We start from the raw sequence: 130,708 nt of genomic DNA on the forward strand, positions 1-130,708 counted from the left end.
GAGGAGCAAATGGGATGACATTTATTTGCTTTGAAAATAAGTGAGAGCACCGGTAGAATACAACAAATTCAGAATTTAGGTCATCAGACTATTTCTAGCCCTTACCAACATAGATTACTAAAAAATTAACTATACAAGGGCACACAGCTGCTGGAAAAATAACTTTTCACCATGCATTGTAGGCACCAAGCTATCTTGAAAGTGAAAGTGTAGTCGTTCAGTCACATCCAACTCTTTGGGACCCCATGGACTGTAGCCAGTGAGACTTCTCTGTCCATGAAATTCTCCAGGCAAAGCATACGGAGTGGGTTGCCAGTTCCTTCTCCAGGGGATCTTCCTAACCTAGGGATCGAACCCAGGTCTCCAGCCTTGCAGGCAGATTCTTTACCATATAACCCACCAGGGAAACCCAAGCTGTCTTGAGGGGCCTGCATAAAAACGTCTAGGTCTTAGGATTTCCTTGGTGGTTCAGTGGTTAAGACTCTGCACTTCCAATGCAGGAGATGTGGGTTCAGTCCCACAAGCTGCCTGCTGCTGCTGCTGCTGCTAAGTCGCTTCAGTTGTGTCCAACTCTGTGCGAACCCATAGACGGCAGCCCACCAGGCTCCCCAGTCCCTGGGATTCTCCAGGCAAGAACACTGGAGTGGATTGCCATTTCTTTCTCCAATGCATGAAAGTGAAAAGTGAAAGTGAAGTCGCTCAGTCGTGTCTGACTCTTAGCAACCCCATGGACTGCAGCCTACCAGGCTCCTCTGTCCATGGGATTTTCCAGGCAAGAGTACTGGAGTGGGGTGCCATTGCCTTCTCCGACAAGCTGCCTGGAGTGGTCTAAACAAATAAATTTAAAAAAATAAAATAAAATAACAGAAAAACAAACACTAATGTTAAACAAAAATCTAGGTCTTGGTTATTTTATTTGAAACAAAACTGATTCTATTTTTAAAAGCCCCAATTCATCTAATTTATCATATTTATAGATATCTTTCTTTAAAAATAAACAAATTCTCTTTCTCTAAAGTTAAGGTTGCAAGTGCAGTAAAAATGCAGGCAGGAGATGTGGGCAGGCTCTATTCTCATTGAAAAGATAGAGCAAGTGAAGTAAGAAAATGTGGTGCTGCTGGTTTAGTCACTCAGTCGTGTCACAAGTCGTGTCTTGCGACCCCATGGCCTGTAGCCCGCCAGACTCCTCTGTCCATGGGATTCTTCAGGCAAGAATACTGGAGTGGGTTGCCATTTCCTTCTCCAGGGGATCTTCCCAACCCAGGGATCGAACCCTGGTCTCCTGCACTGCAGGCAGATTGTTTACCAACTAAGCTACAAAAGAAGTCCAAGAAAATGTACAGTCCCTGATTTGAGACCAGACTTTCCCCCCGGAGATCCTGGCCAGTAGGTATTTGAGGATATAACCAGCATCTTTTCTTACTGTTTTCCCAGCGCTAAAGGACTCATGAGGATCAGCCTGGAGTGGGGGAGATTTATGAAGAGTCAGAGTGAGCAGTGAGGTAGTGGAGCCTCCTGCACGTGGGGGACAGATGGATGCTGGAGACGCTACTAAAACCCTTCTTTCACCTCGGTCCGGGGACTCCTGTTTTGCAAATTCTTCATCTGACACCACCTCGGTTTGCTAAAACGCATTTCATCTGCTTTGTAGGTCTCTACTCCTGGCATCTCTATCTCTCTGTAGGAGCTCTGGGCAACCACAGCTGTCAACACCCCAGCTCCCCACCAGCAGCTGAGCAGTCAGTAAGAGCAGCTGAGCCTGGGAGGGGCCCCAGCTGCAGTCCTGGTGTGGGGAGGGGACCAACCGCAGGGAAAGAAAGGGGCAGGCCCTGGGGGGTGGCGGGCTGGCTGTAGAGTGGGGTGTGAAGCTCAGTGATGCTCTTCCAAACCCGAAGAGTCAACACGACCAACCTTCGCTAATGAAGTCATCGTGAGACCTACCCAAGTGAGACAGAAGGACTGGGAAATCTCAGATGACCTTGTTAGATAAAGTCCTTTAGCATTTTATAGTGCCAGGGCCCAAAGAGAACAACCAGAGAGAGGTAAACTGTGCTATGAAATGAAATGGAGTACTAATTAAAGATGCTTCTGAGCCTGGTTAGACTTTTGCCTAATAGTTTTTGCTCCCTACCCCCTATCAGCTGGAATGGAAGCCTGAGCCCTTTCAATTTTCACAAATAAAAATCATCCCAGGTGAACTGATGTACTGTAGGATGACCATCTTAGAAGTCTGGTTCTGCCCTCATAAAGCTCTGTGTGTGTAGGTGTGTGTATCTTTCTCTTTCCCCTTCTTCTCAACCTCTTGTAAACTTTAAGGAAAGCATTTTGGCTCAAATTAAAGAAAAGCTGTTTGGTTTTTTGTGTGTCAATTATTGGAAGTAATGGAAGCTTCTGAGTCTGTTTCATAATGCCTGGGTCTTTTGCATAACATCACAATCAAGAATTCTAACATTTGAAAAAATCTAGGTTTTCCTTCCTAAGTCTGCATTTTATACCCACTCAGAAAGCTTTGGGGGACTTTCAGAATTGGTTAGACCATGTGTGTTAGGTCTCCTGGTAAGTGACTTAAAAAGAAACAGGATTTAACAAACACAAGGAAAGTGTCTTACAAACAATTTGCCAGATGGCTCTCCTCCGCTTGTCATATCAGCTTGGCTTTGTGACTTATGGGTAAATTTCCTCATACAATTCCCACCGGAGCTGCAGAGTCAGCAAGAGTTTGTCAGAGGAATATCTAAATAAATCCTGGGCAAAGTGGAGTTTTCAATCATGAAACTTCTTGGTGACTTTAATCACACGGAGAAAGCTCCAGGGCTTGGAAGGGTAGCGTTTATGAATTAACCCACAAAGCCTGTGTAAGAGGCGGGACTCACTTTCCACCACAAAATTCGATGGAACCCACTTGGAATACAACTTGTGGTTCAGTCTCTCTCCTTTGACTTGATGTAACTGTGCCTTTTTCAGCTCTGGGATTAGAGATACCAAAATAGTCTGCCTGACACTAGCTTTTCTCAGGCTGGCTGTGTGGATCACAACCGGGAATAGGAAAATGCCAGAAGCTTCTCAAGGCAAAATGTTTTCTTCATTGTCCATATGGAAAGGGGGTGGGAAAGGTTTTTCAACTCCTTCAAGGCAAATATAATACATTCTAATGGCTACTGTGCTCTGATAAAGAAAAATGGGCAGACTCCTTGGCCAAGAGTAAGAGGTACTTCCACAGTAAGGTCACCTGTTCCTTCCATTGCACAATAATTATTTACTTTAGGTTTGATTTTTCCAAGTCTGAAGTTGCATATACAGGAAACGGCCTCAACAGCAAGGGCTGTTTCTGAGCCGGTAGGTGGAATTGAGGCCGAGAAAAGACAGTTACAAATGTGTTTAATAGACACCAAGACTCTTCAGTGTTCACTTGTGTAACTGTCCCTCTCTTGTGTGTGATTCTGTTTAAGTTGAAATAGAAGAGAATGGTGAATATCCATTTTTAGTCCAGTTGTGTAGACTAATATTGGCTAAAAGCCTGAGCTTTTCTTTTAAAAACAAAAACCCAAAATTAGCAAAACCGTTAAACCTGGAAGTCAGGAGGCCTGGCTTCTCTCTGGCTCCAACTTTGCCATTGATTTAGTTTATGACCCAGTATGATTCTTGTCTTCTCCATCTGTGAAATGGGATGAAGGAGGAGGGTTAGAATAGACCACTTTTAAGATCCTTTCCACTCTGGATATGAAGCTATAATTTTCTTCTTTAGTCCTCTTTGGATTATAAATGGTCAACCCTGACCTCCTTGTAACTGGGAAGGATTAATTTTAAATTTACACTGGATCTGTTTCTGCAGCTTTCAGTTAAGTTCAGTTCAGTTGCCCAGTCGTTTCCGATTCTCTGCGACCCCATGGACTACAGCATGCCAGACCTACCTGTCCATCACTAACTCCCGGAGTTTACTCAAACTCATGTCCATTGAGTTGGTGATGCCATCCAGCCATCTCATCCTCTGTTGTCCCCTTCTCCTGCCTCCTTCAATCTTTCCCAGCATCAGGGTCTTTTCAATTGAGTCAGTTCTGTGCATCAGGTGGGCAAAGTATTGGAGTTTCAGCTTCAACATCAGTCCTTCCAATGAATATTCAGGGCTGATCTCCTTCAGAATGGACTGGTTGGATCTCCCTGCTGTCCAAGGTACTCTCAACAGTCTTCTCCAACACCACAGTTCAAAAGCATCAATTCTTCGGCCCTCAGTTTTCTTGATAGTCCAACTCTCACATCCATACATGACCACTGGAAAAACCATAGTCTTGACTAGATGGACCTTTGTTGGCAAAGTAATGTCTCTGCTTTTCAATATGCTGTCTAAATTGGTCATAACTTCCCTTCCAAGGAGTAAGCATCTTTTAATTTCATGGCTACAATCACCATCTGCAATGATTTTGGAGCCCCCCAAAATAAAGTCTGACACTGTTTCCACTGTTTCCCCATCTATTTCCCATGAAGTGATGGGACTGGATGCCATGATCTTCGTTTTCTGAATGTTGAGCTTTAAGCCAACTTTTTCACTCTCCTCTTTCACTTTCATCAAGAAGCTCTTTAGTTCATCTTCACTTTCTGCCATAAGGGTGGTGTCATCTGCATATCTGAGGTTATGGATATTTCTCCTGGCAATCTTGATTCCAGCTGGCGCTTCTTCCAGCCCAGCGTTTCTCATGATGTACTCTGCATAGAAGTTAAATAAACAGGGTGACAACATACAGCCTTGACATACTCCTTTTCCTATTTGGAACCAGTCTGTTGTTCCACATCCAGTTCTAACTGTTGCTTCCTGACCTACATACAGATTTCTCAGGAGGCAGGTCAAGTGGTCTGGTATTCCCATCTCTGTCAGAATTTTCCACAGTTTATTGTGATCCACACAAAGGCTTTTGCATAGTCAATAAAGAAGAAATAGATGTTTTTCTGGAACTCTCTTGCTTTTTTGATGATCCAGTGGATGTTGGCAATTTGATCTCTGGTTCCTCTGCCTTTTCTAAAACCAGCTTGAACATCTGGATGTTTACGGTTCATGTATTGCTGAAGCCTGGCTTGGAGAATTTTGAGCATTACTTTGCTAGCGTGTGAGATGAGTGCAATTGTACGGTAGTTTGAGCATTCTTTGGCATTGCCTCTTAGGGATTGGAATGAAAATTGACCTTTTCCAGTCCTGTGGCCACTGCTGAGTTTTCCAAATTTGCTGGCATATTGAGTGCAGCACTTTCACAGCATCATCTTTCAGGATTTGAAATAGCTCAACTGGAATTCCATCACCTCCACTAGCTTTGTTCATAGTGAAGCTTCTTAAGGCCCACTTAAGGCCCAGGATGTCTGGCTCTAGTGAGTGATCACATCACTGTTATTATCTGGGTCATGAAGATCTTTTTTGTACAGTTCTTCTGTGTATTCTTGTTACCTCTTCTTAATGATCTTCTGCTTCTGTTAGGTCCATACCATTTCTGTTCTTTATTTAGCCTATCTTTGCATGAAATGTTCCCTTGGTATCTCTAATTTTCTTGAAGAGATCTCTAGTCTTTCCCATTCTATTATTTTCCTCTATTTCTTTGCACTGATCACTTTAACCCTTTTAACCCTTCGACTTTAACCCTTTTCTTATACATAATGACCTGCCACAAGGAGATAACCTGAGCTGCCCACCTGTGAAGGGCTATAAGGAAGTGAAACTAACACTTTCCCTGCTGCCCAAGGCTGGCCATTCTAGGAGCCATTTGCAAGGATTGGCAAGGATTGAATAGTGTTTTTACTTTGTTTCCTCAGCTCCTCCCCATCTCTGATCTATAAAAGAACCTGGCAAACAGGCCCTGACTGGACGGTTATTGTGAGGAGCTAGCCTGTCATCTTCTGGGTCAGCCTGATTAAAGTCTCCCTTGCCTCAACCCCTCATCTCTCGGATTCATTGGCCTTTTGTAGAGCGAGCTTGGATGCGGTAACACCCTTTCATGGGGAACTAGATAGGTGGTGGTGTAAATCAATTTTCTTCAGAAGATCTTAATATAAACACCTTAGAACACTGGTGTAAAGAGTTGATGTTTAACTCTGTCAGGGATTATGTACTTATGTTTTAGGTATGTTGCAATATCACCCCCTGAACAGAACTTCAAAATCAGTGGTGAATAAAAACTTGATGTCTTAGCCATCACCTTGGTGGGTAAGGTTAAGTGGTCCCCTCACCGTCTCCAAATTTGCTTTTGCATCCTCTCTCGGAACCCCTCTCCTTGGGCCTGTCTCCATCACATTCGGTTCCCAACGTCCTCTCCGCACTTTAGGGCTGTCTCTGACCACCTCTTTAAAGAAAGTCCATTTCCCTCCCCATCACTTCATCCTGTTTTGTTCTCTTGCTAGCCCTTATCTGAAATTCTTTTATGGTTTTCATTTGTTGGCTTGTTTCCTCTCTTCCTGCGTGAGAAGGTGAGATCATGAGCCTAAACTTTATCTTGTTCTCTGTTGTATCCCCAAGGCCAAGTTGAAAATTCTTTTTTTTTTTTAAACTACAATTCCCTTTTTTATTTTTAAAACTTATTTATTATCATTACTTTTTGGCCCTGCCGCACAGCATGTGGGACCTTACTTCCCTGACTAGGGATCGAACCCAAGTCCCTAGCATTGGAAGCACGGACTCTTAATTATTGGACCTCTGGGGAAGTCCCCCAAGTTATTAATAGGTCTTTGTAGAAGGCAGGAGCAAATCTGTTTCTCTTTCCCCCATCATGTTCCTATCATGCTAAACTTCTTTCTTCAAAAGTGCCATGCCATGCCATCCTCTTCATGTTCTTTGCTCTGCCAAGAAGGCCCCCTTCCTTGTTGCAATTCTACCTAAGTTTAAAAACAGCTCAAAAGCTGTTCCTCCTCTAGCACTACCCTGGGACTGAGCCTGGAGCTACTGTAGCTCTTAGCCCTTGTGCTGACTTCCTTTATCTGTCTACCCTGTGGGTCGGAAGGGATCCCTGATGTCAGGGACCAGACCTTATTTACCTCAGTCCCTGCAGGCTTAGCAGCACAAGTCTGACCTAGTGGGTGCTGAGGAGTATTTGTGAATGAATGTGCTGACAAAGAATGTCACCTACCATTTCAATAAGAAAAAGGATATTGAAGCCATCAAATCATCAGCCACTATCGTGGTCCCTAATGGTGCACCTTGAGGGGAATTCAGGATGCAGGGGGAGGAATTCAAGATGCAGGGGGGGAATTCAAGATGCAAGATCCTTGCTTGCCACCAAGCTACCAGCCTCTGCAGCCACCCCCATGGTGTACCCCGAGGGGCTTCAGCAGAGGGAAAAACAGAATACCTGCCCTAGACTCTTATCACTAAATTCATTAACTTGAGATGTCTGGTTTTCTTTAATTAGCAGTAATCTTTTGATGTTCTGACTACCTGGGTTTTTTTGTTTGTTGTTTGTTGTGCAAAAAAATGCCTATATTCCTGACTGCTCCCTATCTCTTTGGAAGAATCCCTCAGAGCTACCTGAGATGCTGTGTCTGGAGCTTAAGTCTTCAGTAAGTCCACTGAATACAACAGAATTCTCACTTTTTAAGTTGTGCCTTTTTTTTCAGTTGACAAATGATTTCCTGCAAAGCTCTTGGATACCCAGACTTCTCTGTGGAGACACAGCCTAGCAGACCCTCAACTTTTGGGAGACTCCGTTTACTGCCGTTGTGTCTCTGGAGGGGACCTCCCTGGTGGCTTAGTGGCTCAGATTGAACCGGAGATGCCGGCTCAATCCCTGGGTCAGGAAGATCTCCTGGAGGAGAAGATGGCAAATCATTCCAATATTCTTGCCTGGAATATATCGCGGACAGAAATTTCTGGAGGGGACCTGACTAGGGGAGACTGTAATGACCATCTGGGAGTAGAAGATATTGTCTGACTAGAAGGTGAGCAGGTGCTGCTTGCTGCCCTTTGGGTGAGGGACGCCAGACCCTCAAAAGCGTGTCAATCTGTCTACTATTCTTTGGCCTTTTCTCAATCAAGTTGTGGAACAGATTCCCATTCCACAGTTGCTTGCAGCCCGAGAGCTGTGGAAGAACTGGTCACATTTTCAAGTATTAGTCCCCTGGGTCGGAGAAGGCGATGGCACCCCACTCCAGTACTCTTGCCTGGAAAATCCCATGGGCAGAGGAGCCTGGTGGGCTGCAGTCCATGGGGTCACACAGAGTTGGACACGACTGAGTGACTTCCCTTTCACTTTTCACTTTCATGCATTGGAGAAGGAAATGGCAACCCACTCCAGTGTTCTTGCCTGGAGAATCCCAGGGACTGGGGAGCCTGGTGGGCTGCCGTCTATGGGGTCGCACAGAGTTGGACACAACTGACGTGACTTAGCAGCAGCAGCAGCAATCCCCTAGGTCACAGATTCCACTGAGACCCAGGAGAAAGGTACAGAAAGGCATGTCAGCTTCACCTGCTTCAGGCACCATTTTCGGGGATCGCTTGACCGAAATCTGGCTGGAAGAAGGGGTGCCCACAAATGATCAGGTTCTTCCCAACCTGTTTCTGATTCTCTGGTGAGTTAGATGTGAAGACAAGCATGACAGTTCCCCTGTTAGCTGCATGTGAGCTGTTAGGAGACTAGTCATTTAAATTAATTTTTCTTTTTAAAGAAACTTAAAAAAATGTTTTTTTGATATGGACCATTTTCAAAGTCTCTATTGAATTTGTTACAAGCTTGCTTCTGTTTTATGTTTTGGCTTTTTGGCATGAAGCATGAGGGGTCTTAGTTCCTTGACCAAGGATGGAACCCACACCTCCTGCAATGGAAGGTGAAGTCTTAACTGCTGGACCACCAGGAAAGTCCCTAGTCATTTTTATTAGAAACAGTTATAACAGGGCAAAACATCTCCACATGGTACTGCTAACTTCCACTCACAGGGGATGTTACTGCAGAGTTTTAGAATGTAGAAGAGATACCCTAAACCTACAGACAATGGGGGAAATAACACCTGCAAAACAAAAATAGCATGTGTAACTGTTTTTTGATTGAAAAATGAATTTTTTTCTGGTTTGCCAAGGAAACCAGAATGTGGAAAATAGGAAGCTCAGGATAATAGCATTTAAGTAACTAGCCCAGCCTTTGGGATGAGTTTTTAAAGTCTTACATCCTGGGGGATTCAGTGGAGGGTTTGATTAATGGAGCAAGATTTCCTAGAGGACTTGATGCTACAGTTCTGGTATTTTTAGATGTTGGCATCTCCAGTGAATGTTATAAAGGTTAATATAAGACGATTCTTCTTGGGTTACTCTTTTGATTGCCTTCTTTATTGTGTAGGATTCCTCCTTTGTTTTAATGCCTCCCAGAGCCTTTTATGTTCTTCTGTTTCCATCTTATGTCATTATGGCTTTATCCTATTTCTCCTATTAATTTAAAATTCTTTAAGGGCAGGACTTGTAGCTCAGTTATCTCTACAGCTCCTGCATCATTCAGCACAGAGGTAAGACTTCAATACATTGACATCTTAGTAGAAGAAATATTCTGTATGTATTATAGACATGTGGCTATAGTGTAAGACAGAATGTTATAAATGGCAAGATCGGTACAAGCACAGCAGGCACAGGGAATTCAAAGGACCCAGAGTTATAACCTGCTATCACATTGTTTTGTGCGACAGTCATATTCTTTGACTCTCCTCTGTGTAATGTCAGCTCGTCTCTACTGATATTTATGCCTTACAGCATCCTCTGTAGAGTATCGACTCACCTATACTTTTTCTCTTCTTCTAGGAAATGAACTCCATCTATCATGTCCTATGGGTCACTTGACGCCTTTACAATGTCCCCCGTTGAAAGGGTGAGTATATAACTTATCATCCAAACAAAGACAGTTTGGGGACTAAAAAAACGTGCTGCTGCTGCTGCTAAGTTGCTTCAGTCATGTCCAACTCTGTGTGACCCCATAGACGGCAGCCCACCAGGCTCCCCTGTCCCTGGGATTCTCCAGGCAAGAACACTGGAGTGGGTTGCCATTTCCTTCTCCAATGCATGAAAGTGAAAAGTGAAAGTGAAGTCGCTCAGTTGTGTCCGACTCTTAGCGACCCCATGGACTGCAGCCTACCAGGCTCCTCCATCCATGGGATTTTCCAGGCAAGAGTACTGGAGTGGGGTGCCATTGCCTTCTCCAAAAAAACGTGCTATTTCTCCTTAACCTGGAGCTACAATCCACAATGTCAGTCAACCTGGAATGAATGATCATCCCACTGATGGGAAAAAGCCTCTGGGATTATTTCTGGGATATAAGACTTTCCAGGTACCCAAGAGTCCCCTTCTCCATCTACCTGCTTTGCCTTCTCAACTGGTTTCCTATAGGTGACAGACTCTTAGCTTACTGACTCATGTTAATTTAGATTTTTAAAAAATATTATTTACTAGGGTTAAATACAGAATTCTCCAGGCCAGAATATTGGAGTGGGTAGCTGTTTTCCCTTCTCCAGGGAATCTTCCTGACCCAGGAATCGAACTGGGGTCTCTTGCATTGCAGGCAGATTCTTTACCAGCTGAGCTACCAGGGAGGCACTAACTAGGGTTAGATGCCCTAGTTTTTGGTTTTGTGTTCTTTTTTTTCACCCTGCTCAAATAGTTCTCTTCAATACCGAGATATGCAGGGTTAAACTTTCGTTCCTATAGCCTTTGTTCTATTCAGTACAATAACGCCTTCTGTGAATGGCCCAAGTGACTTCACTCTTACTTCCCTACGCATAAAATAAACAGGATGCAGCCTACTTTAGGAAAACTTATCACAAAAACGTAAGGCATCTCATTTACTAATTTTTTAAAGTTATAGTTACTTGGTGGGGTGGGGTGGAATGGTAGGGGTGGAGTGAGGGGGAAAGTGGGAGAGCTGTGGGGATATAGCACATCTTCTCAGGGACTCCTTTCAGGAACACAGTGCAGGGATTTACAGACCACATCAAGCACTCTGGAACTAAGCCAGTCTGCATGGCTCTGTCCTTGTATCGGTGGGAAAGGGTTCGTTTTGAATAGAAGTGCCTTATACGCTGACATTTCTCAGTGCTGTGGGATATAGAAAATGTGCTTTGTCGTCATTTTTTAAAATTCCAAATTGTGTGACCCCGAGGCCTTCAGCACAAATGGTCTGGGAAGAAGGGTTGGGAATTCTCTGGTCCTTCGAAGTCCCTTGCTCTGTCCTTAGCAGTTGGGCTTCTCCCTTCCTGTAGAGAGAAGTCGGTCTGGCTGCTGCTCTTAGTGGACTTCGTAAGCTTCTTGCATGGGACCAGTGGGATTTTTAAAAATGTTTACCCTCTCCTTGCCAAGCTTTCCAGACTGTTGGAGATCTAAAAAAAATTTTTAGTTTTTTTAAAAAATAATTTAATTAACTTATTTAGGCTGTGCTGGGACTTTGTTGCCGTGTGGGCTTTTCTTTAGTTGTGGTGAGTAGGGGATACCCTCTAGTTTTGTTCGGGCTTCTCATTGCAGTGTCTTCTCTTGGGGTGCGTGGGCTCCAGGGCACGTGGGCTTCAGTAGTTGCGGCTCGCAGGCTCCAGAGCACAGGCTCAGTAACTGTGGCGCACAAGCTTAGTTGCTTCACGGCCTGCGGGCTCTTCCCAGATCAGGGACGGAACCCATGTCTCCTGCATTGGCAGGAGGATTCTTGACCACTGAGCCACCAGGGAAGCCCCTCTCCCAATTTTTTTGTCAACTTTTTATTGTTCAGAGTTCTCTTAAGGACAGCTCACCTAGGATGTGGGTTAAACCCTAAATGATAAAAATCCACGTCTTTATGACAATGTAGCGTTCGCTTACTCATCAGGGGTGAGGGATTGGGGGAGGGAATGAAACTGGATGGAGCCCAAGCAATCAGCCATGACTTTTCTGACTCCGGAAACGTCAGGGGCTCTAGAACCCAAAGAGATAGACTGTAAAAGTTTAGGTCGCTGGAAACTCTGAGCAGTGTTTACTCACCCGTGAGACAGGCACTCTTGTTTCCACAATGTGTGGACAATGGTATCAGAGAGTGTTGACTCAGTGTGTGTCGTGTAATATGCGCTGGGTTTATTTTTTTCTGTATCCTCTCATTTAAACCTCACAAATACTTCATGAGGGAGGTATTGTTATCCTCATTTCACGGATGAAAAAATAGAGACTTAAAAGACTAAAAATGTAGCCCTAAATCCCAATTAAACAATCAGCAGCACCAGTAATTGGATTCCAGTCTGGCTGACTCCAAAGCCCTACTTTTAACTGATGTACTCCACCATACGGTAGTAAACAGGAAAGTGAGTCTGATGTTCACGTAATATAAACATTCTGCATGCCATATTGAGGGTCTGTACCTCTGAACAATGCAAAACAACACACTTTCTATCGCTTCTGTTTGTGGCATCTCTGAATTTACTTCACTTGGCTTTAGCCCTGCAAAGGAAGTTTATCTAAAGGCATACAAGGCAGTAAAATAAGCTACGTTTTTATTTCTTTAGAGGGTGTGTTGGGTGAATACTAAAGTGGTGAAGCAGTGAGGAGCCCACGCACCACCGTTAGAAAGTAGCCTCTGCTCCCCCAAACTAGAAAAAAGCCCATGAGCAGCAATGAAAACCCAAAATAAAAAATAAATACATTTTTTAAATTAAAAAAGTAATGGTTAAGAGGTGCAGCTGCCCTTGTTCAAGATTGGAACTTATGGTCGATGGTGGCTCATTTCTTCTTTTCTGGAAAGGCTCAACCTTAGTCTATCCAGATTAGGAAAAGCCAGTATATTTTCTGAAGAGATCCTAGAGTATCATCCATCTGACTGGAATCAGATATATGACTCCCTCAAGAGAGAAAAAATATCATCCTTCTTGTTGAAAGATTGTATATGGAAAATATTTTAAAAATCTAGCAGTGGGTTTGGGTTGCTGATTTTTTAATGATCAATCTCTTTCTGGGCCATTCTGTATTCAGTGTAGTCAGATATGATCACGTGGCCTTGTGATCTCAGCTCTACTCCCTTAGGCACGAATGAGTGCTTGAAATGGTTGAATGTTCCTGTCACTCCCACCTCCGGGGTGTAGGAGCTCCCAAAACCTGCCCCCTTCCTTCCCGCCCACTGCCCTCTCCCCCTAGCCCAGTGGATCACAGGTACCTCAGCACCTTTGGTATTATTAGTTATTACAGTATTACTAGTGACGAATCACAAGGTTCAGACTTTTTTTTTTCCCCCTCCCAAAGCAATTTACCCTCGTCTCCCACTGAAGCTGCATCCTGACTGCGGGATTAAAAGTAATTAAAAACATTTTAAATTATTTATTAAAAATTGTTAGTCAGTTGCTGTGTGCAGGCTTCTCCTTGTAGTGGCTTCTTCTGTTGCAGAGCTCAGGCTCTAGGCATGCGGGCTTCAGTAGTTGCAGCACATGGGCTCGGTATTTGTGGCTCCCCGGCTCCGTGAACAGGCTTAATAGTTGTGGAGCATGAGCTCTGTTGCTGTGCGGCATGTGGGATCTTCCCCGACCGAGGATGGAACTCATGTCCCCTGCACTGGCAGGTGGATTCTTTACCACTCAGCCATAATGGAAGTCCCCAAATGTAATTTTGTTGCTTTAAATACTTCTCCATATTTTCTGCATTTGGTATGTGATATTTTACAATCGTGTGCTTAGTCGCTCAGTCATGTGTGACTCTTTTTGACCCCATGGACTGTAGCCTGCCAGGCTGCTCTGCCTATGGAATTTCCCAGGCAAGAATACTAGGGTGGGTTGCGGATTTCCTATTCCAGGGGATCTTCCCAATCCAGAGATTGAACTTGAGTCTCTTGCACTGGCAGGTGGATTCTTTACCACTGTACCAGCTGGGAAGCCCATTTTACAATGACTAAGCCGGTGCTGCTGTGTTGTGCTTAGTGACTCAGTCTGACCCTGCGACCCATGGACTGTAGCCCCCAGGCTCCTCTGTCCATGGGGGTTCTCCAGGCAAGAATACTGGAGTGGGTTGCCATGCCCTCCTCCAGGGAATCATCCCAACCCCAGGGAGAACCCAAGTTTCTCGTATCACAGGCAGATTCTTTACTGCTTGAGCCTCCAGGGGAGCCCAAGAATACTGGAGTGGTTAGCCTATACTGGAGTGGGTAGCCTATCCCTTCTCCAGGAGATCTTCCCAACCCAGGAATTGAACCTGGGTCTCCTGCTTGCCTTGAGAATCCCAGGGACAGGGGAGCCTGGTGGGCTGCCATCTATGGGGTCGCACAGAGTCGGACACGACTGAAGCGACTTAGCAGCAGCAGCAGCAGCAGCTCCTGCATTCCAGGCAGATTCTTACCAGCTGAGCTACCAGGGAAGCCCTATTAAGCTAGAAATATTATTAAAGATTTACATATTCTTGAGTCTCAAAACTAAAATCTCTTTACCTGCCATGTATTTGAAGTGTGTGTGTGTACACCTGATTGTGAAAACCTCCCATCTCGACTTTCATCTCTGTTTAATTTGCTGATAGGTTAAATTACTTATAACATTATACCCATCAGTTCTCAGATAGGGGCCACCAGCTCTTTGCTCTTGTTCGTGGAGAGTGTTCATTGATGTGCACCCTGAATAGGAAATTTATCCACCTCCTTCAACATTCAGAATGTACCAGAAGTTCCCTCCTAGAAACAAAGTTATCAGTTTCTTGAGTGTTTTCCCTGAGATTTTTCTTGTTTATTTAAGCATACACACACACACACACACACACACACAACACACACTGCCCATAAGTTTGGGCCAAAATAAAAACAAAGACCGGAAGTAAAGTGAGGCTGGGGTTGCTCCGCTTGACCTATGTCCCTACCCTGTGCCTTTTTCTTTGGGACCAAGATGCCTGACTTCTGGTTCAGATTCTAATCCCCACAATTTTCTCATACTTCCCTCTTCCAGCTCGGAGAGAAACAGCCACTCCTATTGATTTCTGATCCCCAAACACCTGTTTCTTCTTCCCTTTAGAAAAAGCTGTTTACGGTCACACGATGGAATGGGTACTTTCACAGATGAGGCACAAGTGCAGGGAAAATGGGAAGAAGGGAGGCAGCGGAGGACGAGCGGGTTGACACCCACTGTGGGCAGCACCCCTCACCCTGCAGCTGCCCAGCTGTGTCCTGTGCAACTCACAGCCTGTGGGAGGCGAGAGTCCAGGGGTCCTCAGAATGCGCAGTGTTCTCACCACTCCCACCTCCAGGGCATGGGGGTTCAGCAAGCCTGCCCGCTTCCTTCCCGCCCCTGCCCTCGCCCCCGCTCCCCAGCCCAGCGGATCAGAGGTACCTCGGCGCCTTTGGTATTATTAGTGTTATTACAGTATTATCAGTGATGAATCACAAGGTTCGGACTTTTTTTTCTCCCTCCCAAAGTAATTTACCCTCCTCTCCCACCGAAGCTGCATTTTAGGCAGATTTAAATACGGTTCCTCCTACCAGGTTTCCAAGCCCGCTGAATCACCCGGCTTTCTGAGGAGAGAGGGCCCCGCGTGGCAGAGGGTCTGGTTTTCCCAGCTGACCGGCCCACGTGCGTTGGGCTGACCTGATTTGAGACTCGGGGGCCTCACTCGCAGGAAGTGCACTTGGTTTTCCCAGAAAGAAAAAGTCCCATGGCCAAGGTCACCTGTCTCTTTCTGATGGTGTTTGTCAGCTTCAAACACAGTGACTCATAGTCACAGGTCGAAATAAACCTACTCGCTATCATTTGTTTGAAATGAGTTCCCACCACCTGGGAAGGTTGGCTGCCTCTGGTAAGTCACGTCTCTGGAGCCCGGGCGCTGATGAAATCATTTTTAATGACACGGTCTCTAAATAGCCCAGGCTTGCTTTTTTATCTTGTTTCGGTGTGTTTTTGTTTTGTTTTGTTTTTTGGTTCACGACAGGTCCTTGGCTCTTATTTTAGGCCTCAAATGAGGTGTAGTATGAAAAATTTTTATTCTTTTCTTTCCTTCCAGAACCGGCCTAGGTGAGAGGAAGGTCTGGTTGGAGGGTGAGTGGGAGAATGTGGAGGTGGGAGGCGGGGGCGGCTGACGTGGGCTCCTGGCATCAGCTCCTGGCATCTTGGGCAACGGGGCTCTTCCTCTGCCCTGAGCATTAGCCACCCAGTGGTGGATGGAATGTTCCAGATGGGCCAGCTGGTGATGTCCTGCCACGTGGGCCCCATACAACAGAGCCTGCAAGGCACATCCCCCTCCCGGGATCTGGTCTTCTGGTGGGAGTTTCAGATCTAGATATTCTGATTAGGCGTCTGAGCTGATGTGTCAGTCATGTCCGACTCTGCCACCCCATGGACTGCAGCACGTCAGGCCTCCCTGTCCTTCAACTTCTTCCAGAGCTTGCTCAAACTCAGGTCCATTGAGTCAGTGATGCCATCCAACCATGTCGTCCTCTGTCATCCCCTTCTCCTCCCACCTCTTTCCCAGCATCAGAGTCGTTCCCCATGAATCAGCTCTTTGCATCAGGCAGCCAAAGTACAGGAGCTTTAGTTTCAACATCAGTCCTTCCAGTGAATATTCACTGGAATATTGATTTTCTTTAGGATGGACTCGTTTGATCTTCTTGGAGTCCAAGGGACTCTCAAGAGCAGAACGACACAATTTAGAATCAGAAATATAACCAGCAAAAGTCAGTTCTTTGGGTGGGTCAATCTTCTGCCTGTCGATTTATGTACTTGAGAAGCCAATTAAAATTTTAAAGTCTTGGTAGAGGCTAGAATCACAGGAAAAGGAGAATTTAAAATGTACAGCCAATTTTGTTTACCCCTCTTTGTTACTCTAGTGTATGTATGTGCACGTGTGTGTGTGCGTCAGTCTTGCTAAAGTTTCAAAAAAGGAGAATTACAGATTATCTGTTTTGTATTTTAATTACTATTTATTATTATTCTCCAATAATAATAAACAGGCACAAGCTAAAAAATTTAAATAAGATGCAGCGAAAAGAGATTCGTGTTCCCCACTGCATCCCCAGTTCCCTAGTCCCTCTCCACAGTTATCTGTCTCATGCTTCCTTCTGGAGATATTCTCTGTATGTAGAAATGTGTTATGTTTCTTCCACTCCCATTTTATATGTACACCTGTAGTACTGTAGACCCACTGTTCTATGCTTTACATTTTTGCTTATCATTATGCTTCATACATCTTTCCAAGATGTCTGATTTTTCCACCGTTTGGATATACTGTAATTTGATGGGCACATCTATTGCTTATAATCTCTTGCTATTACAAAAGCTACTGAAATGAACAAATGATTTAAGAGATATTTTTACCATGGAGTGCTCTAGTAAAACATCCTCTCTTTTGAAAGGAATGGTCTTGTCTACCAGCTCCAGTGATTTTCTTCCTGGACACTGATGAACACTGACAGATTCTGAGCACCCCCCTTTTTTTTAATGCTGCTCCCACCACCCCGCTACCCCAGTCAGGTTTCACGTTTACTATTGCCCTTCCTCCTGAGCACAATGCAGTTAATTAGATTTTTGTCTTTTTATTTAGTCTCAGATTTCACTAAGTGCCTCTCTGAGACTGTATCTAAGTTGCCAAGGTTACATTCACAAAGCTTCTCAACCTTATCTTTATAAAACATCGTGTTACTCTTAGGGTTGTAGAGTATAGAGGTGTAGTGTGTGTGCACACACACTCATATCAAACTTGTTTAGCTTTCAGGGAGAAGGAGGTTTACACTGCAACAATGCAAATAATTAATATTTGATATCTATCTTTTTCAAAGTCCTGTTAGCACGTTGCCTCCAGAAATTCCTTACTGACCACATTTCTGCAGACTCCAACTGCCTTGCCCTCTTTCGGAACCTACTTTGCCTTCCTTCGGTGCCTTATTAAAAGCCTGTGCTGTCTAACCCTTACGCTATCAGCTTCTTTCCCTCCGAAACATTGGAGCATACATCTCTGAGTATGTAATACCCTAACAAGTACAAAAGTGGAACGTGTAAGCACTAGAATCATGCTATCATCTGGCAGACAGTGCCTCTCAGATAGACGCTCAACTTTCAAAAGCCATGTCACTGAAATATCCAGGAGGGGAGGCGAATCCCTCCCTTATTTCCTTTCTATTTTTAAGTTTTATTTATTTTTAATTGAAGGATAATTGCTTTGCAATATTGTGTTGGTGTCTGCCAAACATCAACATGACCTCCCTTATTTCTTGTTATTTGCAACTGCTGTAACACACAAATCTCCAAGTACGTAATGGCTCTAGCTCGCTCAGAATTTATATCTTGCTCACATAACAAGTGGGAGGTTGAGCAGTTCATCAGTGTGACCCTCCTCTGTACTGTAATTCTGGGAACCAGGCTTCACCAGCGCTGCTGTCTCCAACACATGGCTTCCAAGACTGACGCTTTATCAGCGAGAAGGGGAGGAGAATCATGGGGGAACCCTGCATGGCAGGCTTCCGCGGGCCAGACCTAGGAGCGCTGAGCATCCGTTCTGCTCACTTTCTTCTGGCCAGAGCTCTCTTGTTGCTCCCCTAACTATGAGTCCAGGAACTTTAGCCCTTGGCTGGTCATCTACTTTCTAGCAAAAATTATACACTAAGGAAGGGGAGCCTTGGCTTTTCGTCAGATGCCTAGCTATCTTTCTCTTTAACCATTATCACATTTTTATATATCATCTTCTGAACACACTATTAACACGGCATTGTATTGTATATATATATATGGATCATCTAATTAATTCTTAATTAGTCATTTCTTGTCAATACTACCATTATCATATTTTTTTTAGATGAAGAAATTGAGACTCATTCTAGATTTCTTGCCCAAGAGAATACATATAATAAATCTGGGAATTGTGATTCAAATCCTGGTCTACCTGGTTTTAAAACCTAGTGACTTTAAATTTTCTATTATACTGTCCATATATGAATAGAAGTGGCATATCTGGGTCTTTAACAGCTAAAACAGAATACGGTACTAACACCAATGGTCGCCTTTATGTTTTTCATCAGTTTTGTAGCAGAGTTGAGAAGGCCTGATGTTCTGAGTAATCTCAGTGATTTTCACATTCACCTCTTGTTTCTTCTTTTTTATTGTCTAGAATCTGAATTATTTTCAATCATTCTCAAGGATTCAGTTTCTAGTCATGTGAGGATGATGCTTAGATATTTGACTTCAATCCCAGCATCTCATCTTAGTTTGGGCCCGTGATTCTGACTGCCGGCTCAACACCTCCGGAGACACCCCAAATTCAACCTACTGAAGGCACTGTCTTCACGCCTTTGGAACTGCCCATTCCTTAGGCTGGTTAGTCAACAGCTCCCCCAGCTTTGATGAACTCCCCAAGACGGGAGTGCCAAACGTGTTTTTCCATCACTGCTTACCTCCTAAAGATTAAATAGATTCTTAGCTACTTTGCATGTCTTCTAGACGGGCCAAATGTCATCACTCTTGCTAACAAGGTTGAGGACTATTTTGAGATGGTGATGATGGTTATCTCAACAAAAATTCTTCCATGTGCCAGCCTCTTCTCACTTTCTGTTTGACACTGAAAAGGCTGAGGAGAGTGTCTAGATGGTGCAAATCCTTTGGGGCTCAAGCCTGGCCTGAGTCATGGACACCCACTCACAGAGATGTGTTCGTGCTTATGAACATGACTGTGGGGGCCATATGCACATATTTGGATACCCCAAGTCCCTCTGTCCAACCTACTCTCTGGGAACATTTTTTCCTCTCCCTGTCTCTCCTACCCTTTGAGCTGATCCAAGTGCAGAAAAGAGTCCAACACATCAGAATTCCTCTTCTACACAGGCGTTCCTGAGAGTTTCTAGGAAGATGATACTTGTCCTTAGTAATTTCAGCCTAGGGAAACACAGGGGCCTCTCCAAGATGCTTCATCTTCCAAAAAAACTTAGACTACTTGTTATAGACCTTGAACCTAGCTAGAGAGGGGCTGGAGGGCCAATTGGTACCAATGACTAAATTTAAAAAAGAAATACCAACACCAAGACATCCTAGAATCAAGAATAATGTGAAAATGGCAATTGATGACCAGAGAATTTAAATTCTTAATTTTCACCACCTTTTCATACTTTGCAAAAATAATTTGCTTATGAAAATGAAAGAAAATATTTGCAGCTGCTTAGTTTCCCTCTTGTATGCCAGGCATTGCTGCTAATCTACCAAAATCCTATAAGATGGGTATTATGTATGTTTTACAGATGAGGGAACTGACCTTAGAGAGACTGACAAGCCAAGTTATTTGTGCCCTGTGGCATAAGGGATCTCACTTCCCTGACCAGGGATCAAACCTGTGCCCCTTGCATTGGGAGTGCAGTTTTAACCACTGGCCCACCAGGGACGTGCCAATCCAAGTTTTTTAAATGAATAAATTATCCCCCTCCCATGCACACACCATTTTTATATCTGTAGCCACAGACCTGGGGCACAGGATCATGTCTGCCTTCTGAACTCTTGGGTCCCCATTACCGAGTCCAAGCTTGCTCTGCTTGGCGCAGGACAGGCCAATGAATCCAAGAGAGGAGGTATGGAGGCAAAGGAAGAGACTTTAGTCAGGGAGCCGGCAGACTGAGAAGATGGCAAGCTATCGCCTCAAAATAACCAACTTATGGAATCTGGATGCCAGGTTCTTTTAGAGATCAGAGAGAAAGAAGCAATGAGGAACAAAAGTCAAAAGACAGAACAGAGAGGGAGATGCAGTGGGGGGAGTAAAGTGAAAGGGTCTTCAGTCTTGCAAAACATCTCCAAGGAAATGGCCAGCCCTCAGAAGTGCTGTGTTAATCTCTTCTATTCACAGGTGGGCAGGGACAAACCATCTCTCCAGGACCCGAACAAAGACACTTTAGTTTACAGTCAAGCAGAGGGGCAGTATCCTCCAGGAATGCCATGAAGTATGATTGTAATAATAAAAGCAAGTTCAGAGAAACAGTTTCCCACATGGAGTCAGAATTGACTTCCTGCCACACCCAAAGCTAGTACAATTTCTAGTAAACGTTTGCTGAGTCAAGTAGCACATGAAAGGGTGATGTGATTAAAATGATGGTCTCCTTCCAGAGGTGGTGTAAATTGAAATGTGTCAGTTGTAATGTGCTCACAAGCCACCTTAAAGTTTCAGCCGTTTAGAACCGTGAAGGTGTGTTTCTTGTTCTTGCTCTGTGTCCGTCACAGATTGTTGCGGCTGGTGATGGGGGATTCCACTCACCGCAGTCACTCAGAAAACTGGGCTGATGGAGCGACTCCTACCTTGGATGTTGCTGATTGTGTTGTGATGAAATCATGTAAACTGAAAAAGACACCTGTCTCTTGCACTCATGACTCACCAGCCAGAACTATCACATGCTCCCACCTAACTACAAGGGAGCCAGGAAGTGCAGTTCCATCATGTGTCTGAAAAGGGGTGGACCCAGAAATACGTGGCAAATAGCACTAATGACCTCCGTGGGATGTGGGGGTCCAGTGAAATGAATGATATAAAAATGCTTTTTATCATAAGTGATTCCTGGTGATTATTAGGCTTAAGAAGCCTCAAGTCAGGCCTTCCCTGGTGATCCAGTGGCTAAGGTTCCATGCTTCCAATGCAGGGGGCCCAGGTTCGATCCCTGGTCAGGGAGCCAGATCCCACATGCTACAATTAAGAGTTGGCATGCTGCAACTAAAGATCGAAGATCCTGCTTGCCCCAACTCAGATCCAGCACAGCCAAATTAAAAAAAAAAAAAAAAAATATATATATATATATATATATATATATATATATTCCCAGTATTCTTGCATGGAAAATCCCATGGGGAGGGGAGACTGGTGGGCTCCAGTCCATGGGCTTGAGAAGAGTTGGACACAACTGAGCACACAGACACACACACACAGACACACATGCACAGACACACACACACAGACACACACGCACAGACACACACACACAGACACACACGCACAGACACACACACACAGACACACACACACAGACACATATATAAAGATGCCTCAAGTCATTGTGTTGGTTTCGACTTAGGTATCTCATGAGGAATTCATCCTGGGCCATAATAAAAAGGCCCTGGGACCTGGTAAGAGGGAATATCATGCCCAATCCTGACCCTTAAAAATAGATGGTTTCCAGTCCAAATGCACCTTCTTAACACCCCAGTCCTGTGCGATCCCCAATCACATGTAGATCAGTTAGGAAGTTGCTTTCTCAGCCAGAAGATGAGGCTTCAAGAAGTCTAATCACTTGCTAACCTTGGGCTTACCCTCGCTCTTAAATGGTGGAGACTATTGTTCCCATCCTTTCTTTGCAACAAAATATTCCCGGCTCATATGATTTGGAGACTTGGACCTCAGTGACTAGGGAGCAGGTAATAGAGATTTGAAGTCCACTGGGGTGATTACTGGGGGACAGAGAGGAGTAGCAGAACCTTCTAACCCACTTCCATCATCTGGTAGGGCAGCTGGAATCTGACCAGATGATGTTCCTTTCTGTTGTTCTTGGCTGATGTTGTAGATCTGGGGGAAGCAAACCAAATGGAATCCCTCAGTTCATGTCCTAACGATGTAAAGTGCTGAATACATCCAAGAGGAGCAAGGGAACATTAACGCACAGTGAAGTCATTTATGCTTACCTTGTCATCACAGCATTAAAGCCATTTTGCTACTAGATGATGTCTAGTCCCACTCCTCTATAGAAGACAGTAGACAGACTGGCACACCCAATTTGAATCTTTGTTCTCTGAACCACAAGATATTGCCTGCCTTGGCTTGAAGGATAGAGATGGAAACCAAGGTTCCCCATAACTCAGCTCCTCCAGATGTCTATCATTGATTGTGTCTGGGAGTGTAAAGGGAATTTCTCTTTTGTGCATCAGCTTCTCCAATTTTTAGAGTACTCAAGACTTGGTAAGCCAATGGCAAAGCTACTTTAGGATGTAAAGAGTATTTTGCAGGCAGCTGCTCTGATTAATTCTCCTTCCACATACCTGTGTATTGTTCTGCTGTCAACTCAAGCTTGGGATCTCTGGTTTTCTTTTCCTTTTCTTTCTGGTTCTTGAACATTTCCTTTACTTTCTAGAATGTGCTGCTTGTATTACCATTATAACTTTTGTTTGGTGTAAGGAATGAAGAAAGGAGTTCAGTGGGAGTGGGAGCTGCAGGGCATTTGGTCGACCATGCAGCTGCCACTCTCAATTTTCCTCTCTTCTCGTCACTTTGTTTTTTATGTACTTATTTTAAAGATTTTTTAATGAGGACATTTTAGAAGTCTTCATTGAACTTGTTACAATGTTGCTTCTGGTTTATGTTTTGGTTTTATGGCCATAAGTCATGTGATATCTTAGCTCCTGTACCAGGCATTGAACCCATACCCCCTTGCAGTGGAAGATGAAATCTTACCCACTGGACCACCAGGGTGGTCCCTGTCACTTTGTTTTAACTTAACTTCTTATAAAACAGTATAATGAACTCTCATGAACATTATCCAATTTTGACAGTCATCGTTTTATTATTCATATTTCTGCTAATCACACCCTCCTGCATGCTGCTTGTTTTTTTTTTTTTTTTTTTTTTGAGAATTTTAAGGCCAGTCCTTGAGCTTTGATCATTTCCTTCATAAGAACACCAATATGAATCTCACTCATAAGAAACCTGCAATACTATTATCATGTGTTAATATCCAATACCCAGCCTCTGGAAACATTAGTTTTTTACATGTTGTATCCTTGATCTATTTGCTGATTCTCTCAACCTTTCCCCCATAATTTGTTTCTCCCCATTCTTCAGGATGGTCTTGATTTTTCAGGCCATTATGTCAGTTATAAGAGTTTTCCTGGTGGCGCAGTGGTAATATGCTTGCCAAGGCAAGAGACATGGGTTCAATCCCTGGATCTGGAAGATCTCCTGGAGAGAGGGATGGCAACCCACTCCAGTATTCTTGCCTGAGAAATCCCATGGACATCCCTGTAGGGCTTTCACTTTCAAGTCAGATATAAAGAGTGAATTCGGCTACTAAAATTTTTTAGTTTGCAAAATATATTTTTTGCTGCAGGATTTTAGGGGATGAGGTTCATCTTTTTTTCCTTCAGATATCCAGCTGTCACCTTAAATAGCAATTTCACTGGCCCATGTTCTGATGATTTAATCTCATCCTTCTCTTTTTGACTGCTCCCACTTTGCAGGTGGGTGGTTATTTTCTCTCTGGGATATAAGTCTTGCTGATGGAATACTTTAATGGCAAAAATCTTGCAGACTGTGACAGCAAAGATATCTTAATTAGTGTTTGTTGAATCAGTAATGAATCTGTAGCCAGGGATTTGTGTACCTCATTTGTATATTTCATTACTGTTGTCCCCTGAACAGACTGAAGTCACAATAAAATTTGCACCTAAACAACTGATTTGAATTTTCATTTCTAAAGGTGATCATTTCCAGGAAACATAGTCTCTCTTGGATATAGTTTTAGTTGTTACATGGGCTGTGCCAAGCTTGGTCTTGAAAACACCCCTTGGGTTAGAGGAATATTTGTCATATGTAGCAACTGAACTAAGGGTATGAGGATTCTGTAGGAATGTGTGTGTGTGCATGTGTGGCAGAGGTTGTAGCATCCAATTGCTCAACCAGGGGTTTAATGTAAGTGTAGGGTGGGACTTTTCTGGCAGTCCAGTGGTTAAGACTCTGCGTTTCCACTGTAAGAGGGGTGAGTTTGATCCCTGGTCATGGGAACTAAGATCCCACATGCCTCTCAGTGTGGCTAAAATTTTTTTTTTTTTTAATAAATTAAGTGTAGGGTTTTAAAAGAAATGTCTTTTTTATTTTCTGTTTTCTGTTAAGCTCGGTCCTTTTTTCCTAGGGGAAAATATAAAAGCGCAAGTAAACATAAGCAGTTGCATGTAGTTAATCTCAGGTTTCCACAAGCATCTTCAGATCCACTGGAAATGATGCAGTTTTGAGAAAGGAAGGAAGAAGAGGCAAGAAGGCACCATCCCCAGAGTGAAAAGCTCGATGCATGTGAATCAGACAGAGTCCTGTTTGTTTGGCAAATAAGAAGACTTTGTCTCAGATTTGCCTTCAGCTGGCTCTATGTATTCGGAGAAGGCAATGGCACCCCACTCCAGTACTCTTGCCTGGAAAATCCATGGACGGAGGAGCCTGGTAGGCTGCAGTCCATGGGGTCTCTAAGAGTCCAACTTTCACTTTTTACTTTCATGCATTGGAGAAGGAAATGGCAACCCACTCCAGTGTTCTTGCCTGGAGAATCCCAGGGACGGGGGAGCCTGGTGGGCTGCCGTCTATGGGGTCGCACAGAGTCGGACACGACTGAAGCGACTTAGCAGCAGCTCTATGTGTTAAAAAGCAGAGACATTACTTTGCCAACAAAGGTCTGTCTAGTCAAGGCTATGGTTTTTCCGGTAGTCATGTATGGATGTGAGAGTTGGACTGTGAAGAAAGCTGAGTGCCCAAGAATTGATGCTTTTGAACTGTGGTGTTGGAGAAGACTCTTGAGAGTCCCTTGGACTGCAAGGAGATCCAACCAGTCCATTCTGAAAGAAATCGGTCCTGGGTGTTCATTGGAAGGACTGATGTTGAAGCTGAAACTCCAATACTTTGGCCACCTCATGTGAAGAGGTGACTCATTGGAAAAGACCCTGATGCTGGGAGGGATTGGGAGCAGGAGGAGAAGGGGACGACAGAGGATGAAATGGCTGGATGGCATCACTGACTCGATGGACGTGAGTCTGAGTGAACTCCCGGAGTTGGTGATGGACAGGGAGGCCTGGCGTGCTGCGGTTCATGGGGTTGCAAAGAGTTGGACATGACTGAGCGACTGAACTGAACTGAACTGAGCTCTATGTTCTGGGCAAGCCACTTATATTCTAAAATAAGCATAATGGTGCACACCTGGTAGGGCTGTTTCCAAGATTAATGGAGGCATGATGAATTGCTCAATAAATGTTAACATGGTTATCTACAATTTAAGTGTTGGGTCCTAAACACTATGTGTTTGCTTCTGTGGTATTCTGTATTCTGTGGTATTCTGTACTCTGTGGTATTCTGTATTCCGTGGTATTCTGTATTCTGTGGTATTCTGTATTCTGTGGTATTCTGTACTCTGTGGTATTCTGTATTCCGTGGTATTCTGTATTCTGTGGTATTCTGTATTCTGTGGTATTCTGTACTCTGTGGTATTCTGTATTCTGTGGTATTCTGTATTCCGTGGTATTCTGTATTCTGTGGTATTCTGTATTCTGTGGTATTCTGTACTCTGTGGTATTCTGTATTCTGTGGTATTCTGTATTCTAGAGTTTGCCTTTGACAGTCCCAGCACGTCTAGACTTTAGGCTGCAATGGCATTTTTCAGTCATGCACAGAGTATTTCTGTAAAGCAGGGGTCCCCAAACTGTGGGATCGAATGCTTGATGATCTGAGGTGGAGCTGATGTAATAATAGAAATAAAGTGTACAATAAATGTAATGCACTTGAATCATCCAGAAACCATTCCTCCTCCACCCCATCCTCGGTCTGTGGAAAAATTGTCTTCCACGAAACCAGTCCCTGGTGTCAAGAAGGTTGGGGACCGCTGCTATAGAGGATTACCTTGGTGTTAGTAAGTAAGTGTTATTTTATATTTAAAAGTCCATTTAGATGTTAATGCCCTTTTCCCTTAAATGGGTCTCAGTGGAAAGCCCTAACTTTAGGGGAGCAAATTTGCCTTGAGGGGGAAGGGGCGGAGGAGGATTCCTCACCACTAATGGAATAATGAATACGACGTGTTTAAGACTGAGAGTGGAATGATTAAGAAAACCCTTGATCCGAGTGCTTGGAAATCCAGCCTAAATTTTCTGAAGAAGTGTTTGTGAGCTGAACTTGGTATTTGGTGGACGACTTTATCAACAAGACCAGGAGAAATGTGGGCAGGGTGAGACAGGACAGGAAATTACTACAGAAAGTTGATTTAAAAATAGAGAATGAGACAAGTTAACTGACCTACTGATTTTCTTCTTTAAGCGAAAAACCAGAGGCTCTAATCTCCCAGAAATCAGAATGTTATGACTTTTCTACACAGAGTGTAAGGCAGGAACGGACACGACCATGTACTTCCTATTATACATGACTCACTCTTCTTTTGAAGCTGGGTGTTCTCAGTACTTCTCCAGATGGTCTGTTCTGAGTGGACGAAGGATCCACCCCAAGGACACAAGGATTTGGGAGCATGGGTCAGTGAGGTTAATAAAGACAGAATCCAGAGAACTTGTTCAAGAGAGAGACAGAATGAGAACCAGGAAGGAAGAGTTGATATTTCTGTGAGGTGTGATGGTGGCTGTATGGTCGTAGTTTTGTGAGGGTGATAATGCAGGTGGCTCTGGATTTCTTGCAGCGTTGTGGGATGGAAGTAACGTCGAAGCTTTTAAGAGACGCGTGCAGGGATAACATTTCATAATGCCTTAGATTTGCTTTTAAAAATATGAAGACCAAAGCTGTGACAGTCATTTTGTGTAGAAGGTGTGGTTAGCGGCGGCCCCTCTGCCTGTGAGGAATATGAGAAATAGTAGAAAAACAATCATGTTGTGTGTTAGCAAAGGGAAAGAACAATAAAGTGATTTGCAAATTTAAAATATATATGTTTTTATTTCTAGGATCAGGTGACTTTGATAAAGCTCTTTTGGTTCTGTTGCTCCCCAGTGAAAAGCAGAAAATATTTGCTTGGATGGAGAGACCCCTTTCTTTGTGTCCTGCCTGCCAGTCTGGAAGGAGAAAAGCTGTTACAGTGTAGGTTCTTCAATAGGACCATAAAGGGGATCCCTGCGTGGTTATTCCTAGTGACTGTTGTGGTTAAATGAGACATGTACTTCATCAAAAATTGAAAAATGCCTCTCCCATCCTCCCCTCTCTCCTTCCCCTCCTGTGGCCTCCGTGTTTCTCAGAATGCAGGGAATATACACTCTTTCCACAAACCCCCATGCCAACTGCAGGAGATGGGAAAACTCCTTTATTCAACAAACATTTTAAAGCACGCACTGCGTATGAGATAGAAGGGCCCTATGCTTTCACGCTCGGCTGGTGCCATCTTGAAATTCTTAATTTTTGAACAAGGGGCTCTGCGTTTCCATTTTGCAGTGGGTTCTGCAAATTACGTAGCCAGCCCCGAGTGGTGAACAAAACAGACGTGTATTGTTCTCATGTAGCTCATTTTTCTAGGATTAGATTTTGGTCCCGGCCTGGGTTGGGTAGGGTATGTAGTCCCCAGGGAGGAGAAGCAGCTATGTAAACAAGTCCAGCAGAGCAGGGGTGGGGGAGGGGAAGGAAGAAGGAGGGAGGCGGGAATGGTCCCTGGGGGTGGGGGTGGGGGGCAAGGGTAGCCTTAAGAGAAGAGTGAGATGTTTGCTTGCAGGAACGTGTGTGGGTGGGAGAAGCTCGGGCTTCTGGGAAAAGGCTACAGAGATGCTGATGGGAAGTGCTCCTGTGTGCCCTTGGCAAGGGTGAGTTCACGGTCTGATGGATGCACTGTGGTGAGAGAGAGAGAGAGAGAGAGAAGATCAGCAAAGGGCTCAATCCTAGAGGAACTTCCCTCCATGATAAGGCACTGAAGCTTCGTCTTTGGGTCACTGGTTCTCAACTCTTGTCTACTCATTAAAACCCTTGGGAGACTTTGAACATTATACCAAGCTCCCACTTCCATTAAATCAGAATTTTAAGGACTGGGGCAAAGGCGTTGATCCTTTAGAGCAACGCAGGTGAATCTGATGTTTAGCCAGCATTAGAGACTACAGATTTAAGCAGAGGGGCATCAGGATGTAGGATATCACACTGATAAAACTGTTCGGGGAGGACTTGGTCATAGCTGAATTTTAGAAAGATCTACAGTAGCCAGAGGAAGAGTTCGAGAGCCAAGGTCAGAAGGTAACATCAGTATTGAATGCCTGGTTTTTGAAGTTACTTTCAACAGGTCTGAGTGGACAGTATAACAATGCATACTGAGGACTTTTAATCTTCAAGTCAAACAATAACCTTTTAGTGCCTCCCAGTAGCACAAAGGAAGACATCCATCCATCAATTTGGGGCATCAGTTGGACGTCTCCAGGGCTTGATATTCCATCCATCAATTTGGGGCATCAGTTGGACTTCTCCAGGGCTTGATATGAAGCCAGCTGGTTTCATAGATGACAGCTCTGAGGAAACACTGAGTCGACATGGCTATGGAAAATCGCAGGTTTTGTGTTTGTTAGTCTTTAGGACAGAGTAGCCAAAAAGTAATGATGCTGTGTGATTCTTTTCAGCTCACCCCGAGATGGAAAGGGCATGGGTCACTGAAGTGAAATACTCACCTCACCTGCATATGAGGTGACATCTTTGTTCTCATCCTTTGTTTTTAACCCAAACGACAAATGGATCTGTTTATTCCTAGCTATCCCACACCCCCTGGATGGTTATGTTGTTGTACAATCTGTGCGTGTACAGCTGGATGATTTTATGAATGTTGTGTCAGTACATGTCTTGGGTTTAATAAAACAACCCTCCCTTAGAGGCAGACACATTATGAGCGGAGCACCATCTCAGGGTGTGGGGTTTCCTGCAAATACTCTTTGTCTTTCATTTTATGAGAAAATATTTTTAAAACCTAACAAGTATATTTTGACTACCCATTAGCGGTTTCAAATTTTTAGCAAAATACTAACCATCCATCAGGTTGAAACAATTTAAACATTGAATCTCAAAAACAGATTAGATGAAAACCAATTTAACTTTAAAGGAAAGTTTACCCGAGAGGCCCTGGAGAAAATTACTGGTAGAGGAATTTCGGAAACGGAAGAGTTTTAAGTCACTGTGGTTGGTCTCACCCCGGGAATAAAGTTGAGTGCACACCGTCTACCTGGTATATTTTGTGATGGAGTAAATTTTTGACTCCATCACAGTTTGAGCCCAGACTCAAACTCTAACCATTTCCCTCCCTTTTCTAACCTTACCTTCTATTTACAAAGGAGGGTTCTTCCCTTATCAGGCCAGATCATACTCCCCTTGCACATATGGAGTTTGGGACTTTAAAGGATCAAAACTTGCTCAGTTTTTTAGGGAATTAGAATATGCAGAAGTAGGACTTCTTTGGTGATCTAGTGTCTAAGACTTTGCCCTCCCAAGGCAGAGGACCTGGGTTCAATCCCTGGTTAGGGAACTAGATCCCATATGCCACAGCTAAGACCTGATGTAGCCAGATAAATAAATAAATATTGGGAAAAAAAGAAAAAAAGAGTCTCCTTAAAAAATATGTGGAAGTAGGAGAGACTTCAGAGGTGAGTTCCAAGGCTGACATTCTCGTGTTGGAGAGTAAGAAAAAGCCAAATGTAATAGAATTTATTAACCCCAAGAACATTAGACTTTTATTATAATAAATAGCCACTCGTATTTGAAGGTGGTAACAGTTCCCATTGGGACAGGCATATTATATGGGAGGTGGAAAGAATTTCCAAATTATAGTGGAAACGCAGAGTGGAGGGTATAGGTGCTAGTGTGGGTTATTGGATTATTATCTGCTGAGACACAAAGATCGTCTGATTGAGAAAAGGACTTCTTTCCTCTCTTGATTGATGATGTCAAAACCTTGGCCATTGTCCGTGATGAATCACCACCCACATTTAGCAAATGCCCACATATGCTGAGGTGACTTCCAGGCAGAAAGGGCACCTCGTGGCTAATTGAGAACATTGGCTGTTGGTAAAGAAATCCTGAAAGAGGAAGAAGGAAGGTACGTTGCCCTGGGGCTCCTCAGATAAATAGAACTCCTTTTGGTAGCATTTGCCACATTTTTTAGAAGGTGGTCATTCTGAAAGGTCCTGCCTGCTGCAAGCATTTCTTGCAGATGAGTTTGTGTGTGTAAAGGGATTTCCCTCTGAGAACCAGAAGCTCTGTCAGGGCATTTGTGTCTAAGAAGGAACCATCTAGAGGGTGGAGGTGGCCTGTCCGTTGCCAGAAAGACCAGCCAGGTACGGAGTCAGGCAACCTTCTCAGCGGGCACACGCTCACCTCCATTGTGGATTCATGCAGCCTTCTTTGAACAAAGAATTGCTCAGTTGAGAGGATTTAAATCTTGACTAAATCATGATGGGGGGAATAAAGGTACTATGCCAAGAACAGCATTTTTATGTTTTTTTGTTTGTTTTCCTAACTAGTCTGATAATCAGCCATGACAGAGAGCTTCCTCAAGCAGCCTCTGGAGGGGATTTTTCCATCTGATTCTAAATTATATTCTTTATCAGAGTAGAAGAGAAGGCTTGAGACAGCCCTTGGCACCCAATCAAGTGGGCGAGGCTATGCCCTTGTCTTGATTTTGACCTGCCAAAAGGCTAGTATTGGGTCAGCGGTGGATCTGAGGGCCTGTGTTCTTTGTCCTAATGTTTGTGAATGATGCGCATTATGCATAATATGATTATGATTGCCGAGCTAAGAATTCTACTCCAGCTCCTTTTAAAATGTCATCACATTCTAAGTGCTTTCTTAGTCTTTCGTGAAGATACTGGTGGTTTTCTTAGATGACCAATCGGCATAAAGGTGATGAGATGGCACATGTCGTGTAGCAATATTGTCTGTGCTGTCCTCTGCCCCTGTTTGCTCCTCAGTCCAGGGCTTGTCAGAGTGGATTAAGCAAATGAAGTGTAATTTGTCAGATTCCAGAAAAGGAAATGGAAAACTATTCTCATGTGCTTCAGTGGCTGAGTCCCTGGTCTGGGGACAGAGTAAGCACCTCCATGACGTGGGTTAGCTTGGTGGTGAAGCTCGTAGCCTTTGGCACCATATTGGTTTTGACACATATGGACCTTGGCATTACACAAACCTGAGTTTGATCACCAGCTCCCCACTAGTACATGCATTCTCAGTCATATCTAACTCTTTGTGACCTTATGGACTGTAGCCCTTTAGGCTCCTCTGTCCATGGGATTATTCTTAACATGGGATTATCCTGAAACTCTCCATGGGGTGGGGTACCATTTCCTCCTTCCAGGGATCGAATCTGTGTCTCCTATGACTCCTTCGTTGGCAGGTGGATTCTTTACCACTGAGCCACTGGGGAAGCCTTACTATTACTGTGTGGCCCTGGGCAAATTACTTAGCTTCCTTGGCCCCCATTTCTCCACCCAGAAAAATGGGTTAATAGCACCTTATTTATGGGGTGCCATGAGCATTGGCTGGAATAATGTTGAAAATGAGACTAGTGGCATGTGCTTGTGTTTTAAACATTCTAATTCCTTTTATAAGAGGGGAGCTAAGCAGTGGAGTCCTTGAGCAGGGTTTGATCAGTCAGCACTTATATTCATTCTCGCCTCCCTCCAGAATGCCTCTCCTTACTACAGAGATTAGAAAACCCCAAGCTACCACATTTCCCAGACTGTCTTTTAGCTAGAAGATTGTTTCATTTCATGAGATCTGTGTATATGTTGTTTGCAAGGAGGAAATGGGGTAGTGGCCATTTTTCAGGCTGTTTTTGGCTATTTTCTGCAGGCAAGCAAGATCATGAAATTTTCTGGAGCACTTGTCCAGCTCTGTAGGTGATGAGAAGCAATGACATTCTGATCCTGGCATTCAGATCCCTGTTTCTTCACTCCTGGATTGCAATTATGATGACGTTCTTGAACTCCATACACTCAGGGGCAGCCTCGAAAGTCCCCAGTGTCTTGATTTCAGCACAGGGAGCAGCTTCCTAGTCATTGGCTCTTTGGAATTATGGGAGTACCCCGAGACTCACCCAAGAGCCCCCTTCTCTTGTCTTTCCACCACTGCCCTAATTCAGTCCATTTGTGTTTAAAATTGAATGGAGTATGTTTCAAACACCAAATCCTAATTTGTACAGTAATGAGTCCCATGGGAAGAATGAAGGAAGGGACCATATAGAAGGAAAGAGAGTAGTGAGAAGAAGGTGCAAGAGGTAAGGAAAAGGAAAGATACTTTTAATTGATGGCTAAGGTAACACTGACCATTGCTTACAGTTCAGATAAGCATGGAACACTCAAGAAGGGAGAAGCAAAACTGCTATGAGGTCTGGGTTTAAGATCTGCTATTTAAAAAAGAAAAACCTGCTATTAAGTGGACATCAAGGATTACATGGATCCCATAGGGGCTTTTCTGATAGCTCAGTTGGTAAAGAATCTGCCTGCAGCGCAGGAGACCCCAGTTTGATTCCTGGGTCAGGAAGATCCCCTGGAGAAGAGATAGGCTACTCACTCCAGTATTCTTGGACTTCCCTTATGGCTCAGCTGGTAAAGAATCTGCCTGCAATGCGGGAGACCTGGGTTTGATCCCTGGGTTGGGAAGATCCCCTGGAGGAGGGAAAGGCTACCCACTCCAGTACTCTGGCCTGAAGAATTCCATGGACTGAACAGTCCACAGGCTTGCAAAGAGTCAACCATGACTGAGCGACTCTCACTTTTCACTTTCTATAGGGACTTGAACCAACTCCAGTTGCTTGGTCATCAAGTTTGTATAAACAGTGTAAGGGCACCAAGTCTTTGATGAAAGCGTTTGCACAATATAAGACATCTACTGGCTTCTTACTCTAACAGGGACGTGTTAGAAATAGCTAGCCCATTTCAGAGAATTATCCCATAAAGGAATAATGAAGTTTGATGGAAAAGGATTCTTTTGGCTGCCGTCTTGATTGGACTGGAAATATACAGAATCTATAGGAGCATCCCTGGGCTGGGAAGTCATTACTTCGTGGTCCTTTCCTACCTGAGGCTTGTTGATTAAGCTGCTCTCTCCCCTGAGGCTGCGTTCCTATTTCAGAGGCTGATCTGTGTAAAGGGGATTAAGTATTACAGGAGCATTCTAGGCTATTAAGCATAACACTGTCCTGATGATGTTTGCATTCAACTGTGGCTTGGAATAATCATGGAGATAAGAGCCCTTAAGAAAAGTCTCTCATTAGCACATTTATCCGCAGGTGTTCTAGAGATCACAGTTCTTAGTGAAATGTAGCCGGGTTACTGGTTTTCGGCTAACATTAGTTTATCAGCAAGGGTGCTGTGAAAATGACACTCGAATGTAAAGAAAGCAGTTATTTCCCTAGCAATCTGCTGTGGGTAGCAAATTGGGACCATTCTGTCTCTTCTCCACCTAAGATACTGGCAACAGTTTCAGGAAAGGTTTGATGTGCCCGACCTCATCAACAGTCACGGAGGAAGTAATGAAGCTACAGTTGCCTTGTGGCAGTTGGAATCTTTTTGGAAAAACTTTCCATACCCGACCTGTTGGAATATCATCACCAGAGAACACAAACAGACAACAGGACATCAGTACCAGAGATGATAAAGCTACGTGGATTTACTGATGTGGTAGATTACAAATGGCTGCAAATTCTTTGCAGGTCCTTCCATCAAGAGATGAAATCTAAGGACTTTACTGGTGGTCCAGTGTCTAAGACTTCATGCTCCCAAGTGGTAGGACCCAGGTTCTATCCCTGGTCAGGGAACTAGATCCCACATGCCACAAATAAAGATCCCACATACTGTGACGAAGACCCGATGCAGCCAAACAAAACTTTTTTTAAAAAAGAGATGAAATCTATCTCCACCCCTTCCTGCTGGACTGGCCTTGTGACTTGCTTTGACTAACAGAATATCGGAGAGGTGATGTATGATTCCAAGCCTAGGCCACAAGAGGTCTTGTCCCTTCTGTTCTTGTTCCAGTGGAAGGCTTCCACGGCTATGAGCCCAGGCTAGCCCACTAGAGGACAAAACTATGTAGAACAGAGGTGAAGCATCCTTGCTGAGGCTCCCTAGGTCAACTAGCCTCCGGCTGCCCCACCAGGACTGCAGGTTCACTGAGTGATTCACTGATATGACCCGTATTGTGAGAGGTCTCTTACAATCCAGCTTCCATACTGGTTTACCTGTCTCATACAGGAGTTTTGTTGTTCAGTAATTCAGTCATGTCCAACTCTTTCAGACCTCATGGACTGCCAGGCTCCCCTGTCCTTCAGTATCTCCTGGAGTTTGCTCAGATTCATGTCCATTGAGTCAGTCATGCCATTCAACCATCTCATCCTCTGTTGCCCACTTTTCCTCTTGCCCTCAATCTTTCCCAGCGTCAGGGTCTTTCCAATGGGTCAGCTCTTTGCGTCAGGCCAAAGTATTGGAGCTTCAGCTTCAGCATCAGTCCTTCTGTTAGGGGAAGCACACTGATTGAAACCGCCCACCCTGGCCAGGCACCATAGTAACCATTTGCATGAATTGTTTTATGACAGGAGATCCTGATAAGGAATACTGAACTAATAAGCCACCACCAACCAGAAGGCTTCCGGGAAAGGTCAAAAGGAAGGCAATGGCACCCCACTCCAGTACTCTTGCCTGGAAAATCCCATGGGCGGAGGAGCCTGGTAGGCTGCAGTCCATGGGGTCGCTAAGAGTCGGACACGACTGAGCGCCTTGACTTTCACTTTTCACTTTCATGCATTGGAGAAGGAAGTGGAAACCCACTCCAGTGTTCTTGCCTGGAAAATCCCAGGGACGGGGGAGCCTGGTGGGCTGCTGTCTATGGAATCGCACAGAGTCGGACACAACTGAAGTGACTTAGCAGCAGCAACCGGAAGAGTTCGGGAAAGATGGAAAGGAGACACCACGTGTCCGTCCACTTCCCAGAATCCCTCTCGCTAGCATCCATCTTGGCTGAGCGATGCATGCACCACCAGGAAAGACTTTGAATTAGAATGATTGGCCAAAGACCACTGGGAAACTAATCCCATCACCATAAAACCCAAGACTGCGATCCACACAGCAGAGCTGTTCTCCTGGGTTCCCTTACCCTACTGCTCTCCACCCGGGTGCCCTTTCCCAATAAAATCTCTTGCTTTGTCAGCACATGTGTCTCCTCGGACAATTCATTTCCGAGTGTTAGACAAGAGCCCAGTTTCGGGCCCTGGAAGGGGTCCCTTTCCTGCAACACTTCCAATGAATATTCAGGGTTGATTTCTTTTAGGATTGACTGGTTTGATCTCCTTGCTGTCCAAGGAACTCTCAAGAGTCTTCTCCAGCATCACAATTCGAAAGCATCAGTTAGTTCTTCGGCACTTAGTCTTCTTTATGGTCCAACTCTCACATCCATACATGACTACTGGAAAAACCATAGCTTTGACTATACAGACCTTTGTCAGCCAAGTGACATCTCTGCTTTTTAATAAGCTGTCAAGGTTTGTCATAGCTTTCCTTCCAAGGAGCAAGCATCTCATACAGGAGTGCAGACCAGCAATGCTAGGAGTTACCTGTCTTTTTCTCTGTATGTTTCTGACTGCTTTCCTGGAAATACACTGCATCCAAGAGCCAGAAGCTAAAAGTTCAGTTTTGCTGAAAGTGAAATTCCAGTACTTTGGCCACCTGATGTGAAGAACCAACTCATTGGAACAGACCCTGATGCTGGGAAAGATTGAGGGCAGGAAGAGAAGGGGACAACAGAGGATGAAATGTTTGGATGGCATCACCAACATGATGGACAGGAGTTTGAGTAGGCTCCCGGAGTTGGTGATGGACAGGCGTACTGAAGTCCACGGGGTCACAAAGAGTTGGACAGGACTGAGTGACTGACCTAAACTGAACTGGAGGACCAGAAATCCTCCCAGAGTCTCAGGAGAGTGATATTTCACATGGAGTCCACAGGAAGCTCATCCGACTGCTGGTTTTAAAGGCCTTGACCCTTGCTGATGGAACAGTGCTCTGGGGGTGGAGGGGGTCTTGCATTGAGTTTAGGGAGCACCTGAGCACAGTTAAGGTGGATTTACTTCTTTCAGACTTTGTTGATTGCACTTCCATTTCTCCACCTCACAGTGATGGTTCTTTTTGGGGTCTTTGAAAATGGATGAGTTCTCTGCACCCTTTCCCAAGGAAAGAAATGTGAACAGTTACTTTCAAAACAAAAATTTTGCTTACAGTTTGTAGGGGTGAGGAGAGGGGAGGGAATGGAGGTAGGAAGAACCCCAGGGAGTTAAAATAGCAGGATTAGTGTAATTGGTTTCTCGGTTAAAAAAAAGTCAGAAAGCTCCATTGGAATTAACTTCTTAAATTCCCTCCATTGCTTAAAAAAATCCTTTGGATTGTAAATGAAGCCTTTATCAATCAAGTAAGTCAACACAATGTGGGCTTTGAGAACAAAATGAGGGACTGCAAGCTATCATCAAACACAAAGGAAAGCCCAGGGTGTATCCTGCCTGATTCTTTTAGAAAAGAGGGGAAATGGCTATTTCTGGCTGTGGGGAAGAGCTTTTCCATTCATCAAGAAATTGAAACAGAGAGCCCTGAGGCTTTTGGGGGTAGGAGGGCGTTGACTGGTCTCTCTTAGATTGTTGGGTTTCTCCAAGAATACTCTATAGAAAGTGGCAGGAACATCTCAGAACTCAGATCTCCCCGCTCTGTGAATCCATTCCAGGCTCTCTGAGGAGCTCTGCTGGCCTTTCGTCATTTGAGCTATCATAGGCAAGGAGTCCAGCCTGTGTAGTATAGTAGGTGGTGTGTGTTGAGTTGCAGAACTAACCCCTTTCAGTTCAGTTCAGTTCAATTCAGTTGCTCAGTCATGTCCAACTCTTTGCGACCCCATGAATCGCAGCACACCAGGCCTCCCTGTCCATCACCAACTCCTGGAGTTCATTCAAACTCATGTGCATCAAGTCCATCCTTTGGATGGACTGGTTGGATCTCCTCGCTGTCCAAGGGACTCTCAAGAGTCTTCTCCAACACCACAGTTCAAAAGCATCAATTCTTCGGCTCTCAGCTTTTTTCACAGTCCAGCTCTCACATCCATACATGACCACTGGAAAAACCATAGGCTTGACTAGACGGACCTTTGTTGGCAAAGTAATGTCTCTGCTTTTGAATATGCTATCTAGGTTGGTCATAACTTTCCTTCCAAGGAGGAAGCGTCTTTTCATTTCATGGCTGCAGTCACCATCTGCAGTGATTTTGGAGCCCAGAAAATCAAGTCTGACCCTGTTCCACTGTTTCACCTTTGCTCTCCCTTAAATCCTTGCTAGCAAAGGGTAGTAGAGAGGGAATAATTTGTACTTATAATTTTAAATAATAATGTACTAATAATTACCAAAATAATTTTTATTTGTACTTACATTTAAGGACCCAGTCTGTTTTTAAAAATGCTATCCCAGCTAAAGAGGAATTTTAGGTCAACAGTAAAATTCTCTTATTTTTGTTGTTTAGTCACTAAGTAGTATCCAACTCTTTTTCATCCCCAGGGACTGCAGCCCACCAGGCTTCTCTGTCCATGGGATTCTCCACGCAAGAATACTGGAGTGGGTTGCCATTTCCTTCTCCAGGGGATCTTCCCAACCCAGGGATAGAATCCGAGTCTCCTGCATTGGCAGGGAGATTCTTTACCACTGAGCTAGCAGGGAAGCCCTTTAAAATTAATTCAAATAGCTACACAATTCCATTTACTTTCTTTCATGTTAAATGATAAACTGAGGCATATTAAGAATTTTGAGAGTTTATTTGAGCAAACATCCATTCCAATCTGTTTGGTACCAAACAAGAAGCAGTTAGGAGACCTTATTTGGCAAAGCCTGGTTGGCTGTTTGTGATCAGTTGTCCTCAGGTTTCGATTTCTCTACCTTGAGGTGTTCATAAGATCAGGTTTTGGTTTGCTTACTTAGGTAGCCAAGACATTAGAACCACCTCTGTCTAACAGCATCTTTGTTCAATGAATTTAGCACTCTGCTAAACTGTTCGGGGTTTCTTTAATATGTAAGAGCTTTAGAAAATACTTTTCCTCATGTCCCTGTTGGAAATTGAGTTGTCAGCCAACTTCTGAGAGGTGCTGCTGCTGCTCCTAAGTCACTTCAGTTGTGTCTGACTCTGTGCGACCCCATAGACGGCAGCCCACCAGGCCCCCCCGTCCCTGGGATTCTCCAGGCAAGAACACCGGAGTGGGTTGCCATTTCCTTCTCCAATGCATGAGAGTGAAAAGTGAAAGTGAAGTCGCTCAGTCGTGTCCGACTCTTAGCGACCCCATGGACTGCAGCCTACCAGGCTCCTCCGTCCATGGGATTTTCCAGGCAAGACTACTGATAGGTGCTACTTTAACAAAATACCTGGAGAGAGTCAGTCTTTAAGCGAATTGGCAGTTCTTGGCACCAATGAACCTCGTTGATTATAGTATGTTTGCTTTCATGTAGCATCTAAAATTAGAAGCAGATTCTCCACTAGAGGCTGAGTAAAGGGGCATGTGGACAAATCTGATGCTAATCGAGCAGCTCTTCCAGGATGATTCCAGTTGGTTTAGACTTTCCCCACCACTTCTATAACCTGAACATTTGTCTATGTCTGTACATTAAAAAAATCTAGGGGAACTTCAAATCCAAAGACAGTCTTCTAAAACTACTTTGGACTTCAAAACACTTGAAGAAAATGACTACTTAAAAAAATTCTTGGAATTGGTCATAAAGTCTTAGAATTTGAGATGGACACACAGCCCTTATTCGTATGTGAACTTATGACTTTAATAATACACTTTTCATGAGGTCTCAAACATAGGAAGTGGCTGACAAAGATTATGAAAATCAATGGTAATAACAACCAGACAAAAATTCTTAAACATATAAAAAGACCTATCAGAATGACTTAAAGCCTTCCAAATGTACTAGACAAGTCATTTTCATTTTTAGAAAAATAAAAGAAAAAAAATTTTAGTGATAAATTACATGAGCTAGATTGATGCAAATTTAGACATTCCAGGAATGCAAACGACTTAATTCTTAGTAATTCATTTGACTTAAAAAGTTATTTTCTCTATTTCTGTATTGGAAAGTCCAAAAAGAATCCAGGACATAGTGAAAGCTCCTTTTTTTTTTTTTTTTTAAATCTCCTTTTTTAAAAGCATTTTGAGTTGAGCATTTTCTATGCTTCTGCCTGTGTGTTAGAAAATCAAACTCAAGCAGGGTGGCAGCCTAGGGCTTAGAAGGGATATGCTTGAGTTAGGAAGACCCTCCCCTGGATCTTGTTTTAGGCCAATGCAGGTTCAATCCCTGGGTTGGAATGATCCCAGAAAATGGCAACCCACTCTAGTATTTGTGCCTAGAGAATCCCACTCACATTCAGTCCATAGCGCTGCAGTGCAAAGAGTCGGACGCAACTGAAGCAACTTAGCACACCACAAAGGTACATTTCCTACTTGCAAGGGGCAAACCTTTAACTCCTCCAGTTTAATGTCCACTGTAGCTTGGAGGTTATGAGAAAATTCCTGGCCCAAGGCTATTTCTATTGTAGGACACCATAGGCAAGGGAAAAAAAGCTTTTTCCTATGTCCATCTTAGGTTCTCAGGCCCTGTAATTAGACTTAACAAAAACAGATTAACCAGAGAAGAACAAACAGAAGTTTATTAGCAACTGCATTGAACGTACACATGGAGCTACTCAATAGGAGTGGTTAGAATTGTGCTTACACAGCATCTTAAAAGGAAAACAAGGTTTTAGAGAAGTGACAAGTCAAAGGAAAAGGACTCTGAGTTTCTAGGGTTGGCAAATTGTAGGAAGGCAAATACGTGGAGGCACGAAAGGAAGACAAGGGCAAGTTTTAGCAACGTTTTTTATGTAGATTCCTCTGGACTGATCAGGGTCTAAAGGTGTCTCTGGTGATTACCTTCTATCTTTCCCAGTAGACAGCTTCCTTAGTGCCTTAGATGGTAAAGAAACTGCCTGTAATGCAGGAGACCTGGGAAGCCATGAGGCATGATGGAAAAAAAAAATTACATGTTAATCCTCATTCATATGCTGACCTCCAGTGTGACCTTGGACAGGTCAGTTTCTCTCTCAGAGGCTCGGTTTCCTCAACTTCAAATGAGGATATAAATAATGTTTACAGTATTAACAAATAATAAATGAATGGGATAATGTCTGTGAAAATGCTTTCTAAACCATCACTGCTGTACAAGTAATAGCCCTACTGATTTTTATTAATCTATATTTTGGTAGGGAGGTAGAGGAAATTTGGAGAGAAGGATATAGATAGATTTTCTCATATGTATATGTGTGTATGTGCCTGTATTCATGAGTTTGTAAAATATACACCAAAGTAATTAAAGGAGATAGTTTGTACAGTTTTTATTAGTAAGTAAAAGTAGTCACTGTAGTTGTGACTACTGATCTCTATTCTTTCTATCAGTAATTAGATTGTAGGGCCTTATGTCTGTTCAAATCATGGAATGTTAGAGATCTGCCTTTCAAATAACTATATGACCCTACGTTATTTTTAGCTTTATTGGAAAATACTTTCTCCTTCTTCCAGCCTTTTCTCTTCAGTTATTGCCCAGTCCTTCCAAACCCCTAACGTCAGGTAATTGCCCTTATTCTGGTACTGGTAGATGCTACTGATTCATAGGGAAAGACTTTGATCTGAACCACCATGGAGTAAATAACCATCCAAGTTGTGGCTTCCAATTTTAGTTGCTTTCAGCTTGCGCATTTGGATGAATCACTACACTTAAGTTTAACCCTATGAAAGTTGGTTGAGGAATGTTTTCATCATGTTTATAGAATACATGACTGAGTGTTCTTAGAAGATCTATTTTGGACTGTTGCCCAGCTACATTTACATTGCTGCTTGAAAGAATTCCTCTTCTCAGATGGTCTGATGTATTCATGGCATCTGGAGGAATATGGTTTTTGAAAGCTCTTGGATCCTCTAATTTTCACAGACAGTAGTGTGTGTTCCTACTTGTGCCCGGTGAATGTAGAAAGCTGGGGAAAATCCTAGGCTTTATCATTTGGCACTGGTGTGATGGTGAACCAACGTCCCCACCCTCAATATCCATTATACGTCAGTTTCTCTGGTGCAACTACTTCCAACATGGCCACCTGCAGGATAACATCAGGTTAGCCATGGACTCTGTAGAGCAGCTACAAGCTGTCTCCAGCACGCCCTTGAGACCGTAAAATTTAGTTAGTCATCACTTTTCTAAAAGGAAAGGTGAGATGAAGAGGAGTGGAGATAGTGGCTGGTTTTGGTCTGAGCTCCTTGGCATACATATAAGAAAGATGTCTGAGTCATTCTTCACAATAATTAGTCCAGGAAAACTCAGTGTAGGATGCTTTTTCCTATTTGTCTATTACTTTTGCTCCATTAAGTCTTTTCTAACCTTAAAGAATCTCTAAAAAAGATCTGTTTATTGGAGATGATACTATAGATATTGTTTGCTTTTTTTTTTTTAAAAAAAAGCAGACTAACACACAGGAGTGTATGAAGATACAACTCATCAAAATTTATGTAGGCAACAAAAAAATGTGGCTGAGGGAATTGAATAGTGTTGAATGCATGTGTTGGAAAAGAAGACAGATCTAGAATCAATAATATAAGCTCCCACCTTAGGAAACTGGGGGCGGGGGGGAAGAAAAACTAAATCCAAAGAAAACAAAAGCAAATAAATAAGAATTAGAAAGCTGAGGAGTGAAGCTGAACACAGAAAATCAACAGAGAATATCAACAAAACCAAAAACTGATTCTTTGAAAAGATCAATAAGACTGATAAAACTCTAGCTGGACTAGCCAAGAAAAAAGAGAAGTCAAAAAATCACTAATATCAGAAATGAAAGAAGGGCCATCACTACTGATCCTATGGACATTAAAAGAGTATGAAAGGAATATTATGAGCCATTCTATGCCCCTAAATTTGATAAGCTAGATGAAATAAACCAATTCCTTGAAAAGACACAGTCTGCCAAAACTCATACTTGGATAGATAACTTGAATATCCCTATATCAATTATAGAAATTGAATCAATAATTAATAAATTTCCCAAACATAAAGGATTAGATCTAAATGGTTTTATTGGAAAATTATATCAGTTTTTAGGGGGTAAAATGAAACCAAGTCTCTACAGTATCTTGCAGAGAACGGAAGCACAGGACATACTTCATAACTGATTTCATGAGGTTAGTATTCCCTGAAGACAAAACCAAAGACATTACTAGGAAGGAAACTACAGACCAATATCTCTCATGAATATAGCTGCAAAAATCCTTAATGAGATATTAAGCAAATCAAATCCAACAAAGTATAAAAAGAATTCTTCAGCATGCCCAAATGAGATTTATCCCAGGTAGTTAAGGCTCACTCAATGTTCAAAAATCAATTAATATAATCATTTACATCAACAGACTAAAGAAGAAAAATATAGGATTATATTAATAGAGGCAGAAAATGCATTTGACAAAACCCAGCACACCATTTGTGATAAAAACTCTCATCATGGTTAATGGTGAGATAGCAGGTACCTTTCCCCTAAGAGCAGGAATAAGGGAAGGCTGCCTCCTCTCACCATTCCTAGTCATTATTATGCTTGAAGTGCTAGTTAATACAATAAACCAAGCAAAGGAAACAAAATGTATGCAGATGATGAAGGAGTAAATAAAGCTGAAAACTAAAATTGTTCACAGATAACATAATTGTTTACATAGAAAATTTCTATGTAATAATAATAATAATAAAATCTCCTAGAACTAATAAGCATTTACAGCAAGGTTGTAGGGTGTATACAAGGTTAACATACACACGTCAGTTGGTTTCATATGTGTCAACAATGTACATCTGGAATTTCAAATATAAACACAGCACTTGTTTGTGGTTGCTAAATCATGTTCGACTCTTTTCAACCCCATGGACTATAACCGGCCAGGGTCCTCTGTCCATAGGATTTCCCACGCAGGGATACTGGAATGGATTGCCATTTCCTTTTCCAGGGGATCTTACCCACCCAGGGGTCAAACCCCCATGTCTCCTGTATTGGCAGGCAGCTTCTTTACCGCTGAGCCACCACAGAAGCCCTTAAAACAACACTACAATAGTACAAAAAGAGAGATACTGGGAGTTCCCTGTGGTCCAGTGGTTAGGACTTGGTGCTTTCACTGCCATGGCCCAGGTTCAATCCCTGGTCGGGGAACTAAGACCCTGCATCCTGGGCATGAGGCAAAATCAAATTTTTTAAAATGAAAAAAACAAAAAAAGCCTCTTAAAACTTGCCAATAAGAAAATGTGTGTGCTAAGGTGCTTCAGTCGTCTCTGACCCTAACAGACTACCCGATTTAAAAATGGGCAAAAAATGTGAACTTATACCTCATTGAAGAAGATATATGGATGGCAAATAAGCATCTGAAAAGACAATATCATATGTCATTAGGAAATTGCAAATTAGAACCACAGTGAGGGACCATGACACCCCTATTGGAACAACCAATATCCAAAATACCAGAAACATCAGCTGCAGTGAGAATGCCGAACCACAGAGCCTCTCATTCACTGCTGGTGGGAGTACTAAATGGCACAGTCTGTCTGGAAGACAGTTAGCAGTTTCTTCCAAAACTAAACAGGCTCTTACCATATGATCCTGCAATGGCACTTCTTAGTATTTACCCAAATGAGTTGAAACCAACATCCACACAAAAACCTGCACACAAAGAATATATCAGCTTTATTAATAATTTTTGAAACTTGGACGTGATCAAAATGCCCTTCAATAGGTGAATGGATAAACAAGCTGTGGCACACCCATGAAATCAAGTATTATCCAGTGATAAAAAGAAATGAGTTCTCAAGCCAGAAAAAGATACAGAGGAATTTTGAATACATGTTGCTATTGAAATGAAGTAAGAGAAGCCAGTCTGAAAGGCTACAGGCTATATGATTTTAACTATGTGACATTCTGGAAAAGGCAGTTACAGAGCCAATAAGAAGATCAGTGGTTGCAAAGAGTTTGCATGGGGGAGGAAGTGAAGGAATAGATGGCGCGCTGGGGATTTTTAGGGCAGTGAAGCTATTCTCTGTGATGCTGTCATGATGGATACATGACATTATGCATTTGTCAAAACCCATAAAACTGTACAACACCAAGTGTGAACCCTGAGGCAACCTATCAGTTCAGTTCAGTCGCTCAGTCATGTCCGACTCTTTGTGACTCCATGGACTGTGGCATGCCAGGCTTCCCTGTCCATCACCAACTCCCAGAGCTTGTTCAAACTCATGTCCATTGAGCCAGTGATGCCATACAACCGTCTCATCCTCTGTCGTCCCCTTCTCCTCCTGCCTTCAATCTTTCCCAGCATCAGGGTCTTTTCCAATGAGTCAGTTCTTCTCATCAGGTGGCCAAAGGATTGGAGCTTCAGCTTCAGCATCAGTCCTTCCAATGAATATTCAGGACTGATTTCCTTTAGGGTGGACTGGTTGGATCTCCTTGCAGTCCAAGGGACTCTCAAGAATTCAAGAGCATCAACTCTTTGGTGCTCAGCTTTCTTTATGGTCCACCTCTCACATCAATACATGACCACTGGAAAAACCATAGCTTTGAGTAGACGGATTTTTGTTGGCAAAGTAATGTCTCTGCTTTTTAATATGTTGTCTAGGTTTGTCATGGCAACCCACTCCAGTACTTTTGCCTGGAAAATCCCATGGATGGAGGGGCCTGGCAGGCTGCAGTCCATGGGGTCGCTAGGAGTTGGACACGACTGAGCGACTTCATTCACTCTAGGTTTGTCATAGCTTTTCTTCAAAGGAGCAGGCATCTTTTAATTTCATGGCTGCAGTCACCATCTGCAGTGATTTTAGAGCCTAAGAAAATAAAGTCTGTCACTGTTTTCATTGTTACCCCATCTAATTGCCATGAAGTGATGGGACCAGATACCATGATCTTAGTTTTTTGAATGTTGAGTTTCTAGCCAGCTTTTTCACTCTCCTCTTTCACTTTCATCAAGAGGCTCTTCAGTTCTTCACCTTCTGCCATAAGGATGGTGTCCTCTGCGTATCTGAGGTTGTGGACTTTAGTTCTTTAGTTAATAATAATGTATTGGGACTACACTGTTCTTTTAAAGCAGGGGGCGTGGATTTGAACCCTAGTTGGGGAAGTAAGGTCCCACATTCCACTTGGCCAAAAAAATTGACCAGTGTTGATTTATCAGTTGTAACAAATGTACCATACTAATGCAAGCCAAGAATGAGAGAAACTATGTATATGTGGTGGGGCAGAAGGGGCATCTGGGGCAACTCTGTACTTTCTGCTCAATTTTTCTGTAAATTTGAAACTTATCTAACAACATAAAATGTACTAACTTTAAAAATACAAAGTAGACTAACACCCAGAAGTGTGTTTTTTCCCCTTCTAGAGCAGAGGTTGCAAACGTTTTCGTAAAGAATCAGATGGTGAATACTCCAGGCTTGTGGGCCGTGTGGGTCTCTATCATTTCCTCTCCTCACTTCTTTCTCTTCCCTCCTTTTTCTTCTTAAACAATATTCTTAGCTTACAATCTGGGCCCAAGATCCCTAGTTTACGAACTTCTGCCCCAAAACACTTTCTCTTTTCTTACTCTTGGCCAGACCCATCCACGTTTCCCTCTCCTTGTTTCTATTCTCATCTCCATTTGAAACAGAAACTTGTGATATTTAAATCCTCTCCACCTGGTGTGATTTCCCCTATGATTTGCCATGCTTATAAATAGGGTAATTTCCAAAGCTTAGTAAGAAAAATGAAGAGTCAAGAATTAACTTATTGGCCTGATGTAAAAGAAAGGGTATTTTGTTTGTTTGTTTTTGGATTTTCAACTCCTCTCACCAAGATTTGGAATATTAATCAAGAGAAGAAATGTACTGCAGATAATGGATTTATCTTGTGCCTGCTGAGAATACTTTATTCAAGATAAATTTTCATTACAAATATTTTAGTAAAAGCATTATCAAAACAAGATTAAAGACAATAAAAATAATGAAAATGTAATTCCATAATCTAAGTGAAGTTTGGTTTGCATATTAATTTATAATTGTATACACTGGCTTACTTTTTGTGTATTCCTATTTCTTTGTATTTTGTTAATTTTTACTTATTATTTTATCATATATTTCAAATTTTTACATAGTCTTTAAAAATTATTTTCTTTAATATATGAGTCCATCATATATATTACATATATTATTATGTTCTACCATAATATAGTAAACAGTTCCCATAGCTTGGGAATTATTTATGTTGCAATAAGGTAGCATTACCAACTCAATGGACATGAACTTGAGCAAACTCCAGGAGATAGTGGAGGACAAGGAAGCCTGTGTGCCGCAGTCCACGAGGTTGCAAAGAATCAGGCATGACTTAGCGACTAAACAACAACAACAAAACATTTAAATACCTTCATCTTTTTGCTTAGCTGAATTATTTTCTTGTGATAAATTACTAGAAGTAAAGTAGCCATACTGAATATGATTATTATATTTGTCATTTATACTACATGTTTCTATTTTCCTTGAGGGACAAGTAATGTATTTTTTTACTAAAAATTTTAAGGATTAAATTTAGGGAAACAATTTAAATGTGAAATTAACTACTAGCCCTAAGAATCACTTTTGAGCATTTAATGAGTGCTTGCTATGCACCAAAGATAAATAACCCTTGGTCTCTGCCCTCAGTGTATATAGTCTAGTGAGAGAACAGAGTTGACTAGGATGTGAAATACATTTTAAAAGGTACCAAAAAACTCAGCTACCAAAACAAATAATATTTTAATGCACTATATTAAAAAATTGACTTGGCAAACCATGGCTCATGGTCTGTCTCCTTGTTTATATAAATAAAGTTTTATTAGAACCAGGGCCAGGATTAGGGTAAGGAAAGTGAGCAAGGTTGTGCAAGGGCAGATTGGATTTTGTTGTTATTTACAATTGCAATATTTTGTTATCGTGTATTTTTTCATTTAATTTTAGTTTATAAATAATGTATTAAAACACATTATTTATCTTGATAACTGAGGGTTTTTTTGCATCCTCTTAAGTTTTTTTCCTCAAGTCAAATACCTCACTCACTACTCACATCCTAGTCCTGCCTTTGGGGTGGAGATGAAAGAAATAGATCATCGGAACCTTAGTGAAAGACATTGGGTGTTATGAAGTTTGTGTGTATGCATGTGTTTTCCAATGGTGATGGTTTGTATTTAACTGCCCACAAGGACCACGGTGCTAAGCAACATGTAATATGAGCCGCCCCTGGGAAAGGATGCTGTGTCATCTAGAATCAGCAAAGAGAGCTGTTTTACCATCAACATAGGTTGCAACCATGCTTACACCTGCGTAGCATCAGTTGGGCTTCCCCAGTGGCTCAACAATAAAGAATCTTCCTGCAACGCAGGAAATGCGGGTTTGATCCTTGTGTTGGGAAGAGCCCCTGGAGAAGGAAGTGGCAACCCACTCCAGTATTCTTGCCTGGGAAATGGACAGAGGAAACTGGTGGGTACAATCCATGGGGTCACAAAGAGTCAGACACGAGGTAGCGACTAAACAGCAGCATCAGTTACATAGCCTGAAAATCTAAGCCAACCATTGCCACTTAGCAAGGACCACTGGCACTTTTTGATTGACTGGCTTATATAATCTTTATTGTTCCTTAATGCATTAAACATATCACTATGTTCTTTAAAAGGAACTATAATGTGGGAAGGATTCATGCTGTGTGTGTTTTAAAAGCCAGGTCACTAAAGTATGCGTAAGGCTCATCCTGTCAGAGATTGCTGCCTGCCAGAGTATAATCAGAAAATCTTTCCTTGTCCAAAAATTGGTTTAAGAAATGGTTTCCAAGTTTGCTAGAAAAATGAAAAAATTTTCTCAAAGTCCAAATACAGCAGACTCTAAGTTGGGTGATAAACATCTGGTCCTTTCTTAAACATGTTTTCCTTTCTAAGTCGCACTTAATTTATGTTAAAATCAATTTCAGGAAATGCTGACAAATAAACCCTAAGTACAGCTACTCTTCCACTTTTTTCCAGACATTCATTGGAACATAAGACTATAAATACCTAGGATGTTTGTAGAAAGATCAAAGCATTAACACAAGAACATTTAGGCCAGTGTTCTGTAACTAAAAAGATAATTAGTGGTAATATTTCTTTAGTACCTGTGATGAGGGTCTTGTTGTTCTACAATTCAATAAATATATGAAATCTGGGCTCTATGTGAACTTTGAGAAACAGAAACTGATAAAAAGGGGCAAAATATTGTAATAGTCATCATAATGGATCATTATGGAAGAAGAAATATCTACTGTTTGAACAGATGGAGAAGCAAGTCACTTCAGAACTGTTTTAAGGTTTTGTTGTGTTTCTAGTACACGAATGCCACACTCCGTACTGGGGAAAGGACATTCATCACCAGGATTCCTGAGGGCTTGCTGCTGGCTCACAGTATCTCCAGGTGAATGGATATGGTTGAATTAGAAAGTCAGTGGAGGGAAGAATCAGCCTGCCCAGCCCCCAGACAGGAAATGGCAAGGAGATTAAAGATGGGCTGGTGTCAGTTGTGGGCTTCCCCTAGGCTGTGAAAACAAATAGAACACATAATTAATATTCTTCCTGCAGCTTGTGGAAGGCCTTTAGGCAGAACATCAGTGTTCGTTTTGCTATCTATATTCAGGCTGCATTTTGATGCATGATATTTTGGGAAAATGGGGAGCGTTGCATAAGCTGGGATCATCTGTAAACACACGTCAGGTTTCTAAATAGGAGGAGAGCCCATAGGGGGTTGTTCTGTAATTCAAGGCCAACCTGCTCAACCAGGAGATGTGGAGAAGTGAAGAGGAGTGTGATTATTGGTGAAGAGTAGGAAGATGTTGTTTTAAAAGAGACAGTTACTGTCTGGGCAATAGCCTGCTGACTGCTCAGTTTCAAATCAGTTCAATAAATATCTTTTGAGCGCTTAGTGCACACCATGTTCTTTGTTAGCACCAGAATACGGAGATAAATAACAGGACTGCTGATCAGTTTACAGTCTAATGCATACAGAAAAGAGGAAGGAGATTAATCACAACAAAATTCAGAACCCAGTGTCTAACCACCAAATTCAAGAGTTGCAAAGCTCTTTCCCACTTGCTTATGGCACTTACAACTGTCAGCCTATGGGACTCAAGAAGTTTGTGGACAAAGTTTATTCCTTTGTTGACTGAAAAAACAAAAAATACCATCTAAAGGTTGTGAAATATAGGACTTACTGAGGACTTAAGCCTAGGAGACAGCCTCTCAGACAGTGTTAAGGGACTTTTCCAAAGAGATGAGGGAAGAGCCAGGATACATAGGAGTTTTTGCAAAAAGACCCAAAAAACCCCCAAACCAAAAAATCCAGGTAATCAGAATATCAAAAGATACTATTAATTAAAGAAAACCAGATATTTCAAGTTAATGAATTTGGTGCTTGCCACGTATGGGACGGTGACTGAGCCATGTAAAAGACACTTGCTCCTTGGAAGGAAAGCTGCGACAAACCTAGACAGCATATTAAAAAGCAGAGACATTACTTTGCCAACAGAGGTCCATATAGTCGAGGTTATGGCTTTTCCTGTAGCCATGTATGGATATGAGAGTTGGACCATGAAGAAGGCTGAGGACTAAAGAACTGATGCTTTCAAACTGTGGTGCTGGGAAAGACTTTTGTGAGTCCCTTGGACAGCAAGGAGATCAGTCAATCCTAAGGAAAATCAACCCTGAATATTTATTGGAAGGACTGATGCTGAAGCTGAAACTCCAATACTTTGACCACCTGATGCGACCTGACTCATTGGAAAAGACCCTGATGCTGGGAAAGATTGAGGGCGGGAGGAGGAGGGGGTGACAGAGGATGAGGTGGTTGAACGGCATCATCGACACAATGGACGTGGGTCTGGGCAAACCCCAGGAGATGGTAAAGGACAGGGAAGCCTGGCGTGCTGCAGGCCTTGGGGTCACAAAGAGTCTGTGAGACTGAACTCAGAGACTGAACAACAGCAACAAAATGTATGGGAAGATGCAAGAGTCTGGCCTCACTGAATCATTCGCTCGACGGCACTTTAACTGTCTGGGGCCAGGATTCTGCTTTTCTCCATCCTGAATCCCCTCAGGGTGCACAGTCGGAAGTGGCTACAGTGGCTGGTGGCTTCATCGTTACAACGTCCTTTGTGTACTGGTTTGGCAGGGGACACTCCTCATCCACACCTTCTTATTGTGTGTTTTATAAATGCAGGGGGGGAAGTTCGGGGTTGGACTTAGCCCAGAGTCACTGCTAGTAAGCCATGGGAACCAACATCCTGGTTGGTTCCATTGTGTTCCTTAGTGGATGAGGAAACTAAGAACTGGGCCCAGTTTCTGGTGTCTATATTCACCTACCCATGTGCCCAGCCAGCAGTTTTATATTTTGTATACATTATGTATAAAATACATAATGTGAAACATTATGTATACATACATTATGTGTACATAATGTGAAACATTATTTGGGGATGAATGTTTAGCCTTATTTGCATTTTATGAAGGTAGATTAGCTTAAAGATATAAAACAATGGTGCAATTCAAGGAGTCGCAAAACTCGGACAGAAGTTAGTGATTGAATGACACTAACTATAAAACAAGGCACAGTCTCCCCACTGATGTGATTAATAAGATTAAGTAACATGTTAACTGGCCTTCCCTGGTGGCTCAGCAGTGAAGAATCCACCTGCCAGTGCCTCAATGTAAGTGACACGGGTTCAGTCCTGGGTTGGAAAGATCCCCTGGGGAAGGAAATGGCAACCCATTCCAGTATTCTTGCCTGGGAAATCCCATAGACAGAGGAGCCTGGCAGGATCGCAAAGAGTCAGACATGACTAAACAACATGTTAACACAGTACTTTGCAGTTAGAACCAGGAAACTAGTGTCCATGGTTTATTGGCTGAGGTGTGTGTGTGTGTGTGTGTGCGCGCGCGTGCACGTGTGTGTGTGTGTGTGTGTGTGTGTGCTCAGTCCCTCAGTCATGTCTGATTCTTTGCAATGCCATGGACTGTAGCCTGCCAAGCTCCTCTGTCCATGGGATTTCCCAGGCAAGAATACTGGAATGAGTTGCCATCTCCTCCCCCAGGGGAATCTTTCCAAACCAGGGATCGAACCCGCATCCCCTCTGTCTCCTGCACTGGCAGATGGGCTCTTTATCACTAGCACCACTAGTCAAACCTTGTGGCTTTCCCTTTACGTTTGTAAGGCAAAAACATTTTTAAAAGGCAACAACAAACCAGCATCCAGAAATCTCAGGAGTCCTGTCTAAAGCAGGTGGGGAAAGAATTTTTAGGTCTCTCTTGGGCTGATCAGAGGTTAGTTCAAAATTATACTGTTTAATTCTGTCATAAGAGACAGTAGCCATTTGGTTGCAGACCTGGGAAGGTAGGTGTATTAAGAATGTGTGTGTGTGTTTCCTGGCAGTGTCTGTGAGTTAGATGTACAGTCATCCCAGTAGGTGATGCTAGATCAGGTTCTTCATTTAGGAAAAGAGTCCCTTCATAGATTCAGCTCTCTTCTAGATCTAAAAAATTCTGTGAGCCTCTCGTTCTATGTTGAGTTCCATAGTATGCTCAGCTTTTCTTTTTCTTTTTTCTGAGGTGGAGGGAGGGGGAGAAGGGAGTAAACTTAAAGGAAGTCTAACTCTCCACACCATTTATCATCAGGAAGTTTATCAAGATGAGAGAGATTAACACATATGAAACAGCTATAAACAATGGAAGACAGTCTGTGGTTAAATTGGCAATTATTTTAAATGCCTTAAGAATTCCAAAGGGCTGGGAATCTGTAGGACCTGGGAGTGACTAGGGAACATTCAAGGGAAGACATGGTCATGTAGAAATTTACCAGGGCAGAATTTGAGAGATGAAGATGTAGGCATTCCAAAGTAATAAATTCATGGTGCCTGAAAATATATGTCTACATTCACCATATATATATATATATATACATTTATTTGTGTGTTTGTCGCTTGTTTGTATATTTATACAAGGAAATGCAAGTTACCTATCGTTTGTAGCATTTGTCTCTTTCGCCCACTTTGGCTCAAGGCAGGAATGAAATGTGCTGTTGTGACTTCAAGTAACACACAGACCAAGTCCTAAAATACAATGAATGGGTCGAACCTGGTTAATTATCTTCAGGTGTTGAAATAGGACCAAGCTTCTTAAATCTAGGGGGAGATTCTGAGACCTTGGTGTGGGATGTTTCCAGTTGAGAATGTCTTTTGTTTTCACCACCTGTTCTAATGCATAACTTCTTCTCTGGCCCCCTAACCCAAGCCCTCACGGGGGTGCCAAGTGGGAAAGGCTTTCTGGCACTCACAGACAGTGTCTCTCACCTGAAGTACCTGTTTGTTTTGAGCCTGTCCCCTTTCCTCGGAAAAAAAATCCACGTGGTTTCCAGACACAACTTTGACCTCTAGGAAACTGTACGAGTCTGTGTGTTTTAAGTTGCTCTGGTCGTGTCTGACTCTTTGCAACCCCATGGACTGTAGCCCGCCAGGCTCCTTTGTCCACAGGGATTCTCCAGGCAAGAATACTGGAGTGGGTTGCCATGCCATCCTCCAGGGAATCTTCTGGACCCAGGGCTGGAACTCGCATTTCTTAGGTTTCGCACATTGACAGGCGGGTTCTTTACCACTAGCGCCACGTGGGAAGCCCAAGAAACTAGCAATTATTAAAGTATGATGACGAAACAAGTAGTAATGGCACCATGTTTAAATGTGAAAGGGATAATATGAATCGTGTGTATGTGTGTGTTAGTTGCTCAGTCGTGTCTGACTCTTTGCGATCCCATGGACTGTAGCCCCCCAGGCTCCTCTGTCCATGGATATTTCCAGGCAAGAATACTGGAGTGGGCTGCCATTCCCTTCTCCAGGGGATCTTCCCTACTCAGGGACTGAACCAGGTCTCCCACATTGCAGGTAGGTTCTTTACCATCTGAGCCACTAGGGAAGCCCCCAGTATTGCTAATAACAAAGGCTTATAGTGTGCTGTGTTCCAAGTGCTGTGCTCTAAGATTTGTCCCTCTCTTAGCTCATTGCCTCTTCATAATAATCCTATAAGGTGTAGGTTATTGTTATTATTTGCATCTTACAGATGGGAAAATCAAAGCATGGAGAGGCTAAGAAGCTTGCAGCTGACCCAAATTGTGGACCTGGAATTTGAATCCAGGCAGTGTAACTAGAAGTCCATATTCAGCATCATTCTAGCAAAAGAAAGCCATTGAACATAGAATATTCCTGACTTCTGTTAACTCCAGTGGAGTCCTTCCGTCTTTAATTATGTTGTCTGTAGTCAAAGAAAAGGCCGCTGACCCTGTCACTGGGGCAGGGCTGGCGGTGATTTTCTCTCTGTGGTGGCAGCTCTGTGTTTCTTGTGCTCTCATGTGGCCCAGCTAAGGCCAAGGGCATCATCTAGGACCTGCGGATACCACGCAGATGCTGTGGTCCTAAAATATTCTCTCTATCCACAGCCAGACAAAACCTTTCCCAACCCTGAAGTATCAGCATTAAACTCATGCCCACAGGACGTGTTTTTAATTTTAACAAATGTCACCTGTAATTAACCATCACTCTTAACATCATGGCATTTTCTCATCTAGTTTATTGTCTATGAATTTCCCCAGTTGTTCTCTTATTATTGAAACTTTAACATATAAGCAGTTTACTGCTGTTTTGTTTAATACATCACATGCATTTTCTCCTTGTATTATAAATCATTCATAAATATAATTACATTTTTGACACATGAAAGAATTACATAGCCATGGCAAATGTTTCAAACGTGAAACATTTTGAAAGATGAAAGACATGTCAGTGCATGCAGCAGCATATATGTGATGAATCATTTTTACTGATATAAATAGATCATGTGATACACACTATTCTATGCCTTGCTTTCCTCTCTGTCTCACACACACACACAACACACTTCCCCCCAAACACAGAGAAATATACCAGTTTGGAACTAACATTTTCTTTCCATTTTCATCTCATTTCTTTTTAGTGATGTTTTTCGATATGAGTAAAACATGCTTACTGTAACAAAGGAAATGGTGCAAAGACATATAAAATAAAATAAAATAAAAGCAAACTATCTCCTTTGGTCCTGTCTCCAGTCCCATCTCTCCCCATGCTCCCAGCTCTCATGCTAACACCTGCTACCTACTGCCCACGCTCATTCAAACAGATGCAAATGCATATTTACATATAAGATAGATTCCTTTTTGGTTTGTTGTTACTCAGATATAATTAAAGTAAATGTATCAGTCTGTAATCAGTCTCTTGGTGTCCACCCCCTGACAATATATTAAGAACGTTCCTAACAATTCAAGAGATGAGGCTCGATTATATTTTTCTTTCCTAACTCTTCTTTCTCTTGTTATGCATGTGTGTGTTTATATATACAGGTGTATTTTTTTCTTTGTCTCCCACAATTCTTATTTGCTATTCAGCTTTGCAAGCCCCTCAGGTCTGCTGATGTTCCAGGAGGTTCCTAAGCTCCCAGTCCTACCAGTCAAGGGAAAAGGTCATCACTCAACTGAATGTACTTGAGAGATGCAATTGAAATGAATCCCTGATCTTTCAGAGAAAAGAGAACGAGGGTCTCATGGTCCAGCAGCTTCTGCAGACAGAAAGCCATCGAGCACTTATCAGGTAAATAACTGGATCCAGTTCTCCTTTCCTGAGCCTTTAAACTCACTGTCATAGAGGGAGAATGTTGTGATTTCAAGATGGCCAGTTAACATAAGTCCTTTGTTTATCTGAGTTTTGAATCCATCAAGAGATCAAAAACAAGGGCCAAATGAAAATATCATTTTAGTGATAAGCCAGACCCAGCCAGTTTAGAACTAGAACCACAGTGAGGCTGAGTCAATTTGCTCGGCCCTCCTCGGGCACGTGTGAAGAGTCAGAGCTGATGGCATCAGGCCTGTGGCTGCCGAGAAGGCAGCCTTGGGGGACAGCACTCCAAGTAGAGCTCCTCCAAGACAGGAGCTGGGTTGGGCTTCCCTTTCTCCCACCTGACCACTTAGATGGACCAGGCTTTGTCCTTAGATGAGAAGAGAGAGAGAGGTGGGGAGATGCCTAGACAGTTCCTCCCTCTTAATTCTGAAAGGGAGGAGGTTTGACTTTAAGGGCTGAGAAAGGGAGATTGCTGTGGAGAGGGTTGCTCCTGCTGATCATTCATTGAAGAGTGAGTCATGACTCAGGAGGCAGGTTTATACTTCAATCTGTTGTTCAGCAAGTAGATTTTCATCATTTTGTTCATCCCAGATTGGGCATCGATCCTATACATTCATACTGGGTTGACGTACATTTTTGAGAACACCTCTTGTAGCCTTGGTGGCAGCTGTATTTCCAAAAGTATGCCCCCCTCCATCCCCCAAGGCTGCACTGGAAACACGCCAGTGATCTGGATGGCTGATAAACTCCCACATCTCACAGAGGGGTGGGTGGGGGCCTAGTATTGTGCACCCAGAGCCGGCGCACACCCACATCTGCATTTGCTCATCTGTCAAATGAGGAGGTCGATTAAGTCATCTCGCCAAAGACCTTATGGTGCCAGCCTTCTGTGATTCTGAAACACTGCCTCCCCCGCAACTGCTGAGGACCACCTTTTCCATAAATAAACCATCAGAGCTGTATATAAAGGTGCTGAATTTCCAAGGGTGGAGAGCACCTTTTAGTCATGCTGGGAGCCCAGGATTTTACTTCTAAGTCAATGCACGAGATTGGGACCCACCAAGACCTCCAACAATAACATACTCCCACTTTTATAAAACCCACTTCTCTGGGAGGATGAATGGTACAACCTCTTGAAAACATTCATCAAAAAAGAAAAAAAAAATCTGCATGTACCCTTTGATTCAGCAATTTTACTTCAGGAAATTTACCTTACAGCAATCAGTTCAGTTCAGTTCAGCTGCTCAGTCGTGTCCGACTCTTTGCGACCCCATGAATCATAGCACGCCAGGCCTCCCTGTCCATCACCATCTCCCGGAGTTCACTCAGACTCACGTCCATCGAGTCGGTGATGCCATCCAGCCATCTCATCCTCTGGCGTCCCCTTCTCCTCCTGCCCCCAATCCCTCCCAGCATCAGGGTCTTTTCCAATGAGTCAACTCTTTGCATGAGGTGGCCAAAGTACTGGAGTTTCAGCTTTAGCATCTGAATCGATGCAATTGGTAAGGATATCTATACAAAGATACTTTTTCTGCAGCATTCTGTACAACTTAAATGTCTGTTAATAAAATGTGGATTAATTAGATATGGTTCATAGAAGGGAATAACCATGCAGCTATTAAAAAGGTAATGAGGAAAATGTGTATAAGGGCTAACATGGAAAATTTTCCAAGATAGAGTATTGATTGAAAATGGCAAGATGCCTACACTTCTTTTGTATGATGACATTTCTTGGTGTGTATTATGTGTGTGTATTCTTATAAATACTTAGAAAACAAAACAGACCCCAAATCTCTTCACAGTCTCTATCTCAGAAAGTCTCAATTGTCTGCATGGGAGCGAGGGCAGCTGAAAAACATAAAAGTAAAAACTTCTGTTTTTTCACTTTTATCCATTTCTGTACTCTATGTTCTTAAAAAATAGGCAATGGAATTATAATCTCTGGAAAAAAAAACAAACCAGAACCACTATGCTATACACATGAAACTAACACAATATTATAAATCAAGTATACTTCAGTAACTAATCAAAACATAACAATAGGCACTTATGATTCTTGTGGCACATACAAAGAAAACCCCTTCAACCTTCAAAACCTTCCTGAGGAAAAGAGTTAGCCTCTTTATGTTCACAGTTCAGAATGTAAGATAATGCTCTACTGAGTCAGTGGAAAGGCAGTGCACAAACTCTGAAGTGTTAAGGTGATATCACCTTGTAGGGTGCACTTTTTTAATTTAACTGGTTTATTTTTGACTGCTCTGGGTCTTCGTGGCTGCTTTCTAGTTGCAGTGCGTGGGCTTCTCGTTGCCGAGGCTTCTCTTGTTGCCCAGGCTTCGGTCATGGAGGCTTACGGGCTTCAGTAGTTGCAGCACATGGACTTAGTTGCTCTGCAGTGTGTGGGATCTTCCTGGACCAGGGATCGAACCTGTGCCCCCTGCGTTGGTAGACAGATTCTTAACCACTGGACCACCAGGGAACTCCCAGGATAATCTTTGGCATTATTGATAAATGCAGTCTGTCCCAGAGCACATGGGATTTGGGTGAACTCAAGGGCAAAGTCAGTACCCAGTCAGTCTGAGACCGCATATACACAGAAAGACTGCTCACAGAATGAGAAAAGATCACAAAGAACCTGCATGCAATTTAAAAATACAGGCTGGAAAGATTATTTCTGAGCGTCACTGTCCTGCAGCAAACTGCATTCCCCCGTGGTGCCCAACAAGTTTCATGTGCCCACCCTGGTCTTTTCCCCTTTTATGGGTGTATACATGCCTAATTGGAGAAACAGTGGAAACAGTGTCGGACTTTATTTTTCTGGGCTCCAAAATCACTGCAGATGGTGACTGCAGCCATGAAATTAAAAGACGCTTTCCCCTTGGAAGGAAAGTTATGACCAACCTAGATAGCATATTCAAAAGCAGAGACATTACTTTGCCAACAAAGGTCCGTCTAGTCAAGGCTATGGTTTTTCCTGTGGTCATGTATGGATGTCAGAGTTGGACTGTGAAGAAGGCTGAGCACCAAAGAATTGATGCTTTTGAACTGTGGTGTTGGAGAAGACTCTTGAGAGTCCCTTGGACTGCAAGGAGATCCAACCAGTCCATTCTGAAGGAGATCAGCCCTGGGATTACTTTGGAAGAAATGATGCTAAAGTTGAAACTCCAGTACTTTGGCCACCTCATGTGAAGAGTTGACTCATTGAAAAAGACTCTGATGCTGGGAGGGATTGGGGGCAGGAGGAGAAGGGGACGCCAGAGGATGAGATGGCTGGATGGCATCACCGACTCGATGGACGTGAGTCTGAGTGAACTTCGGGAGATGGTGATGGACGGGGAGGCCTGGCGTGCTGCGATTCATGGGGTCACAAAGAGTCGGACACGACTGAGCGACTGAACTGAACTGAACTGACATGCCTAATCACCCAGAATGGTTCACAGAGACATCGGGGGCCCCTCTTTCTGTGAATGGTTAAAAGCTATCTGTCAAAGAAACCTTCTCTGTGTTGTTGAACTTAACATTTATGACCTGACATCACGAACCTCAAGAAAAATGAGATCACCTTTACTATGCAGGCCCAAACATTGCTGGATCCTTCCATCTTCTTGACTGCAGGACTCCCAGCCCCTTTCGAGGTCAGTTGCCTCCCTCCTGAGGAATATCTGAGAGTTCACTGAAAGGAGGTCATCTTTAACGATGCCCTTGGCAGTTCTGGCTTCATCGCTCAGTGTTGGTTTCTTGGTGACACCCCTTGGGACTCTCTTGGGCCACCTGGCTGGAGCCACTGCCACTGCTCTGTAGGAGTGCCCCCTCCAGAACCCCATGGACATCCCAGGGGGCAACTTCTCACACCATCACCACTCTCCCTGGGGTCTGCCATTCATTTGAGCAGAATACTCACCCTCTGAGCTGCTTTGCCCAGACCCCAGCTCCACACTCCTCCAGCTGCTGAGGTCCAGATTGCCGATGTTTACTTTTCTCCAGAAGAACATGCACAGGGACAGGGCTCCCCTGCCTCTCTCTGCCTTCCACAGGAGCTGTTGGGGTGGGGGAGCTGAACTGGAAAAAGATTCTGGGAAAAGTCTCTGTGTTGTTCCAGAAACCACTTCCTTCCATCTCTTAAGTCTCTTTCAATTTCAGCACACCAGTGGCCACCTTCCCGAGTCCAGAGTCTTTGCAAGGTGAAGTTTGGTTTCTGTTCATTTTGGGCTAACTTGCAGGATGTGTCTGTAGTCCTCTGACCCCTATATATGGACACACTTGCCACCTTTTTCCTAGGGTTCTTCTCTCTATTAAAAAAAAAATATTTATTTATTTATATTTGTATTTTTTTAATTAAAAATTTAAATTGGAGGATAATTGTTTTGCAATGTTGTGTTAGTTTCTGTTGTATGACAAGGTGAATCAGCTGTAAGTGAACATATATCCCCTCCCTCTTGAGCTGTCCCCTCACCCAATGTCCCTTCATCCCACTACTCTAAGTCATCACCGAGCCCTGAGCTGGGGTGTTTCTCTCTGGATGAAACTAGTTAAAAGGGTACCAGAGGGTGCCATGGCAGGGAATATCACCCAACTCCAGGGGCCATATGTATCTGAATCTCTGCTCTGGTAAACTGAGATCCACCAGTACACTAGTGAAACACTGGAAGGACCCTGCAGTGGAAACACAAAGACCATTGAGTTAGACAAGTAAGAAAAAAAAAAAAAAAGCCATAATGAAAGAGAAGAACTAGAGCTGAAGACTAAGAGGAAACGGCAGGTACCTGCCAAGAGAATGGTGAAAGAATTTCAAGGCAAGTAGGTCAAGGGGTTGCATTGTTTCAGTCTTCAGCAAGAGGCCAATGCAGTGCCTCTGAGAAATTCCACAGAGAGATTTTTGCGGAGTAAATCTTTGCTATTTGGGAAAATATTAGATCTCTGAAAATTCCCACACAGATAGATACTATTCTAACATGCTTTCATGTTAGAAGCTGAAATCCGAAGGACAATAATAAGACCCCAGTGAAGTATGTAATTTGAATACTCAAGAATATTCATTGTAAGGACTGATGCTAAAGCTGAAACTCCAATACTTTGGCCACCTGATGCGAAGAACTGACTCATTTGAAAAGACCCTGATGCTGGGAAAAATTGAAGGCAGGAGGAGAAGGGAACGATAGAGGATGAGATGGTTGGATGGCATCACTGACTCAATGGACATGAGTTTGAGTAAACTCCAGGAGCTGGTGATGGACAGGGAGGTCTGGCGTGCTACAGTCCATGGGTTGCAAAGAATCGGACATGACTGAGCGACTGAACTGAACTGAAATGAACTTGACTGAGAGACCTACCCCTTTACAGCTGACTCAGAGTATGGATTCAAACTGGTACCTCCCCAGTTATAAATGAGTATGTTATGGCCTGTGCAATCACATGTCACAGCTGAAACCAAGCACATCAAGTGTCAGAGTGCTAAGGGCCTACCGTATTGTGCAAGAATTTGGCCATGGCTAAGAGCTGCCTCAGCTCCTTGTTTTCCATCAAGGTTCACTGACCTGTCTGTGATTTACCTACAAAGGTTCTTCAGTTCACACCCCGCACCACTGCTTGTCAGCCTGGGAACCTTCCAAGGAGCCTGTTTCCTTAAACCTGGTCTCAGCCTTCTCCTGGGCTTAAGCCAGGCCTTGATGACCAGGGGCTTGTTCTGTGTTCTTCTAGGTATGTAGAACCTCTTCCTTGTCCCTTCTTCCTGATTTTTTTTTTTTTTAATAGAGGATAGGAGAAGGGAGATTAGGGAAGGAAGTCTGGCAAATGAGATTCAAGGTAGGAAGTTGTAGTATTCAGTGGAAAAATTTGACTATAAGTCTAGAAACTTAAGATGATAATTTTTAGATTCGAAATATAATTTTAAAGATGCTTCCATTTTATGCAAGGTCAGCCCCAAGCCTCCAAGTATATGAGATAGAAATGAAGAAGCAGGTGATGGAGGGAATGTGGGAAAGGGTCTGGGGACCTCTAGAAGGTCTAAGGCAGTTTCCTGGCTTACCTGGTGTCAGGAACTCTGGGTTTCCCTGTCAGTTCTGCCTCTGACCAGCTACATGATCTGGGAAACATCACTTCTTTCCACACCTCAGTATCCTCAATGTAAAGAGGAAGTTGTATCAGATATTCTAGAAGATTCCTTTCAGTTCTAACAGGAATTTGCAGTTTGATTACCCCCTCCACCCAAAAGTTAACTAAAGAATAATGGGTTTAAGACAAACTTAGTGGTTCTTAGAGGTGAATAAATAGCATCAAATTTAATAATGGATAATTAAAATTGATCCAAATGAGCTATTTGTCTTCTGTTATAAGACAATGTACACTGAACTTTTGGTTTTAGCATGAATATAATGTAAAAAGTCTTTTAATCCACTTTTCAAAGTGTTTTTGCTTGTATAACTTTTAAAGCTACTCTCATTACAAAGAGTTAGTTAAAAACCTGTGGCCAAGAGACTGAACTCAATCATGAATTTCGGCCACATTCTTCCTTGGCTTGGCCACAGAAAGGTCCAAGAGGTGTCATTTCTGGGCTCATACATTTTTTTCTGGGTAGCAGATAGCCACTGGGAGGGTCCCTGGTCAGTTGGTCCTACTGGCCTTCTCTGTGCAATGAGAAGACCCTAGTGACTTCCTTCTCCAAGTTACAGATCTGTCCCCTCGCTTCTCATTTCAAGAAGAAAGCATTAACCCCAAGCAGCACCTGGAAGCCATCACAATATATTGACCTTTGGCCCCTTTATTTCATGGAAGATGTATTTTAGGAAACTTTGTTTTTATTCTATGGAATCAATAACATCGATTTCATCATACACTGGATTCTCTTCTCTTTCACCGGCTTTTCGGCCAGTTGCCTTGTGTATGCTTAATGACAAGAGGTTTCTAATGGGCTACGCAGGCCGTTCACTGTGTAGGGTAGTTTGCCCGGGGTAGGGCCTCTGTGGCTGAGTCCAGGCCCTCGGTCCAGCAGCAAGGGCAGAGCAAGCCAGCTCCTCTGGTGCTCTGATGCTGAGGGATCGTCTTAGACTCAGACAGTGCCTTTCATCTGACATGCCTGTGAAGTCACTTCAGTCGTGTCCGACTCTGTGACACTATGGACCATAGCCCACCAGGCTCCTCTGTCCATGGTATTCTCCAGGCAAGAATACTGGAGTGGGTTGCCATCCCCTTTTCCAAGGGCTCTTTCTGACCCAGAGATCGAACCCACATCTTTTATGTCTTCTGCATTGGCAGGCGGGTTCTTTACCACGAGCACCACCTGGAAACCCCTTGTCTATTCCACTGAGTCCTGGAACAGGAAGAAATTTGAGAATAACCAATAGCTATTTGCTTTTACTCTTCTTATAAAAGAGTTGAGTGAACTAAATGCATTGATTTAGAAAAATTGCATAGAACAAAACATGGTAAAATAAATACTCATAATATTATTATTATTACTACCATTATAGACTCTACAGCACTTTGCTAATGACTGACTCTAAAGACAGGACCTAGAAAACTTCTAGTCTAAACCGTCGCTTTGCAAATGGGGAAACTGAGATTCGAAGAGGAGACAAGACTTGCCTGAGCTCACAGAATTTACTAGTAATGTAAATGGGATTAGAATTCAGGGGAAAAATACAAATTTAGAAATTTTGTATCTTTGAAACCAGCCAGCACATCTCAGAAGCTTTTGAGACAATACGGTGGCAGGAAAATCCTGGATTCCCCAGAGAAGATTTGTAGAGGTTCTTTCCTTCCCATAGTTTCCTATTCCATTGATCCTAAGATCCCCTCCATGGGACTCCAAGGAGCCCCCGATTCTTCTGGCTGCGGTTCCTTCAGAGTGGCTGCACTAGAGCTGTGTCTTGGCCATATGCATGGCTGGGAATGCTTGTTGTTGCTGGGAGGGATGGAAATCTGCCATGTTTACTGGAAGCTGGACTTCTCCCACAGTAGAAGAGAAACTGGAAAAGTTCTTTTCAAGTTTTTCATGAATGCTTCCTTTTTAAATGACATCGTTTCATAGAAGGCATTTGCATTGAGTTTACTAGGGCTGTGTTACAAAGTACCACAAACTAAGTAGTTTAAGCAACAAAAATGTATTGCCTCATAGTTATGGAGAGCATTGCCGATTCAATGGACATGAATTTGAGCAAATGCCGGGAGATAGTGGAGGACAGAGGAGCCTGGCGTGCTGCAGTCCATGGGGTTGCAAAGAGTTCGGCATGATTTTGCAACTGAGCACAAACAACAACTGAGTTATGGAAACTAAAGTCTGAGATCAAAATGTCAGTGGAGCTGGTCCTTCTAAGGGCTGGGAGAGAACGTTTGTTCCATTCCTCTCCTCCGCTTTCTGGTGGTTTGCTGGCAATCTTTGGTGCTTCTTGGCTTACTCCCCCTGTGTGCCTATCTGTTTCCAAAGTTCCCCATTTTATAAGGATGCTAGTCATTCTGAATTATGACCAACTCTAATGCCTCATTTTAACTTGATTTCTTCTTTAAAGACCTTAGCTCCAAAGAAGGTCACGTTCTGAAATACTGGGGATTAGGACTTCAACGTATGAATCTGGGGGCACAATTCATTGCCCCTTGAATTGTGGAGCACAATTCAAGCCAATAACAACACTGAATAATTTAGACCAGTAAGGATGGCATCTGTTTCATTTACCACGGAATGTCCCAATGTCTAGCACAAGGCATGGCATGTATTGGGCGCCCACAAATTTGTTGATGTAATGAACACACTTAGTAATCCTCATTTAATTATACTGGGGGTTTTCAGATTGGCTGTTCATAAGGTGTTAATTTTCCCTCAAAGATGCTGATTATCCTTTTGGAAGACTGTCTTGTCAGTAATCCCCAGTCCTGAGTGTAGCCAATTTAATGTCAGAGTCTTCTCGCATGAGCACATTCAATTGCACTAATACTAAGTATAAAACTGACCGACACTGACTTTTGTCTGTCCTGTCTGGAGCCTGGTGGAGGGTATGTGAAACCATGAATTGATCTGAAAGCAGCAGCAGTAGGAAGAGGAAAAGTGAAGAGCATTGGCAGCCCTCTGTTCTTGTCTTGGAAATCCCATTTTGATTTCTGATGGTACCAGGAGATGTTGACACAGGAGCATCTGTGTGGCACTGGCCATGGGAATGCTGCCCAAGCACATGAGGAAATTCTCAGAAATGTCTTTGTGATGGGAGGAGAGACAGTTCTTAGATATCTGTGTCCCATCTGTAGGCATAGTAACTCCTTACAAATTCAACCTGATAACTCAGAGGCCCAAGTAGGAAATCCTGGGTCAGCCTTTCCCATTTCCCATTAGAATTGTTCGTACACATAAACAACAGATGGACGAGATTAATGAGACATCATATTCAAGTAGAATAAATTGGTCTGTAATGTCGAGGTAGTGCTCTCACTTGGCAGAGGGTAGTATCTGCTTACGTGGAAGGTTGCAGTTGTGCTTCCAGGCTTTCTGGGCATTTCTGACACAACCAACTAGCATCAGTATAAGAGGACCCAAGTCAGAGAGCAAAAATTTAAACCCCTGAATGCTTTCCATCAGATAGTGAGGCATCCAAATCATGCCTCTTGAGTTGTTTCAAAAATGGATGATGACAGTAATAGCAAAAGAGCACATGACACAGGATCCAGTCACTTGTTTATTTTTATGTGTTTTGTTCTGTTGTCTTTCCGTGGGTGAGTTGGCCTGTGAGTACGTGCCTACACAACCATCTGGGCGAGACCAGATTTGGGGCCCCCTGGTTCTTCTGTTTGATTGGGAATTAGCTTATTCTGTGGAGTCTAATTTGCAATGTTTAGTGGATCAGAAATGATTGGGAGAATGTGGTTGACTGTTCATGTTAGAGAGAAAATCATACTTAGTGTCATAAACAACTCTTTGCCCGTGTTATTGGTTAGTTCCAGTCCATGTACATAGATCACTGAATCTAAGCCCTTAGATGCAGAACTCAAGGGCTCAGACCACTACCAAGACTCCAGTGCTCTGAAAGATCACATGTAACCCCGCATCAACTACTGGGCTTCCAGGTCCCCAGAAATCAGTTCAAGGTCAGCTGCACCAGGGGATCCCATTCAGGACTCAGCAGGCAGCAAGGGGATGTGTATCTTTCTGGCAAGTCCTGGAAGACTTGGCTCTGTGCATCTTCTGGGCAGAGAGAGGGCAGTGGTTCTTTTCATGATGCAGCCGTATCACCAGAACTGCTCTGCAGTGAAGGGGAGGCTGAGAACCTTGTCTGGACTGACACCCTTTGTGGGGCACACAGTGCTCACTGGTGGGCTGCCATTTTCCACGGTGACACTCCATGAGCTGCTGGCCTTGCCCCTGCTTGTAAAACTTCAGAAACGCTTTGACTCCAGCCTACACCTCCCAGGTACCCTCCTGTTTCTTTTCTGGCCAGTTTGTGTGGGCTGACAGGTCCCGGTCTCCACTTACTAGTCAGCCGCCTGTTCATCTGTGGACTAAGTACACATGCAGTGTTGCAGATGGAATCTGCCGCATACAGATTAGAGTGGACGGACCTTATTTTACCATTTTGGTGCCTTATTTCTATTAATACTCTTCCCTGGTGGCTCAGAGGTTAAAGCGTCTGCCTCCAATGCAGGAGACCCGGGTTGGAACCCTGGGTCGGGAAGATCCCCCAGAGAAGGAAATGGTAACCCACTCCAGCACTCTTGCCTGGAGAATCCCATGGACGGAGAAGCCTGGTAGGCTACAGTCTATGGGGTTGCAAAGAGTCAGACACGACTGGGCGGCTTGCCTTGCCTAAGTTCATAGTAGGTTTAAACATTTTCATTACGAAACAAACATACAGAAAAATACAAAGAACAGTATAATAAACACTTAGGTACCCGGTCCCAGACCCTCTGGAAAGCTTTTTTATTTTTTGCTGTAAAATCTTAGAGCTACACTTGATATGTCCTGGGAACCACCCCCCCCTGCCGCCCCATTTCATATACACCCCTTCTCCCTTGATTCATTCCTTTCTCACACCCTCCCTTCTCAGAGGTAACCATAATCCCAAATTTAGAATGTTTCAATTTCTTGCATATTTCATTGACACTAATAAATGTGTATGTATTCTCAAAAATATAGAGCACCGTTTTGAATGTTTTTAAACTTTTACATGCATGGTGTCATTCAGTATGATCTTTTTATAACTTGTTTTTATATATAACACTTTTGGGGTGGAAATTTCCCCATGTTGTTTGATTTTTTTTAATTTGCTATATCACTGAATAGTATTCTGTTTTATGAATATAACATTTATGTACTCTCCATTTGATTGCTATTAATGCTGTTTCCTTTTTTTTTTCTTGCCTTTTACAAAACACTGCATTGCATATCTAGTACCTGTTTCCTAGTGTGTGAACAAAAGATTTTTTTCTAGCAAGTGTACCTCTGAGAACTGCTGGGTCTACTAATACTGACAATCATGCCCCAATAAGTATGTGTGAAGATTCATTTCTCCACGTTTCCACCCACCCTTGGTGTTATCCCATTAATATTTTCTAAGACTAATTTTTTTAGAGCAGTTGTAAGTTTACAACAAATTGGAGGAGAGGAAGTTCCAGAGATTGCCACATATCTTCTACCTCCACACATGCATAGCTTCCCCCATTATCAACAGCACTCATGAGAGTGGTAAATTTTTTTACCAAAGATGAACCTACATTAACTCATCATAATTACCCCAAGTCCATAGTTTACCTTAGGGATCACCCTTGGTATTGTACAGTCTGTGGATCTGAACAAAATTATAATAATGTACATCCATCATTACAATATCGAAGTCACTCAGTCGTGTCTGAGTCTTTGCAACCCCGTGGACTGTAGCCCACCAAGCTCCTCCATCCATGGGATTCTCCAGGCAAGAATACTGGAGTGGGTTGCCATTTCCTTCTCCAGGGGATCTTCCCGACCCAGGGATCGAACCCAGGTCTCCTGCATTGCAGGCAGATGCTTTAACCTCTGAGCCACCAGGGAAGCCCATGGAGTGTTCTCACTGCCCTCCAAATCCTCTGTGCTCTGACTACTCTTTCCTCCCTGACTTCAACCTCTAGCAACTACTGATCTTTCTATTGTCTCTTTAGTTTTGCCTTTTCTAGAATATCACATTGTTGGAATCCACGGTATGCAAATTAGCATCTTTCATTTAGTAATATGCTTGGGACTTTAAGATTCCTCCCTGTCTTTTCAAGGTGTGACAGCTCTTTTCTTTTACATTAACATTTTCCACCAATCTGAGCCTTTCTCACTGTTGTCTTAATTTGCATTTCCCTAATTATCAGTGCTGTTGAGTGTGTTTTCCATATGCTTGTTTTCAGTTTTCTTCTGTGGTTTGCTTCTTTCTATATGTTGCCTCTTTTCTTCCATGGATATATTTATCTTTTATTCATTATAAACTTTGGACAGAATCCTTTGTTAGTTTTAAGTAGTGCAATATCTTTTCCCAGACTGTGCTTTGTCTTTTAATTATGTATGTCTTTTGGTGAACAAAAGGATTTATATTTTAATGTAATAAAATGTACTTTAATGGTTCGTCCTCTTTTTGTGTGTGTGTCTTTTTAAGGAAATCTTCCCACTGCTCACAAGTGGTCATAAATAGATTATTCTATATTTTCTTCATTAAGTTTTACAGGCCCTCCAACCTTAATGTAGGTTTCTAATTGACTGGGAATTGATTTTTGTGGGTGGTGTGATGTAGGGATTTTAATTTCATTGTATTTTTCATAAAGATCACCAGTTGACCCAGAATATTTTTTGCAGAACACTGTTTTCTCCTACTGGTCCAATTCCGCCTGTGTAGGTAAAGGTAGGGAACAGTGTTGGTGGAGCCTGGGTGAGACCTGGGGCTGAGGAAAAGGGGCCAGCTATAAGAATTACTTTAGCGAACAGATGTAGCCCCTGAAAGAAGAATGACAAAGTGAGAGGGGGTGGGCGAATAAAAGTATTGACTTCTCTTTTCTGTCTTCCATTCTTTTGCTGTTACTTCCTATTGGTCAAACCCAAAGCAAGCCAGACACGACTGAGCGACTTCACTTTGACTTTTCACTTTCCTGCATTGGAGAAGGAAATGGCAACCCACTCCAGTGTTCTTGCCTGGAGAATCCCAGGGACGGGGGAGCCTGGTGGGCTGCCGTCTATGTGGTCGCACAGAGTTGGACACGACTGAAGCGACTTAGCAGCAGCAGCAGCAAAGCGAGCCAGAGGGTGCCGGTGCCCTGGTGATGCAGTCTGTAGGGGGTGGGCTTCCCCAGGACTCAGAGCGTCATAGTCCAGTGTAGAGGAGGGATTCATGTGGGGTACACGTGGAGCCCAGTTCTCCGTGGTACACACACACACCTCAGTTTCCAGTCCCTCTTTTTCCTTGTGGCTCAGTGGTAAAGTATCTGCCATCCATGCGGGAGACCTGGTTTGATACCTGGCTTGGGAAGACCCCCTGGAGAAGGGAAAGGCTACGCACTCCAGTATTCTGGCCTGGAGAATTTCACGGACTGTATAGTTCATGGGGTCACAAAGAGTCGGACACGACTGAGCAACTTTCACTTCAGTTCTCTCAGAGATGCGTCACTCTGTTTCATTACAGTTCTGCAACCTATATATGTATCCCGATTTAGCACGTTTTGAAAGTAGGTTTCCCCAAACTGGGTAGCAAGTCCAAAGCAAGCTGTGCAAAGAAAGCAGAAGTTCCCCTGCCAGAATAGAGTCTTGAAGTCACACCATGGCTTCAGATTTCTTGAGAATTTATATTTTTCCCTTTCGGAGAAAGTGGTCCTCGGCAATCTGCACATGTTTAAAAGTAGGAGATTTAAAAGCTGTTTGGATGTACTGAGAGAGGGTTGAGGCTGGCCAAGATGTATCTTCACTGTAAAGTGACCCAGGTGGACTGTTGGAGAAACCCCTGACATCAGTGTGTTTAGAATTTTCCTCTTGGGCTATCAGAGTCCCTGAAGATAAGTTTTACAAGTTTCTGTTTTAACCAAGTAGGGGAAGAAGGCTGGGATCTCAGTAATCAGCATTAAGTTACATTAGACGGTCTCTCTCTTTTGGGCAGAATACTATGTTGATCCATTTGTGCTGCTCTGACAAAAATACCATAAGCTGGGTGGCTTATAAACACTTTTTTCTCACAGTTCTGAAGTCTAGGAAGTCCAAGATCAAGGTGCCAAAAGATTTAGTGTCTGGTGAGAGACCACTTCCCCACTGAAGTTCATCTTCTCTCCATGTCCTCGTATGGTGGGAGGGGTGGGTGGGGCTCTCTGGGGTCCCCTTTTAAGGGCACTAATCCCATTCATTAGAACCGGACGTGGAAAGGACTGATGCTGAAGCTGAAGCTCGAATACTTTAGCCACCTGATACGCAAAGCCGACTCATTGGAAAAGTCCCTGCTGGGAAAGATTGGGGGCAGAAGGAGAAGGGGGTGACAGAGAATAAGATGGTTGGATGGCATCACTGACTCAATGGACATGAGTTTGAGCAAGCTCTGGGAGTTGGTAAAGGACAGGGAAGCCTGGCGTACTGCAGTCCATGAGTCGGACACAACTTAGCAAAGAATCGCAAAGAGTTGGACATGACTTAGCAACTGAACAGATCCCACTTATGAGGGTTCCACCCTCATGGCCCCTTCACCTCCCCAAATCCCCACATTCTAATACCATTGCCTTGGGGGTTAGGTTTCAACATACGAGTTTCTGGAGGACGCAAATATTCAGATCACGGCAGACACCCTTACTTCCCGTTGTGTCTTGGCAGTGCCCAGTCCAGAAGAGTTTCTGGTCGTCTTCCAGGTGGTTATAATGCAATTCGGTGTACAGGAGGCTTCTAAGGGTCATCTGTTTCACAAACAGCTTTCACCAAGTCCTCCTTCATACCTCCTTTCTTCCCAATCTCAGAGTTACTCAGCGCTGCCAGGATGTGAGCCTGTGAAGTTGCTGCTCTGAAAGCCAGGTTGGCTCACAGCTCTGCCCACCGCCATCTGAGGATTTGGCTGTGGCAAGTCTGTTGAGTCAGTCATCACTCATCCATCTGTGCTCCAGCTTCCATGTTTTACTACTGTTGCCTCCTCTTCTGTCCTCCCCAAGCTGCGCTTGTCTGTCCTTTTAAATCATCTCTTTACTGTACATTTAGTGGAGTCTCTGGAGGAACAGGAATTAGATGCATGTGTTCAAACACCCTAACTCAGAATCCTTCCATTTTCTGTAAATGTATTAGCCTTGAGAGGGGAACGGTCTATTCACTCACTTTCAATCCTCCTTGTTTTTGGATAAATGCATTCAAAGCTATCAATTTCCCACTCAATATTCATCCCACAGATTTTGATAGTACTTCCACTGTTATTGGATTCCAAAGATTTTGTCCTTTCCACTGTGATTTCTACATGTTGACAAGTTACTTAGGACAGTATTTTTAAATTTCCAAAAATATTGTAAAATGATCTTCTTACTACTGATTTCTAATCAACATGTGGTCTTAGAAGAAGGGTTGTATGTATGACAAGGATCTTTGAAATGTGTTGAGATTTCTTCTGTCTTGTGGTCATGGTTGATTTTTGTGTAGGTTCCATCTGTGCTTGTAAAGAGCATGGCGTCCCCATTCATTAATGAAAGATTCTATGTATATCTGTTAGATCAGACTTGATCTTATTATATGATTGCTGCTGCTGCTGCTGCTAAGTCACTTCAGTCATGTCTGACTCTGTGTGACCCCATAGACGGCAGCCCACCAGGCTCCCCCGTCCCTGGGATTCTCCAGGCAAGAACACTGGAGTGGATTGCCATTTCCTTCTCCAATGCGTGAAAGTGAAAAGTCAAAGTGAAGTCGCTCAGTCGTGTCCGACTCTTAGCGACCCCATGGACTGCAGCCTACCAGGCTCCTCGGTCCATGGGATTTTCCAGGCAAGAGTACTGGAGTGGGGTGCCATTGCCTTCTCTGTATTAGCATAATTTTATTATTCTAATCTTCTATATTCTTATTAATTTTTCATTGGCACAATCAGCTTCTACTCTGTGATTATTTTAGTTTTCACTTTATTTGAGACTATGTGGTTAACTATGTACATGTGCATGGTTGGTAGGTTTTTTTCTATTAAATTTTATATAATATCATTCTTTGTCCCTATGAATGCTTTGACCATCCTAGATAGCATATTGAAAAGCAGAGTTATTACTTTGTCAACAAAGGTCCATCTAGTCAAGGCTATGGTTTTTCCAGTGGTCATGTATAGATGTGAGAGTTGGACTGTGATGAGCATTGAAGAATTCATGCTTTTGAACTATGGTGCTGGAGAAGACTCTTGCGAGTCCCTTGGACTGCAAGGAGATCCAACCAGTCCGTTCTAAAGGAGACCAGTCCTGGGTGTTCATTGGAAGGACTGATGCTGAGGCTGAAACTCCAATACTTTGGCCACCTCATGCTAAGAGTTGACTCATTGGAAAAGACCCTGATGCTGGGAGGGATTAGGGGCAGGAGGAAAAGGGGACAACAGAGGATGAGATGGCTGGATGGTATCACTGACTCAATGCACATGAGTTTGGGTGAACTCTGGGAGTTGGTGATGGACAGGGAGGCCTGGTGTGCTGCGATTCATGGGGTCGCAAAGAGTTGGACACGGCTGAGCGACTGAACTGAACTGAACTGAACTGATGAATGCTTTTCTCTTACTTTTTTATTTTTGTCTGATTATGATTTATTCCCCAGCATTCCTTTGCTCTTTATTTACTTTTTCATAATATATCTTTTCCATCCATTTATTTCCAACTTTCTTTCTCTACCCCATGAATGTGTAGAGTTTAGAGTTATCTCTTATAAGTATAGAACTGCATTTAAAAATTAAATTTTATTTAATCTTTGAAATACTTAATCCCACATATAGTATCAAATTCTAAACATAATAAAGATATAATATAGCTTGAATGTGGAGTTTAGAAAAATGGTACACATGATCTTATTTGCAAAGCAGAAATAGAGTCACAGATATAGAAAACAAACTTATTGTTACCACAGAGGGAAGAGGAGGTGGGATGAATTGGGAGATTTAGTATTGCTATCTATACACTTCTATATATTAAAAAGATAACCAGTGAGAACCTACTGTGTAGCATAGGGAACTCTATTCAGTACTCTGTGGTGATCTAAATGGAAAAGGAATCTTAAAAAGAGAGGATGTATGTATACACATAGCTGTTTCAATTTGATGTACACCAGAAACTAACATTGTAAAGCAACTCGACTAGAGTAAAAATTTATTTTAAAAATAAATATACTAAAAAGTAACTGAAAAATTTCCCTCTCAGCTTCTTTCCCCATCTTCCCAGTCTCTCTCTTTAGCAGGCGGTGAACATCGTTAGTTTCTTGCTGGAGATAACCACTGGGAGTATAAGTAAATATGATTTATAAATTATTTCTTTTATGGTAGCAGTATATGCACTGTCCCTTATCTTGCCCTTTCATCTTTTAGGGATTTGTTCTTAATTGTACATGAAGAACTTCCTCATTTTATGAATGACTACATATTATTTTGCTTTATGAATGTACCCTAATCTATTAACCGATCTCTCATCAGTGGACTTTTAGGTAGTTTCCAATCTTTTACTTTTACAAACAATGTTGCAATGATCTTGTGCAAACATTATTTAAACATGGACAAATATATCTATGAGAGAAATTTCTAGAAGTGGAACTTCTGGGACAAAGGGTATAGGCTTTTGTAACTCCGATAGATATACAGATGTTGCCCAACTATCCTCCATAGAGTTTTGCCAGTTTACACTCCCACTGCAAAGAATGTTCTAATTCATTCTAATTCCCGCTTGCTGGTTTCCCCACTGTGTCACCTTATCAGCCAAGGGCCAGTGAGGAAATAGAGTCATTGTTAATGATTTTCAACAGAGGGAATCTTAGAAGGGGGACTGAGTATACAGGTGGTGGGAGAACCGAAGTCAAACATGGGCTAAGGAGGCAGCTCAGGGCAAGAACCATCGCAGCAATCTGCTACCACCCATGGGCTGCTGGACCCAGAAGCCAGGACCATCAGAAGAAGCTGTCACTGCCTCCCTGGTAGGAGCTGGGAGGATGGAAATAGGGGTTGTCAAGAGGGTGCTAGAGGAGAAGTAATTGTTGAAGGAGATGCTCCCAGGAGCAGAGAGTGAAGCGCAGAAATACTCTGGCTTCTCCCTCTCCTCTGCCCTCCTGTTTTTTGGCCCGTGCCTCCCATTTCTGAAATGACCTGAAGTCAGCAAGAGAGTTTGAGAAATATCTTTTCCTGTGACTGGAGACCAGAGCAGAGAAAGATGGAGAATATACAGATCTGAGAGCAAAACAGGGAAATGAATGGCACAGTCCGATTTTTCTGCAGTTCAGCTCCACGTGCACCATCTACGCCATATTTAAATGCCACTGTCTACTGGGTCTCACAGGATATGACTGACCCCTAGCTGCTCTCCAATCTCATTTTCTACCTCTGTCCCCAAATTTTCTCAGTTGCCCCTACTCTGGCCCCTTACTGTTGTTCAAGCAAGCCAACTTCTCCCGAACGCCCCCCATTCATCTCTGTTTAGCAAGTTTGAGATGCATCCACTCGGGACCACGCCTGCATCTGCAGTTTTTTGGGAGAGAGCTCCCTCCAGCCCTGGGACTTTGTCTCGGGTCCAGTGGTCCCAGGCAGTGGGCAGTTCATTCAGTTCCTGGTCTTGGAGCTGAGTCTTAATCCTTTCCATGCCTTAGTGCCACCATTCTCCATAAAGCCACAGCCCCAGGCAATGAGCAGCTGTCATTATTTTTCAGTTACCTCATATGGGTTGTATCTAGCAGTGAGCCTGGCCCACTTGCCACTGCCCCAGCAGAAACACATTTAATCCTTGTTATTTGAGGCAACCGACCCCTTAGCCACTAATGCTTGATTCAGGCCACGGAAGTCAGCAGGCTCAAGGCTCCTGTTTCACCTATCACTTTGGTTTCTGGTCCTTGGAGATGTTTAGTTTATTTCTGACACCAGTTGTGTTTTACTGGTTTTCTCTTCAGATAATCTGTCATTGTGTGTGTGTGTGTGTGTGTGTGTGTGTGTGTGTGTGTGTTTGAAGCAGAGGGAATGTAATGAACCATGACCTTTCAGCACCATCTTTTTCCTTTTTTTAATGTTTATTTATGTATTTGGCTATGCCGGGTCCTAGTTGCAGCACATGAGATCCAGTTCCCTGACCAGACATGGAACGTGGGCCCCCTGCACTGGGAGCATGGAGTCCCAGCCACTGGACCAGCTGGGAAGTCCCTCGGCCATGGCGACCAGACCACGCGCTTAGATTGGCAGATGCTCAGTTAAAACACTCCATTAATGGACTAGGAATCCATTTCGCACATGCTGGTGCTAAAATCATACATGAACCAGCCTGTACTTGTGTGGTGGTAGAACCATTCCTTCCAGCAGCAGCACAACTGGAGAATGTATAGGTGGCTGTGATGGCAAACTCGTGATCCCCAGCCCCAGCAGGGCCTTCTACAGGGCTGCAGGGGAGCTTGGCTGGCTTCCCCTCGTGCTTGCTTCAGCACTAGATCTGACCCTTCATTGCAGTGAGTGTTAGTAACACTACCATCACTGATATTATCGTGACTCTAGTCATCAAGTTAAACTCCTGCAACAACTCTCACTCTTTAAACTGGACTCAACCTTTCTTCTTAATTTTCATCTCAAGGGAGTTCCTGCCCCTCTTTTTCACTGAAGGCTTATTTCTTAAATTGCTCTAATTCTTAGCCCCGGTGAGCAACTTAGGTTTCCTGTGTCATCAATTTCCCCTTCATCTAGATATGAAAACGGTAAAATCTGTACTGATTGATGCCAGCCTACTACGATGTGGTTAAATGTATCTCACCTTCAAAACAGTAAATAGAACTTCCCTGGCAGTCCAGTGGTTAAGACTCTGTGTTTCCACTGCAGGAGGCACAAGTTTGATCCCTGGCTGGGGAGCTAAGATCCTGCAAGACTTGTGGTGCAGCCAGGAAGACAGAAAAGAAAAGTAAATAAACAAAAAGTCTCCCCTGATGTGGCACCCCTTCTAGCTATTACCAACCTTAGCCATCCATCACGGAGGCATACCATGGAACAGTCTTGCTCCCACCCCTCACCCCCGTCTTAACTGTTGCAATCAGGCCTCTGCTCCCATTGCTTCACTGAAACCAGGCAATGAAGGTCATTCATGAGTTTTCATTGCCAAATCCAGTGGCGCATGCTTGGGTAATTGCTTGGATTTTCTGCAACATTCGTCACCTCCTCTCTTTGGAAACCCCACACTTCTTTGGCTTCCATGACCCTCTCTCCTCTTGTTCCATTTTTCCTCCTTGTGGCTGGAGCGTCTTCACCCTCCCCTGGCCCCAGCCTTGATCTTTCCTCACTCTGCTCCCTCCCTCTGGCTTTCTCATACGGTCAGTGTGACTCCTTTTGTATTTGCCTGCAGTTGACACCTGTACTGGATTGAATGATGTGCCCCCAAATTTACGCCCACCCAGAACTTAAGAATGTGACAATACTTGGAAATAAGGTCTTGGAAAGTGTCATTAGTTGAGACGAGGGCATACTGGACTGGGATGAGAGAATAAAATGTTGTTGTTTAAAGCCACCCTGTTGGTGGCACTTGGTTACAGCAGCCACAGGAATCTAATCCATTGGTTCTCTCTGGACTTGCAGTAGACCTCGCTGGTGTCAGGGGCTGGACTCAGGCAGGGCAACCCAGTCCCCCCCTTATAGCTCATTCATTCACTTTGTTCTCTCTAGATATTTTCCAGTTTCAGACAAAAGATCTTCCATTTGACCGGGACAGTAGCTTTGTCCAGAAGAGAAAGTGAAAGTCACTCAGTCGTGTCCAACTCTTTGAGATCCCATGGACTATTCAGTCAGTGGAATTCTTCAGGCCAGAATACTGGAGTGGGTAGCCTTTCCCTTCTGCAGGGGATCTTCCCAACCCAGGAATTGAACCCAGGTCTCCCACTTTGCAGGAGGATTCTTTACCAGCTGAACCACAAGGGAAGCCCAAAAATATTGGAGTGGGTAGCCTATCCCTTCTCTGGCGGATCTTCCCAACCCAGGAATTGAACCAGAGTCTCCTGCATTGCAGGCAGATTCTTTACCAACTGAGCTATCAGGGAAGGCCCCGCAGAAGAGAAAGATAGCTCTTAAATCTTGACTTACCACTTAACTGCTGTGTGTCCCCAGGCAAGAACTCCTTTTGTCAGTTCAGTTTTTCCATCTGTTCAGTGGTAGATATTAGTTTCTTCCTGGGTTTTAAGATTCAGTGAACTGACGGGAAAAGTTTTTAGTGGAAAGTCAAACTTGTAAGTTTACCTTTCTTTGGAAGACAGAAACAAACAAGAAATGTTTGGACTTCTTTTCTTGCTATTCCTTAACTTGACATCAGCAGCCTCAAGCTTCAGTTGGTTCTTTTCACTCAAGCAACTTTAGAAAAACCCTTTCTGAGTCTGGCACCTTTAAGTGAGTCTTTCCTCTGGGCTAAAACTTCAAGGCATCTTCCTGGTCCGTGACCTTGAGGTTTATTCTAGGTCAGCTGCCCTGCCATTGTCATTTTCTCCTATCTCCCAGCAATTACTACATTTTCGTAAGAATTCTGAGGTTGTCAGAGAGTTGTTTTTATAGCAACACTATTTTCTTTACGCTTGCTAGTCCCTTCCAGCTTTCCACAGCTGGTGATTTACCGCCCTTAGAGCCTCCTGCGTGTATTAGTTACTCAGTGTTGTCCAACTGTTTGTGACCCCATGGACTGTAGCCTGCCAGGCTCCTCTGTCCATGGGATTTCCCAGGCAAGAACACTGGAGTGGGTTGCCATGCCCTCCTCCAGGGGATCTTCCCGACCCAGAATCAAACTCTCATATTCTGTGTCTCCTGCATTTTTACCTGCTGAGTTATCAGTAAAGCCTTCTCAGTTTAGTCGCTCAGTTGTGTCCGACTTTTTGCGACCCCATGAATTGCAGCACGCCAGGCCTCCCTGTCCATCACCAACTCCCAGAATCTACGAAAACTCATGTCCATCGAGTCGGTGATGCCATCCAGCCATCTCATCCTCTGTTGTCCCCTTCTCCCCCTGCCCCCAATCCCTCCCAGCTTCTGGGTCTTTTCCAATGAGTCGACTCTTCACATCAGGTGGCCAAAGTATTGGAGTTTCAGCTTTAGCATCAGTCCTTCCAAAGAATACCCAGGACTGCTCTCCTTTAGGATGGACTGATTGGACCTCCTTGCAGTCCAAGGGACTCTCAAGAGTCTTCTCCAACACCACAGTTCAAAAGCATCAATTCTTCGGTGCTCAGCCTTCTTCACAGTCCAACTCTCACATCCATACATGACCACAGGAAAAACCATAGCCTTGACTAGACGGACCTTTGTTGGCAAAGTCACGTCTCTGCTTTTTAACATGCTATCTAGGTTGGTCATAACTTTCCTTCCAAGGAATAAGCGTCTTTTAATTTCATGGCTGCCGTCACCATCTGCAGTGATTCTGGAGCCCAAAAAAATAAAGTCTGACACTGTTTCCACTGTTTCCCCATCTATTTCCCATGAAGTGATGGGACCGGATGCCATGATCTTCGTTTTCTGAACGTTGAGCTTTAAGCAAACTTTTTCACTCTCCTCTTTCACTTTCATCAAGGGGCTTTTTAGTTCCTCTTCACTTTCTGCCATAAGGGTGGTGTCATCTGCATATCTGAGGTGATTGACATATCTCCCGGCAGTCTTGATTCCAGCTTGTGTTTCTTCCAGCCCAGAGTGTTTAGCTCTTTATTCTCCCAGAGCTGAATGGCAGCAGCCGTAACAGAGACGATGACGATGACACTTCTGTAGCATGCCCCATCTGCCAGCACTGTTTAGGTGCTTTACATACGTGAACTCACTTCATAGTTAATCTTTTGTACTTCTTTTATTGTCTTGTTTCATGTTAAACATTTTTTTAGTGCACCATTTTGGTTCTTCAGTCAATTTTGCAGACATTTTTAAAGGATTATTTTCCCAGTGATTGCTCATACATCTTAACTCAGTACAAACTACTTCAGGCTATTTTTGACATAATTTTGGTAAAATAGAGTAACTTCATTTAGTATCTCCCTTCTGCACATTATGCTATTATTGTCCCATGCTGTATGTTTATAATAAATTCATCAATAGAGTATTATAGTTATCACTGTATGCAATCTTATTTTTTAAATATAAAACTTAAAACCTATTTTAACATTCTTCATATTTATGTTTACCCACATATTTACTATTTCTGGGGTTCTTCATATCTTCTTGTGGATTCATGTTACTGCTTTGTGTCACTTTGTTAATTGGAAGGACAGCTAGCAAAACATTCTTTCAGTTTTTTGTTTTTTGAGAAACATTTTTGTTTTGCCTTCATTTTTCTAATTGCTGTGTATAAAATTCTTGATTGGCAGTTTTTTGTTCCAGCTCTTTTTGTATGTTGCCCCACTCCTTTTGGCTTCCCTGGTTTGTGGTGAGACATCAGCCATTAATTGCATTGTTGTTCCCTTCGTATATGGTGAATCATTTTATTCTTGTTTCTGTTATGATTTTCTTGTTTTCTTTGGTTTTTTCTTTGGTTTAGTGATATATGTGGGTGTGGATCTCTTCATGTTCAACCTACTTGGGATACATTAAGCTCTTTGGATCTATAGATTCATTTTAAAAAATCAAATTTGGTAAAATTTCAACCATTGTTTTTTAAAATTCTCATTTATTTGTTTACTTTTGGCTGTGCTGGGTCTTTGTTGCTGCCCAGGCTTTTCTCTAGTTGCGGTACAGGGCTGTCTCATTGCAGTGGCTTCTCTTGTTGAGGAAGAGAACTCCTTTTGGGCTTCTCTTCTTTGGGGCTCCAGAGGACAGGCTCATGGCTATAGCACACAGCCTTAGTGGCATGTGGGATTTTTCCCAGATCAAGGACTGAATCCATGTCTCCTGCACTGGTAGGTGAATTCTTTACCACTGAGCCACTTGGAAGCCCCATTATTTCTTAACTATTCTTTCTGGCTTTTTTTTTTTTTTGGAAACTCTCATTACATTTATGTTGGTTTGCTCGATATTTTCCTGCAAGTCTCTGAAATTGTTTTCCTTCAATCTTTTTTCCCTCTGTTCTTCAGATTGGAAAACTTCTGCAAAATTCTCTTCAAATTGACTGATTCTTCTGAAACTCGTATCTTCATTTAAGTCCAACCTGCTGCTGCCGCCGCTAAGTTGCTTCAGTCGTGTCCGACTCTGTGCGACCCCATAGATGGCAGCCCACCAGCCTCCCCCATCCCTGGGATTCTCTAGGCAAGAACACTGGAGTGGGTTGCCATTTCCTTCTCCAACCTACTGAGCACAAAAGAGCTTAGGTAATTGTCTAAGGCAAACCCTTACTTAAAGGGCAAAACAGCAAATATTTTAGGCTTGCAGTTCATATGGTGTCTGTCACAGCTACTCTGCTCTGCCATTTCGGCTCAAAGCTATATAGCCTATGTAAATCAGTGGCTGCCAATGTGTTCCAATAAAACCATTATTTACAAGAACAGGTGGCTGGTCTGCGGACTGTAGTTTGCTAATCTATGATTGCTGGTCTAAGTTTTGCAATTATTAATAGCAACAGGCATACCTGGAATTCAGATGTATGTCTTCTTTCTTCAAAGTCTGCACTTTTTCCAGTATCTCACATTGCCTCCCACTAATGGATTGTTTTGGTCTTTTTAGTGAGGAGAAGCACCACAAATACTAGTCAGAACACACCATCTATTTTTGCATCACTTGCTTCATTCCAGTATTTAAATGTGTAATAGGAGAGTCTTTTCCCCTTTTTTTCCTTACTCTTCTTTCTTTCCTTCCATTCTTTTATTTCTTATTCCATTCTTTGCTTCTTCCTGACACTGTCTTTCTTTCCTTCCTCCCTTCTCTCTCTCTCTTCCTATTATTCACCTTTGTAGACTGACCATACTTTTTTCTAATTCCGTTTCATTCTCCACTGAACTGTTTTCATTTTGCCAAAGAAAATTGCTGATAACGTAATGTGTTACAATAGTCACATAGAAAAATAGTAAGTAGGAAAGAAAATAGGAATGTAAGTGCTGTTGCTAGCAGGATTACCACCCATAAGTTATAAATAGAGTAGAGGTCATCTGTTTTCCTCTGGCGATGTTTGATTTAAAAAAAAAAATTGCTTCAAAAAGTCTTCTGGGGAGCAGGAAGCAGGGAAGCATGCAGATTTCAATTTCTTCTTCATTTTCTATGAATGATTTCTTTCTAAAACTGTTTCCTCCCTCAACCTGGTTTTGTCATTCACAACGTGAAATGGACTGCTCCAGTCAGTCTTGGGTTGTATCAGTTGTTCCCTAGGCTTCTTGGGAGAAACTTCCACCTCTAGAATTAAAGACCTATGTGTGTGCTGCTGTGTGCTCAGTCACTTCAGTTGTGTCCAACTCTTGCGACCCCATGGACTGTAGCCCATCATGCTCCTCTGTCCAAAGGATTCTCTAGGCAAGAATACTGGAGTGGGTTGCCATGCCCTCCTCCAGGGGATCTTCCTGACCCAAGGATCGAACCCATGTCTCTTGCATCTTCTGCATTGTAGGTGGATTCTTTACCCACTGAGCCACCTGGTAAGCCCAAAGACCTATGTAGCTGCCCCAAAAGGTGAGTTGGTTCCTGGAATCATGCCTGTCATAGGCCTTCTGCAGCCATGGGACTTGTATACATGGTATAGAATGTTTTTGATAAAATGAGATGAAATAATCAACTAAAAGTAGCTCAAATAGAGCCTGTGCTCTAGAGGAACCCCAACTACTGAGCCCACGTGCCACAGCTGCTGGAGTCCAAGTGCTGTTAAAGCCTATGCCCTGCAATAAGAGAAGCCACTGCAATGAGAAGCCCACACACCACAACTAGAGAGGAGCCCCCGCTCGCTGCAACTAGAGAAAGCTCTCAAGGAAGACCCAGTGTAGCCCAAAATAAAAATTTTTAAAAAAGAACATCTCCACTGTTCTTCCCATCCTCTGATTCCCCAGTGATCCCTGGTGAGATACCTTTCATTTTAAGATTCATTTTTATCACTCTGAAGAGTTGGCAACATGTTCATCTATTTGCAGAGGGTTTTCTTTTGTTTACACCCAGTTATAGCAACCTAAAATAAGTTCTGTGGTCAGACTTTTAGTATTTGTTTACTCATTCAGTTCTGACTCAGTGTCCATTGTGTGCCAGGCACTGTCAGCCACTGGGATTACAGGATGAATCAGAAAAATGCCTACTCTCAGGGACCACAGGCTTGGGGTTTGGGCGTGCTAGATTTTCTTTCTGGCGCCATCTCTCTGCAATTTAAAAACTTTATTTATTTTTTCCTATGCTCTGGGTGATTATAGTCCTCAGTTAGCACTCCAAGAAGTTGCCATTATTCAGTTAGAATTAGCTCTTAAGATGGAAAATGTTTGCTATCCTTGTCCAATCTCTTTATTTTTCAATTGGAGAAACCGAGGCTCTTGCTGAACAAGTCTACCCTCTTCTGAATCTTCAGCAGTGTATAAGGTGGGTATCGGAAATGACCACAGTCCTCTGCATTAGCTGCATTCCTCCTAGAAGGTTATATGGGAGAGGCATTACATGACTTGCCATGAGTTGGCTCGCAATGTATACTATAGCGGGTGTGAGCAGTCCTAAAACAAGTGTGGTCTGAAATCACATCCAGATTCATTGGTGTGAAATCACATTTCACATTACAAAGTTTGCTAACAGTTTCTGCTTTGCCCAGCAGCCCAATCCTGGAATCTGAGGTTCTTTCACCAGACAAGGAACTAAGCTGAGCGTGGACTTGGGTGAGAAGATCAAGTGACATTGATGAGAAAGGAACGTCCTTTCCCTGCTTTTTCCCTGGAAGAAAAGCACTTTCTCCTACCTTGGTGTTCAGAGAAGAACATAAAATGGTACCATCAAGATCCCTTATGCATCTTCGCACAGGAACTTCTTGGACTACCTTCATAGCTCAGTCGGTAAAGAATCTGCCTACAATGCAGGAGACCTGGGTTCTATTCCTGGGTCAGGAAGATCCTCTGGAGAAGGAAATGGCAACCCACTCCAGTATTCTCACCTGGAGAATCCCATGGACAGAGGAGCCTGACAGGCTTCAGTCCATTGGGATTGCAAAAGTTGGACACGACTTAGCAACCAAACCACTGCCACCACCACAGGAAGTTCTAGCCATTGAAGAAGGATGGGCTTTGCCTCAGACAAAAGGGTAAATAACAAGGCAGCTTGAACTCATAGGTTGTTGAATGTCAGTGGATGTAATATACTATTGTTAAAAAAAAAAAAAAAAAGTTCAACCCAGTGTGGGTCATGCTGGGAACTATGTGCACAGATTTCATTAAAAAAAGAGATTTGTTGCTTAGGTTTGGATGTGGGCCATCTGTTCTATTTTTCTTGAATTTAAAGTCACTTTCCCAGTGGAATTGTATTTTGAACTTGTTTGGGGAAAGCAGGGCACTTTATTTATATGTTAGTCTCTTTGGCTAAGCATGGGACTGATAAAATCAATTCTAAAATGCCCTTTGATTGATAACTTTTATCTTACCCACATGGGATGACTTTTGCATGTAAGATGTGACTGAGATAAAATTTAAATTGATCATCTGATGCTTGCCGTCAGAGACTGGCAGCTCTGACCTGAGGCTTGTGATTTGTGAAGGAAGCTGAGTCAAATGACCTGCACAGAGCTGATAAGATGACCCCAGACTGTTGACTATCACTTTCCTGCCTGAATTTCTTTCATTAGTGAAGGTAGATTCCATTTTCCCACGGACTGATTCTCAGAGATTCATGTCCAAGAGATATTTATCATAGTACTATTTATAATTCAAAATAGTTTGAAAATGATGTAAATGTGTGTTGTTTGGAGATAGGTCAATAAATTATGGTTTAAACATACTATTAAAAACATTATTCTAGGAGGATATTTACAGACATGGGAAAATATTTACATTATGATATTAAGTGAAAAAAAAAAACCTAAGTGTATAATGGTATGGCTTCAATTTTTTAATTACATAAACATAATTATATGCACAGGTATATAAACATGTGTATTTATGTTGTCATTTATTCAGTAAGCATGGATCAAGTGCATTTTATGTATCAGACACTGTGCTAAGGGCTGAAGGTGTAGAGTTGAATGAGATTAATTCAGTTCCTGCCACAGACTTAATAGTTTAGTATGTATAGGAAAAAGCATCAATAACAAACGTATCAAATATTCATAATTTTTTTTCTGGGTGGTGGGTAACTTAAACTTTCTTTTTTCTGAGTTTCTGTATCTTCTTGATTTTCCACTAAAAGAAAATGCCTCATACAGATAAAGAAATACAGCAAATAATATTTTAAAAGATTAGTGGAGCTGAAAACCTGTTCCCTGGCAGGAGGCTTTCTCCCTGAAACTGGAGATTCAGCTCCACAAACTGCAGGAGCCTTGGCCCAGGGACCAGGAGACTGTCACTAACCCGCTACATGACCAAGGATTAGTGACTTTCCTCTCCTGTTCTAAGTTTCTTTTCCTATATGATGATAGTCTGATCCAGGTAATGGCTAAGATCTTGCCAGGTCTTAGGGTGTGGAACAGTGTTTTCAGAGACTTTATATGGGGAGGCACATTTCCATAGATGCAAATCTACTGCTCTTATAATTGTCCTAATTCATAATTTGCTTGTGCCTTCTTATCTTATGCACAAGTGTTGTCTTCAGTTTACGGGCAAATCATCTTTTGGGCATTCTAGACCTTCCTTCTCCATCCTTTTGCCGTTTTTTAGACCTGAAAGAAATGAGAGAGAAAAAGATATCACAGTCTCTCTTGGTCAGCTTCTCTCTGTGCTCTAAAAGCAAATGATTCCTCTGGGTCGTCCCAGTGCACCAGGTATGGGGAGGGAGGTGGGAGGGGGGTTCAGGATGGGGAGCACGTGTATACCCGTGGCGGATTCATGTTGATGTATGGCAAAACCAATATAATATTGTAAAGTAATTAACCTCCAATTAAAATAAGTAAATTTATATTTAAAAAAAAAATAAAAGCAAATGATTTTCCATCAGTTATTGACTATTTAGCCTAGTCCTATGGCAGATGTTGGAGAAGGCAATGGCAACCCACTCCAGTATTCTCACCTGGAGAATCCCCATGGGCAGAGGAGCCTGGCGGGCTACAGTCCATGGGGTCGCAAAGAGTCGGACACCACTGAAGCGACTGAGCACATGCTAGATGTAACAGAGGATGCAAAGTGGGAGTGAGGCATGATTTGCTCAAAACAACTTGAAACCTTGTTGCAGAGAGGCAGTGAAAGCTTATGAAAATGTTTGCGAATGGGACAGCGGCATACCCCAGGCTGGCTCCCAGGCTCCCATCTGAATACATTATAAGTATTCACAGGAGGGAGACAAATGGCTTGGGTGGGACTAGTCAGGAGAAGACTTCAGAGTAGACAAGGTGTGACCTCAGCCTTACAGGATGGGCATGATTTAAATAAGGGCAAGGACAAGGGATAACATTTCTAGCAGGGAGAACACACTGGACAGGGAAGAAGAGGCCCTGGATGTTAGGGTGGTAAACTTTAGCAGATAAAAATACAAGATGCCCCAGTAAACTTGAATTTCAGGCAATTAATGCGTTTTTAATATAATTTTGTCTCATACTTGACACATATAATATCGGGAAGATACTTATACTAGAAATTATTGGTTATTTATCCGAAATCCAAATGTATCAAGGTGTCTTGTATTTGATCTGGCAAATCTGATTGGTGTTTGCTCATGTGAGTGGACACCAACATCCAGGTGAACTCACCTGATCCAAGCAGATGACTCGAATTTCTATCCCACTGTCTTGGATATTTAGAGAGTCCTGTACTAGCTCTGGGATTACATCTCTACTGGGTTACGTTGAGCAAGTAATTTTTGGACTCTGTATCTTTATTGTATCACTTGTAAATTAAAGATTTCTGTATTTATGTGTTAATGTATATTCTAGGGCATTATAGTGTGAAAATATTTGATATTAAATAAAGAAGGGAGCCAGACCCCTCCTGTCATGTCTCATACAGGAAAAACCAATCCTTTTCTTTCTGATTCCCAGCCCATGAGATTCACTGCTACTTGCTGGTATTTTGCCTCCTTTCCCTTTATCTGGGTATCGGTTTCTCTTGTGTCTCAGAACAATGTCTGCATCTTCCCTGTGTGATGGATTGCCTTTCCTTCACATTGTCATCCTGCTTTTCTCAAATCCCTTCCCAAATATAACAGACCCTCTAACTCCTCTTGAGTAGTTACCAGAGGGGAAGAGAAAATATTCAATCCTCAATTCTGTTTCCCTCCCCTGCAAAGAATATGACCACCACAAAACTCAGAACCAGGGAAGGCGGCTGGGGCAGACGTCCATCGGCTCCTTCTTAACAGGAGGGAGTCAGGCTGGTTTTCATGAGTGGGGACCATTGCTTCTCCAAATGGGAGAGCCATATATGCTTATCTCAGAAAACTGCAGGTAAAAACCATGGCTTTTTCCAGATCTCTGAAGCACCTGTGTGGTGTTGACACATGATCGTTCTTGTACAATTATGAAGGATTCCCTTGTTGCTCAATCAGTAAAGAAACTGCCTGCAGTGCAGGAGACCCAGGTTCGATACCTGGGTCGAGAAGATCCCCCTGAAGAAAGAAATGGCAACCCACTCCAGTATCCTTGTCTGGAAAATAACATGGACAGAGGAGGCTGGTGGGCTGCAGTCCATGGGGCTGCAAAGAGCTGGGCATGACTGAGTGACTAACTAGCTAGTGGAGGTGATGGAATTCCAGTTGAGCTATTTCAAATCCTGAAAGATGATGCTGTGAGAGTGCTGCACTCAATATGCCTGCAAATTTGGAAAACTCAGCAGCGGCCACAGGACTGGAAAAGGTCAGTTTTCATTCCAATCCCAAAGAAAGGCAATGCCAAAGAATGCTCAAACTACCACACAATTGCACTCATCTCACACGCTAGTAAAGTAATGCTCAAAATTCTCCAAGCCAGGCTTCAGCAATACGTGAACCATGAACTTCCAGGTGTTCAAGCTGGTTTTAGAAAAGGCAGAGGAACCAGAGATCAAATGGCCAACATCTGTTGGATCATTGAAAAACCAAGAGAGTTCCAGAAAAACATCTATTTCTGCCTTATTGACTATGCCAAAGCCTTTGACTGTGTGGATCACAAGAAACTGTGGAAAATTCTGAAAGAGATGGGAATACCAGACCACCTGACCTGCCTCTTGAAAAACCTATATGCAGGTCAGGAAGTAAGAGTTAGAACTGGACAGGGAACAACAGACTGGTTCCAAATAGGAAAAGGAGTACATCAAGGCTGTATATTGTCACCCTGCTTATTTAACTTCTATGTAGAGTACATCATGAGGAACTCTGGGCTGGAGGAAGCACAAGCTGGAATCAAGATTTCCGGGAGAAATATCAATAACCTCAGACATGCAGATGACATCACCCTTATGGCAGAAAGTGAAGAGGAACTAAAAAGCCTCTTGATGAAAGTGAAACAGGAGAGTGAAAAAAGTTGGCTTAAAGCTCAACATTTAGAAAACTAAGATCATGAAATCTGGTCCCATCACTTCATGGGAAATAGATGGGGAAATAGTGGAAATAGTGACAGACTTTATTTTGGGCTCCAAAATCACTGCAGATGGTGATTGCAGCCATGAAATTACAAGACGCTTACTCCTTGGAAGGAAAGTTATGACCAACCTAGACAGCATATTCAAAAGCAGAGACATTACTTTGCCGACAAAGGCCTATCTAGTCAAGGCTATGGTTTTTCCAGTAGTCGTGTATGGATGTGAGAGTTGGACTATAAAGAAAGCTGAGCACCAAAGAATTGATGCTTTTGAACTGTGGTGTTGAAAAAGACTCTTGAGAGTTCCTTGGACTGCAAGGAGGTCCAATCAGTCCATCCTAAAGGAGATCAGTCCTGGGTGTTCATTGGAAGGTCTGATGTTAAAGCTGAAACTCCAATACTTTGGCCACCTGATGCAAAGAGCTGACTCATTGGAAAAGACCCTGATGTTGGGAGGGATTGGGGGCAGGAGGAGAAGGGGACGACAGAGGATGAGATGGTTGGATGGCATCACTGACTCAATGGACATGAGTTTGGGTGGGTTCAGGGAATTGGTGTTGGACAGGGAGGCCTGGTGTGCCGCAGCTCATGGGGTGGCAAAGAGTCGGATACGACTGAGCGACTGAACTGAACTGAGTGACTAACACTTTCACTTTCACAGTGAAGGATGTAGAAAAGTGTTCCCTGGGATTCCTGGGTGGCTGGGTGGTACAGAATCTGCCTGCCAATGCAGGAGTCATGAGTTCGATCCTTAGACCAGGAAGACTCCACATGCCATGGTGCAACTAAGCCCGTGTGTCACAACTATTGTGCTCCAGGGCCCACAAACCCCAATGACTGAAGCCTGCTCACCCTAGAGCCCATGCTCGGCAACAAGAGAAGCTACCGCAATGAGAAGCCCACATACCACGATTAGAGAGTAGCCCCCACTCGCCGCAACTAGAGAAAAGCCCATGCAATAAGGAAGACTCAGCTCAACCAAAAAAGAAAAGAAAAGTGTTCCATTTTGTGCTCATTTATTAAGTGCTCATCTTACTAAGTGAATTCCTGTTATTGCAGAAGACTGGGCCTTCAGAAGAGATAATTTGCTCTATTTATTTCCTCACCAACTAAAACTCTGGAGTTTTGCTCCAAGCACTTGAGGTCTCAGGTGCCTTGAGTGGCCCAGAGGGCTCACCAAAGCCACAAGGAGCAGATGCAGCAGACACAGAATGGTTACTTTGATGTGAGTTGTTCAAAATCAGCTCTGGATCCAAGCAGATTGTGTGTTTACTGCCTGCTTCTGGCCTGGGTTACTTTATACCCAATCACAACCCGCAGCGTTTTCAGGTCACAAGCTCTTTCAAGTGGGCTCATGAGGGTCTACCTTGCTTAATTCTGTGCCCGTTCTTGGAGAGACTTTACGGCTGATGCTGGAGTTCAGTTTGGCCCCCAGAAGTGAGCATATCCTTCTTGCTTCGCTCTGACACGAGCTTGTATCAAGCCTGAAAAGTACCTTCCCGTAGCCACGGTATAGCGTATTCTGGGGAGCATTGCATAGTCTGTGTGTTTTGATTCTGGGAAAGACATTAGAGCCAATCTCTGGGATCCAGATGACTCCCCTAGACCCTCAGAAGCCCACCTTCCTAGTCAGCCTCACTCTTCACCTACCTGGTCTCTGGATCCCACACACCTAGGTATGTAATAGGATAGCTGCCTGAAGGAATATAGGCTTTCAGGCTTTTGCGTCAGGCCCGAGCCTTGGCAAGGCAGTGGGAGCTGGTCTGGCAAAGGTCACGCTACTTCCTTTGTCTGTACTGAGGCCAAGGAGGAGAATTAGGAACATAAATTCTGAAAGATTAGATTGGATCAGAACAAGGCAGCTGTTGTTTTGCTAAGGTTTAGAGAACATTCCAAAGGTCATCGGACCCACTTCTGTTTTATTTAGAGGTTTCCCCTGTCTTGGTCAGCGTGGGCTGCTTATAACAAAATAACATAGACTGGGGGTACCAAGTACCAGAAACCGAAACAGACATTTATTTCCCAAGTTCTGGGGCTGCGAAGTCCAAGATCAGGGTGTCAGCATGGCTGGGTTCTCGAGGGCTCTATTTTGGACTTGCAGACGGCTGCCTTCTTGCTGTGTCCTCACATGGTGGAAAGAGAAAGAACAGATTCTCTGATATCCTATCTTATAAGGATAGTAATTCCACCTGGAGAAGCCCAAGCTCATGACCCCATCTAAACCTAATTACTAGTGCCATCACAATGGAGATGAAGGCTTCAAAATATGAATGGGGAGTGGGCACCAACAAGTAGTCCGTAACACTCCCTGAATGATTTGAACACTACTTCTGTTGTCTTTTCCCTGATGTGTGCTCCAAGGTGTGTCCCATGAGGTAGGGAGAGGCTGTGTCTAGGCCTGGAAGGAGGGTGGACAGCTGGTGCACTTCTGAAGAGTCAGCTGAAAAGTCAATAGAGGAATAGAGGTGGTTACAGAGACTTGGTCTCCCACTGCTCATCCAGAAGATCTCAAGCCTGGGAGCACATCTGACATAGCAAACATGCCTTTGGTGCTAACCTTTTCCCTCCAGTCTCCATTGAACAGGACATTTCTAGAAAATGATGGAGTAAGTTTTTAGCATCTTCCTTCCCTTTTCTATTTATTAAGTTTTGGTGACTAAATAAATGCATTCACTTTTCCAGGAGCTTTACTGAAACTATCATGGAGTCACCATGTCCCTCTATTTCCTGGTCTCCATGGTATTGGTTTCTTCCAAATTTCAAACCAATTCCAAATTGGTTTCTTCTTGCTGTCTCAATCTAGGTCAGGCACCTAAGGATGCATCAGTTCAGTTCAGTTCAGTCGCTCAGTCATGCCAACTCTTTGCGACCCCATGAATTGCGGCACATCAGCCCTCCCTGTTCATCACCAACTCCCAGAATCCACTCAAACTCATGTGCATCAAGTCGGTGATGCCATCCAGCCATCTCATCCTCTGTTGTCCCCTTCTTCTCCTGCCCCTAATCCCTCCCAGCATCAGGGTCTTTTCCAATGAGTCAACTCTTCACATCAGGTGGCCAAAGTATTGGAGTTTCAGCTTCAACATCAGTTCTTCCAATGAACACCCAGGACTGATCTCCTTTAGGATGGACTGGTTGGATCTCCTTGCAGTCCAAGGGACTCTCAAGAGTCTTCTCCAACACCACAGTTCAAAAGCATCAATTCTTCGGTGCTCAGCTTTCTTTATAGTCCAACTCTCACATCCATACATGACCACTGGAAAAACCATAGCCTTGACTAGACGGACCTTTGTTGGCAAAGTAATGTCTCTGCTTTTTAATATGCTATCTAGGTTGGTCATAACTTTCCTTCCAAGGAGTAAGCGTCTTGTAATTTTATGGCTGCAATCACCATCTGCAGTGATTTTGGAGCCCAAAAAAATAAAGTCTGACACTGTTTCCACTGTTTCCCCATCTATTTGCCATGAAGTGATGGGACCAGATTTCATGATCTTAGTTTTCTGAATGTTGAGCTTTAAGCCAACTTTTTCACTCTCCTCTTTCACTTTCATCAAGAGGCTTTTTAGTTCCTTTTCACTTTCTGCCGTAAGGGTGATGTCATCTGCATGTCTGAGGTTATTGATATTCCTCCCAGAAATCGTGATTCCAGCTTGTGCTTCTTCCAGCCCAGCATTTCTCATGATGTACTCTGCATAGAAGTTAAATAAGCAGGGTGACAATATATAGCCTTGACATACTCCTTTTCCTATTTGGAACCAGCCTGTTGTTCCATGTCCAGTTCTAACTGTTGCTTCCTGACCTGCATACAGGTTTCTCAAGAGGCAGGTCAGGTGGTCTGGTATTCCCATCTCTTTCAGAATTTTCCACAGTTTATTGTGATCCGCATAGTCAAAGGCTTTGGCATAGTCAATAAGGCAGAAATAGATGTTTTTCTGGAACTCTCTTGCTTTTTCTATGATCCAGTGGATGTTGGCCATTTGATCTCTGGTTCCTCTGCCTTTTCTAAAACCAGCTTGAACATCTGGAAGTTCACAGTTTATGTATTGCTGAAGCCTGGCTTGGAGAATTTTGAGCATTACTTTACTAGCGCGTGCTGCTACTGCTGCTAAGTTGCTTCAGTCATGTCTGACTCTGTGGGACCCCATAGACAGCAGCCCACCAGGCTCCCCCGTCCCTGGGATTCTCCAGGCAAGAAACTGGAGTGGGTTGCAATTGTGTGGTAGTTTGAGCAGTCTTTGGCATTGCCTTTCTTTGGGATTGGAATGAAAACTGACCTTTTCCAGTCCTGTGGCCACTGCTGAGTTTTCCAAATTTGCTGGCATATTGAGTGCAGCACTTTCACAGCATCATCTTTCAGGATTTGAAATAGCTCAACTGGAATTCCTTCACCTCCACTAGCTTTGTTTGTAGTGATGCTTTCTAAGGCCCACTTGCTTCACATTCTAGGATGTCTGGCTCTAGGTGAGTGATCACACCATCATGATCATCTGGGTCGTAAGCAGAGTCCAAGGCACTCTCCCTCAGTCATTCAATGTTAGAATAGTCCTTGGTCTAGAAAGGTCCTTAGAGAAATTTAGTCTGTTTCCTTTAAAGATGGTTTTTCCCAGACTACATAGAGATGAAGAGATGGATGAATTAGAAGGAAGCCTCCTGACTCTTTCCAAAGCACTAATGAACCTTGGTGATGATGCTCCAGGGAAGTCTCAGCGTGCAGGGGAAGGAGATGCCATGCATGGGCTGTGGAAGCCAGGAACCTCACACTCTGAGCAAAACTGTTGGCAACATTGTCTGTGTTTCTCAGTAGCTTTATGAAGCATATGCTTCAGATTTTACTTTCAAAGGAAGACAGCTGAGGATCAGAGGTCTGTGGAAGGGTGGTGAACAACTTTTCTCCTCCAGAAAGCTCCCCACCACTAACATTGTGCGATGTAACTGCTGCCCTGGCCACCCCCGCTCATAGAGCCCTGGCCATTGATGGACAGTTGCTCTTTGGCTTATGGAAGCCACCGGTGCCTCTGAGCAGATGAATTTGCAGCTGAGTTAAGTTCCTTTCTTCTCAGAAAAGGAGAAAAGAGGGGAAGAAATATATTGCAGAGTCAGGCATGAGGGAATTCTCTGGTTCGCTGGACTCTTAAAGGCAAAAGCACAGTACAGAGTCAATGTAAGGATAGTATTACCCTTCTCAGATGTCAGTGAGGCATGAGGCCACGGGGGTCTTGTGTGTGTGTTCATTAAAGCAGATGGCAACAGAAAAGGGAGTTTCATTTCAGGCCCAGGTGGCCAGGAATCTTTTTGCTTTCTTCTTCTTTTTTTTTTTATTTTGGCTGCATGTGGGATCTTAGCTTCCCAACCAGGGATTGAACCCATGTCCCCTGCATTGGAAGCATGGAGGCTTAGCCACTGGACTTGCAGAGAAGTCCTTACTTGCTTTCTTTTTTTGCCAGAGAGGAAAACGTCTGTTGTTCTTTTCAGAGGAGGCACAGGAGGAGAAAAACCATGGATTCTACCTTGAAGAAAGTAATATTATTTCAAGGTACAAATTTGCAACAAGTAGCAAATAAGCCATAGAGATCTAATGCACAATGTAATGAATATAGACTATATGTACTGTAATTATAAAATATGATATTGCTACAATGGCAATTACACGACAATATTCAAATATTTCAAAGTGATGTATTGCACACTTTAAATTTATACAATGTTTTATGTCAAATCTTTTCAGTTAAAAAAAAAAAGAATCTGTGGCAGAGTTCCACTGGGTTTACCCGAACTTGTCCTACATACATCAACTTAGACTGACAGTATCAAGTAAGATAGTGCATATCCTCTGGGGAGGTAACGATGCAATATTTGCAAACTACCTATTCTGGACCCAGATATTGGCAGCCATGATGGAAATCCCAAACTTTATTCTGGTGTTTGAATGCTGAAACCTTAGCCAGTTCATGGCTGCACCCTATAAATAAGACCAAAATGTCAGGACCCTATCTAAGCTCTCTCTGCATGGTTTTAAGATAGTCTTTGTATCCAGGAGCAGTCTGAGGTTGGATACGGGACTTTGTAAGTGTTTGTGAATAGTGGTAGGTTCCACCCTGTTTGGTTTTGAGGGGCGAAGCTATTATAGGAGTTGGGGGCACTGGACTCGGTGGAGGGTCTTTCTTTCCTGAACTCTAGGTGTGCAAGTCATTCGTGGACAAATGTTTACTCTTCTCTAGGAAAATTCAACCCTGTACGGGGCTCAGGGAAGGTTTATTTATTTATTTAAAAAGAATTTCCTGTAAAATCCTAAAATCCTTTTGTTGCATAGAAAGCCTTCCTAAATCCTCCACATTTTTAAAAGCTTTAATTGTGTGATTGTGTTTGGAAACCACCTCAGGAAAGCCTCTGCAGATCTGGATAAAGGATTATTATAAAGGTTTTCACTTTGATGGTATGTATTAAAAGGCCAAGATGGGAGGGCTAATTGAACTACTACACCTGAGGAGTTAACCTGTAAGGAACAACCACAGCAACAATAGTAGTAAAATTCAGCAGCACAACTAACATTCATTTAGCCAATCAAAGGGCTTCCCTAGTGGCTCAGATGGTAAAGAATCTGCCTACAATGCAGCAGACCCGTGTTTGATCCCTGGATCAGAAAGATCCCCTGGAGAAGGGAATGGCTACCTGCTCCAGTATTCTTACCTGGAGAATTCCATGGACAGAGGAGCCTGACAGGCTATAGTCCATGGGGTCACAAAGAATCAGATACAACTGAAGCGACTTAGCAGCAGCAGCACAGCATGTGCCGGGCATTGTGCTAAATGCTTGATAAGCCTTATTTCACTTAAATTTTAAGACCTATCAAGTGGTTATCTAGGCAAAGGGGCAGTCAAGGAGTCTCCTGTCTCAGGTATTTTTTAGCATCTTGGCAACATGGCTGAGCGACTAACTCTTTCCAAATGGTGGAATTTTACATCATGTGCTAGAGTGCGGTGGATATGTAAGCCTCTTCACCACTTTTTTTCTCAAGGGAAGAAACTATTCGGCTCTCTGGAAAGGCCATTGAAAATGCCTAGGTATGCAACAACAGAGCGTTCCGTGCTTCCCACTCTGGAGAAGGACAAAGGGGCATTGGAGGGCTGGTCGTGCATCCAGTCATTTCCTGAACAAGTTTTATTGTGGGTCCACAGTGTGGGGAGCTGGTTCTGTTGCTGCCATGTTGCTGCTGATACATCTAGTTGAGAGATGTTCTTGGAGAACAAATTGAGTTCTACAACATCCGTCTAGGGTCAAGGGAAACAATGCTTGATGGGAAGTAATGGAAAAGGCTAAAAGATATGGAAAAGAACATGACTAATGCATAAAGAGGAACGAAACTGGGTCATCTGTAGCGATGTGGATGAACCTAGAGTCTGTCCCACAGAGTGAAGTAATTCAGAAAGAGTTGTATTTTAATGCATATGTATGGAATCTAGAAAAATGGTAACCAATAAACCTATTTGCAGGGCAGGAATAGAGACGCAGACATAGAGATGGACTTGTGCACACAGGAGAGGGTGGGAAGAATTGAGAGAGGAGTACGGACATGTATACGCTACCATGTGTGAAACAGACAGCTTGTGGGAAGCTGCTATAGAGCTCAGGGAGCTCAGCTCAGTGCTCCATGATGACCGAGAAGGGTGGGATGGGAGCAGGGTAGGAGGGAGGCTCAAGAGGGAGAGGATATATGTATACTTACAGCTGATTTATGATGTACAGCAGAAATTAACACAACATTGTAAAGCAATCATTCCTCAATTTTAAAAAATAAATAATTAAAAAAAATTTTTAAAGAGTATGGCTAATAGACTCAGAGTTTCTTCTACCCTTAAGAATCTATTGCTGGGAATCTGCTGCTCCCAGGCTCCAAAGTATGGTATCCTTCTTAGGTGATGTCTCTTAAGCATGTATGGAGATACAAGCAGGATCTCATCACTGACATCCCACTAGACGCTCCTGAACACCTTCACTGCTTTTCCACAATTGATTTCTCTTAACATCCTGGGGTTTGCATTTTCCTTTCATGTCAGTCCCAGATAAAGCTCCTTCCTCATTTTCCCTGGTTAAAAAACAAGATCCGCACTGGCTGGTTTGCTTGATTCGCACCTTGGATGTCAGACTGTAGCCCAGGTGCGAGCTTCTCATTCTCCACTGAGACATTTCCCTGAATTAGTTTCTCCCTGGGGTCATTGTCTCTGACCATTCTTTTAGTTGTTACTGTTTTTTTTTTTTTTAAAATACTACACTATTTAGGCTCTTCTGTTGAATGTATATTATAGCTTTAACAATGGCATCACTCGATACTTTGGTCTTCTATAGTTTTCTGAAAAGTTCCTTAGAAGAAAAAACTTTATGCCATTTGCGATTATTCAGGAAGTAAGACATGGTAACCTACAAGCAGACTTCATCTTATTGTGCTTCACTTTATCTCATTTTGCATATACTGCATTTTCCACAAATTGAAGTTTTGCGGCAACCTTACATTGAGCACATGCTGTTTTTCCCACAGTATTATTTTTAAATTAAGATGAGTTCATTTTTTTTTTTTTAGACACAGTGCTATTGCACACTTAATGACTACAGTATGTGGTATATGTAACTTTCATATGTTCTGGGAAACCAAAATATTCATGGGACTCACTTGCTCACAATACTCACTTTATTGTAATGGAATTGCCTGGAAATGAACTCGTAGTATCTTTAAGGGATGCCTGTACTTTTTTATTTATTTAGGGATAGAGCTGGGTTGTCAAAAATAGCACCTTATCATCTGATATCTTAGTCAGATTCTCTAGGTAAAAGAGCCTAATGCACACTTCAGTGCTAATATCTATCACAAGGTAGAATCCCAGGGCAACCAGAATGAAGGACAGAAGACTGGAGCAGAGAAGGAGCCTCGCCGACCTGGCTGCTACTTTGTGAAGGACACAGCTAATTGCTCGGCTCTCTGGAATGGTTCTAGACAGGCTCCACAGAAATATCACGCTCAGAATAGTCCACTGGTGGGCGGAACAGAGCGGCCATTTATCTGTTGGCTCTCTTCTGTCTTTTGTTTCCGTAGGTCAAGGTTCGTCCGCTGGGAAGTGGAGCCCTACGCTTGCAGGTTGCACATCCCAGCTCCCGGGAAACTCAGAGCTCACATCTGGTGGTTTGGAGCTTCAGCCAAACGCGGTGGCGGAGAGAGCAGCAGGAGATGAATAGGGTCAGCCTCAGATGGACCAAGTGAAGCTGAGGAGCCTGAGAATTCCATGTGGTCTCCTAATGTGGCTCTTTCTGATTGGGTCCTGCCCAGTCAGGAGGCTGGAGATGGCCTGGGTGAGGCAGGAAAAAATACTTGTTATCCGTGCTGTTGACAAGGTTCTAGGAGGTGGAACTGGCTTTGTCTTCCAGACCCTTTAGAGCAGGAGCCAGCAAACGTTATCTGAAAGAGCCAGATGGTAAATATTTCAGGCTTTAGGGATTGTGTGGCAAGGAAAACAATGAAGGCTATCATGTAAGTACTTCTGTAACTATTGAAAATGCTACTGTTTTAAAAACATAAAAATTATCCTTAGCTGGCAGACCTTAAAAAGTAGGCAACTGACCAAATTTGGCCCGAGGGCTGGAAGGGGCTGATCTCTGTTTTAGAGAACAGGTGCAAAGGTATCCAACAAGGAGTCTAACTCAACTTTCGGTAAAGTCTTCCATGGTCTCAGGCACTAAACAGAATTGTTTTCTTCTAGGGCTGTTGAAGGAAACGCGTATGAGAGTAGAGGCCCCTTGGGGTGGCCTGATGGGCCAGGATGGTTTGGATTTGGCTATAGGGCTATTTATTTAGGTATTTATTTCAGTTTAGAAATATTTATTGATTTTTGGCTGTACTGGGCCTTTATTGTGGCACACAGGCTTCTTTTCATTGCGATGGCTTCTCTTGTTGCAGACCACAGGCTCTAGGATGTGCGGGCTTCAGTAGTTACAGCTTATGGGCCCTAGAGCTTGGCGCTTCAGTAGTTGAGGTGCGTAGGCTTAGTTGCTCCATGATATGTGAGATCTTCCCGAATTAGCGATCGAACCCTGTCTCCTGCATTGGCAGGCGAACTGTTAACCAGGAGACCACCAGGGAAGTCCTTTATTTTAGCTCTTATGGGTGTGTACAGTGACTCACACTGGCTTAAGAAAGCTGATCCTGCCCATCTCTTCCCAACTTCACATTCAGAGATGTCACAGCAGTATCTTGAACTTGGGCATAGTGAGACTATTTATACTATGGAAATCAGCAGGTGCTGCAAAGGGCTTCCTTGGGAGTGGGAGGAATAAGCATTTGCAAATATTAGCCAGCACACCACTGGGTCTTTGCCTGATTGGTGCAGAAGCACAGTCCTTACTACTTACTGTAGCAAGTGAAGGAGACAGGAATCGTGTAGTTATCCCTGACATGTCATGGCCGTGGGAAATGCTCCCATTGTTCTTCCAGCAGTCTGTGCACTTGAGTTTAAAACTCATGCTTTTGAAATGAAGACACAGACATAGAGAACAAACGTATGGAGACCCAGGGGGAAAGGAAGGGGGTTGGATGAATTGGGATATCGGGAATTATGTATATACACCATTGATACTATGTATAAAATAGATAATGAGAACCACTGTATAGCTCAGGGAACTCTACTCGATGCTCTGCGGTGACCTAAATGGGAAGGAAATCCATAAAAGAGGGTACGTGTGTACAATAGCTGACTCACTTTGCTGTCCAGCAGAACTAACTCAACAAAGCAACTATACTCCAATAAATATTGAATTTAAAAAACAAAACATGCTTTTATGTCAAGTGGTCATGATAGGGATAATGATGAGTTTCTGTATGTGGGACAAATTAATAGCATGCTTTGCGGGTATTACTATTGAAATTATAGTTTTAAAATTATGGTATTTTGGACCTTGCCTATTTTTTAATTAAAAGATAATTTTTTTTACAGAATTTTGTTGTTTTCTGTCAAATCTCAACATGAATCAGCCATAAGTATACGTATGTCCCTTCCCTCTTAAATCTTCCTCCCATCTCCCTCCCCATCCCATGCTTCCAGATTGGTACAGAGACCCTGTTTGAGTTCTCTGAGCCATACAGCAAATACCCATTAGCTATCTATTTTACATATGGTAATATAAATGTCCATGTTACTCTCTCCATACTTCTCACCATCTCTTCCCCGCCCCCCTGCCTGCCCCGTGTCCATAAGTCTGTTCTGTATGGACCTTGCCTATTTTATTTTAAAGGATCAAGTTTGAATTAAAATGGGAACGGTTCAGGTACAGCCAGAGAGCAGTCATGTCAAAGACACAATACAGAATCTCCCGTGATGGTGTCGGGAGAGGTGGGGCGAGATTAAGGTAGAGCTGGCTGGACCAGGCTGCCTTCCTCCTCCATCTCGCTTGCCATCTGTCAGCTCCCAGCACTCTCTAGTATTTAAACAAATTTCCAATCGCCATCTCTTAAAATAAAGCTTAATATATTCACATCTGGTGGTTTCCTGCTCCAGTTATGCTTAGTTTTGGCCTTCACTTAAAAAAAAAAAAAACTCAACTATTCTGTGATTGCTTTGTGGTGCTTTGGAAGCCTTTCTGGATTAAGGATTTGTGACTCTTTGATTGCATTGTGATTGCATTTGCAAGTGACAGGATACAGAGGAAATTTGAAGCCTGTTTGCACCATGCTTCTGTGAGTCCTAGCCCCTATGGTAGATTAATCTCAGATTATCATCTGACAGATATTTTTAAAGTGCAGGTTGTCTAGCTCTGCCCTAGACCGATGACAGGGACAGAATCCCTGAACATTTATTTTTTTTAATTTTTAAAAAGATTTTTTTTATGTGGATCATTTTAAAAGTATTTACTGGGTTTGTTACACTATTGCTTCTGTTGTTTTTCAGTGTTTTGGTTTTGTGGCTACAAGGCATGTGGGATCTTAGCTTCCAGACCAGGGATCGAACCCTCACCAGCTGCATTGGAAGGTGAAGTCTTAACCATTCATTGGACTGCCTGGGAAGTCCCCTGGGCATTTATTTTAAAAAGTTCTCCCACATGATTCTAATGAGCTACCAGGATGGTTAACTATGAACACTAGTGATTTTTAGAAGTCTTATCAGAAATTGTCAGTTGAGCATTTCTCTCTGGAAGGATCCTTTCTTCTGTGTTGGCCACTGAGGTTCTTATTCTGAGTATTAACAATGTTGAAACATCTGCATTGACTGTCTAAATATCAAGAAAAATAATTTCAGTCCTTAAAGGGCCTATGGAGCAAAGTCTTTGAATCAGGACTGTCATGCACGTTAATTCCTAAAGATTAGAACAAGTGGGCTTCCTACTGGAAATATTAAGTCACAGTGAATACTCTCATTCTCACCAATAAGGAAAGAACATCAGTTTTGGAATCAAGGTTTAGTTGGCTTCAAGTCCTGGCTCTACCAACTTCTTTGTTGGCAAAACCTTAGGTTCTACAACTGTAAAATGGGCATAAAATATTTTTATTTCAGGATTATAATAATTTTTAAAACTATAGATCATGTCTGGTGTATCACAGTTGCTAAATATATGCTAGATATTCTCCTCCTGGGTATAATGAAAAGCCTAGCATTTCTGTGTGGTTCTAACACTCCGGAGCTGTTCTTTCTTCTCAGGGAGCTGGTCACCAAACTAATGAGTAAAGCTCTTGCCCCTCCTGGATTCTGTTTCAATTTTTTTTTCCAGTTTTCCCATTGGGTATTTTTTTAAAGATTATTATTATTTAAAAAATTTATTTGGCTGCACTGGGTCTTGGTTTCTGAGTGCAGGCTTTCTCTAGTTGCAGTGAGTGGGGTCTACTCTCTACTTGGGATGCTTGGCCTTCACTTGTTGCAGAGCGTGGGCTCTAGGGCGTGCGGGGTTCAGTAATTGCAGCACATGGGCTTATTTGCCCCACAGCATGTGGAATCTTCTTGGACCAGGGATTGAACCTGTGTCCCCTGCTTTGGCAGGTGGATTCTTAACCACTGGACTACCAGGGAAGCCCCCTATTTGGTATTTTTCCCCCAAGCAAAGATGGAAGCAAAATAGTTTTGTCCTTCTGGACAGTAACCCCTTCTGCTATGGCCAGATAATGGAATAAAACCCCTCAGTTTAAAGCAGTCTATAAAGTTTCAGGGACAGACTGCCTGGATGGTTTTCCCTGCTCTCTGTACAAAAGACAATCTGGGATTTCCGTGCTAGCCAGGCACTGCCTCCCATCTCCTCTGATCTTTACAAAACCCTTTCCTCCCTCACCTGTCTGCCTCACCAGGGAGAAGGATCAGCTCCCGCCTCTCCCTGCCTGGCTTCAGCAACACAGCTTCTTCTACTTGCTCTTCTGAACCCTGGGGATTTTTTTTTTCCAGCACAGCAGCCTTTTGAACAAAGCTCCTCCTTTGCAAAAACTCTCACCTAGGAGGTGTTACAAATCTCTGCAGCTGAATGATGAGTGGCTCGGTCTCTTGAGAAGACCTGTTTTCTTTCCTTTGACAGAGTAGAAAATCCCTCTGAGGAAGAGAGGCGGAGCTTCCATTGATGAATGCATTTTCCTCCTTGCATGAATTTACATTCATGAATGATAATGGCAGACCTCTTCTCTCTGGATCTTATTTTAAAAAGCTGCTACCTGGTATTATTCACATACCCTGCCACCCTAGAGGAAAATGTGCCTTTATTAAAACAGGATACTTGGGACAATGTTGTAGGACAGATGGAAATTTTGCAAGATGAGAGGAATTTACCAGATGGGGAAGGGGAAGTGGGGACTGGGTGGGTGGGTGGGTAAAAACACCTTCCGATGGGAACATGTTGCATAGGACCTTAAAAATGTGGATGAAATCAACAAATGAAGAAGAAGCAAAAGGCAGAGCTCAGTAGGGCAGGGGGACTTGAATTGGTGGTGGGGGACCAGTGGTTTGGAATGAGACTAAGAATAAGTTATATTAGAAAGGGCAAGTGTGGGATGGAGGGGATGAGGGAGGGAGGCTTCAGAAGGAAGGGATATACGTACACTTATGGCTGATTCATGTTGTTGACAGCAGAAACCAACACAACATTGTAAAGCAATTATACTCCTATTAAAAAACATTATAAAGCAATTATACTCTTATTTAAAAATAAAAGAGAAAGGAGACGTACGTCCAACCCGAGACTGATGGGCCAGATAGCAGCAGAGCCAAATGAATGAGATGGTTCCAGATGAGGAACTACACAAAGATCTATGACGGAAGAGAACTCATCTTTTCCTGATGACAAAAAATGCTTGTGACACGTTGGAGTGAATTTCTAAAGGAAGGGAAGGGAGAGGGGGAGAGATTGAGAGACAGAGACAGAGAGACAGAGTTTTATAGATGCAATATTTCATTTTAAAAAGCCTAAAAATAATGAAATTCAGTGTTTGGAAAAATTTACAGGAGGGACAGAAAGAGATATTTACTGATGCTAACTTGCATATCCAGATAACATGCATACTGTTTATAATACAATAGCCAGGAAATACATCTTCTCTGTAATGTTATAGGAAGAACAGAGCCATCAGGGATGATCAGATGAGCAACAGTCAAATACAGTAGAAAAAGTCCGACTTAGGGGTGGATCAGACGTGCTCAGTTCAGTTCAATCGCTCAGTCGTGTCCGACTCTTTGCCACCCCATTGTCCGCAGCACGCCAGGCCTCCCTGTCCATCACCAACTCCCAGAGTTTACTCAAACTCATGTCCAATGAGTCGGTGATGCCACCCAACCATCTCATTCTCTGTCGCCCTTCTCCTCCTGCCTTCAATATTTCCCAGCATCAGGGTCTTTTCAAATGAGTCTACTCTTCCCATCAGGTGGCCAAAGTATTGGAGTTTCAGCTTCAGCATCTGTCCTTCCAATGAATATTCAGGACTGATTTCCTTTAGGATGGACTGGTTGGATCTCCTTGCAGTCCAAGGGACTCTCAAGAGTCTTCTCCAACACCACAGTTCAAAAGCATCAATTCTTCAGTGCTCAGCCTTCTTCACAGTCCAACTCTCACATCCATACATGACCCCTGGAAAAAACCGCAGCTTTGACTATACAGAACTTTGTTGGCAAAGTAATGTCTCTGCTTTTTAATATGCTGTCTAGGTTGGTCATAACTTTTCTTCCAAGGAGCAAGTGTCTTTTAATTTCATGGCTGCAGTCACCATCTGCAGTGATTTTGGAGCCCAAAAAAATAAAGTCTGTCACTGTTTCCACTGTTTCCCATCTATTTGTCATCAAGTGATGGGACCAGATGCCATGATCTTAGTTTTCTGAATGTTGAGTTTACAACCTAAAAACTGAGACTGATGTTCTATTGGGTGGACTTGCTGAGAATTTAAACCTGGGATGCAGCTTCTCAGGTAGCTCTGAGGATCTGTTCTTCAGAGGTAAGGGAGGAGCCAGGAGATATGAGTTCAAACCAAAAAACCCAGGGAGTCGAACTTCAAAATAATTAAAGAAAACCAGGCATCCTGAACTAATGAATTTAGCGCTTTTCTGTGTAAGGGAAGAAGCAATGGCGTGGCCTCAAAATCGTACCTTTGATGCGCACCTTCGCTATCTGGGGCCAGAATCCTGCTTTTTTCATCGTGAATCCCCTCGGAGTGCACAGCTGGAGCAGCTGCAGTAGGTGATGGTTTCCTGGCTGCAACATCCTTTGTTTACTAATATGGTGGGGGTATTTTTGTCCGCATTTCCATTTCAGCTCTCCTGGAATTTCTTTACGCTAATTTATTTGATTTTTCAACATCCAGTTCAACATGTAGGCTAATGGGGATTCAATTTTTTATGTGAAATCTCTTGTCAAAAAAAAGGTGTTTTATTTAACTGGTGAATGTGAGAGTTTTGCTTTCCGAGCTGTCAGGACTATAAACACTTCTTTTCAACAGTGACTCAGAGTTGAAAGGGGTGGGGGCAGGAATCAAGCAAATAGTGTGAAACCCATGGACACTTTTAAAGACAACACAAAATGATGCAATGATGGACAACCTGCTTAGTGTTAGATTACTTCTTTTGACATCTTCATCTGTTGCATTCATACGTCTGACCGTGAAAATCTTTGACCATGAACTACTGTATGAGAATGCTCGGCAATGCGGCCATATGACTTCTTGAGGGTCCCACCAGTTCTCATAGAGTAAAAATCTCCTGGGTGCTTTATTCTGTTTTGATTTCAGTGGTGATAAATGGTGAGCTTTCTGACCCCAGATTGATGTTGTATTTTATTTCTTCACTACCGATCTATTACTTTGCATTTATTTTCTGGCGTTTTCAAGATATTTTCATGTGTGCTGATGTAGAGGGTGTGATCCCCCACTTTATATCCCTGACTCATTGGAAAAGAATCTGATGCTGGGAGGGATTGGGGGCAGGAGGAGAAGGGGACGACAGAGGATGAGATGGCTGGATGGCATCACTGACTCGATGGACGTGAGTCTGAGTGAACTCCAGGAGTTGGTGATGGACAGGGAGGCCTGGCGTGCTGTGATTCATGGGGTCGCAAAGAGTCGGACACGACTGAGAGACTGAACTGAACTGAATTTTGGTTTACTTGTGTGGTAGGCAGAACAATGGCCCCTGTATTGTGTGCTGTGCTAAATCACTTCAGTCGTGTCCAACTCTTTTTGACCCCATGGACTGTAGCTTGCCAGGCTCCACCATCCATGGGATTCTCCAGGGAAGAATGCTGGAGTGACTTGTCATTTCCTCTTCCAGGGGATCTTCCCAACCAGGAATTGAACCCTGGTCTCTTACATTTCCTGCATTGGCAAGCGGGTTCTTTACACCCCTGCCTTTACAACCACCAGAGTGCCATGTGGTAGGCAGAACAACTGTCCCTGAAAGAGGCTAAACACACTAACCCCCAGAATCTGTGAACATTTCATTACGCAGCAAAGGGGAATTAAAGTTGTATGGGATTAAGGTTGTTCATCATCTGACCTTAAAACAGAGATTATCCTGGAGGATCTGCATGGGCACTGTGTCAACATGAGGCCCTAGAAGTGGAGAGGGACCCAGAAGAGCAGGTCAGAGTGATCGGATGTGAGAAACTCTCCGTCTGTCTTTACTGGCTTTGAAGATGGAGTGAAGGGGCCATGAGCCAAGGACTGTGGGTGGTTTCTAAAAGCTGGAAAAGGTGGGGAAAGCGATTCTCCCCTGGAGCCTCCAGAAGGAACACAGACGTACTGACACCTTGATTTCAGCCTGGTGAGACCTGTGTCAGATCTCCGACCTCCAGAACCGTAAGATAATACATTATATTGCTTCAGCCGCTATGTCTGTGGTGATTTGTCGCAGCAGCCATAGGCATCTAGTACAATTTGCATCACTCAAAACACTAGCTTGGTCAGTAGTGCAGCAGCAGATAGACCATGAGTGTGAAAATGAGCCCCTGCAAGGATATGGGTTTGTGGCTTCCACAGGACTCTAGTGTCTGGGCAGCTGTTCCTAAGAGGTAAGGGAGGAAGACCATGCCCCAGGGGAGCTGTCTGGAGAAGTCTGAGCCACACCCCCGTGGAACCTTCCTCATCCCTAAACAGCCTCCTCACAAACCTTCCTCATCCCTCCACAGCATCTCCCCACTGCTTACTGTCGCGGCTTCACTTCCTGTTTTGGTCCTTTATTTACCAGAAGCGTCTCTCACTTTCTGAGAACAAGTCCACTTGACCATGCAGAGAGAAGCCGTTCAGGAAACACGTATCAAGGTTTCATTTTGAAAATCTTCATATATGAGGTGACGTTGGAAACCTCACAAACCCCCCAGTTTAGTAATGGTTTAGAGAACTGGTTTGCATGAAATGTCCCAGTGAATGGTACACTGGGCTTTTCAGAAATTAGGTTTTCAAATACCTATTCTAGTCTTCACTCTAAAGGATCAAAGATGGCTTTTGAATAATTTTAGCCTCTTGGTTGAAAGCCTGCTTAGGTTTTAAAGGTGTATTTTTATTCCCGGGAACGCCTTTGATAGAACCATCCCTGTTGAGGATCTTGTATCAACAACTTGAGGTTTATTGGAAATGTTGAATTTCTGCCTTAGGGTTTCTGAAGTGCAATGAATCAGATGTTTGAATTGTTTGTTCTAAGTTATTAATTACAAAGCTAGAGAGAGCCGTGGTTAATGGCACTCCTAGGATCATATAAATCTGTGAAAACAGGGCTCTCAAGTTACCCAGTCATACGACCTCAGACAGTGCCAAACATCTTCATATGGTCCACGGAGAAGCCTCAGAGACGCTCTCCCACGTGGACGAGCCAGTGGGCCTTTTTAGGATGTCAGAGCTTTCAGTGAGCTGTTGATAAATGTTAGATTGCAGGGAAAGTCAAATTTGAGATGAAGTTAACCAGAAAGTAGAAGCTTAAAATGTAAATCCTGGAGTATATATAGTAAGGAGAGAGAGAATTACACAAGCAATCACATCACAGTCTGATAAATGCTGCCATAGGAGAAATACAGACTGCTTCTCCTTTCTCTCTGTCTTCCAGTTTCTCTCCCTATTTCCTTCTGCTCAGTTTTTCTTTTCTCTGCAGAGACCAAGAGCTGTTGCTGATCTGTTTCATTTCCCCCCTCACTCCCACCCCAGGGCTCTGCTTTGTAGGTACTCTCAGTGTATATCTAGCCTCTTCATCTCAGCAGTTGGGTTTTTTTTTTTTTTAGAAAATATTTTGTTTTCTACTTTATTTTTTTTAAGTTATGTGAGTTGGATTTTTTTCAAACTTATTTCTCTGATTTCTTTTTTAATTGAAGTGTAGTTGCTGCACCATATTATATAAGTTCCAGGTGTACAGTATAGTGAGTCACAGTTTTTAAAGGTTATATTCCATTTATAGTTATTATAAAATATTGGTTATATTTTGTGTTCTATTTTAGATTTGGTATGGAATATTTTATTTTGGGGGCTTCCCTGGTGGCTCAGTGGTAAAGAATCTGACTGCCAATGCAGAAAACATGGGTTTGATCTCTGGGTCAGGAAGATTCCCTGGAGAAGGAAATGGTAACCCACTCCAGTATTTTTGCCTGGGAAATCCCATGGACAGAGGACCCTGGCGGGCTACAGTCCCCAGGGTCACAAAAGAGTCAAACATGACTTAGCAACTAAACAACAGCAACAATTTTATTTTTTACCTCCAGCTTTATCAAAGTGTAATTGACGAATAACGTTTTACATATTTAAAGTGTACATGATAAGTTAATATACATATATGTTGTCAAACATTTGCCATAATCAAGTTAATTAGCACATCCCTATCACTTCACATAGCTTTTTTTTTTTTTTTTGACTACTTGCTATTTTAGAACTCCTGAAAACATTGAAGTAAGTCTTTCACTGAGAACTATCCCAGGTTGATAGGCAGGGAAAGATTTAAGGGCCAGTGTTTCAGGCTCACCTCCAGTGCCGACCCTCATCTATTTGAACAGCCAGGGAAGCACTTCTCCGAGGATGGTGAAAAACTCCAGCGATGAAAAGAAAGCCCTTTTCTGCTGTGTATAATATGTCATTGCAAAAAAAAAAAAAAAATGACCCAATGAAAAAGGAAGGCTTGGAGCCTAAGGAAAATCCTATTGCCAGTGGAAGGTGTATTTTTTCTTATTGCTTTAGGCAGTTAAGTAGCCGGCGTCAGCAGCCGGGCAGCCAGCATCCGGGAGCCTTGGGTATTGGACAGGATGTTGGTCTGCCGGCTTCATGGAGGGAAGGAACAATGGGTGTTTAATTTGCTTTTTATAGCAAAGCCCATTTGGGAAGAATGAAGGCAGGAGGATCTCAGAAGGGCTTCCTTTCCCTGAGGGCTGGCCCATCTGCTGGGGGAGAGGAGTGCCGGCTGCAGGCAGGAAGCCACTACCCTCAGCGTCGCCTTTGCCAGGATGCTGGCCCACGTGGCCACTGAGCAAATGACAGGCTCTGAGTGCAGGGAGGTTAGTTAGGGGCCCTTTCTGAGCATAAGACAACTGACTTCTGTCCTGGGATTACCGGGACATATGTTCCGTGAACATCCTAAGTATATCCTTTCTCTAACAAAGCCTCTTTTGTTGGGAGAGTGAAGGCTCACTGAAACTCACCCCTGCAGGTGATGCAACATTCAAGACAAATTAATCAGACTTTGTCTAAGTATCACATCTTAATGACTCTGAAAGTAGAAAACAGACCAAATTATATGCCTTTAGGTCATTAATACGGATATCATTTTCTGCGTATAATGAATGTAATTATTATAACTATTCTTTTATTTTGATGTTATGAATTCTCTCTTGAAACTGGCAGAGGTATACCAACCAGCTCCGAGGCACTGCGCTTTTAGAGTTTGTAAGCCTGTCTTTCATCATCTTAATCTTTCTTCCTGCTTGCACATCGTTTTGGAGTCTAACTGAAGAAATACTTCCTTCTTTTTTTTGTTCTTCCCTCTCGTTTCTACTGAAACTAATAAATTGCTTTGTTATATTTATCTATAAAGTCAGAATAAATAAGCTCTGGAAAGAACCTAATCAGATTCTTATGAACTTAACTGATAGCTCTGTTGACTGTTCTCAGACCTGTTTTTGTTTTATTCTTGTAAAAAGGTTCCTGCCTGTCTCACAGTAACCTCCAGATAAGGAAGGTATTTTAGACTCTGAGAGGGTGAGCCAGAGGTCTTCCCTGAATGGCTCTGGCTAGTTTGAGGGTTTAAGGGCACAGGCAAAATCTGGGTAAGAGAAGGCCCTTTCTGCTTGGAGCTTGGTCCCTAAACTCAGTGAAATTTGACATTCCGGATGTGGGTTGTTTTTACACGTGACCTTTCCCTCCTCAAAGCTGAGAATGATCCAGTTAAGATGCCTATTTTTGCTTCATATTTTCACGTATATGCTATGCTTCTACCCAGGTGAGTCGCTCTGCAAGATAACAATCCTTTCAGTACCTTAGAAGACATCATTTGGGGATTTGGTGAGGGACCACACTCCTGCTGATGAAGAAGAGATAACTGAAAATATTTGTCATCTGAGTCTCACTATTTTTCTGAGTCACATGTGTTCTGATGTGGTGGTGGGAGTAAAGAGGACTCTGATGAGTGCTCTAGACAGAAGGATGGAAAATTCTTAGATCATTCAGTTTACCCTTCAAGACTCATAGAGAATGGGGCTGGCTTCATCTTTTGGTTTATCTTTTGGGCTGGCTTTGTCTTCCCATGCTTCCTTCTCAAGAGACACGAAGTGGTGGATGAAGATCTCAGTGTTACAGCCATTAAAAAGAATGAAATGTCATTTGCAGTAACAGGGATGGACCTAGAGATTGTCATACTGAGTGAAATAAGTCAGACAGAGAAGGAGAAATATCATATGACATCCCTTCTATGTGGAATCTAAAAAGAAAGGATACAAATGAACTTATTTACAAAACAGAAACAGATTCATAGACTTAGAGAGAATGAACTCATGGTTATCGATGGGAGGCGGGGCAGGTGGTGGGAAGGACTGGGGGAAGGGACAGTTAGGGATTTGGGGTCAATATGCTATATTTAGAATGGATAACCAATAAGGACCTACTGTAACACACAGAATGCTTCTCAATGTTATGCGGCAGCCTAGATGAGAAGGGAGTTTGGAGGAGAATGGATACATGTATTGCTGAGTCGTTCTACTGTCCACCTGAAACTATCACAACATTATTAATCAACTATACTCCAATACAAAATAAAAAGTTTTTTTTTTAATTTTGATATTAGAGAAATATTTTCAAAGAATCATGCCAAACAGCTATTGTTTTTTAGTCCCTAAATCATGTCCAACTCTTTTGTGACCCCCATGGACTGTAGCCTGCCAGGCTCCTCTGTCCATGGGATTCTCCAGGCAAGAATACTGGAGTAGATTGCCATTTCTTTCTCCAGGGGATCTTCCGAACCCAGGGATCAAACCCTTGTCTCCTGCAGTGGTGGATGGATTCTTTACCACTGTGCCACCAGGAAACCCTACCAGTCCTATTGAACTGGTGAGATGAGTATACTCCCACCCAGGCTGTCAGACATTGACTTTAGTTCAAACTCTCTGTGGAATCTGGAGCAAGTCACTTAAAAATATTCCTGTGCCTCAATTTTTCTTCTTTATCAATGGTGTCCAATAGAAATAAAATGTGAACTACACATGTAATCTTAAATGTTCTAGGAGTCCCATTAAAAGAATAAAGAGAAATGAACAAAATTTGTTGAATATATTTTATTGAACTAATATATCTGAAATAGCATCACTTCAAGGTAAAATCAATATAAAAATTAATGAGACATTTTACATTCTTATCATTCATGCCAAGTCTTTAAAAATCTGCTGTGTATTTTATACTTATCAGATCAGATCAGATCAGATCAGTCGCTCAGTCATGTCTGACTCTTTGTGACACCATGAATCGCAGCACGCCAGGCCTCCCTGTCCATCACCAACTCCCGGAGTTCACTCAGACTCACGTCCATCGAGTCAGTGATGCCATCCAGCCATCTCATCCTCTGTCGTCCCCTTCTCCTCTTGCCCCCAATCCCTCCCAGCATCAGAGTCTTTTCCAGTGAGTCAACTCTTTGCATGAGGTGGCTAAAGTACTGGAGTTTCAGCTTTAGCATCATTCCTTCCAAAGAAATCCCAGGGCTGATCTCCTTCAGAATGGACTGGTTGGATCTCCTTGCAGTCCAAGGAACTCTCAAGAGTCTTCTCCAACACCACAGTTCAAAACCATCAATACATTTTAATTCAGACTAACCACATTTCCAGTGCTTACGAGCCACATGTGGCTGGCAGACAGAGCAGTTCTATATTTTGGAAGATGTCTATTGCTTTTTTTTTGTTTTGTTTCAAAAAAAGTCTTTTAATTGTTCATGATAGCACAAAATGACATCATATTATGGTACTATTGAGTCATGAGGGTTTTTCTACAGTTGATGAACAGATGTACTGTTCTCAAAATGAAGAATCAATGTCTGTTGCTTTTTTAAAAATATATTTTATTTATTTGACTGTGCTGGGTCTTCCTTTCAGCATGCAGGATCCTGATAGTTCATGGTTCTCTGATGCCCTTTGAGCTTTATGAAATAGATTCTAGTGGGTGTGGCATGACCTGAATGAGTTTCAATCTGTGCCTTGATTCCTAATAGCCATATGTGCGTGCATAGTCACTCACTTGTGTCTGACTCTTTTCAATCCTTTGGACTGTAGCCTGCCAGGCTCCTCTGTTCATGGGGTTTTTCAAGCAAGAATTACTGGATTGGGTTTCTCTTTTCCTCCTCCAGGGGATCTTCTTGACCCAAGGATCAAACCTGTGTCTCGTGCATCGCAGGTGAATTCTTTATCCAATGAGCCATCTGGGAAGCCCAGTAACCATATCAGCGAGTACATATTCTATAGCCTTTCTGAGCCTCAGTTTCCTTGTCAAGAGATTGGGATTGTACCTTGCACTTTGATGGAAATTTTAGGTAGTGTTTGTAAAGCGCCTGGTGAGTGCCTGGTAGGTGCGTGGGTGCTTCGTTGGTCAGTCTTCTCAACTCTTTGCGACACCATGGACAGCAGCCCACCAGGCTCCTCTGTCCATGGAATTTTCCAGGCAAGAAATACTGGAGTGGGTGCCATTATTGTCCTCCAGGGGGTCTTCCCAACCCAGGGATCAAACCCGCGTCTTCTGCGTCGGCAGGTAGGTTTTTTTTTTACCACTGAGCCACCTGGGAAGCCCTCCCTGGTAGATAGGTGATGAGAAAATTGTCAGCACACAACACCAGCAGTGTCTGTCTCTGCGGAACTGTGGGTCTACAAGTCAGGGCCTACGTGACAATCTGAGGGGATGTGTGGGGGGCTGCCACCCTGAGAGTTCACACACAAGGTTCCACCATTTTAATTTCAGTTTTGAAATTGTCAGGATTTTTTTTTTTTAAACTGCCACTCTTGGGACTTCCCTGGTGGTCCAGTGGCTAAGACTCCATGCTCCTAACGCAGGGAGTCCGGGTTCCATCCCTGGTCAGGGAACTAGATCACACAGGCCGCAACTAAGGCCTGGCATAGCCAAATAATTAAGTAATAAATAAATACTAAGATAAGATAATAAATAAATAAATGCTACTCTTTGTCAGGAGAGATTGATTAGCAGGCGTTTGTTGCCTTTTATTCACTCAACAAGCATCTCTTGAATTCCTAAAGTAGTAACAGAGTCTTTCACAAAGTTCTGTGAGAAATACCTGAGGAGCTTGCTTATGATAAAGGTTCTGAGATGCCTCTCAAGACAAGACAGTTTAGTTGGAGAGGGATGGGGCCTGGGGATCTGCATTTTCACAGCTCTCTGGGGATGCTAATGTAGCCCATCCTCCGACCAAAGATGGCGGCACAACCGGTCCCATTCCTGCCTGGAAGGACGTCTGAAACTGCCCTGGCCACCCTCGGGTACAGCCTTTCCCACTGGGTGGTCTCACCTGGGCCAGGTAGCACTCAGGGTGGATCTGGGGGTCAGCCAGGCGGGAGAGAAGGCAGGAGACAAAATCCATCTTAAATAGATGGGCTGAAGTCAGATGCCTTACAGTGGAACCAGCCAGTTCATTCTTAATAAAGTGAAACTCTCAAGTAATAAAAGAGGACCGTTTCAGGGTCCTGAAATAAGCAGTCACTGCCAAGATGGGCTAATGGTGTGTTCTGACCTCCAGGCCCCTAGTTCCCATCGGCATAAATAGCTGACTGGGCTAAAGCTGCCAGGAGTGGTTTTCTTTCTCATCAAAGACCCCTGTGACAAGAGTCGCTAGCATGCTTGTGGCTCTAACAGGCCCAGGGACTATCAGTCATTTCTCGGCTTCCCACCCACGCAGCTTCGTGTGGTGGGCCCAAAGACACCCCCTCCTTTCCTCGGAGTGAAGTCCCCGCGAGAGTCAGAGAGAGGACGTGACACCAAGCAGAAGTCTGGGCTCAGGCCTTGGCACCTGTCTGGTTCTGTGAATGCTGTGTGTCTGCGCCTCCGCTGCTGCTGGACCACGTGCGGGTCTGGGTTATGACATTTGCTGCCCAGGTTTTTTAAAAATTTTTTCCAACAGCATCTGCAGGAGACTCTGCGAGGCTTCTGCAAAGCACATGGTGTTCTCTGGAAGCTGAGCTGAGGCGTGTGGGCGGAAACAGCCTCAGGTCTCTCTGCTTTTCTTTCTGCCTGAAACACTCACTGCACATACCACAAGTTTTTTTTTTTTTTAGAGGTTAGACAAATTTGCATCCTCCTTCTTCAAGCCAGAGGAAGTGTTGGAGGAAGTTGTGTATTAAAAGAACCGGGTGGGGGCTTAGGTTAGGAAGAGAGGCGCTTCTTGGCAGCTTTCCTTGTGGCCAGAAGTCCCAGTAACCTTGAAGCTATTAACCCTTGAGGACATGGATCAGTGGTGAACTCACTTGGATTAGGTCCGAGTGGAGTGGATCCACTTCATTATTTAGCTCCGAGAGCCGGGTCTCTTTCTCTCTTTACATCTGAGCTTTAGACTCATCAGCTGCAGTTTGTCCAGCAATTCAGCTCCAACTCCCTGGAGACGCCAGCAAATCACAGGACAGCTGCTCTTAATACTGAGAACATCATGAAAATCCGCCCAGTGCGCAGGGGGTGTTGACACAAAGCCCTGGCCTTGTCATTGTAAGGGGGCCAGAGGAGGGATGAGGTCCTCAGCTGGCCCTTTCATTTTTGCCTTCGGATCATGGATAATGAGCTTGTCTTTGATGCCTTAATTGGTTCTGAACTTTCTTCTTCCCTTCATAAAACCAGTGAAATGATAAATATTTAAGAACTAGCCAAACCTCAAGTTAGGCTGTCTGTAGAACAGAGCCACTGCTAAGAAAGCAATTAAGTTATTGGCATGAACCAACAGGACATTGGAGGGTATGGCATGGCAAAGCCACGACTAATTAAGTGGAAGGAAAGGGCTTTTGAAAACACTGTTACCTGTGCTAAGAAACCTCAAGTGTAGACCTGGATCAGTTGTGGTCAAACTTTGACATAAACCTGTGTGTGTCATCAAATACCGGGAGGACTTGCTGGCCCCTAGGATTCAGCTAAATGTGCTGCCTCTGTGTAACTTGGGCTACGTTTTTCAACCTCAAATGCATCTCCGGAGTATTCAATACTCCAGAGTACTCAAATAAACAAATGAATTTTGGGTAAATATCAGATTCACAGTGGATCTCTAAGATATCTTTGTTAAAACATTGGAAAGATTTGAGGCAATGCCTCATGAAAATTTTCAGGTGGACAAAAGCCTTTGGAAGGGTCCTAGGGTCAGGTTTTACAGGTCCAATTCATTTAAGAAGTCGAACTTCTAAAAACTTGAAGGTGTTGTCCCACACCAGCCACATCAGGAGTCTGAAGTAGAGAAGAACTCATTTCAAAGAGATTTGTGGATGTGGCCTTTATCTGGTGTGGATTGATAAACTGACCTACATACAATGTGAATTACACCAGCTTGAACCAAAAGGGTTAGGGAGCACAAAATTAAAAGCTGTCTTTGAGTCCTCAAGTTTGTATTTGTAGGGAACAGGTTGGGAAAAACCACTCAGCTGCAGAGGCTTACTGTTTTTTTGGAAAAAAGGATGATCAACAGGGAAGAACTAAGTATCCAGAAGGCTGAGCCAAAAGCCACAGTGAACAATTCCCAGGCAGTAGTTCTGAGCCCTAGTCAAGGAGCCAGCAGCATACACCTGGCTGATTTCACAGATTCCAGAGAATGCTGTGTGCCTCCAATTCTCATCATCTTTAAATTTTTTTTTTTTTTTATTCGGCTGTACCCAGTCTTCATTGCAGCACGTGGGGTCTCCGTTGCCTCACGCAGACTCAGTTGCGGCATAAGGATCTAGCTCCCCTGACCAGGGATTGAGCCTGGGCCCCCTGCATTGGAAGCCCTGAGTCTTACCACTGGGCTGCCTGGGAAGTCCCTCTCCTCTTCTTGAATGAGAGTCTATAGTGGTTATCCCAGGTCTATCCCGCTATTGCATGTTGGTTGTGTAGGTGGTGGTGATGGAGGAAGCAGAAAATTTGTCTTTTTAGTACATGGGTCTTCATGGGTCTTTGGGCAGAAATAAACAGTTTTAAGGATCTATTCTCAAAGAACTGAGCCTCATCTGCACCTGGATTGGATTTAGAAAATAAAGCCCTGGACTCCCAGGAGGATGCCATCATGGGATAAGATTTGGGGACTTTAACAGAGGCGTTGAGTATATTTTCTAAGTGGGACAGATGTGAGTTGTTATGGCCAGAGAACAATGTGTCATGACAGATCATATTTCCCAAAGACATCCACTACAGTATGACCCATTCCACGTGCTTTTTTTTTTTTAATTAAATATTTATTTATTTTTAAAGACATTTATTTTTGGGCTGTGATGGGTCTTCACTGCTGCACGCAGGCTTTTTTTCACTGCAGTGCACAGGCTTCTCGTTACAGTAGCTTTTCTTGTTGTGGAGCACAGTCTCTAGAGTGTGCAGCCTTCAGCAGCTGTGCTCCGAGGCAAGTGGGATCTTCTGGGACCAGGGATCGAACGGCTGTCCCTTGCATTCCAAGGCGGATTCTTAACCACTGGACCACCAGGGAAGCCCTCCGCATGCTTTGGCCGTGTAACTTTGACATTCCTCCCATGCAGTGGTAGGGTCTCTGTCTCTTTTCCTCAGACCTTTGTAGGCCTTTATGACTGTCTGTACCTATAGGGTATGGTGGAAGGGACACTATGTGACTTCTGAGGTCATAAAAGTGCCAGGTTCTCTTGAGTCACTTGCTCTTGGAACCCACCTACCATGCTGCCACTGCATCAAGTAATTTAGGCCGAAGTCCACGTGGAGAGGAACTGAGGCCCCTGGCCCTCTGCCGTGACCTCTAACCAGCACCAGCGTTCCGTGTGTCTTGGAAGTGATCCTTCAATCCCCAGTTGAGTCACCTCAGTTGATATTGTGTGATGCAGACATGAACCTTTCCTGTAAGTCCTGCTCAAATTATACACTCGAGAGATGAACAAATGATTGCTGTTTTAATCCGCTAGGTTTTGGAGGGTTGGCTCCCAGAAGTACGTAACTAGAGTAATAGGGGCTGGTGGGTGGTACTATGAAGTACCGTGAGAGTAGTGGGCCACAGGTGGGCCAGGCAGGATCCCAGGCATCCTGTGACCTTGTCATCCTCGACCTATAGATTCTGGGTAGAGAACTCCCAAAAGTGGAGAAAAAGTGAAGTCGCTCATTCATGTCAGACCCTTTGCAACCCTACGGACTGTAGCCTGCCAGGCTCCTCCTCCGTCCATGGGATTTTCCAGGCAAGCATACCGGAGTGGGTTGCCATTTTCTTCTCCAGGGTATCTTCCTGACTCAGGGATCAAACTCAGGTCTGCCACACTGCAGGCAGATGCTTTACCCTCTGAGCCACCAGGGAATCCCAGAGGACTCCGAAAACACGGGCCAGAATGCACAGGAGTCGTGGAATTGTGTCAGAGGCCACTAAGGCAAAAAATAAGGAGAAAGTGTATTCTCTGTACTTACAAGGGTCAATAGCTTTTTTAACACACTTGAAGACCAGTTTTCCTTAAGACTAAATTGAGTTAAAAGCGGAAATGTGCTTGGATTCACTTGAAATGAAGCTGCTGGGATGAAATCAATGTAAAAACAAGACTTGAGAAATGGAAGCCATGGAGGGAAGGGATCAATCTTGAGTAGAGGTTTGTGTTGCAACATGGAAAAAAATTTTGTAATCGGAATGAAACAATGGTGGTCGTAAGCCCTGTCTGTCAGCCCTGACTATGGAGGAGGCAAAGGATTGGACCGATTCTGACCCCTGGGGGGTTACTGGAGGGTGGAAGAATGGGGACACCAAGAGGAAAAAGGTCCCTGGAGCAGAGAGGCAGAGATACAGATGGATACACTTTCATCCAGTGGCTGGATATTCAGGAGCATGGGAGACAAAGACGGGGCCTAAGGAATAGGACCCTTCCGTCGGCTCTAGGGACTTGCCGTACACGCTGCTACATCCTGTCCCGCTCTTCCCAAAGCCGAAGGCCGAAAAGCTCAGTGATCTGAGTTCCAACCCCAGCCTGCAGGGCACAGTATCTGTTGTGTCCTCTGCCCCAGTCCTGTCCTCTTCGTGCCCTCACAGGCAGGCCCAGACAGAAGAGAGACCGATTCCTCTTACTGTGCTGTGAGCTCCCTGGGGGCAGGCAGGGTGTCTTATCCACACTGCAGATGCTGCAAAGCGGTTTGCTGATTGAATGCACGAATGCATGCCTGTGGGGCTGAGAGCAGCACCAGATGGCACAGGGGAGCAACAGGGCACGTGGAGGAGGCGGGGGCAGTGGTGTGCAGGGCTGGGGTGCTGGGGAGGGGTGATGCTGGAAGGCCCTGTCTCAGGAAATCCAAGGCCTTGTCTAAGTTCTTCTAGTGTGAAAGTCGCTCAGTCATGTCCGACTCTTTGCGACCCCCGTGGACTGTAGCCCACCAGGCTCCTCTGTCCATGGAATTCTCTAGGCAAGAATACTGGAGTGGGTAGCCTAACCCTTCTCCAGGGGATCTTCCCCACGTAGGAAACCCAGGAATCGAACCAAGGTCTGCTGCATTGCAGGTGGGTTCTCTACCAGCTGAGCTACCAATGAAGCCCACGTTCTTCTAAGTCAGGTGCTCATAGGCAGGAAATCTAGTTAGCCATTTATCATTTATTTTTGGCTGTTCAGGGGCTTCATTGCTGTGCTGGTTTTTCTCTAGTTGGGGAGCAGGAGCTGCTCTCTAGTTGCTGTGCACAGGCATCTCATGGCAGTCGCTTCTCTTGCTGCAGAGCACAGCTCTAGGGTAGGGGGCTTCAGCAGTTGCGGTGTGTGGGTTCCAGAGCACAGGCTCAGTAGTTGTGGCTCCAGGGCTTAGCTGCTCCGCGGCATGTGGGATCTTCCCAGACCAGGGATTGAACCCGTGTCTCCTGCATTAGCAGGCAGATTCTTTACCACCGAGCCACCAGGGAAGCCCCAGACTACTCTTAGTCAATGTCCCTTTCCCTGCTCTGACAGAGGGGCCTCTGAGCCTCGAAAGGGGCTGGCAGAAGAGGAGGAGTCGAAGGAACGAACCCGAATGACTTCCCACCTGGGGAGTGAAAGGAGCTGGGTCTGCGCCCTGCAGAGCTGTCTTACTCCCTGTTCTGGGGCTGCCCCTTCCTCGTTGCCAATCCAGGCTCCTGCCTTCCAGCCTGGGCCTGTTGCAGTGCACACCCCAGTCTGGTTACCCACAGGCCATGATGGCGGGAACGCCCCAGATGTCACCGTAAAATCAGGATATTTGCAAGCGCAAAAAGGACCCGGGCCACGTTTTAATACTTCATCTCCTTCATTTTACAGCCAGAGAAGCAGGGATCAAAAGGCTAAGCAGCTTATCAGAGGTGGTGGGGCCAGGGTTAGAAGGCTCGTGTTGCCCTGCTGTCCCCATCCTTTGAGTCAGCAGGGCTCCAGAGAGCGCTGCCCTCCTCCCCACTGGGTCTTTGCACATCCTCCCCAAGGTGGAAGGAAGTGGGTTTCCGCCCTCTTCACTCTTCGCTCATCTCCATCCTCCCCTGCTGTGGGGAGGGAGGCTTTTAACATAATCACCCATCAAAGTTTTGCTATGAGATACCATCCCGACAACAAAGAAGACTTGTTTGTAGAGTAGAGATCCTTCTCCGTATAATGTGGAGATATGGGGCCCTGTGGGTTAAATTGTCTCCCCCGCCCCCAAATACATATATGCACTGTGTGCTAAGTCACTTCAGTTGTGTCCGACTCTTTGCGGACCCCATGGACTGTAGCCCACCAGGCTCCTCTATGCATGGGTTTCTCCAGGCAAGAAGTGGACCAGAGTGGGTTGCCGCGCCCTTCTCCAGGGCATCTTCCCAACCCAAGGATTGAACCCTCATCTCTTATGTCTCTTGCATTGGCAGGCGGGTTCTTTACCACCAGTGCCACCATACTGAAGTCCTAACCCTGTGAATGTGATGTTCTTTGGTAGAGGGGTGCTCTTGCCTGGAGAATCCCATGGTGGAGGAGCCTGTTAGGCTGCAGTCCATGGGGTTGCTAAGAGTCGGACACGACTGAGCGACTTCCCTTTTACTTTTCACTTTCATGCACTGGAGAAGGAAATGGCAACCCACTCCAGTGTTCTTGCCTGGAGAATCCCAGGGACGGGGGAGCCTGGTGGGCTGCCGTCTATGGGGTCGCACAGAGTCGGACACGACTGAAGCGACTTAGCAGCAGCAGCAGTAGCAGCAGAGGGTAGGCAGGGCCCTTAATCCTCTATGACTGTTGTGCTTGTAAGAAGACAGAAGACACAGAATAAACACACACAGAGGAGAACACTGTGAAGATGGAGGCAGAGATAGGAGTTATGCTGCCAGAAGCCAAGGATGCCTGGGACCACTGGAAGCTGGAAAGCATAAAATGGACCCTCCTCCTAGAGATTTCTGCTGACACCTTGATGTTGAACTTGTATTCTCTAGAACTGTGAGAAACCAACGATCCTATGTTCTAAGCCAGGGGTCCCCAACCTCCGGAACATTATGCCTGAGGATCTGAGGTGGGGCTGATGTAATAATAATAGAATGTAATGCACTCAAATCATCCTGAAACCATCCCCCAGCCCCTGCTCAATGGAAAAATTGTCTTTCATGAAACCTGTCCCTGGTGCCAGAAAGGTTGGGGACTGCTGTTTTAAGCCACCAGGCTTGTTGTACTTGGTTACAGCAGCCTCATGTGTGTGTGTGTGTATGTGTGTGTGTGTGTGAGTCACTCAATTGTGTCCGACTCTTCGGCGCCATGGACTGTAGCCCAAGGAATTCTCCAGGCAAGAATACTGAAAACGGGTTGTCATTTCCTCCTCCAAGGGATCTTCCCAACCCAGGGATTGAACCCAGGTCTTCCGCATTGCAGGCGGATTCTTTCCTGTCTGAGCCACCAGGGAGCCTTACTGCAGCCTTAGGAAAATACAAATGAGACTTGTTAGCTGGAACCCAGGAAGCTGAGGTGGGAGAAGCCAGGATCTGGAGTTGAAGCTAGGGTCTGGAGTTGGAGCCAGAAAAGGAAGTGGGGAGGGGAGCCCACATGAGGCTTACCTGGTGCTGCCTAGAGGTGAGCAAGGGGAACAGCAGAGCAACGTGTGGGCCGATTTCTAGCTTATCAGAAACCAAGCTCATTTCCTTTCAAGCCACTGGGGGCCTGGGTGAGGGGAGCAAAGAATTAATGCCTAGAAATGTCTATGGGGTCTCACAGAGTCAGACACGACTGAAGCGACTTAGCAGCAGCAGCAATGAAATCTCTGATGCCACCTCTGGTTGGTCTCATTCCCTTTGAACTTGCACCTCTTCATTCAGCAGACAATAATTGCATGCTGCGATTTCAACTGTGATGGGACCTAAAGACCTCAGGGAAGAAACCTCGTCTTACAGCGATCTTTCTCTGGGCTCCTGTCAGTGCCAGGGCTGTGCATAGCATGTACTGGCTTCTCAATCTGTATTGACTAGTTGGGTGATTTGGTATCACAGCAGTAGTGCAGCCTAGGGTGGAGTGGGTTTGTTTAATTTTAAGTATTTCTGGCAAACCTATTTAGAGTGTAGCAGTGTTCTTGCCTGGAGAATCCCAGGGACGGGGGAGCCTGGTGGGCTGCCGTCTATGGGGTTGCACAGAATCGGACACAACTGAAGCGACTTAGCAGCAGCAGCAGTACCTTTACACTTCCAGGCAGGAGATAAGTCGCATGACAAGTGGATGCCCATCTACTCGGTGACCTCAGACTGGTGTGGTCGCTGAGCTTTGCAAATCTCCCAGTTTGGGCTCCTCGTGTTTGTATGTTCAGGGTATTTCTGATTTTAGAAGATGCTCATTTGCCTTTTCTCTTGCCTGTTTCAACTCCCGACCCCAATTACCTGGTAACTCATCTTTCTTTAGAGGTTATGTATTTTGCAGAATTTTCAAAGAGCAGGATGATATTCAAAGGTAAGCATGGAGAAGCATTATTCCCTCTGTCCGCATCTTCCTCTCTCTGGGCCACAGGGATGGATAATTGCCATTAGATTCTTACGTTTCTAACCCTCTTAGATAACAACACATAAAGGCATTTGTTCTTAAATCTGCTCTGTATTTCTTCTACAAAAGACAGCAAGAATATTTACTACTTGACAACTTGATTTTTTTGTGCAAATAGTACTTTACTGAAGTGTAACATATGCAGTCAAATGTACAGAAGCTAAGTGGACAGGTGAATGAATTTTTTTCTTCTTGAAGTTTATTTTTTCTTGTGTGACTTTTAAAAGCAGTCCTAATGAGGCACAATTGGCATAGAATAATACACAGCATACATGTGTGTGTATGTATGTCCATGGGCCATCACTATAAGCAAGATAGTGAGCACAGGCATTGCTCTCCAAAGTTGCCTCCTGCCTTTGTATGTTTTTATTAGCTACTAAATTAAAACAAGTGGCTTCTGGCTTTCCTGGTGGCTCTGTTGGTAAAGAGTCCACTCTCAACGCAGGAGACCTGGGTTTGATCCCTGGGTCGGGAAGATCCCCTGGAGAAGGAAATGGCAACCCACTCCAGTATTCTTCCCTGGAGAAGTCCATGGACAGAGGAGCTTCAGTGCATGGGGTCACAAAGAGTCGGCATGACTAAGTGACTAACTTTCACTTTCAAGTTAAAACAGACTACTGAGTTGGGCTGAACACATCTAACATCATGCTGATTTACATCCTTGTGGATATTTCTCTGAGGTTCCTGCAGTTTCTTGGGGCTTCCCTGGTGGCTCAGGGGTAAAGAATCTGCCTGCAATGCAGGAGCCGCAGGAGATATGGGTTTGATCCCTGGGTCAGGAAGATCCCCTGGAGGAGGGCATGGCAACCCACTCCAATATTCTTGCCTGGAGAATCCCATGGACAGAGGAGCCTGGTGGGCTACAGTCCACAGGGTTGCGGAGTCAGACATGGCTGAAGCCACCTAGCATGCATGCAGAGTTTCCACTTACCAGGAGGCAGGTAACACAGCATAAGTTAACAGCATAACACAGCCACTACCATGCCTTATTAATCATCTAAATTTCTAACAATTAAACATTTGGACTCAAGGGACTTTGGGAAGATTAATTTGAAGGTATTTGTAGCAAAGAGCTTATTTTTGTCAGCCTGTAAACCTCCTAGTGCCAGAGCTTCTGATTCTGAGCAGGTTGACTCAAAGGATTAAGGATTCTTGGAAAAAAGGAACAGAAGTTCCATGGAATTTCAGGGTTTCCTTTGTTTATAAACCATAATTCTGGGAGGAAGGAAGTAAACACTTGTTAAGAGTCTTGTAAGTGTCAAGCACTTCACATAAAATAAATAATTTAATCCTCAAAATAACTACAATGGAGAAGGGATTATCACCATTTTTACAGAAGAGGAAATAGGATCTGAGAGTCTAAGCAAGTGGCTCAAGGTGACAGGAGCTGGATGAAACCCAGAGCTGTTTTATTTTAGAGTCTATCCTATTTACATCTTATTTATATAGCACCTTCTGCACCTCACATCTAGGCAAATATTAACAATTTATATATCCATAGATATAGATATCTATAGATTGGGTTTCCCTGGTGGCTCAGACGGTAAAGAATCGTCCTGCAATGTTGGAGACCTGGGTTTGATCCCTGGGTTGGGAAGATCCTCTGGAAGAGGGAATGGCAACCCACTCCAGTATTCTTGCCTGGAGAATCCCCATGGACAGAGGAGCCTGGCAGGCTACAGTTCATGGTGTCGCAAAGAGTCGGAGATGACTGAGTGACTAAGCATGGATATAGATCTGCAGATATATCTATATACATACATACACAGATACATCTATATACATACACACACACACACATATACACACATACATACATACCTATTGGGATGTGCTGTCGTTACCTGTTAGACTCTGCCAAAGCCCTTAGAAAAAAGTCAACAGTCTACAGAACATGCAGGCAAATTGGTTACATGGATAAGCGGATTTTGTAATTTATATAAAGCGATATATATTGAGTTGATCCCCAGTGTTCTAGTTACAAGTACTGAGAAGTTTTCTTATGGCCTAAGAATTGTGTTCTGCATTTTAATGGAAACAAAATAAGAATGAGATAGAACGTCTACTAGCAAAGAGGGTATCATGTTGTTGGTGAGGTGAGGCATTCAGAGAGAGACGGGGTGTCGTGACTGTGAGGGCAGCATGATTCTAGGAAGGTCCCAACTGCGGGGAGGAGAACTAGAGGATGGGAAGTTGAATGTCTAGTTGGGAGGGGTCTCAATATCCAGAGCTTTAAAAAACCAGGCAGTGAAGTTTTCATGACTTGCTTGAGTTTGCATGGAGAGCTATAATAATAAAGTACAATCAAGTGTGAGGCATCCTGCCCAGTTACACAGTTGGCCTTGCCTCTCTGTGGGTTTAGCAGCTCAGGATTTAGCCAACTGTGAATCAAAAATATTCAAAAAAATTCCATAAAATTCCAAAAAGTCAGATTTAAATTTACAGTGCTGCCGACTATTTACATAGCATTTACATTGTATTAGGAATTAGAAGTAATCCAGAGATGATTTAAAGCGTACATGGAGGAGATGCATAGGCTTTGTGCAAATACTGGGCCATTTTATACATGGGACTTGAACAGGTACAGATTTTGGAATCTGCGGGCTGTTCTGGAACCAATCCCATTCGATACAGAGACTGTACATCTTACCAATCTCTGTATTCATCAAAAGCTGAAATCTTTCCCTCATGAGAACCAGCCTCAACTAGCTGTAAGCAAAGAGAAAAAAAGGACACAGCATCAGAGTCCTACTAGAGACAGACAACACATTCAAAAGGGGTAACAGAAGGGCGTTCCGTGGAGGAGGGCCCGTTGACAAAGGTGGATCAGGCTCAGAGAAAAACAAGAGGGGATGGCGAAGCACCAGGACCAGAAAAGCAGGAAGCCACTGCCCCAAGCTGGAGGGGCAAGGGGAAGGAGACGGGTGCCAGAACCAGTGTGCGGAGCCTCAGGTCCAGGAATACATACCTCTTTCTCCCTGTCCCCACATCCTCCAGTCAGTTGCTGGTTTCTCCTATTAACCCAAACCAAGAGGAACCTTAGGGGCCTGAGAACTATGTGGGCTCAGTCCCCAGAGGTCAGCAGCCTGGGGTACAGGACAGGATGGAAAGGCACAGCGCATGGATTTGGAAGGAAAAATGGACAAGGTCAGTGCAAAACCTGGGCGAGGGGGATCTGGGAAGGCTTTTCTGGGCAGTACATCAAAGGAGCTATTCCAGGTGCCCTAGAATCTCAGAGTTTTAAATCCACTCCTTTTTGTAATCCAACGGCTTTGTCCTGGTTCTTAACAGCAGCTCTATAAACCCAGGACCTTATTCTTTTTGGAGTCATCATTTCCTGCAGAACCCAGATATAAGTGCCAGCTGTTTAGCTCAAGCCCTGGCTGAGGAGGCGGTAATGGGGGCTATTCTTAGTGAGCACATTGTCATGGGTTAGTGACTTGGAGTTCAAGGTAGTGGGTGCCCAGATAACTCTGAATGATGGTGGTGTTTGTCAGTTGGAAAGAGGTCTTCCTCATTAACTCATTATCTTGCTGGAGAGGCAGTAGCACTTTGGCTCCAGCTTTTCAATGATAGTGGCTCCATTTCCGACTTGCTTGGAAACTATTATTAACTATTATTCCAAACAATACGCTTGCATATTTGACAATCCGGAAACCAAATTTAGCCAGGCAAATTATAGACAACTGCTCTCTTATAATGTCACTGTGATGTCCTAATTTTTTAAAAAATGGAAGATTAACAGAGCCAGCTTTAAATGCTTAAGACAATATTTTATGTTAGAAACCATTTCCCCCCAAAGATACTTAGATCTCTGAAATGTTACCAGAGCTCTCTGGAAGATAACTAATGTTTCTTTCAAAGGAAGGGGAAGTTGCAGAACATCAAATATATGCAAAAGGTCTTCAAAGCTGGATGTGCTATCAACTTATAAGGAATTATGATGAAACTAAGGAAAACTTAAGAGGTAATTTAAATGATTTAAGCACTACCCTCTTCCCTCCTTCTCTAATACCTCCTCCCAACCCAAGACAAAGCTCATAACATTAGACTGACCTTTAGCATACATGATTTTAATGAAAACCAAGGCGTTCCCTGCTCCTGAACACATCTCAAACCATTCTTTAAGGTAATGATCTCTTGTCAAGTCCCTTGCTCTGACATGTGAAGGAGGAACGTCTGACATTTGAAAAATATTGTACAGGTTTGAATCACCTAAGTATATTATAGCTTTATTTTTGTAGATAAGAGAAACTGAGAACAGTGTGAGCAACAAAGGAATCTGTTAATTCGGCTGGATTTGGATGCCACATATTTGGGTTCCACCGTGTGACTACAGGCGAGTTGCGTAACCTCTCTGAATCTCAGTCTTCTCATTGCAAAGTAAGGATAACAGTACTGTTCGCCATGCTTATTGTATAATGGCAAGTGGATTTGTGTGAGCATTAAGGTATTTTTCCTGAAGGTACTTGTTATATGGAATACAGTGCGAGAAAGCCGGCCACAATAATTCACGAGCCTTCTCAGAGTTCAGGTCTCTTACTGAGAATGCTATGTTGGCAGCTGACCTATGAGGCAAAGAAAATGTGACCTTATATATGGAACCTGAAAAAAAGGGTCATGGTTTTTAACAAACCAATCTAGCATACTTGAGCTTGAGGGGGCTATGCATCTATTTTCAAACTTGTCTGTCGGGGTACCACAACTAGCCTGCTTTGCCAAGGATGTTGATATGAAATTGTGACCTGGCACAGGTGATGATGTTTCAAGAATTAAATAACTTCCCACTGAAACAGTTTCAAAGGATCGAAGCTCTTTAACAATCCAGGCTCTTTGTTTCAGTAATCTTCAAACCTCTCTGCCCAACTTCAGAGATCTGCTAAACTTAAATCTTTGGAGCAAGGAGTAATCTGTCCTTTCTATTTTTCTGATTTTTAAAAATAAATCTTATGCAATGGGCAATCATTTTATAATGTATGCAATTTGTAGGCATCAAAATGTTTACTTTTAAAAATTCTTGCAAATAAAATACTTTTGAATATTTTTGGAAATTGAAACTTATTTTAGTATATTTCATATGTACTGTGATCATCAAAGCTAAATACAGCATAAAACAGAAGGAACGGGGAGGAGAATTAGAAGAAATTTTGGCAGTCTGCTGCCATATTTGCATTAAAGGGGCAATTAAAAGTAAATTGCCCAGATTTTGGAAGCTTCTTCCAAATCCTAACTCAACCACTTAACAGTTATGTGAACCCAGGACAAGTTATTTAATTTCACTCTGCCTCAGTTTCTTCGACAACAAAATGGGAACATAATATAAATATGTTATGAGATTTAATGAATTAATATATATTACATGCTTAGAAAAGCAATAGCAGATAGTAAGCAGAATCTAAGTCTCATCATTATTGTCACTTTCTAGACTCACTCGCTAGAATATTCCTGAAGATTGGTGATTCAGCCTTTATTGTATTTATTTATACTGCTTTTCATATTATCAAAGCTATATATAAAAATCAAATTGTACTTAAAGAGTAATCATGAAAATCAGGCTTCCCCATCTCTACAATTAATCTGTGATCTTGCCTCCAGAGGCAGTCACTTCTCATCTATTCTTTTAGCTGATTACTTTGCTATTTACTTCCTTAAGTAAGGATATTACTTCTTGAGTTATCAATACTGCTATTTCTTGATTTATCAACTATAGACATTATCTATGAATTTCTATTGCAGCAGTCAAGTTTAGCTTTTGAACTCTTCCCCTTTTCTTTCTCCAATTCTACCAAATTATGCTTAAATCATATTTTATATTTACTTTATTATGATTGTGTATATATTGTTGACCCCTGAGCCAAGTGATGTGCCAAAATTGCATTTTATTTTGTTTTGGAAATTTTTGCCTTTATTGGAGATAATTAATTGCCTTACTTTTTCATTTCCTTATCTCTTTAATTCCTCTCCCCAGCTCCCCCCACCCTCCCCGCCCCTCATACACACACACTTGATCATTCAGGTCAGTCAGACATCTCCTGTTTCATTTCAAACTATCAACTCTCTTGGATAAGCAGTTGATTCCACTGTACCCCAAAGGCTCCCCTCTCTGAGCCCTTCATCCACTTCCTTCAGTCTGGGCGTGGCTGTACATTAGGCTGGTTGGTCGGCTGCATCCCAGGTTTTCCTTACACCTTTCCTGTGTTCTCCATCTTCATACTATTTTACTCGATTACTTTTCTGAAACACAGCCTCTGGAAGCATATTTTAAAAGTGTGCTTCGCAGGTAAAATGCTTGACTCCCTGAATATCTGAAAATGTCTTTCCTCTGGCCTTACGCTTGATCCCTCATTTGGCTGGTTGCAGAGTTCTTTCTAGATTGAAAACAATTTCCTCCAGAATTTTGAAGTTAGTATTGGTTTGCTGTCTTCATGCTCCCAAGCCTTCTGATGCCTTTCTAGTTCGTGTCTTTTGTGTGTGACCGTTTTTGTTCTTTCTAAATGCTCCTAGCCTCTTCCTTTTTATGCCGGCCTACTCTCTTCATTGTTTATTATGCATTGTGCTGAGCACGTGGTGGCTATTTTCAGTCCAAAGTCTCATATTGTCTAGTTCTGGGAAGTTTTCTATTATTCTTTGACAATTTCCTCTGCTACGTTTTCTTCATCCTTTTCTTAGAACCACTGTCAGTTGATGTCAGACTTCATAAATTGATTCTCTAAATTTTGTACTATTTTTCTTCTCTTTTCCTTTTGTTGCTCCTTTGGGGTTATTTCCTCCAATTTATCTGTCGATCTCTTTACCGAGCACTTAAAAAAGTTCATGTTTTATTTATTTTTTATTGAATAATACATGCTCATGTTAAAAATTCAAAATTATGAAGAAAAGAGAACACAGGTAGAAGTAAGCCTCTTTGTCGCCCTCATTCCTCAGACACCCAGTTCACCACGTTGGCAGGGATGTTTGGAACAGCTGAGGGTGGAGCTGCAAACAGGGTTGTTCTATGAACGTTTGCATGCTGAGTGATGGAAGGACGCCGCACACAGCTCTCTTTCTTAATGAATGCAGCCATCCAGGAATATATTCTCCTAGATAGGAATTCGCTGGGTGGCTTTGCTGGAGAAAAGAACCTTGGCTGTCACACCTTTGGGACTTTTCTCCTGGGTTGGTAAATCTCCCTAATGTAGGACACTCTAGCGTTCTGTTGGAAAGTGTAAAACTGAAGCCTGGCTGCTAACATTCTCAGCGAGAGAGCTGGAGTGCAGCTGGGGCGTGTTTGGGGGAACATTTCCATGCTCCATTTGTAAATTTCTACTTCATCATTTTGGTTTCAGTCTTGTGCCACCCACCACCCAGAACTGTGCCTAATCTCTCAATCCAGAGGAAGCTCCCCACCCCCGCCACTTTTTACCCTTTCTAGAGACTTAGCCTGTTTTATCCTCTTTGGTCTTCTCTTGGGGTAGAGGAGGGGAAGTCATTGGGCTGAGTTGAACAACGGTAGGGATCTTAACTTTGTTTGGGCTTTTTCTGTTCTTTACACTTAATTTCTTTCTATTGATCTCTTCTTGCTTACAGACGCTTTCCCTTGTTATCACCATCCTCTGTTACCTAGCCTCCCCACGAAATGTTTTATTTCAGATACACTCCAGTTGACCCTTGAACAACACGGGGGTTGGTATCATCAACCAATCTGAATGAAACTTAAGAGCTGATCCTCCCATCACACAGTTGCTTCATCCAGTGCTTCCCCATCAGGGATTCAACCAACCCCAGATCAGGTAGGACTGCTGTATTTACTATTGAAAAGAATCTATGCACACATGGATCTGCTCGATTCAAACCCATGTTGTTCAATTGTAGTCAGTTTTAAGTTAAAAAAAGAAAAAGCTTCCAATATGCTGAGATTTTCCACCTTTCATTCATGACAGGTATATTTTCTTCTACTTTATTCACTATAGTTATAATAGATGTTTTAAAGTCCTTGTTTGCTACTGTAAACATTTGGGTCATGTCAAGGTCAGTTTCTATGATTACTTTTTCTCTTGAGTGTGAGTCACATTTTCCTGTTTCTTTGGATGTTGAATCATTTTGGATTATATTCTAGACATTGGGAGTGTTGTGCTGTAGATAATCGGGAGGAATACTGTCTTTTCCCATTGATTTGTCTTAGTAAGCCCTTGGTTGCATTCTAGTTGAAAACTTTAATTTTGGTTGGCGGCTCGAATTTTCCTTTGTTTCATGTCCCTTTAGCTGTGCTGTTGGCAGTTCTCCCTGTGCCTGGGTAGCCTGAGAGTCACTCAGACATTCAGAGTTTACACGCATAATCTACGGCTCCTCATCATGGACCTCGACCTTCCCAATATGGTGACTTCACTTTCCACTGGCCGTGGTTGCCTGAACTCTGCTGGTTCTTCAAAGCTGGAAACACTGCAGGTTTCCTATTGGGGTTTCAGCTGTGCCCTGTGATCAACTTCCTTGCATCTAAGGGGGAAAAATGTGGGGGGAATCTCACCTTGTCAACCTGTGCCAGCCCCCTTTTCCAAATGTCACCTGCCCTCTCTAGAATCTGCCTGCTTTTTTTCACTGCATGCTGCCTTCAGATGGGTTTTGTTTTTGCTTTTTATAAATGTTGCTCTGTGAGTTGAAGTGAAAGTCGCTCAGTCGTGTCCGACTCTTTGTGACCCCATGGATTGTAGTCCATGGAATTCTCCAGGCCAGAATACTGGAGTGGGTAACCTTTCCCTTACAAGGGGATCTTCCCACCCCAATAGTTATTATCTGGGATGGAGCAGGTTTAGTTTGAGCTTAATCTACTGTACCAGAGGTAAACTTCTAACTTCTTTTTAAACAATTACATTTTCAGTCATTAACTCTACTTCCGAAGTAACTCAGTGGCACCAATATCTGAGCTTTTTGGAGGTCCTTTGTCCAAGTGACAGTACCGTTGCTACTATATTCACCCTGAAAAGCTCTTTTAGCGAGCATGAAATGACACATGAATAAAATGGGAGGTAATGGAACGCTGCGGCACAGATCCTTCTAAATTAGACGGAATCTCTGCTGCTCCTCCAGTTAGCCTCAAAGTGGCAGAGGGTAGGTTTTTTTAGCTTCATGTGAGCCAAAATAAGAGTATTCTTTTAAGGCAGCATTTTAAAAAATGTGGCTAAGAACCTCAAACAGCAGAATCACTTGGAGTTCTTAAAATAATGCAGATTTCTGGGTCCTGCCTTAATCTTCCTGAATCAAAATTATAAGGGTGCAGACTAAGGATTTACAGACTCAGATGGCTCAGAAGTAAAGAACCTGCCTGCCAATGCAGGAGACATGGGTTCAATCCCTGAGTCAGAAGATCCCTTGGAGAAGGAAGTGACAACCCACTCCAGTATTCTTGCCTGGGAAATCCCATGGATGGAGGATCCTGGTGGTCTACGGTCCATAGGGTCGCAAAGAGTCAGACGCAACTGAGCAACTTCACTCACTCACTAGGCTGCTTAAGCAACAAACAGCCCCCTGATGTGAATCTGATGCACTGTTACCATAAATGGAACTGGTGTAAGGAGTGAGACGCAGCTCCTGATTTTAAGTCAGTAAATTTGCTTCAGGATGACAAACACAAATCTTTTGGAAGCATGTTGCATGATAGGAAAGAGCTTTTTGCTGTTTTTTTTTTTTTCCCAGGGTCAATTTGAAATAGGGATTTTGAATAAGATTTTAGTTCCTAAATTTGGAACTGCTCTTAATGTGCATACTCTGTAAACTCCTAACAGGAAATCACTACTGTGTACAGCAAACAAGACCCCTTTGCTGTAAGAGGTCGCCATTCTTTCTGGCTTTCTCTCACCGGCATTCGGGTAAGCAATATCAACTGTATTGCTCAGTATGATGGTAACCCCACAGAAACCGTCACTTCAGGACCCTGCATACACACTGGAAAGCTTCGTGAAGTTGTTGCATTCATTTCTGGAAGTTAATTGTTACTCTTACCTTCCTATAAATTCAAGAGACCAGACAAAGGAATGTAGTAATTGGTCTGTTAGATCAGCTTCATTAGAAATTGACTTCATTCTTCATTCCTGCTACTCTAGACTATTAGCTTAGGTCTCAGTAAATTTGTTCTAGAGAAATTCGTGTACTTTTAAAAAGACCCATTTTCTATCAAGGTACAGATGGGGAAATTGAAAGACTGAAGCGGTAAGCATTGTGCTTATGTCTTGGTTACACACACCTTTTGAGGGGAAACCAAGACAGAAATAAAAGGTAAGTCATCCTCTAATTCAAGGCTATATAACCTCTACTACTGGGCTCTTTGGGGCTTCCCTGGTCACTCAGATGGTAAAGACTCTGCCTGCAATGTGGGAGACCTGGAATTGATCCCTGTGTTGGGAAGATCCCCTGGAGAAGGGAATGGCAACCCACTCCAGGATTCTTGCCTGGAGAATTCCACGGACAGAGGAACCTGGATGCTATACAGTCCATGGGGTTGCAAACAGTCAGATACAACTGAATGACTAACACTTTGACTAGGCCCTTTATGAAGCTGTAAGTCAGTGCTTCACCCTCTGGGGTACCTGAGCCTTTAGGGGGTCTTTGAAGGAAATAAGAAGGATTTTTGAGTGGTTTTCATTAATTTCAA

At 43.4% G+C, this 130,708-nt stretch overlaps 1 long non-coding RNA gene and 1 other non-coding gene across 3 annotated transcripts; both read left to right on the plus strand.

Moving 5' to 3' along the window:
- The first annotated feature begins 5,832 nt into the window (after positions 1–5,832).
- On the plus strand, positions 5,833–84,472 carry LOC132344057 (uncharacterized). 2 transcript variants are annotated; one of them, XR_009493149.1, is made up of 3 exons: positions 5,833–7,908; positions 9,752–9,818; positions 82,153–84,472. It is a non-coding gene; the product is annotated as an uncharacterized lncRNA (long non-coding RNA). The 2 variants fall into 2 exon arrangements; XR_009493148.1 differs by lacking the exon at positions 82,153–84,472 and adding an exon at positions 35,145–37,906.
- Positions 43,759–43,831, plus strand: TRNAE-UUC (transfer RNA glutamic acid (anticodon UUC)). The gene has a single exon. It is a non-coding gene; the product is annotated as a tRNA-Glu (tRNA).
- Positions 84,473–130,708: the final 46,236 nt, after the last annotated feature.

The sequence above is a fragment of the Bos taurus genome, chromosome 27 (genome assembly GCF_002263795.3).
Source record: "Bos taurus isolate L1 Dominette 01449 registration number 42190680 breed Hereford chromosome 27, ARS-UCD2.0, whole genome shotgun sequence".
NCBI classification, from domain to species: Eukaryota; Metazoa; Chordata; class Mammalia; order Artiodactyla; family Bovidae; genus Bos; species Bos taurus.